The sequence below is a fragment of the Amborella trichopoda genome, chromosome 5 (assembly GCF_054954075.1).
Source record: "Amborella trichopoda isolate Santa Cruz 75 chromosome 5, AtrichopodaSantaCruz75HAP2 v2.0, whole genome shotgun sequence".
NCBI lineage: Eukaryota > Viridiplantae > Streptophyta > Magnoliopsida > Amborellales > Amborellaceae > Amborella > Amborella trichopoda.
This window is the reverse complement of record NC_142340.1, coordinates 15,409,063-15,553,241: the sequence shown is the minus strand read 5'-3', so window position 1 is coordinate 15,553,241 and position 144,179 is coordinate 15,409,063. Positions and strand designations below refer to the sequence as shown.

The 144,179-nt window shown below is 36.6% G+C and overlaps 1 long non-coding RNA gene, 2 other non-coding genes and 1 pseudogene across 8 annotated transcripts; 3 read left to right on the top strand and 1 right to left on the bottom strand.

Moving 5' to 3' along the window:
* The first annotated feature begins 30,106 nt into the window (after positions 1-30,106).
* Positions 30,107-73,227, top strand: LOC148781985 (uncharacterized). 6 transcript variants are annotated; one of them, XR_016056705.1, is made up of 5 exons: positions 30,114-30,271; positions 30,348-30,579; positions 30,683-30,762; positions 53,457-53,532; positions 73,020-73,227. It is a non-coding gene; the product is annotated as an uncharacterized LOC148781985 (long non-coding RNA). The 6 variants fall into 6 exon arrangements; XR_016056704.1 differs by lacking the exon at positions 53,457-53,532 and having other exon boundaries at positions 30,107-30,271; positions 72,932-73,227; XR_016056703.1 differs by lacking the exon at positions 53,457-53,532 and having other exon boundaries at positions 30,111-30,271.
* A 1,600-nt stretch (positions 73,228-74,827) lies between these two features.
* LOC18431109 (dirigent protein 22) lies at positions 74,828-75,615 on the top strand. The gene has a single exon (XR_016056702.1). It is a non-coding gene; the product is annotated as a dirigent protein 22 (transcript).
* Positions 75,616-85,864: 10,249 nt separating this feature from the next.
* Positions 85,865-86,474, top strand: LOC148781984 (dirigent protein 22 pseudogene; annotated as a pseudogene).
* A 21,247-nt stretch (positions 86,475-107,721) lies between these two features.
* Positions 107,722-108,221, bottom strand: LOC18424707 (dirigent protein 21). Its single transcript, XR_016056151.1, has one exon. It is a non-coding gene; the product is annotated as a dirigent protein 21 (transcript).
* Positions 108,222-144,179: the final 35,958 nt, after the last annotated feature.

The window sequence follows — 144,179 nt, the reverse complement described above, 5'->3', positions numbered from 1 at the left end:
ATTACCTGTTGACCTTGGTAGGGTGAACTTACACAAGAAAAGGTTCCGTTATGCAGCCAGATACACATGATCCCTTTCAAACCTTCTAGGGGGATCATGGGGTCCTTGATCTCTTCTTCTTCTACTACCCTTTATTCATCACCATCCCAAATGACACTGGAATTGGGTTCCCCTCTGTCCTGACAGTTCGCATGAAAGAAGTCTCTCCATGCATTTAAATGCACTATCCTAGATTTGATCTTGGTCTCTGAGAGTAGGAGTTGATAGATTTCAAATAACTCATGAAGACCTAGAGGAGGTGACTCGCCATTGATGGGCTGGTTCCAAAAATTACTTCGTTGCTGAGTATGAATTCTTCATACATAAACCCTAGCATGGGCAGTCCAACAATAAAGTACATATAAAGGAGGGTGATTCCCCCTTAGCTATGATCAAGATGTCAGCTATTAATTTCGTAGTACCAGGTTTTTACTAGAGTCATGAGGGCGTTTGCGCACCTATCATAATAACCTGTCGAACACTAGCATGCTGAAGCTAAGCCGCATGCTTCTAAGTCCTTGGCATGTGATTGGAGGACGTCAAAGGTCCAGGTGTTATACCCCTGCATATACTGGTGTTCCCCCTTAAAGCAAAGTCTACCAGATGCCCAATGAAGACCCTTCTCCTCCAGCATTCTCTTTGCTAGAGTGGATAGGATCCTGACTTTTCAACAGAGGCCATGGGGCACTATTAGGTAGTAGGCTCTTTCTCATTAGAATCAAAATTCCTATGAAGGGCATGGTAGATGTGTTCACCATCTCCCAGAATTACAGGCTCACCGTTTGCATCTTCATAACGATAGAACTGAGCATCTTCACCTACATAGGTACATAGGTGATGCTTAAGGGCCATTCCAACTTCTGACTGATTTCAAGAATTTCAAGGATTGTAGACCTTGTGAAAGCAATGCCTATGTATGTATCAGTGCCTAATTCTCCAAGGCATGGTAATTGGTTCACATTAAAAGTTTTGACTACAAAAGAGGCACGCAAGAAAGAAGTGAGTAACTAAGAAAAATGGTAGTTCAGAATGATGAACGGAAAAAGAAGAAGAAAACATAAGAAATTTTGCCAAATTTTGGCAACATTTCCCTTATATGAAGAGGTTTGAAAAAGATGGTGCTTGGCTAATCCAAAGCACTCAGGAGATTCTAAGAAGTCACGAGTCTGTGGGTCAAGTCCTCATCATGAAAAGTGACCTTGAAGAGCTCCCCTTTCTATCAAAGAGGTACCCAAGGATGCTTCAAAAATGCATAGCTGCACATGAAAATGTTTAGAAATGCATGATTATGATAAAACATGTACAACTATGCATGAAAGTGTTCAAGAGATGTATTATAATGCTCAACTATGCTTGCAAATGCGTAACAACGCTAAAAAAAGTGCTCAAAGGAATTTTTAAATGCATAACTATGCATTGGAGGTGCTGGAAAATGTCGAGTTTTTATGAAAAGTGTGTATTGGAGATGCTGAAAATATCAAGATCATGATGCAAAAATTACACTTAAATGCAAGTGGCGCGTAAAGATGCTACAAGTATACTTTTTTATGCTAACGTGTGCATGAAGTACTCAAAGAAGACATCCATGCAGCTCAAAAGGACGTTCATATCAGTCTAGAAGATGGTTGTAAAGATCGTGACATTCCAAAAGGTATGCTCGTGACTGTTTGAAGACATTTTTCAGCACCATGGCTCCCCGATGCGGAATAAAATAGAGAAGTCGGTCAATAAGCGCCTGACAAACAGTGGAAATTTAGAGAGTCTCAGAATGACCCTAGAATGGGTAAATATCTTCATAAAGACTCTAAAAAGTCTTCTGTCAATTTTCACTGTATTCTAACATGTCTAAGGTAGTGCACACTGAGGAACAATTTCGGCAGACTCGGCCTCTACCACCCTGAAACGGACCCCAATAACTGGAACCTTACTTTCGGAGCATCAAACGTTTATGGGACTACCTCCATTGGATCCGGCACGATTGAAAATCCCCAGGGGTCAAATTTCAGTTTAAACGGACACTCCAAGAATACGTTATGGGTAAAAGATCAAAACAGGAGGAGTCACACACTATTCACATGTTGTCACCCTGCAAGTAATCACCATTAAAGGGGCAGTCACGAACAGTGACTTGCGATGCTCATATCTCACTCGTCCAAAGTTGGATCATGTTAAAATTTTGTGAGCGTGTTCGTCTCGTCAAGACGAGCGTTTTGATATGTGGCACGCCCCGCGACAATACACGAGCGCGAAGAAAAGCTAGAGAGAAGTTGCTGATCTGTGAAAAAAGTTGAGGGAAAATCAGCACCGTCACGTCACGCTTGAGTGACCAAATCACAGCGCTCACCAAACTGATTGATGTGAAACCACCTGTATCGCGTGCGTAAGGTCCATGGCTATAACTGGTCTGAGACCCACGTATGATGAACGGTCGAATTTCACAAAAGAAGCCGACGAAGTGACTGCAAATTCAGGCGCAAGAGTTCCAGATTCCAGCCAAAACTCTAAAGTTGCAAAATCATCGTCTGGACACGAGCACACTATCGATCCAAAGTTCGCAAGATTCATCCAAATTTCATGTCACATGATTGTGGCTGAAAAACTCAATCCATGGCTCGAAGTTGGTATCAAATCGATCGTCATGCTAAGCCCTACAAGAAAACAATCATCTTTTGGACAAACGAGCACCAAAGCAACCCCAGATCACCCCTGAAAGATCACGCATATTTTAGAGAAGCAACAGAGACTATTTTTAAATTTCTCCAATCGTTAGGAAGGGGCAAATCAGTCATTTTGCACCTTATTTTTTTATTTTATTTAATTCAATTAAATCTTAATTTTCAGCAATTAGGTTTAATTTTGATCAATCCACCCATGTTTGGATAAAACTCTATGTATATCACATACCATCATTGTACATGGACCGGAATTTGGCTTAATAAAATTTCATCTCTTCTTATCATTTGGTCAAGTTTCGAGAGAGACAGGAAGGAGAGAGAAACTTTTAGGTCGGTATCCCTGGGCTAAGGTAAATCTTTTTCTCTCTCTTCTCTTCTTTCCTCTCTTCTTCTCTCTCCTCTTCTCTTTCTTCTTCTTCATCTGAGTTTTTTTCTCAGAAGCTATACGCAGCAATGGCAGTGTCGTGTATGCCTCTTTCTTTCTTTCCCCCCTCCTGTGGTTTCATAGGTCGTGCATGGCGATGGCAGCACCATGCGCGAGCTTCTTTCTGCCTCTTTTCATTCGTCTCTATCTCTCAGCGAGGTTCGCAGATGGCGCTGCAATGGTGGATCTCATCAGCAGCTCTCTAGCTCAGGAAATGGCAATTCTCGCTGCAACAATCGGGGTAACCAGCAAAAAGAGGTGATTAGTGCGGCCATCACCGTGACTGACACTAAGAAAGCCACCCCTCAAACTTTGGACCTCTCCAAGGCACAGACACCTAAGGTTGGAGGCAAGCAGCAGCAGTCCTATAACAGGGTCCTGCCCCTTAAAAATATAAATCGAAGTGATTACTGGATCCAGCACTAGAACAAGGTGTACCCCTTCGAGAAGGAGTCGGTTCCTGTGCTGCTTCGATTACTACTAGAGAAAAACATGATCAAGCTACCAGAGTTCAACACTCTAGAGACAGTTGGACAGGAGATAGAGAGGTAGTACGCCTATCACAGGAGAGTAGGCCACCCCACTTAAGAGTGATATACGCTCAAAGAGATTATCAAAGTTATTATTAATAAGGGTCAGATAAAGCTCGAAAAGTTAAAGAAAGCATTCGAGGCAATTAAAGCTTCCCACATAATGACAATTGAGGAGGATGACAAGGCACCCGCTGTCCTCCGTGCACTATTCTCAATAATGCTCCAAGAAGGTCTTATCACGTTGAAGCCGACAAGGCAGCCCAAGTTCATGCCTCCAAGAACTGAAAAGCTCTGGTGTCCGTATCATCTGATACGGCGCCATGACCTGAGTGAATGTACCGGCTTCCACAAGCTCTTAGCAAAGAAATGCAGCAACACCAAGAAATTCATGGTAAGCCAAAAGGACACCCTCAGGTCCCTGCTCCACCAGTGCAAGAAGACCTTTCGACACAAGCCTAGGGAAGATTTGCGCTAGACCCTCTTCGAGGAGATCCTCCAACAGGGTCTCGTCATTCCCAAACCAGCCAGGCAACCAAAGCACCTTGCTCATGGTGCAAAAATTCTCTGGTGCCCATACCACCAGGTATGGATCCATGAGCTGAAAGAATGCTTCGATTTCGAAGCTATAGTCACGGAGAAGGTACAGGAAGTCCACATAGTCAGCGTCATTCTCCCAGAACGCTTCCAATCCATCACTCCCGTCCAAGAGGAAATCCCACTACAGGTCCCCTATGAGCAGACACTGGACCGTTCAAAACCCTCGACTTCTCAGCCTTGAGAAGTCTACCATGGGCGAAGTAGGCTCAAGTCTCTGAAACACGAGGCAGTCCACCAAGCCAAGGCTACTCATCAGCTCGATAGGACGAACCAAACACCACCCAAGGGATCCAGAAAAAGACAAGCACCTAGGCCAGCTTGTCGAAGAAACCATATTCCTCAGCCACCAGTCGAGGAGAATTTCTTAGGCCTCTTCCTCCATTGCGGTCCCCACAGGACTTCATCCCAGGCACAACTCGCCTTATCCCTTCGTCCAACCAGTTGGACGTTCTTGAGTCATCAGCTGCTCAGGACTCGTCCAATATAGGTGACGACACTAAAAGTACCCTCCAACAGTCAAAGCCAGGGCAAGACCTAAAACACCCCTAAGAAATTCTAACTCCACTTTTTCTTCTTCTCTTCCCTCCTCCTCTATTTCTTTCACAAGTGAAGTTCGACACTGCCTAGACTTCGACACTCTAAACAGAGATCCCGAAGGCACCAACATTAACAGATCTCAACGAAAGCGTCTAAGAAATATGCTGCCCAGGCGGCTGGATTTTATCAGTAGTTGATTGTCGATGCCCTAGCAGCCCAAGCCAAGTTCGAGCCATCTTCAAGTTCCTTTTCCAAGGAGGCCTCCCATATGGTGCAGATCTTGGAAGTAGCATCCAGCACGGGGAAAATGAGCCTAAGATCGGGGAAGAAGCTACAGCCCACACTTCAGAAGCTCAAAGTCCTCAAGTTTCCTAATCCTTCACTTTTCCCTAAGCCTCAAACCTCAAACTTCCACAACCTTAATACAAATCCCTATTACTTCCCCATCTGCCCAAACCGCACCGATTGAACAACAAAGTCAATCAGTATCACAAACCAAAACTCAACCAAAACATGCTCCTAAACCTACCCTGTCACCCAAACCTGTGACTGGATAAGGAATACAGTAGGCTACTGAGGATAAGGTGAAATATGATGTAATTGGACATTTGAAAAATCTTCCAGCCCTTCTAAGTATCTATGATGCCCTTATGTTGTCCAGAGACTACCGTATGGCCGTGGTTCAAGCCCTTTCTAACCCAAAAGTGTACGAGATTGAAGTGGAGCCTATTGAGGTGGACCCAGCCATACTGGGTGGGTGCATGACAATCACTTTTTCCGAAGATGATTTGTAGTTGAGAGACAAATTTCACAATCGCCCCCTCTTCGTGAAAGGTGAATTACACGCCTTCCCTATCAACCGGATTATGCTGGATGGAGGGTCAACAGCCAACCTGATGTCAAGAAGGATCCTCACTCGATAGGGATTAGGATCTGGCAGCCTCACTCTTACCCACATCACCGTGCAAGGGTTCAACCAATCAAGAGAAAATCCAGCTGGTACAGTTCGTCTTCGCCTCAAGATCGGTGACTTGAACGATTACGCTCAGTTTCATGTAATCGACACCGATACATCTTACAATGTCTTTCTTGGTCGCCCTTGGCTTCATGATCAAGGGGTGGTCCCTTCCATGCTCCACCAATGCTTCAAGTACAGTCGAGATGGGAGATAGCACACGGTCTATGCTGATAAGAGATTGTTCCCTGTAGTCGAGACTCACTATGCTGACGCTAAGTATTATTTCATAGACCTTCCAGCACCAGAAAGGCCAAAGGATGATGATTGAAAGCCTGTGAGAGAGACAGGACCCTCGTCTCATGAGGATGTTGAAGACCTCAGGCAAATGATTACTGACTTGTTCAAAGAGGAGGAAAGACAGGGCAAAACCCTCCCCTTAACTCTTATCTATCGAAGTATACCTTGGGACCTCTCCGAGGTATGAAATCTTCTCCAAAAGCTGAAGCTTCCCCCTCTACCTCTACTTTTAATTCACCATAACAAAATGAAGAGCTAGAAGCAACTCTTGAGACTAAGGAAGCTCTAGAGGTAGACCTTCCAGCAACCAACAAAAGATCCTGCATGTCCCCATTGCTCTTTCAGAAGAAGAACTGACATACCAACCACCAAGGAAGGTACTCCAAATCCCATCCTCCTTGAACAAGGAGATCACTAGCTGCCAAAAGAAGGTCTTACACTCCTCAGAGGGTCTTGAAGAAGTACAGGTGAACAAGATTCAGTCCCCCGACTCTCATGAACAAGACCCCATGGCAGAGATGAGAAGTGAGGTTCGCAGCCTCTAGAACAAGTTGGAGGTTATGCGCATCGTTTCAAAGCACTTGAAGGAGTTTGTCCCCAAGACTAAGACCTATGAAAAACTCAAAAGCAGTTCACCCCGAAGCGAAACGAAAGCTCCCTCGGATTCGAGTATTTACGGTGAACAGGCTCACCAAATCATGAGAACCATGAATTATGAGCCGCTGTCCAATCAAATGGTAAGGGGTGAGGAAGCAACTGCTCCCCCATTCGAGGTCATTGGAGGCACGACGAGCTGTTAAAGACGAAGCAAGGAGTGGGCTATCCTTTTTTGATTCACACGGTAAAAGGGTAGAAGCAATGAAAAAAGAGAAGAAAGAGTAAAGACGTGCCTCACATCGAAAAAGAAAAGAACTATTTCATTCATAAATCAAGAGGGATTTACAAGCATTTTTTTCTCTACAATGGAAGAAATGAAAAGAAAAATGGAAAGAAGGCACTGTCAAAAGAGGTCAATGGTCTCATTGACCTTTCTCCTACACTCTTCGACCAATGCGGTTGCCCACTGAAGGTCTCCCCTCAATTCGGCCACCATCCTGGCCTCATGCTCCACCAAGGACAACTTTCCTCTTAAGGAGTATTTGAGGTAAAGCAGTTTCTGGTCCAGCTCCATATCCTCAGCTTCCCAGGCTGCCATCTTCTTCTCCAGCTTTTCAAGTTCCCATGCCCACTTGGTTATTTTTTCCTTCAGGGTCATTACCCTGATATTGCGTGCTATGGCCTTCTCAGCAAGGGCGGAGCTATGAGAGACAGAGGTCTCTCTCTTGTTGCTGAGCCTCAACTAGTTCGCGATTGTGCACCAGCGACGCTTCCATTGACTCTATGAGGGAGCCCCCTGACCATGCTGCGGTCGCTTCCTCCTGCAAAGCTTTTACCCTCCATCCCTCCAACTCATTCACAATGTTGTCAAAGTAAGGGATGGCTGGCCTCGGGTGCGCCTTCCAGGGCAAGCTTCTCCAGTTGCATGAGCAAGTCCCCAAGCTTGGTCAGGGATAGCTCCTTCAACTTTTGAAACCCTACCCGAAGCATCTCCATGTCTGGCATTTCGCTAAGGATGAGTGTAGGCAACGCAACAGGTATAACCACAGCAAGAGAATCCCCAGCTGTAGCCAAGGCCTCAGGCTCCCCAGCTTCAGGGTCAACCTCAGGCTGCCCTGGTACCTCAGAAACAACCCTCTTGCTCAAATCTTCCCCCATGGCCTCTTCCGGCTCGACCCTCTCATGATCAACTGTTGTAGCTTCGCCCCCTGTAGTCTCCACAGCCTTAGCCAGGGCAAGGGTGACATCCCCGCCTAGAGCTACCATCTCATGGTGTACCACTGTAGTCTCCTCTCCTGCGGTGGTGTCTTATCCCCGCTCCCTCTCTTCTTGAACCGCAATCTCTGCCTCAGTAGGCTCGACACCTTCCCCCTCTTCTTCTTCGCCCTTGTCCTCAACGTCAGCTATTTCAGTTACAAGCTCTCCCATAGGTTTCATATCCTTTACAACCAGGGGCACTACCTCTGGGCCCTCAAAGTCTGATCCTGAGGATGTCCTACCACTACATCCCCTACAGCTACATCACCTGGGGCAGCAACTTCCTACTGCCTGGGTGGCCCCTCTTCAATCCTTGGGGCACCAACCTCTTCTATGATCACAAGCTCTGTCGGGTCTTCCCTTTCCTCGGTAGGCATAACAACTCTTAAGATTTAGAGGCCCTCTTCACCTCAACCACCTCATCAAGTTTGGCTTCATCAGCCCCGTTCATCTCCATCGGGAATGGGCCCTCCCCTTCAGCTCGGACGTTACTTCCTGGTCCGAAGAAATTTCAATAGGTGCAATAGGATCTGAGGCACCATCTTGAGTCTCTGAAGAGCTAGAGGAGGAATACGAATCCTCAAGAGTAGAAGCCAATGCAAAAATTGCAAGAGACACGTATGACTCCGAAGAAGCCGTAGGCGAAGAGCCATCTTTCGGCTTCCGAACCACTCGGTGCTTGAGCCCCTTACGCTTCGGAGCCCGATGAGCAGGTGCACGAGGAACGGTTGGGGCATCCCACTTCCTCTTCTTCCCCTTTGTTTGAGAGGGTGCAGCGGCCTCAGGAGTACCCCTTTGAGAAGAACCGGCAGCAAGCTTACTGTGAGGGCCTCTCCTTATGAATTTGTTCAGATCCTGGACTAGGTGCCCTTCATACCCTGGAACCTTGCGGCCCTCCTTCCATTTGAAGATAGCAAAGAGGTTGTCAAAAATGCTCTCTGTATTCTTCTCCATATTGAGAAACCGTGGCAGAGACTTGTCCACGGCAATCTTACGAGGCCACTAAACGACCCGCAAATTCTAGGGGAAGCACAGGGTGAATATTTCCCCCAATGGAGGAGTCATCATCACTTTCCTCTGCCACGTATCCTGGCTCCAGCAAGTGTTATCCCCTTTCCAGGGGTGGTCGGCTTCCCAATACCCCTTACTGGTTATTTGCCACTCGAGTTTTTGGGCTCTGTTGCTCGCACTCTTCTACCAAAATATGGCAACACTACTTTTCGACCTTTATAAACTCCTAGCACATGGCCCAAGCTGTGCGAATGTACCTCGGGAGCCACGTTTCACAATGGGTCCCCAGCTAGTATTTCTTCTTGCAATTGGCTTTGCTATGTCGCTTCTCAAAGAACACCAAAAATGGACACCCTTGGTTTAGCCCATGTTGTCGTGCAAATCAATGAGGGAAATACCCCTCAAGCTTAGCATTATGAATGGTACGATAAGGTAGCACCCCACCTCTCACACTCAACATAAACATCAACTCCTTATGAGTGGTAGGAGCACCATCCAGGCTCTTGCCCAGCTCATTGCCAAAAGCAGGATCTGTGAGGTTCCCAACAGGGAAGGCTGGTCTACTCATATGAAGATGGACATTGTAGAACAAGCTACGGGCATGACCTGGAGTATGGAAGATCCATTTCTGCCCAGTAATCCTCAAGAGAAATGGGCACATTGTTTCATCCAACACTCTATTGCTGAGGTAGGTGCTGGAGAAATTAGCCCCAAGCCAGCCATACACATAGTGGATGGGGAAAGGAGTCTTGAAATCCCCTGAGAAGGGTTTACCATCCACTATGCCTTTTTTTCCTTTATCGCCCTAATAGATCTTTCCCTTGGATACGGCCCCCAACCCGTAGTAGATGCTGCACAAGACCGGTTGTGCGAGTGCATAGTCTCGCTCCCGCGCCATGTCACATGTTTCATAGAAAGTGCCTGGACGAATAATGTCTGCTCCACTGGGGAGAGCGAACTTGCACAAGAAGAGCGGCTGCTAGAAAGAGGTGGTCGTTCCCTCTATGCAACTCAAATACTAGAGGAGCTCCCTCCGTGGGTGCCTTCCCCTTCCTTCTCAGACCTGGACCAGCCTCATCATCACAGTCTCCATAAAAGAATGCCACCCATTGGGTGAAGGAAATGCATCCCTTCTTAGTCTCGAAGTAGAGCAGCTGGTAAATCCCTAATAACTCTCACAGTCGAGCCGGCAGGTCTTCTTTCTCGACCTGTTCCCCCAAAAAACTGATCGGGTTCGGGGGCACAAGCTCGTCATACATACCACCAATGAGCGGGAGAGCCCATGAATGAAGTACAGGTCTAGCAGAGACCTCCCTACTTCCCTATGACCAAGCAGCCATGTATTGTTGCCATGGCTCTAGGTTTCCAACAACACCTTGACCATGTTCGAACGATGGTCATAGTATCCCGTCGAGCACTAAATGGCAGCCAGTAGGGAAGCACTCTTCAGAGTGTCCCTGTATAGACTTAGCACCGTTACAGTCCAAGAAGAGTACCCTTTCAAGTACTGGTGCTCCTCTTGCACTCGCAGGCCAGTAGAGAACCACTTCAGGCCCAGGGTCTTACATTCCCTTCTTCTGTTCTTACATTCCCTTCGCCGTCTTCTCTAACCTCAACGCGGACGGAGCCATCAGCAAAGGTGACGCTCAAAGGCCACTGTGGTTCACATGAAGCCTCGGTGAGCTAGAATAGCTCACCCCTCACTAAGATTTCGCCGGTGAATTCGTTAGTGCTAGGCTCCCCTACTTGTGGGAGGTTCTTCACATCAAGAATGGCTCTTGAAGGTTGGGCCATGAAGCTAGAACAAAGGCTTCACTGTCGCGCGCAAGTCACTAAGGGGCAGCCTTGTCACCGTGCGCAGAAGTCAGGGTTATCGCCAGCTGCGTAAGGCTTCCACAAAGACGCTAAGGCGTAGCGCTGGCTATGTTCACAAAGCCGTATCGTCGGCTAGTCACTTAAGGCATAACGTTGACCGCTCTTATGAAGACGATCAAGGTCTGCCCGTTGAGATAGTATCACCGTGTCTCACGACTAAGGGGCTACGTCGTCTCACGACCAGGGGGCTATCGTCGTCTACCGAAGTAAATCACAAGCACTGCACAAACGATCAAGATGAAGCGTGGGGTAACGCCGTCTACATCTAACTCCTGCGTTTCAGCTATTGGCATGCATCACACGTGTGGCACACCACGTCCCTTGAAATCTGAGCATGCCACCTTACACTCCTGGTGTGGCCTGTCACCGCACGTGCACAGGGTGACCATTTACCGTTCCACAGCCCTTCACCTCCCTGACCGTTACAACCTCACGACACCTTGGGTTCTCACCGGTGTTTCCTCTCCTCCCTTGGAACTCACTCCTACTCACCGGGAAACCCTTCCCTGTCTATTCCCTCTCTTCCACTGGTGACCGAAGCTAATGGAAATCCACCAAAATTCTTGTAGAAACCCCCTTGTGACCCTGCGGATTTCCCTTATCCCTTCTTCGCACTTCTCAAATTACTGAAATTTCACTATGTTTCCGTTGAGTTCATTGTTGCTCCTCCTTCTTCCCTGTCGCTGAACGCAAGACTGCCAGACTCCCCTGACCCTTCTGCAACTTGTCGACAATCACAGAGCTACTAAAAAATCACTAGAATTCTGGCAGAGTACCACTGCGACTCTCAGAGTTTCACCAGAGTCTCGGTGAAACCCTGTGAAGCTCCTTGTTCCCTGCTCAGAAAGCTCTAACACTCTCAGAAAATGTCCGCAAGCACATTGCAAAGATTTGCAACCCGATCAAGTTCACCAAAAATCTCTTGAAGGCCTGTAAACTGCAAGTTTTGGCCAGGAAACTCTTGTTGGAGGTTTATTGACGGAAGCTCTAGTTCTCTCTCTCTAAAAACTTTCTTCACTATTCTACCTTTCGGTAAAACAGTAAAATGGGGCTTTTCCCCCTTTTATACTCGGTAGTTCCACAAAGAGGCCCCCCACAAGTTCACAATGATGCTCCAATTCTCTCCTCCAAATGGCAATAGGTCTAGCCCAGGGAGGGTTAGGCTCGAAGCCCGAATGCAAGTCGTTGCTGCCTGTGCTTCATGAACCTGCTGCCATCTGTTACCATCGATACGCTTCAATGTCGTGTGTCCCTGAGAGACTATTGCTGCGCGGCTCACACATGGGCTATCGTCGCGCGCTTCACAAGAGGCTATCGATGTGCGCTTCACCAGAAGCTATCTCCGCGGGCTTCACCAAGAGCCATCGTCGTGCCCTTCACCAAGGCCTAACACCGTGCGTGTGTCATATAAGTCTAACACTACATGCGTCATCCAAAACTTAGGTTCATGTGCATGCTACAATGCTGCCGACTGTGGATTTTTCCCACTTTACCCAAAACGTGACCTGTCGTCCCCACAAGAGGGCCACCACTTTACATCTCTAAGGAGTCAAGTCTTCCGTTACAGTCCTGTTCCCCGTGGAGTCACATTACCTACCCACTTAAACGGTCTAGGTGCACTACCTTAAACTGCATGGTTCAAACTATAAGACCTTAATCTGTAGTGCACGTCCTGGCCGCATGACGTTAAAAGGCTTAGCATCATAGTCCAAACTATATGACCTTAAACTGTAGCGGAGGTCATATTGCATGACCTTAAACTGCATGGTCCTAGCTATAAGACTTTAAACTGCATAGCCATAGTCCAAGCAACAAGACCTTAAAAAGGTAGCGCACATCCTTGTAGAAAGATGTTAAAATGACGCGACAAATAGTCCATGCGTATGACTTTAATCTATGAAATGGATGCACCTCCCTCATCCCTGGTACAAGTCACATCCGTATAGCGGCCCATTATGCCCGATGGAGTTAGGGTCATTCTTATCTCTTCAATCCCCAGTGGGCTTGCACCTATGCTCCGGCCTGTCTTTCTCAGTGGAGTTACATGTATATTATTGCTCATTACCCCTGTGAAGTCATGCTTACTCCTTCAATCCCCTTAGGTCAGTCGCACACCAAGCCATCCTTTCCCCAGGAGTTGGGTTACTATCCCACGAGCCATGGAGTTCCATCTTTCCCCTTAGAGAGGCATACTCATCCCCTGATCCCTAATGAAGTCTGTTTCTCCATGTAGACCTCATGTTGGTTTTAACCATCATTATCTCCAAGGGAGTCGAATTTCTATCCACTGACCTATTCCCCATGGAGCTTCACCTACATGGAAAACCACCTAAATGGTCTAGATGCACGACTCTAAACTGCATGGTCCAAACTATACGATCTTAAATTATAGTGGAGGTCTAGTTACACGACCTTAAACTACATGGTCTTAGTTTCATGACTTTAAACAATATAACCACGATCCAAGCTATATGACCTTAAACCATAGTGCGTGTCCTAACCGCATGGTGTTACACTATTTTACCCATGTCCAAGAGGCATGACCTTAAAGATGCCCCCACACATGCGCACATGCCGTTTACGTGCATCTTCACACACGCCTTCCGTAATCGACCCGTTCGTGTGCATGCAAAACCTTCATCATTTCCCCAGTGAATCCATTCACTTCATCATTACTATTCATCATTCCCCAGTGAGTCGCACCCATGCTCACAAAATAGCGAACCATCCCGCCATCCATACTCCTCACCACTTTTCATCTTCCACTCATACATCTTTCATCTTTCACAGGTAGCCTCGTGCCATCTCTCCAAAGTTAGTCAAATCACCACCATACTCACCCCATGGCTTCTACAGACTGTCATCCATCTCCACTATGATCCAGCTATATGACCTTAAACTATAGTGCACGCTCTAGCCGCATGACGTTAAAAGGCTTCTCACAGATCTAGAAGGCATGACCCTAAACATGCCTTCATAAAAAAAAAAGAAAAAATAACGGGCATGGTGTATACCTGGATAAGGGAATGCCATGAGTAAAAATAACGAACGGGCATGATCACGAAACCATGAGTAAAAGAGTTCCGTGAAAACAAAAACCCGGGCATGGTGAAAACCCCAAAAGGGCACCGTGATAAAAAACATATGAAAAGGGTGGACATGGCTGCAAGGCCATGGGTAAGAGAGCCCAAAAATAAAGAAGGTTGGTGAAAACTGTCTTTACGGCACCACTTCCTCAGTTCAGATGAAAACCAGCAAAGGGAGCTTGGACTAATAAAGCAGGTTGACGCAGCATCACAGCCTCAGCTGACACCCAATTGCCAAAAAGGAGTAATTTTGGTTAGCAAGGTCCATACAAAATCGTCAGCAGCCAGCATCCAATCACAACACAAAATGGCTCATCCGGAAGTGAGAGCCTCACAAGATCTCCCAAACTTCAACACCAAAATAAAAAAGAGCCCCTGAGGGTGCGAGCGATGAACAATAAATCCCTCAAAATGTTAAAGACCCCCATAAAGGTAAGAAACTAATAAAGTCAGGGCGAACCTGCCAAAGACTTTAGGGTGATGCCTCGTCATGAGGCCACCTTGCCAAAATCCCCCTTAGCCGATAGGTCTAGACATCGGGACATGCCAACAAAAAATCCCCGACTGGACCCGGCAAGATGGGGCCTACAAAGATAACCTGATTATCAAATGAAAACCTGGTGTAGTAGCAAACAACACTGACCAAAGGCTCATAGCACTTGGCCGCCAGATGGGCCTGATTCTGACCAACGAGGTCCACACAATATCCTCAGCGGCTAGAATCACAAATAGTACCTTGAGGGTGAGGACTTCTACAAGTTCCCTCAAAGTCTCTTCTCCCCCTAACGTCTCCACAAATGGACCTGTACATTGCAATTAAACATCTGAGCATCCTATTTATAGCATTGCGTGGATTTCTCCTCGGCATTCACGTAGCCCTATGGCTAGGAAGAAAAAAGAAGTAAAGCCAGAGAAAATTTAAAGAATGTTGTCCTTCTCACTTCTCTCAAAGTACAAAATTCGGTGGGGCATGCTGTTTTAAGACATTTTTTAGCATCATGGGTCCCCGATGCGGAATAAAATAGAGAAGTCGGTAAATAAACACCTAACAAACAATGAAAATTTCAATAGTCTAAGAATTGATCTAAAACGAGTCAATATCTTCATAAGGACTCCAAAAAGTCTCCTGCCTTGTTTTTTCTCATTCAGACATGTCTAAGGCAGTGCAGATTGAGAAACAATTTCCACAGAATCAGCCTCTAGCACTCTGAACAGATCCCTATAACTGGAACTCAACTTTTGAAGCATCAAACGCTCGTGGGACCACCGTCATTAGATCAGGCATGGTTGAAAACCTCTAGGGGTCAAATTTCAGCTTAAACAGACACTCCAGAAAGAAGTTATGGGTAAAAGATCAAAAAAAGAGCCGCACACTATTCCCGTGCGACCACCCTACGAGTAATCACCATTAAAGGGGCAGTCACTAATAGTGACTTGCGATGCTCATATCTCAATCATTTGAGGTCAGATCACGTTCAAATTTTGTGAGTGTGTTCATCTTATCAAGACGAGCGTTTCGATATGTGCCACGCTCAGCGACGACCCTCGAGCGCAAAGAAAAGCTAGAGAGAAGTTGCTGATCCGTGAAGAAGGTTGCAAGAAAATCAACAGCGTCACGTAACACTCAAGTGGCCAAATCACAATGCTCGAGAACCCGATCAAAGTGAAACCACCTGCATCGCGTGAATAAGGTCCATGGTTATCACTGGTCCGAACGCTGCGCATGATCAACACAGATTTCGCACATGAAACCGACAAAGTGACTGCAAATTCTGGTGCAGGAATTACCGATTCCAGCCAAAACTCCAAAGTTGCAAAATCCTCGTTCAGACACGAAATCGAGATGCGTTTATTGCCATGCGATTGTGATGGCATGCTCAGTGTGATCCAGTGAAGAAATCACTGAAAAACATCAAGGAATGAGCACACTATCGATCCGAAGTTTCCAAGATTCATAAGCCACATGCTCGTGGCTTAAAAACGTGATCCATGGCTTGAAGTTGGTATCAAATCGATCGCCATGCCGAGCCCTACAAGAAAACAATAATCTTTCGGACAAACGAGCAATAGAGCAACCCCGGATCACCCTTGAAAGATCACGCACGTTCTAAAGCAACAGCAAGGACTGTTCTGGAATTTCCCCAACCAGTAGGAAGTGGCAAATTAGTCATTTTTTACCTTATTTTTTTATTTTATTTAATTTAATTTAATCTTAATTTTAGCAATTAGGTTTAATTTTCATCAATCCACCCATGTTTGGGAAAAATTCTATAAATATCACATACTATCATTGTACATGGACTGGAATTTGGTTTCGTAAAATTTCCATCTCTTATTATCGTTGGGTCAAGTTTCAAGAAATGCAGGAAGGAGAGAGAAACGTTTAAGTCGGTACCCTTGGGCTAAGGTAAATCTTTTTCTCTCACTTCTTTTCTTCCCTCTCTTCTTCTCTCTCCTCTTCTCTTTCTTCTTCTTCGTCTGAGTTTTTTTCTCAGAGGCTATACGCGATAGTGGCAGTGCCATGCATGCCTCTTTCTTTCTTTTCCCCCTCTAGTTTCACAGGTCGTGCATGGTGATGGCAGCATCATGCCCGAGATTCTTTTTCCCTCTATTCATTCGTCTCTATCTCTCGGCAAGGTTCGCAGATGGCACTACTCATCACCATCCGTAGGCGTATCCCTGGCATCCCCCGTAAGCGTAAGACGGTGATGCCTATTGCCTCCTGCAGGGGTCTCACCCTGTTGCGCACCTCTCACAGGCAACGATGCCTATCGCCTCCCACAAAGGGTCGCGACAATGCCTATCATCTTTCGCAGGCTCCTTCTTCAAGCTTGGTGTCTATCGCCGTCTGCAGGCTTCTTTGAGTCGCACGACTATCGCCATGTGCTTCACGAGAAGCTATTGCAGTGCACTTCACGAGAAACTTTTGTTGTGCGCCTCACCAGAAGCTATCACCACCTGCAAGGGATGTGCTGCCTTCTCATGTTGCTAACGGTGATGCCTATCGCGGTCCGCAGGCTTCCCTTGCGGCCCACACCAATCGTTGTTCGCTTCACGAGATGTTGTCATAGTGTGCCTCACCAGAAGCTATCGTCGCCCGTAAGGGTTATGCTGCCTTCTCATGTTACCAACGATGATGCCTATCGTTGCCCTCGAAGGGATATGCTGCCTTCTCGTGTTACCAACAGCAAGGCCTAACACCGTCTGATGTTCGCTGCTTGCCCCTAACGCCATGAGCAGTAGTGTCCAGCATTGTCCAAAGGCCGCGACACTGTTACTCCATGGTTGTTGCTTAACGTCGTCAGGACCCTCCCTCTTCGTTGTCTCACCCCTTCTCTTCTTCTCTCTTCTCGTCATTCTCGCTTGACTGAAGGGTAGACTCAGTCTAGCACTATCATAGTGGTCTGGATGTCGAGCAATATTATCGTCGTGCTGGTCCTGAGTACCATGCCCGTCTTGCTGCCACACCAGATTAGGATAGTCACGTCGACCTTAGTTTCGAGTAGTATTGTCGTTGTGCCAGTCTGAGTTATTGTGCCCTTCTTGGTACCACTCCGAGGCGGTCATTATACCGGTCCAGCTATCATGCTAGCCTCGTCCCCTTATCAAGTCCTCTTCACTTTTCTCTCTTTGTTCAAACTCTTTTTTTCATCACCCTAACTTCTCATGAATGTGCATTGCCCTAAGACAAGGGTGAGTCCTTTGGCCCACTTGTCTTACAAGTTAACCATGATAGTGTTGTGCAGAAATCAAGGAGATTGCCGGTCAAGAAAGGTAATTCCAAACCAACTAAAGCAGTTGGGGGGCTTTCCGTCGTGACCTTAGTGGGCGCCCGTGTGAATCAGCCTAAGTAAGTCATGGACCCAGGTGAGGTTGGTTTCCACCCCAAATTCAAAATTCCTCTCTCACCAGTTGGCCACCTGCTTTTGTTCCGTGAACAAAGTTCCCAAGAGAGCGGTCTCAGGTCTCGGATCTTCTAAACCCGAGACACCTATCACTCGATCACCTAGATCCGAGGAGGCAAGATCGAGGCACCTAACCAGTGATGTCTAACAGTTTATTACAAAATACAAAACAATTCTTTTTGTGATGCCTAAGTAAGTTCATAATGCTTGAGCACAGTGGTGATGTCTAAAGACATTCAAGAAACACAAATATTCTCATGAAACTTCTAAAGAATGATTCATGACGAATGTTCATGACAATCATGGTCCGTGATGAGACAACTTGTCACTATTCATATAGTGCAAGATGGTGTTCATAATGAACACAACGCAAGATTGTGTTCGCAATGAGCAAGTATGTTCATGATGCTTGGACGTGGTGATAATGCTCAATAACACTCACAAAGCTCGAATATGCTCATAAGATTCAAAGAACGCTCGTGAGGGCCGAGGTATGCTCATGAAAATTTAATCATAAAGCTTCCAAATGCTCATGATTTATGAACTTGTTTGTGATTGTCAAATGGTATTGAGTTACAATGAGCATAACCGATGGGTTCATGGTGGTCAACCAAACTCTTGAAATTCTCAAGGTGTTCAGCACAGTGTTGAAGAATGATGAACATGGCCGAGAGGTTCATGAGGCTTAATATGTGTCCATGATACTCAAGATTGATGCAAGATGCATTAAGAAAGCATGAAATGATGCATGAGGATGCAAGATACTAAGAATGCACGAAGAATGCTTAAAAGATTAGAAAAAAAAAGAGGCATTCAAGCATAACATCAAACACATGGTGTGCAATGGAGAAATAAGAAGAAATAGAAGAAGAAAAGACCATCAAAAGACATGGAAAGTATAAGAGAAAAGCCAAAAAGTGGGTACCTTGATAGCTAGAAGATCTAGCCATGGCTCCAAAAAATGAACTTTGTTGAAGGTCTTTCTCTTACTTTCTCTCTCAAGATTAAAAGAGATGGGAGCAAAAAGTGAAAACTCCCCAAAAAATTACCTAAGGACGTCTAGAAGCCACCCTTTCTCTCTCTCTCTCTTCGCGTCAATACGTGGGCACATTTAAAGTACTCTTCTTTCTCTCTTCTTCGTCAAGGCGTGGGTTCGTTTAAAGGTCCCCTCTTTCTCCTCTTGGCCAAAGAATTATGGACCTACGCCAAGGCTCGAGCCTGTCTAAAGCCTCTCTCTCTTCCTCTTCATCAAAGAATTGTGGATCTACGCCCTGGCTCGGGCATGTCCAAAGTCCCTTTCTTTTCCTCTTTGCCAAAGAATTCTGGACCCGCGCCTAGGGGTGGGCATGTCCAAAGTCCTTTTCTCTTCCTCTTCGTCAAAGCATTCTGGACCCGCGCCTAAACACAAGCACATCCAAAGTCTTTCTCTTTCTCTCTGACAAACACTCCAGTCACACCTAGCTCTATTTTCTCTCTCACACCTAGCTCTATTTTCTCCGTCAAGCACTCTAGGCTGGCGTCTAGGCACGGAGCCATCTATTTTCTCTCTCACAATATCCCTCGTTCTCATCAACACCCGGACCCTTATCTTGGCGCGTGCCCATCTTTTCTCCTCTGCTAATATCTCTTGAGTGCCCTAAAAAAGCACGTACTCACACCTAGGATGAGTCCGTCACTCATCTTCCTCTCATCTGTCTCACTCACTATCCACTACACGGACACGGGCCTAGGGCAGGTTCTTCATTTCCTCACTATATTTCTCTCTTATTCATCTCTTTCATGTACTTGAGCGCATAGACATGTGCCTTAGGAGCAGGTCATTACCCTTTTCTCCATTTCATCTTCTATCACTCTCAACCAACTTACAAGAGCCCATAGTTCAACCGTGAGCTCAGCACACACTTGTGCACATTAACACAAGGTGAGCAAAAGAGCTATGCTCTTTGTTCTACCTACACATACTAACCCTCCAGTGGGTAACCTTGAGCTATGAGAAGCCTAGAACCCCGAGTTTTCAAACCCTCTCACTGCAAACCACGAACTTGTTGACACAGTGGTTCAATTTAATAAGTTTTGATGGACTTTAAGAATGTTCTTATCCTTAATGAGCCTAATCCCCAATGGAAACACATCCTTAAAAGTGCCTCATTCCCAATGGAGACATACTGAGCATTTTTGCAAGGACATTATCAAACACCATTAGAAATACACCTTTGCATAAATTAAACCTTGATTGCCCACAAAAACCATGGGAGTCCCAATCATCCCATTAATCAGAAATTATCCTTCTCATTGAAATTCCATTCACCAACTCTGACCTCATCATAAACCATCCTCAGAACCCATGCTTACTCGGGTTTCACCTCAAAACTCCATTATCCACATGGAGCCATAACAAACATACCCAATTCATTAAACCTTCATGAGATCCCATGAGTGATGCCATGCTCAAAGAGTCATAAGAACCCATGATGATTCATCATCCCTAGTGGGTCACTACTACCAATGGATCATCAACCCCAGTAGTCCATCAACCCCCGTGGTCCATGAACTTTCAATGGATCATCAATCCCATTGGTCCAATATCCCCAGTGGGTCGCTACTGCCAATGGATCATGAACCCCTGTGGTCCATCAACTCCCTAGTGGACCACTACTTCCCTCTAACCCCTGATGGTCCAATATCCCCAGTGGGTCACTACTTCCAGTGGTTTATCAACTCCAGTGGTCCATTACTCCAGCAGACCATCAACACCAGTAGCCCATCAACCAAGTGGTTTGTCACTCCACTGGTTGCAATACTCCAGTGGTTACAATCATCGGTGATGAATAATCATCCCCAGTGGATCACTACTTCCAATTGTCCATCAACGCCAGTGATAGGTCATTATCCCCAACAAGTCACTACCCCCTGTGATACAGATACACTATGACCAGTCTCTAGAATACATTATACCTTCATTGCCCAAAGGACCCTTTTCAATCCCCAGGGAGGTAACCATTCCCTTACCTTAAAAACATGCATTATCCCCAGGGAATTTCCATGCACCAATTATCCACTGGTCCACATAAAAACCCCTATGCCCAGCAAGTGTGAGTCATTCATCACCTTGTAGAAACCCAAAGCATCTCCAGTGGTGTTCACCTCCTTAATAAAAGACCCAACCATGGTATTTGTTACCCCAGTGATCTTTATGCAGTTATAGCCCTTCTATCCTATGCATCATCAAGGAGGAGGTTCATCTCTTAAAAAGAAAAAGAAGTCAGGCATGATGAGCATTCAATGAGAATCGTCATGAGTAAAAGTGAGAGTTTCAGGAGAACATAGCCACGAATCTATGGGTAAGATTGCCAAAAATAAAAATCAAGCATGGTGAAAACCCTAAAGGAAACCATAAGTAAATATGAAAGACAGGCATGGTCATGAAGCCACGAGTAAAAAGTGTTCAAGAAATAGAAAATCATGATAGTAAAAACCCGAAAGGGCACCATGAGTAAAAATAAAAATAAAACGTGGACGTGTCCTTGAAGTCATGGGAAAAAAGAGCATCAATTAAAGAAGAAGTTGGTGAAAACCATTTTTACGACTCCACTTTTGTCCAATTCAGGTGAAAACTTGAAAGGGCATCTAGACTAGTAAATAGGTTGATGCAGCGTTCGACCAAGGCAGCTTCAAACAATTACAACAAAATTTGGTAGTTTTAGAATCAATACCCGTCATGGGTACCTTACCATCGAAACCAAAAGAGCTTAAGAAAATCCAGCAACTCGGGTTTAACTTTAGAGAAACCCCCCTGGAGATCAGAAGAATCATCAAGATGGCAAGATGGGATAGCCATTTGTTGAAGAGATTCTCCAATCCAAGACGTAAATCAAAAATAGGAAAAGCACAACGACAGTTTGAGACAGAAGTTCATATAAGGCAATTGATTGCTTAACCCAGATCAATGCCCTATTTTCAAGGGTAACTCTTAACTAAGGCTCCCATTGCCGATAGGTTTAGACTTTCAAGACAAGCCACCAAAATGCCCTTGGCTAAGCCCGACACATTGGATGTAAGCCCCCAAAAGAGATAGTCTTACTAAGGATCCCATTGCTGATAGGTTTAGACTTTCAAGAAGGCCACCAAAGAGCCCCTGAATAAGCCCAGTATATTGGGTGTAAGCCCCCAGAGGGACACCACCCGTGCCATCAGTCCAAGTCCTGTTGAAGCAGTTCTTATGCCCCATTAAGGGCTCTCCTCGAGTGTTTATCTAAAGCAAAATAGACAGACCCAAGGTCAGCTTAAAAAGGGAAGGAAGCCCTTAAGCAAAAATCTAACGGATTGGGAAGGAAGTCGTCAAGCAAGGTCCCTGACTGCCAGACACATCTGTATACTGATAACCTTAGGAAGAAAGCCTTTTAGAAAGGCCCCCAGTTGTTGGAATAAAAACAACCACTGAATTGGGATCAAGCCCCAAAGGTACCCACTAGTTGGCCTATTAGGAAGTATTGTTGAGTTGGGAAAGTAAGCGCTTCTACAAGTCACTCGATCAACATGTTCCCCTAGAAAATGGATTCTAGCAGTGTTGGATTATTAAGCCCTTAAAGGGCCCCCAATCACTAAGAATCCACTTTGATCATCCCTCAGGGAAGGAGCTTGGCATGGTCTCCCCCTCAAGGATCATGTTGATGCCGATGATCAAGAAGAAAAATATTGTTGAGAGAAAATAAAAGCATCTTAATAAGGATTCGAAAGATAAATTTTGGTGAAGTTTTGTTTCAAATGTTACACTTCTCGCTTCTCTCGAAAGGTAGCATTCAGTGGGGCAAGTTGTTATACGTCATTTTTGACGTACTTGTATCCCCAGGGCGAATAAGGAGATAAATAATTGTAACTTCGTCTCTTCGGTGCCCAAGATGCCGCCTAACAAGTGAATACAGAGAGAGCCAATCGTAACTTGGTCCCGCCGATGCCCAAGACTCTGCCAATCCATGGGAACACTGTAGCAATAAGCCTAAAACTGAGCAACCTCTAAAGAAGTGTCAAAATGGCCTCAAATTACATGTGAGGGTAGTTTTTAATATCCTAAGGACACCCGTAAATTTTCATCGCGTTATTATAAGTTTTGATATGATCAAGACGAAACTCGGTTTTCAAATCTAGTTCCTCACATGCTGAAAATAGACCCTATAACTACAACCCTATTTTCTGGGTTTCAAAATAGTATTAGACCACCGCCACTAGATCCGTAACTTCAAAGAACTCCTAAGTACCAAATTTGGCTCAATTGGACCCTCTGGGACCACTTTGTGCCTAACTTACCATAAAAGGGTGGGTTTTACACTATTGCATTGTAGCCTTGGTGACCCAGTTTCCATTTATGAAAATTGTATTTTCTCATTTCTAGATGATTTTTAAAATATTATAACTCGCTCATTTTGAGTCCAATTACGCTCAAAACATGAAAATTCAAATTTTATACTAGAGAACATCCAATTCTTTTAGAAGCCATAGCTCAAGATCCTGGTGTCAGGTCCTCACAAGTATCCGTTGTGATCGTGCTTTGAAGAGCTGCAGTTTGGTATAAGTTTTATGAATGATCAGAGGCCGGATGGCACAAATATTAAGGTAAAAAATGACATACTTTTTCGGTCACCGGAATCCCATTTTTTGACAACTTTCAAAAATTGGAATATTCTCAAATAGAGACAAAAATAGACGAAATTTATTACAAAATGATTGTGCTAGTGTCCCCATCAATTTGGGATTAAAATGAAGGCTTAGAATGTTATACATCGTGCCAGATTGGTGGTCGAAGAATCACAAAGTTTATGAACTTGGCCGGATTTTGGGTTCTTCTTAAAAAATCAGTTTCAAGACGATGAAAGGGTATCAAAACGTGCACAAAAGTTCCAGCATCGATTTTATAATGATTGATTGCCTAAATTACCACTGTAGAAGTTCAAAAAGGCTCCTGAGGCCTAGCAATAGCAAGAGGCCTCAAATGGAGGGATGGTTTTGTCATTTGTTGAAACTGTTTATGGGTATTTTGGTCATTTGGTCCAAAAACGGGATTAATATTTTAATTCATAAAATATATATTTTTTGACAATTTTGGGTACATTTGAGCATTCTACCCTTTTTTAATGGTTGCTCTATAAAAGGAAACCCACCTCAATAATAATTTCTCTTTTGCTCTCCTGGTTACTTGTATTAAAACTCTTAAACACTTGAGCATTTTAGAGTGAGATTCTTGAGTTATTAGTTGTTGCTTTTACTTTGTTTTCAAGTTCAAGACCAAGCTGAGAGGAGAGAGAAACATTTTCTAGAGATAGAAAATACCCTTAAGGCACCATACACCTCAGCCTATCCCCTACACATTACCCTACACCATACACCATAGAGCACCATACACCTTAGCCTATTCCCTACACCTTACCCTACACCATACACCATAGTCTCCTATGGACTTTAGCCTACCCTATATTACTTAAGTTCTCATACACCATACCTTAACCCAACCTACCTAACCATACACCTAAGCCTTGGACCCTAGTATTGACCCACCAAGCCTAAGCCTCTCTCTCTGATGTGCACACAAGGAGACCAATGGATGCTCACCTAGGCTCAAGCTCATCCTAGGTCTACTCTCTATCTTCTCTCTCTCCCTTTCCCTCTCTCTCTCTCCTTTCTTTTCTCACTTTCCTTTCTCTCTTTCTTTTTTCTTTCTTTCATCTCTCTCTTCTCTCTTTTGTCTTTCTTTTTCTCTCCTCTCTTTCCTTCTCTCTCTTATCTCTCTCTATCTTTCTCTCTCTCTTTTTCAGACTTAGGGTCCGAACACTCCTTGCTTTTCCCCTCTCTCTTTCTCCTTTTCCCTCTCTCTCATGTCCAACTCTCTGGACCTGCACCTAAGGAGGGCCTAACATTCTCCATTCTTTTCTCCTCTCTCACTCATCTCCTCACCTCCTCCAACAACCCCTGTCCACCTACACATCCATCTGCACTATCACGTCCAACCTTCTCTACTCGCCCTATATTCTCACCTCTCTCATGCTTTACATGCCTCCCATCCATGCCTTACTCGACCTGAACACCTACACGTCCATCTACCCTCATCTCTCATCCACTCCATCTGCTCTTACACCTACATCTCCATCCGCGCCCTTACACCCACTCACGCCATCCGCCTCAATCATGGACACCCTTCACCAAGCCGCCCTCACCTTACACTCTCATTCGCCCTAACTCTCTTATCCTCTATCCACCCCTATACTCTGACACACTCTAATCTCCTATCCTCCATCATACTCAATAATATCTATCCGCCCCTACATCCCATCTTACCCTCTATCCGCCCCTATAACTTCATGCACCCTAGTCTCCCATCTGCCCTCATCATCATTAACGTCTATCCTCCCCTACATCCCCATTACCTCTATCTGCCCCTAGATCTTCACCTAACCTTCCATCCGCCCCTACAACCTCATTAACCTTCATCCACCCTTATCTCCCTATTATCTCTAACCACTTCTATGTCATCACCTTCCTTAACCGCCCTTATTTATATAACATCTCTAACTACCCCTATCTCTTGCATCTACCTCTTTCATTCTCTTCTCTCTAAATCACACTCTTTAATTCCTTTCTTGCTTTACTTTATTTTTCATTTTAAAATTCTTTTATCTCGCTCTCTTTGTTGGCTGCTTCTTTTATTTCCTTAGCACTCGATTTGGGGTCGTCCTGAGATAGTGTCTTAGGGTCCTAACTCTAGGTTTGCTACTCTAACTACCTTCTCGTACAACGAAGTCGGGTTATAAGAGAAACAGATTGTCTCACACTCAGTCACTAAGGTCGGGGTCATCTTGAGTTAGCTTTTTTTATAATTTTGACCCTTTCTCTACTCTAACCACCAGGTCACATAGTGCTTGGGTTGTGAGAGGCTTTCTTTCTTTCCATTTTCTTCTATCATTTGACCACTTTCAGGAGGCTCTTTGATTTAGTGTCATAGTTATTGGCTCAGTCCTATAACTATACCTTTCAAATCCTCTGGGAACCAAGGTTTTGAACTTGGTGCTTTATTTGTCGTCGGTAATACCTCTAAGGAGAGCTTATGCCGAGAGGCTGCCCAAATTTCTTTGGGTTGCCTCTTCTCTTCCTTCATTTTCTTCTCCTCCTTCCCACCTCTAAACTCTCATTCTCATTCTTTTCTTCTAACCTTCTCTTACTTCTCACCTCTATAAACCCTCTACCACCAAAACTAGAACCACTCACCCATAAAAAGGTATAACAGTGAGGAGTACATTTTGTTTGGATTCCATCAGCAGTTTGCAAGTCAGATTTTGAGGTAGAGTGTTGAGTTTCAAGAGGGGGGCCGTATCCAAATCGTGTTACTTGACAGTCGAGGGGCATTCGTTCATTGATCTAAGAGGGCAATAGCCCGAGCTCATCCCACAAACTCACAATCATGGTGAGGTAGGTGCTCGAGTCCATCTCCTTCTTTGGATTAAAATCCTCTCATAGTTGGACATACCTATCCGTACGTGACACATGAGCCGCACGTGTGCTCATGTAGGTCTAGCGGTTGATCAATCTGGGTCCCCGAGGGAGCCCGAGAGAGGAGGATCCAGACCCGACCAACCCTTACGACCTTAATAGCAGCAGTAAGGTAGGGTTCTCACTCATGGTGCAATATGAGTAGGGTTCTCACTGATGTTGAGTCATCATGATCCACCAAAATTTATAGACTCCCGCATGGAAGCCAAGGAGATACTCTATCAGGAATGAAGGATAATGATGATAATGTGTTGAGAAATGGAGACTTGGTGGTTATCTGTCTCATGATTTTTAGAATAAAAGGGTTCTTTTAAGAGCAATCCCATTTACCTGGTTGATAGGGATTGTCACACTTGATGAAAAGTTGAAGAGATTGTCACATACAATATACTAAAAGGGGCAATCTCAGTCATTGATGAAAATATAATTGAGGCAGTCCCATCTAATGTACCTATAGGGATGGTCTCATCCAATGAAGAAAACTTTTAGCAGCAGTCCCACCAAACTACTTGATAAGGGCACCTTCGTTTGATGATGATGATGATATAATAAGGGCAGTTTTTAAGGCCCACGTCTTATCTGAAGACTCCCAACATGCATCAAGGTCATCAACTCCCCAAGAGCAATACGAAGTTGCAAATGAAAACGATTACTAAAAAAGAGGTAAGGAAAACCCAAATATAACAAAGACTAGAACCTCTCTGCCACCTAGAGAAAGGATGATCGAGTTCTCATATGGACAAAGTGCCAAAACGGAAAAACACCACTGACTCTTCTTATTCTCCTTGTCCTTCTTCATCCTCTTCTTCTTCTTGTTGTCCTTCTTCATCCTCTTATTCTTCTCCTCCTCTTTCTTCTTCTTTCCAAAAGTTAAAAAAAAAAAAAAGGATATCTACCGAGCAAAATTTTTGAAAGGAACCCCAAGCGTTGAAAACAAGGCCACCAAGCTGAACACCTGAAAGAGATCCTGGGGGCAAAAAAAAGAAAAGAAATTAAAATAGAAAAAAGAAGTCTGTCAGGCTAAAAATCCAAAATGAACCCAAATCATTGAAAAAATGTCACCGAGCTGAACACCTGAAATGGCCCCCAAGGCGACAGAAAAAGGAAGTTCTGTCTCATTTCATTTCTTCTTCAATATCTCTAAAACTTATTATTCTCATATTCTCTTCCTAAGTCATAATAGTGTCAGAGAGCAAGGTAATATGAAGGCATCAATCCAAGTAAACCTGAAGAGCCTCGACTATTTGATCTTTAGAATGAGTGGTAATGGATGAATAAAACTGGAAGTCCAAGGAGATTCTAAACACTCAAGGCCAGTATCTCATATTATCCAAGACACCAGCTTGTTCGGAAACTTCAAAAAATATTCCCTTAGAGTTGTAGCACAAGAACCAATAATGGAAGAGGAGGAAGTAATCGATGACTCCTCGTCTTGAATGTCTCAAGCAATGGCTTGGCAAGATCATATTTGGAAAAAAAAAATAGAAGAGCTCCATGGTTGCATGTGCCTAAACTAACTACCAACCTGTTTTCACAATTCTCTCTTATATAAATTTTCTAGACACCTAGTTCTGTTTTAAAAAATCCTCTCTTTTTTCTCACAATTGCTAAAAATGTTTTCTAAAAAAAAGGAGTTGGACAACCCCTACATGTTGGTATCACTTTTCTGCCTTCTTTAAAAGTCTTGAAGGATGTACTAAAAGCTATAGAAAAACCTTAAGAAAGAACAACCCATAGGTTACCAAAAACCTCAATCCTGAACATGTGAACCCAAATAATTTATAATCAAAGGCCAATAGAAGTTCAATTAGCTAAAAGTTCATCATTACCATCATTTATCTCTTAAATTCAAAATTCCTATTCAATTGAAAAGCAGACCTAAAGGCTAAAGGTCTACAACCGAAGATGACTACACTGTTATCCTAGGTAGCAATGGAGTGACCTCAACAAGGAAAGTCACCGGCTCAAAGATAACAAGATTCTTATTGATTGTCACTTCGAATTCTTATTGTCGGAGACCTATCAACACCACTGCCTCAAAGATAGCCTAGTGTCAATTTGATATCTTATGGATCAAAAATATCCATCAGCATGCCACCTCCCCAAAGGGTATTGGTCATTCAAAAGGATAACCTCTCAATTTTTGTCTATCGTGTCTTAGATATGTACTTCTTTGCCAATCATTTGGTATCCCAAGTGATTGCTAAAGAGGGGTAACTACAAATACCCCCTCAAAGTTCTATCTAAAGAAATTCTTAAGAAACCCTGATGATGAACCTTATGTACCATAAAAAACTTGCTGAGCCATGGTCAACTTAGACCCAGTTTTATTGTCCTAAGACCTTTCAAAGTTATCCCCAGTTATAACAGACCTTGATAACTTTCCAATAGTCCAAGAATCACTCAAATCAGACTCACAGATCAAATGTTAGGACCTGGGGAAGTTCACCTTGTAAATTACCACGTGCCCTTGGGCCTGGATTGCATGCCACTTGGCGAATCGGGCCACGCACCCGGACACCCTTATCCCTTTGAAAAATAGGCTTTTTAAGTCAGTAAATATCATGAATATTCTGAAAAAAATCAAAATTTAAACTAAACTTAATCCAATAGAACTAGGGGATTAGAACAACAAATTTCAACCCTAACCATATGAAAACTATAAAGACCCCCCCTAAAATCCCATAAAATCACATAGAAAATATTGAAAAAACCTCCACAAATTCCATAGGCAATTCCTAGATATTTAGGAAGGTCATAGAAATTTTTAGATAAATAGGAACCTCTAGAAAATTAGGATAAATCGTAGAAAGCCTAAGAAAATAGGAAGTTCGTCAAAAAACCTCAATAAAAAAATTAAAAAATAAAATAAAATCTAGAACTCTATAAAATTAGAGAGTACTTCTAAAAAAATAGGAGAAAACCTTATAAAGCTTTAGGCTAGAGATCTCTAGCCCAGACCCTCTCAAAATTCCTCGTCCTAAGAACAAGTTCTCATAAGATCCAAATCAAAACCTTAGCGCCATGCCTCAAGATGGAAAAATAAGGCATCAAAAGGTGTTATATCAACTTTATGCTCTGCTACGGGCCCCATTTTCGTGTTCCTCATTTATTTGCTTTTTGTCTCTATTTTATTTTTATTTATTTATTTATTCCTTTTTTTTTCAATTTGATTTTATTTTTCTAGTTAGTTTTTTATTTATTAAATTTAGTTAAAACTTTGGAAGCTTTTTAACGTTTATTATACAAATTTTGATATGGCGCTACCAGTGGACTCAGAAAATGACCAGATCTATAATGTTTCCGAGCCCATAATTTGAGTGATTTCACTCTATTGATCTTTAAAATTAACTCATTCCACATAGTATTTAGATTAATCTCGTTCTGAGACCGGCGCAAATCTGAGAGTAAACAAATCTCCATTGAGTTTCGAGATGAGGCGTTACTTATTTCCATAAGACCTAGGCCTCATTTTAATCTTTTCCTTTAAAGTAGGGAAAAGTTTTATGCGAGTCAACATGGCCAAGAGCCCATTGACCTATAGACCTGATCGTGTTGTATAAAGGCGACCGACTAAAATTATGTTTAAAAATCTTTTAAAAAGTTTATTTTAAATTTTTAAAAATCTTTTCTGTTTTTTTTAATATTATGATTACCTTAGATCATCAATCCCTATAAATTAAAAAAAAAAAAAGCTCTAGCTTAAATTTAAACTTGAAAGGCCGGGGGCGCATATGTAGATATGAGTCGGCTGACTCTAAGATACCCCATCCTTTTAACTTGTGAACAAGTGGATGTGGGGGTGCTATGTTCCTCCATTTCCCAACAAAGTCTGCAAAACCAATCCCAAAGGAATTTCCTCCATTCCATTGCCATCACTTCTACTCCCCACTTTGCCGTAACAGATACCAACACCAGTTTGTATCAGCCTGGCTCAAAAGAAACGTCTCTCTCTCTCTCTCTCTCTCTCTCTCTCTCTCTCTCTTAGATTGATTCTAATGGCTTCCTTGGTTTGTCTCAGGCTCAACAAGTGGGATTGGAAAAGAAACAGCCCGCGTTCTAGCCCTAAGAGGGGCAAGGGTTATAATCCCTGCAAGGACTGTTGAGAGTGGCATCAAAGTGAGAGAGAGTCTTTTACAAGACAATCCAAATGCCAAGCTTGATGTAATGGAGATGGACTTGAGCCCCACGGACTCTGTCAAAGCCTTTGCACGTTCTTTCCTCAACACCAATTATCCCCTAAACGTCCTCATGTAATCGTCCTTTTTTTTTGATATAAACTTGATTGTCTTTCATTCTTTATCACAAACTTAAAATGGGTATTAATTTCTCACTCTTATGGCTTGGATTGTGCAGAAACAATGCTGGGATCATGGCATGCCCTTACCAGCTCTCCAAGGATGGAATAGAGTTGCAGTTTGCCACTAACCATTTAGGTGAAGTGTCTTCTCTTCAATTAATAAATCTATTTAATAAAAAAAATTTGGATTTTCTGTTAAAGAATGAAGTGGCAAGAAAATTATACAGGTAAGGATACACTCTAATACATGGATCATCACAGTCAAGTTAATGGTGAGCTAGACAGTGGGACTCAGCCGGGGAAGGCTGCCAATGGAGAGGACTGCGGGCTTCCGGGCCAGTCCTGTATTTTTGGCGGCTAGGGCCCAGTTTCGGGCTACTTTCAGTCTCTGGGCCGGACCAGAGCGAATGTCAGCCATCATTTTGGGTGGGCCAGCCCCAGAAAAGGCCCGTTTTAACTTTAGTGATGGCCCGGCCAATAAGGCCTGACCCTGCCCATTTAGCTTTATTATTATTATTTTTTTTTTAAATCTTCACTCTTCAAGCTATTCGTAGGGAAAGGTTTATATAGAGATGAGGCTCTAAACCATCTAATTAGAGCCTACCAAAAAAATTTCATTAAAAGAGTTTGTTTTTATTCCCAAGTATCTTCAAATTGATCATCTCCACATAAAGATGGATGGACATGAGAAAACAATGGATTTAAAGTTTTGGAAATAGTAAATTTTGTAATGTACTTTTGGACAGTCAATTTTTTAGATTTTTATAGATTTTTCGATGTACATTATTTTTTAAGCTTTAAACTTTATAAATAAAGATAAAAATATATTTTAAGAGTATCACAAAGATTTTCAATATTGAAACCATATTTCTCGATACTATTTGAGTGTGTGCTCTAATTTGATTGTTTAGAGCCTAGGCTCTATACAAACTGCACCTTATTTGTAGTAAGCAAAAATAAAATAAAAATTAATACATGCTAGTTTTTTTAAAAAAAATTAAATCCACTATCTCTCTAAAAATCCAATCTCTCTCTAAAACTCATTCTCTCTATGTAAAAACCCAATACCTCATTTTCTCTCTAAAAATTTAATCTTTCAAAAAACCTAATATCTCTCTACAAAAACTTCAATATCTTTTTTTATCTCTAAAATCTTATTTTCTCTCTTTGAAAATCCAATCTCTCTATCTCTCTGACAACCCATTCTCTCTCTAAATTCAATCTCTTTTTCACCCTCTAAAAACCCATTCTCTCTAAATTCAATCTCTTTTTATCTCTCTAAAAACTTATTCTCTATCTAGAAATCCAATCTCCATTTTTCTCTTCAGAAACAATCTCTCTAAAACCCCAATCTCTCCCAACCTCTTTCTCTCTCTAAAAAACACTTTAACCCGAACAACGCAGGCTAATTCCAATTCTCTCTCTTAGTTTCCTTTGTACAAAAAAAAAAACAAGCTTTCTTCCTCTCCCTCTCTAACTCTACCTTCACCCAAATAAAAAAAGCTCTCTCAAAGTTTACCTTCCCCCAAAATACCTTGAGTGCGCAACCTAACCCTCTCTCTCTAAACCCAAACTTTCATTCTCGCCTAGCCTCTGCTCTCTCTCGCCTCTTTGCTCTCTCTTTCTAAACCCTATCTCTCTCCTCTCTCACCTGGCTCTCTCTCTTTCCTCTTTGCTCTCAGTGACAGCCCCTTCTCTCTCTCAGTGACAAAACCCATTGATTCAAAGGCTACAAAAGAAGAAGTATCCTCTGGTATAACAAATAGAACGGCAAGGCCCCTGCTCATTGTGCTTCTTCTCAGGCTTCCTCATCAGATTGCAAGCACCATCTTGAGATTCAAAAAGCTCTTATAGATTGAGATATTAGAGATTTGATATTGAACTATTAGACATGAGGCTTTGGAGTTCGTTCTCTCCCACTCCGACAACTTGTTCTCTCCCTCTCTCTTCTCTCTCTCATCAGGTAATTCCAGTTTTAATGGCTAAGAAGGATTTACAGCAAGGACCCAAGTTTTGTTTCTAGGGAGAGGCTATTACCCACGTTGGTTTTTCAAGAGGTTATGACCCACATTGGATTTTATAGAGAGAGGTTCAAGGGGATGTAATGCTTCGTGTATGGAGAGATAACCAATAGACTAAGAGGATGGGTCAATGAGGAAGAGAGTAGAGCAAAGATGGGTAGAGAGAGACACGGGTTTTCAAGCGGGCCAGGCCCAATATGCCTAACGAGCGCCTTTGAACTGTTTTGCCCTTTAAGAAGAGTCATTGTAGGCGAGAGAAACGTTAAAAAAACAAAAGGAAAAAAAAAGGTCCGCCCAGGCCCAGTGGGCCTTCCCATTCCGGGCTGGGGTCTATGCATACTTTTTCGGGTCGTACTGGGCGGCCTGGTTTTGTATAAGAATTTTCACAAGGTCTAAGCTTTCCAGGCTCTGGTTCAGACCGAGCTGTTGGTAGCCCTACACTCAGGCAGGTAGGGGGTGGAGATTGGGTTGACCAAATAGGTTCCAGTTCTCGGTCCAAATGATTTGGGCCCAAGCTAGGTTGTCCGTTTCTGAGTCCGTCATGGACCCTACGGGGTTGGTTCATATCAAAGTAAGTATAAAGAACATAAACCATAGGGAAAATTATGTAAATATCCATTTTAGTTTTTGTTATTACCAAAATAATGAATACTTTCCACTAATATTTTAAAAATCGGAGAGTCGAATCGGACTCGCCCGGTTCGACTCGGGAACCGGCACAGCCCGTGCCGGTTCCAATACAAAACCGGAAACTGCCCGTTCTAAAGAAGAACCGCCGTGGTTCCAATCCGGTTCAGCCCGGTTCCCTCCCTGCAAGCGTGCGACGCGCACGTGCACGCTTGCGAGGTTACCCCAATATTTCTACACAAACATTGTAATTTATATTACATAGGTATTTATATACCAAAGTGGAATACCCATCTTTCGATGTAGGATAATTCCCAAACATCATTAAATGAAAAGGGAATTTAAATATATTCTATTAATCATCAAGTTATAACTACATATGGTGAGGTGGTGTGGTGGTTAAGACCATTGCTTCTTCATGTGACCTCTCAAGGTCGAGTCCCCCTGTGGGCATTATTGTTTTGTGTCCCTGTGGGCATTATTGTTTTGTGTTGTATAGTTTTTGTTGTATATATTGTATAAATATTTTTGTAAATAATATAAAAAGAATAAAAAAATGAAAAATAAAAAAGTTAATTTTTTGTATAGCAGTTAATTTTTGTTGTATATAGTGGTATAATTATTTTTTAAAATAATATGAAAGGCATAAAAAAATAAACCTAAAAAGTTTATTCTATTTGAAATCTCCATCTTTCTACTAACAATCTCTTTCACTAAATTTATTATAGAAACCTAAAAAAATAATTTTTCGAAAAATTGAAGTGTTATTTCCAAAATTTGTACGCATTTTATTAATTTTTACTTTGATAACCAAATCTGTTATTTTATTTATTAATTTTTACATTATAAATCATGTAATGTATTATATTTCTTACATTTGTCAATAATACATTGTAAATTAGATAATATTATAAAATATTTTTAATTTTTTATTATTTGCCTAATAAAATAATTATAAAATATAAACTAATAATTATAATTTCAGTATATAATATTACAATTAGTTAGGTTTTAATAATTTTGGATTATAGTTAGTTAGGCTGTAATAATTTGGATTTTTTTAGCGGATTAGGGTTTTTCGCCAAAACGAGATTTTAATGGCTATTCTTTCATTGATTAGTCTACTCTTTATAATAGTCCATGTAGAATTATATATTTTATATATGATAATTCTATTATTTTTCTTTTATGTGATGCAAATTTAATAGTTAACATAAGTTTATACAGGGAAAGAGCATCTGAATATTCACAAATTGATAAAAAAAATGAAAGTTAATAATGTAGTACCTTCATTTCTTATTGGATTCCTAAAAAACAATATTTATAATGAATTTGAATAATTTTTTCGGATTTTTTTGAAACTTTAATCTGACCGATTCAGCCGATTCTCGATCCGGATAGCCGATTCGCCGATCCAGATCGGTTTTGGAGATGCCCGATCCGGGTCACCGATCCGCTTTTTAAACCATTACATTCCACTATTACTGATATGTCCGTTTTTTAGTCTTCATAACAATTTTTTTTAAAAAAGACGAAACTACCAATTTTCGGTTTTTCAAAAATCTAAATCACTCCAATTTCGGTTTTGAAAAGCCAAAAATTTAAAATTTTCAGTTTATGAAGAACCAAAATTTTTTCTCTCGATACTCTGCATATTCTCTCTCTACCTCTCTTTCTCTACATTACATAGGGATTTTTTCTCTCTCTTGTGGGTGATCGAGATTCTTATATTCGTCAATTACCCTCTCAAGTAATATTTTATACCATGATCAAATAACAGAGATTTTTACAGTTTTGAAAGTTTGACTCTCCTCTGCTCATCACACCTAAATTTTATGCTTTCTTTTCCACTCTCTCATCATTCCCAAATTTTATGCTTTCCTTTTCTCTCTCTCATCACGCCCAAATTTTATGCTCTTCTCTCTCCTTTGCCCTTTTTGACTCTCCGCTGCTCCCTTTCTCTGCTCAAACCATCTGCTTCCTCTCTCTCTCTCTCTCTACTTAAACCCTCCTACTCCTCCCTCTCACTAGGAAACTCATTCACTAGAAAACTCATCGAAAACCCAACTTCACATAAAGACAGAAAAAAGTAAAGACGTTAACATACTTATCTTTAGTTTTTTAAGTGTAATAATTCATAGTCTTTGTCTGCAAAACCCATTACCATCCCTCTAAAACTTGATTGGTGGCCAAGAGTCACTCAGCAAGAAAACCCACCACTACAAAGCCAAATCAATCATCTACCGGCCGCGACTTCGCCATCGAAACTGAAGAAGGTGCAATTGGAGGAGAATCTGGAGCCCTACGCGCTTCTAACTGAGCTCGCCTCGCATGAGATGGTATCGATGACATCGCTTTAAAGGGCAAGTCTCCCTTTCTCAAATGCCCCTCTCTCTCGAGAAGAAGAAACTGGTGAAGATTCTCTCCCTCTCTTTTTCGCTCTCTCTCTTTCACTCTCTCTCTCTCTCTCTCTCGTCCTTATCTTCCCTCTCCTTGGGAGGAACGCTCTTGGGCTTAACAGAAGCAGGAGGTCTTGGAGAACGACTGACCCATCTAAACGAGCCAGAACGAGTTTTGCCCTCAGAACGAGTTTTGCCCTCAGGCCGAGCACGGGGAGCCGGGCAACCACTTCTTCCTGAGGTGGAGCCACACCCCCTTCACCCTAGCCGAAGATCACCTCAAGCTTATCGAATAAAGACCGTGTCTTCTTCTTCAACGAGAGCAGCTTCGTCACATCCTTATCTCTGCTTAACAAATGGGGCTTGGCCAGTTTCCGCCAGTCAGCAGGATGATGATCCAAGCCAAAGATGATAGAAAAAGGAGGAGGAACGAGGCGTTTCCAGCCCTTCCATTGCGTCTGGAGCCATCATCAACTTGCCATGGATGGGGTGCGTCACCATTGTCAGTAGCTCGCAGTCGTATGACCCACATGGCCATAATGGGGAACACAAACCTGCTATGATCTGGGAGGAGAAGACAAGTCTTCCAGGCCATACACATATCAAGGTCGGTCCAGACCTCTCGGCTAGCACCATGAGCCTCAGGGTCATGCAGCGCCCTTCTCTTTCCATACTTCTTTGAGAAAGAAATGGTGACACAGCATCCCTGATCCAAACCATGCTAACGTGCGAAGCGGTGAGGAAAATAGCTCTCCAGCCTCTTGCACCCTGCTCCCTTGAATGGAAGAATACACCCTCGGACGCTTACAAGGTACATGGCCTCTCTAGCCTTGGTGATCGCCTTATCAAGAGTAAGGCCAAAAGAAACAATGAAGATACCATCCGAGGAACGGCCAATGGGGATGGGCCCTCCATGAGCGAAGGACGCATCAGTTAGGAGCTCACAGACAACATCAGGCTACCACCCTCATCCCAGCGATCTTCAGCATATACGAGCACGCTGTAGCCTCAAGATTCCCATTGAGCTCGTACGAGTCAGGAAAATATGCAAAAAGTCACCCAAAAACATAGTGCATAGGGAAGCTCGTGATGAAACGCCTCGGGAACCCCTCACCCAGAGACACCTTGTTGCTGCTGTCCTTCGAAGGGACCTTCCCACGGGCAATGGACCCTAACCCGTGGAAAATACTACACGAGATTGGCTGAGCCAGCGCAAAGCCAGCACCTTTGGCCATGATACAAGCTACATAGAAACAACCAGGCCAGATGACATAACCCTTCGAGGCCCTGATCGCCTCCACATGCTGAGACCTCTCTACCCATGAAGTGCTCGAGTCCACGTCCTCACCATCTTGGTGGTTACCTTAAAAGTAATCTCGCCACGCTTCAAAATGTACCTCACCAGTCGAGGGCTCCGACTCTAAATACAGGAGCTGATAGATCTCAAATAGCTCACTGAGGCTCGCAGGAGCACGCCTACCCTTGATGGGCATGCCTCCAAAAATGACCCCATTGCTGGGGACAAACTCCTCATATTCCACCCCCAGCAAAGGGAGGCCACCTACAAAATACAAATCCTGAAGGGTAATGCCTGCCTCACCCTCCTGCAAAAGCCAATTGTTGGAACCACCTACAAAATACAAATCCTGAAGGGTAATGCCTGCCTCACCCTCCTGCAAAAGCCAACTGTTGGAACGGGAACACCATGTCTCCAGCAAACCCTTCATGGTGTTTGAACACCGGTCGTAGTAGCTAGTTGAGCATTGACATGCCGCAGCTAGACCACACCCCTTCAAGGTACCGGTGAAAGAATTCAGCATGTCTAACGTCCAAGTGTTGTATCCAGCCAGGTACTGGTGCTCCCCTTCAAAATGAAGAGTTCCTGCAGCCCATTGAAGACCGGGCTTCTCCAACATCCTCTTCCCCAGTGTAGGCATACTCCCATTAAAAGGAGAGAGCCTATGCATAGCATGATAAAGGGGAATGTCGTCCCTTTAGACGAGAGGCTCACCGTCGACATCCCCATGCAGACAAAGCTGTGTGCTCTCACCTGGAAAGGTGATACGAGAAGGCCAGGTGATCTCCTAACTAGGCTCGAGCTCTCCCAGCGAAGTTGCCCTCGCCAAAGACACCCAAGTGTAGAGATCATACCCTAATGCGCCAACATGAGGAAGTTGGCTCACATCGAGAACTTGCACTGCAAAAACGAAAAGAAGGGGGAGGGGTAAGATAAAATGCATCTGTCAGACCACAAGAAGCAAAAGCACAAGAAAGACAGACGCATCAAAAAACCCTACCAGGAGGAGGGGCTAAACTCGTACCAGCCATTATCATCAAAAACCTCCAGAAGCCAAAATGTGTCCTCCCCAGGAGAAAGATGACAAGAAAAGAAAGAAGGATGCACAAAGAGAAAGAGAACGATGAAGGCTGCAATCCTTCTTCTTTCTCTTTAAGGCAAATGAGCCCTTCTTGAAACTAAGAGAGGTCTCCCCTCGCCCCGCTTATAAATAAGAAAACGAGGAAGAAGAATCGTGCGGAGAAACTGGCGGCCGAACACGTATCCCAATCATAGACGAACAGCAAGCGACAAGGAAGGCGAAATTCCTTGCGGAAAGAGGCCCATGAAACGCCACATATGCAAAACGTCACACAGTTCAGAGGTACGGTAGTACTGAGACGCACGCACAATAAAGACGCCGCATGAACAAGGATCATGGCTCTTATCCCAAGTCGTGGTCCTCCATCGTCCACGACACACCCGAAGAGGCCAAGCGTCCCCAAGTACGCAAAACACCTTACCCTGGACTACCCTAAGGGACATATCGCTCCTCTGTGTAGGCCAGCACACACTCATACATCCACAAAGCAAAAAGGACTTCATTCTCTGCGCTACTCACACACTCAAAAGGAGGCATCTGAGCTGTCCAAATGGGGCAAGACATCCCCTGCTAAAGAAGAAAAATGTTGAAAACGTGAAGAAAATGCAAAAACACCCAAGCAGAAGAGAAAAAGAAGATTCTCATTCATGAAACAAAAGGGAAATACAAGTCTCTGTTACAACGAGGTCATCCTCCATAAAACAAGAAGAGAATACAAGTCTCTGTTACAAGGGAGAAAAGATTGCTTCTACGGAACTGCTATGAAAAGCTACTTCGATTTCCTCAAGGAGCAAATGATCGATCGACCCTATCATAAAAGAATCAAACACCAAAAGTCATAAGACATCACTCCACAAGATGCAGGATCCTTCGCACTATAGACAACTTGGAATACCGAGATAGGAGGCTACCACCTGCCTATGCAGGTAGCCATCTCTAAGGAGCAACCTCGTTCTCCCTTAACAAGGCCTTAGTTCTCCCTCAACATGGCCATAGAAAGACTGAAGAAGACTCCTTATTCCTTTTCACGAGAAAGTGAAGGTGAAAAATGAGCGTTATCCAAAGAAGGCTAGAACATGACACCCCACTTGTTATAGCATATGACTCATCCAGGGGCTAGACAATGAACATGACCAAACTCCCCATTTGGTTGATCTTCACCACTAAAGGGATGGCCAAGTCAAGAGCTTCACGACCCATCCTCGAATGAACGAGACCAGATCTAAGTTCGATGACGACTGACGTTGGGCACACGGTGACAAGCATCCTTCTCCAGCTCTCAGGAGCGTGAAAACAACTAGAGGGCTCAAGCCCCCCATCAAGAAGAGGACCCATTTACCGAGCTTCTTGGAGCAAGCTCAACTCTATAACAAGCAAAGGAAAGTTCCGTGCTATGTCTCTGCCCGAACGCCACCTTTTATAGAGAAAACTATAGGCTCGCCATTAAAAGCCCGTCATTTTTCAAAAAGAAAACACCTCGTATGACTACATCGATATGTGTCATCAAAACGATGCTTCGATTCCTCAATAGTCAACATCTTCGTCACCACACCTTCCAGGCACCAATATCACCAGATCATAAGGCAGATTTCACGTCGACGCTTCACTTGCCAGAAACGTGACCTCACCGAAGGAATGCTTACTGTGACTTTCCGTATTCCATCATCTCCTTCGACCACATGTCACAAACGGGCAGCAAGTCCTCCAAGAAAAATAGTCAGACCCAGGATTCCCGTCCTGGCCCTCCCTCGACGACCCTCGCTGCAATAGTGAGTTTAAAAGAAAAAAAAAATAAAAAATGGAAAGGGCGCTATGAGCAAAAATAGAAAGATATCAAAGGTGGATGTGGCCCCGAGGTCACGAGCAAAAATACCTCAAAAGGGAAGCCGGTGAAAACCACGATCATGGCACCACTCTTGATCCAAGTGAAAACCCGAAAAGGGCACTTGGAACAAAAACAAAATTCAAGCCTCAGCGTCATCCCACAAAACAAAATTCTGGCCTCAGTGCCACCCCTCAAAAACAAAAATTCAGGCCTTAGCGTCGCCCTCCAAAATTCAGGCCTCAGTGCCACCCCATAAAACAAAATTTCAGTAGCGCCACCAAAAAACAAAAAAACAAAATTTAGGCCTCAGCGGAGCCCCCCCTCAAAATTCCAGCCTCAACGCCACCCCCCAAAAAAAACAAAATTTAGGCCTCAGTGTTGCCCTTCAGAAAAATTCAAGCCTCAGTGCCGTCCTCCAAATATTCCGACCTCAGCGCGTCCCCAAAAAACAAAATTCAGACCTCAGCGCCACCCCTCAAAAACAAAATTCCGGCCTCAGCGCCACCCCTTAAAAAAAAAAAAAACAAAATTCAAGCCTCAATGCTGCCCTCCAAAAATTTAAGCCTCAGCGCTACCCCACAAAAGAAAATTCCAGCCTCAGCACCACTCCTCAAAAAAACAAAATTCAAGCCTCAGCACCGCCCTCCAAAAAATTCAGGCCTCAGTGCCGCCCTCCAAAAATTCTGGCCTCACTGCCACCCCACAAAAAAAAATTTAGGCCTCAGCGCCACCCCTCAAAAAAAAAATTCAAGCCTCAATGCCGGCCCCCCAAAAATTTCGGCCGCTGCGCCACCCCTCAAAAAAAAAATTCAGGCCTCAATGCCCCCTTCCAAAAAAAAAAAAAAAAAATTCCTGCGACAGCGCCACCCCTTAAAACGAAAATTCAATCCTCAATGCCGCTCACCAAAAATTCAGGCCTCAGCACCGCCCCACAAAACAAAATTCAAGCCTCAACGCCGCCTTTCAAAAATTTCGGCCTCAAGGCCACCCCACAAAACACAATTCAGGCCTCAACACTGCCCTCCAAAAATTTCGGCCTCAAAGCCACCCCACAAATCACAATTTTGGCCTCAACACCGCCCTCCAAAACAACATTTTCGGCCTCAGCGGCACCCCATAAAGCAAAATCCAGGCCTTGATTTCACCCTTCAAAAATTCTCGGGCCTCAGCGCCCCCAGGAGAAGACCCGCGGCCCAGTGCCACTCCAAAAAGGTCAAAAAGAAGAAAGAAGAATCAGAAAGAAAAAGTCACGACGACAAGTCGAAGAGGCCCCCGAAGGCACACGATTGCCAAGCCAGGAGGTAACAACACCCCCCACCAAGAAAAACCTCAGGGAGAAGTCTCACCAAAGAGATTACCTAGACCCGATATGATGGGAACTGGAAGAGGTACCCCTGACTAACCAAAAAAACATCCCCAAAACTCTCGGTGAAGCAGCTCTTGCACCTGCCAAGGGCTCTTCTACTGTCTGTTTAAGACACATGCCTCCAAAACGTCTTGGCAAGGATTCTAAAATGATGAGCTTTGACGTCAAAAACCACTTCTTTCCGAATGTTGCACTTCTCACCTCTCTCGAAGCATAGCATCCATCGAGGCAAGTTGTTATACGTCATTTTTAACGCACCTCAGCCCCATCAATCAAATAAAGGAAGAGAGCTGGCTACAACCCGATCACCGCAGCATAGAAAACATAGCCACACGAAAAACGATAGCCGTGGAGGAAATAAGCCCTGAATAAAGATGCCTACTCGAACAAGAGTAGAAGCCTTATCCCCGTCTCCGTATGTATAGGAGCCGGATAGGCATGCCAAATGACCGTCGTCATCTTTCAAGAAAAAAGAAGTGGGCCTAGGCTCAAACGGACCGACCCAACGGCCCTAAGCCCGGACCATCGTGAAGTAAGGTAGAGGCACGCCTTCTGCCGTACAGCCACACCAAACCAGTCGGTGGCCATTATGATTCCTCAGCCACCCCTTGACGAGCTCACAACATCTTCCCTGCAGCAGAAGAGTAGCTGAAAGCCTCAGACACTCACGAAAAGCTTCGACGATATCCCTCCCTCTGATGAACAAGCACGAACAACAAGCCTCCTCCATGAAAGAGAAGAAAAGGAGACTTGGGACCATGGACACAGGAATATTCAGAACGACATCTTAGCCCTTCGCAGAAGGGAACTTGACCGCGTGACAACTAAATGCAGGAAAGAATACTTCCAGGAAGAAAATTCAAGTCAAACATGATAGGCAGCATTCAAATCAAAACAGAGAAAGGCACAAAACCCAAGGTCATAGTAATAAAAACAAGAAGATCCCCATTGCCGATTTTTTTTTTTTTTTTGACGATCCATCAAAAGTCCAAGAAACAATACAAAAGCAAATCAAACCTCTTGCAAAAACACTGAAAGAAAACCTTCTCCAGGCTCGCAATCATCTCAGAAACACCACAGAGATCATCAAATAGTCCGTAAAAACCAACTGAGTACTTCCACTCACAAAGGAAATTGTTGCAAAACAATAAAAAAAGATCAAAATGATCACAAGGAAACAAACATCAAGAATATAACAATAGATCAACCCATCTCATACTACAAGTAACTAGGAAGAACTCTCAAAGTTTTGACAATGGCAGTGGGCTCCTCAGAGAAGGACGAGTTTATCATATGTGCAAAAGAGTTTTAGAGCATATTTATCATTGTACCTAATTTAGGAACTTTATTTTAATTCTTTTAATTGTATTTATGCTTAGTTTTCGAGTACCCACCCCTGTTTGTAGAAACCTCTATATAAACAGGCTTAACTCACTTGTAAAAAAAGGATTACAATTCCATAAAGAAGATGCATTACGCTTGATTTTGCTTGTCTTTTCTCTTAGCCCTAGCATCCCAAGGAGAGGAGAGAGAAACTTTTGTAAGAGAGGGAAATACCCCCGACCGCACAGGTATGCACTTTTCCCTTCTTGAAGAGGTCTATCGCTTCCGTACTTTCTCTCTTCTTCTCCCACACATGTAATCCCACGCAGTGCAAGACTGCGTGGACTGGAGCAAACCAAAGGATTCGAACCAACATGCGTCCGTGTCTAATCCCTCTTCCTCGCTTTCACAGTCCGATAATAACGACAAAGTTCCCCACTTGCTTGTTCAGTTAATAAAAAGGAGCCAACCTCGGAACGAAGAATCAAAACATCCATCAAAACCTAGACTTGAGAAGAGAGAAGAGAGTTATAGCATTCGAAGAGAGTCCCTGACCAAACCATGCTGGTGAACAGCCGGAGAGCTTTCGTAACTGATCTAAGAGGGCGAACCACCTGGATGTGTCCGACGAACCCGCAACAATGAGGTGAGCGAATCATCCCTTCCCCCATCATAAAATCTCTTTCTTTGTTGGTAGCCTATCCGCACTCTAGAAAGCTAGCGCGCCTGCAACATCTGACGCGCCATGTGTGTGAGCCTTCGGCGGTTGTTTGAGAGGGGATCTTCTCCCCATGCCCCCGTACGAGGGAACCAGAGAAAATCACGCCCTGACCACCCATGCCATCCGAAGGTGGTGACTCGGTGTGGGGTGTAAAAAGTCTGGTTGAGGTAATCTCCGGTACCTGATTTTGTTTCTTGCTTATTTCTTTATTGCTTTCTTTATTCCCAAGCATAGATTGTGTCCTTTCTTTGTTATTGAAAGAAAGATTTTTAATGGCTTCAAGTTTTTGAGATCTTAGTTGTATTATTTTATTTTATTTGAAGTTATTATATTGTAAAAAGACTTATTTTGATTGATTTAGTCCATGAAAAAAAGAAAAAGAATTGAAAAAAAGAAATATTATATACTAGATTACACGAGTCCTTTCACCTTTGGGAAGAACACAATTCCCACTTACATGGAGATCGAAGGACATTAAGGGAAAATTTATTAAGGTATATCATCCACTTCGTTGGCTCGCTTGCATAGGTAAAAAGCCGAGCATTTATTATTCACAGCACAAAATCACCGGCAACCTCAATTTGCACTGGCATGCAGAGTCTTCCTCTGCTTCAATACAAGTGCTGTGGTCACTCTCCCCTACAGTAATTTCAAATTTAATATAGATGGCTCTTATATCTATAACCCCAATGCTGCTGGTTACGGAGGTATCATAGGGAATGATCAAGGAGGTTTTATAGTTGCCTTTGCCTCTTAGGTCTTAACTCCAACAATGTTGCTGAATTCTATGCTTTGCAATTGGGCATCTCGTTGGCAAAGGAACACAATCGCAAACGTCCCATCAATGAAATCTATTCCAAATTACTAATGGAATCTTTGAAACAGATTTGTAAGCCCCATGGAAGCTACATATAGCCTTGGCCAATTGCAAAGCATACCTCTCCTCCAGGTAGATATTTCACATATATGGGGAGCCCAATATGGTTGCTTAGTATCTTGCAAACAAGGCATTGTCCATGATAGAGGCAGCGGTTTAGCATAATCATTCTCCATATAAGTTAGATCCTTTGTTACTATATGATATTGCCAATGTTCCCCTCACAAGGGGTGTACAATGCTTGTAACTGGTCTTATATCTTGTTATTTGTTTTAATAAAGCCTGTCATCCCTAATGATTCACTACAAAAAAAAAAAAAAAAAGACAAATAGAAAAGGTGGAAGTTAGGACCGTTGATTGAAGAGAAGGCAGTGAAGAGAACTAGAGAAAGTGGAAGCTAGTGCCTTAGGAGAGGGAGAGAGACGTTGCAAAATTCGAGCCATATGCTCTCTTTCTCTGCCACCAAATGCTCTGTGTATGTGGTTCTTTTAGGAGTTTATTAGACCGGAACTTGGGCAAGGCGACTTGGACGTACATGAGTTACTCAGTAAGGTAGGGGCCGCATTTTGAGCACGAGCTGAGTAATTTAACATATTTTTTAAGTATTGTGCTAAACATAGTCTGTGGCTGGAAAAACAAGGGTGAAAAGAGTACAGATTTTAGGAAGAGATGATTAGGGTATTCCTTCTCACCGTGTGCCATATTAAGAATGAAGAAAAAAGGGCAAAGGAGAGAAAAAATAAAATACAACCCAAATAACTCTTCTGGAAATGGGAGCAAATAAGTAAAAGGCATCTCAAGTCGTAGTTACCGGGAGCGCTCAACTAGGATGGGACTCCCGCTTCGGAACCCAACTCTGAGGCTCTGTGGCCAAGATCTCGTCCGGAACCCGTTTTCAACTTTTTGAGAGCTCACTTTTATTTTTAGGAATTTCGATTGCATTCACAACGGAGTTTGCTCCCACTATCGCACGGATCTCGCTCTCACTGTCCCACATAAAACGTTCTCAAACAAATTAAATCCCCAGTCCTAGAAATTTAAGATCGCGATCCCTACATTCCCAAAACTCCATCCTTAGGGAGGATCCCACGATGAACAAAAACAGAGCCACCCACCATTAAAACAATAGGGCAATCAACTAAAAAACACGTAGAAATTGGGCCTCCAGGACTCAAAGCAGCTATTCTAACCCTAATTCTAGATGAGTAATTTTTTGGCACTCCATTAAAAATGTTAATTTGCTTTCAATCCTTTACAAAGGTTTGTCATTTGAATTCCTATAGAAAACCAGTCATCTCAATTCTTGAATTCATCAAGGCCAACTTTTATAACATATCTGAAATCTCCTTATATATTTAGGCTTTCATGGTTTTTCTATAAAATTAACAGCTTCCCATTTGATTTCTCTGCGTCTTGCTTGAGTTTTTCTAAGAAATAAAGGAGCTTGAACTTTTCTCCTCCTCTATCAAGGATATCACCAAGCTTCACAACCATGGAGTTGCCTGCAATTCAATGAATAGTTTTTCATCGAAGATTTTATCCATTTTCAGAGCTTGTTTGGCCTTTTAGAGATTGCCATGGAGGTCCCAACTTCTAGCAAGCGAGGTTGAGATGGGTATATAGATTTTTGTTGCTATTGTGCTTGATGAGGAGAGAGAAATAGTCCACCCATTGAAAAGTCAGATGAATGTGGTCATGAAGTTAGAGAGAGAAAGAGACACGTTTTGGCAGATGGGTCCATTGGATTAGGGGTGCGGAGGTTGAAGAGGTGGTGAATGTGAAGATGTGGTAAATGTCTGATCAAGAGAGAGATAGATAGAAAGAGAGGGAGAGAGAGATGACAGGCATTGGCTCCAAGTTAAGCAGAACGCGATCCAACCTTGAAACGATCCATTCCAAATAGGAATGCATTTTTCTTAGACAAGGGCATGACTCAACTTTAAATGGGATCCCGTTCTTGTTGTCTAGGGGAGCATGATTCTAATAAACATGGGAACATGATCCCATTTTATATGGAACGTGTTCCCATTAAATAAGGACCTCAATCCCAATGTATCGGAAACGTGCAACCTATTCATACATGATTTCGATCTGCAATTTTTACCCTCACCGGAACTCGCTCCCCGAACTCCAGAGCTTTAGGCAACCCTGGATCCGATGCTCCTGGTCTCGGAATCGGAGCCATTTCCGCTTCCGCTCCTGTTAACTATATCTTAAATAGCTTTTTCAGTTTCAATTCATTGTATGATCCCTCAATGTAGCTCTATGTTGTTTGATTCCATATGTTTATATGTATAGAAATATATAGTGAATGGATTTCTATGCTATTTCTCACAAAAGCATGTACAATTTAAAAAAAGGATGTAGTTTCTATAAGGCCATTGGCCTGACGAAAACAAGTAAAGACTCACCTTATAACCTCGTTCAGAAAATACTTTGGGTATGTAAAACCCTCATGAGGACTTTAAACTACGTTTTCACCTCTAATTGTGAATTTTCAGCTAAAAAAAGTATAGATCTTGCAGAAATGTTGACACTTAAAAATGAACGACACGGATCATTTGTTATAATATCTACTACTTTAGGTAGTGTTACATGGACTTCAATATCATTGTCGGTGTCCACAAGTCTTTAAGTGTCTAGATTGGCCGCCAAAAACACCAATACGGCCAAGAATTGACTGTATATTTGCTTTTCAATAAAGGCCTGTTTGGGTACATGGATTTTAAGACATGGATTCCTAATATCTTGGATTTTGCCAAAATCTATCATTTGGATTGCTTAATGACTAGGATACTTAAAATCAGGAAAATCAAAATCATGAAAATAAAACCTGCTTTTCCATGATTTCATTTTTACACCAAAACCTGTTTTTTGGCATTTCCAAGGCCCATAGATTTCACTCATTTGCTCCCCGAACTCGAAACATAGGGAGCATTTGGTAAGTATGAAAATTTTAGAGAGAGAAAGTATTTAGATTTTTAAAGAGAGAAACTATCTCAAAATATTTAGAAAAAAACCTATATCAAATTTTAACCTTTAGAGAGAGAAAGTACGTTAAAATTTTAGAAAGAGAAAATCTGTTTTTTTATAAATAAGAAAGAGAAAATATGTTCAAATTTTAGAGGGAGAAAGTACCAAACTTTTTTTGAGAGATGAACTATCTCAAAATATTAGAGCGAGAAACTATCTCAAGTTTTAACTTTTAGAGAGAGAAAGTATGTTAAAATTTTAGAGAGAGAAAGTATTTTAAAATTTTAGAGTGAGAAAGTACCAATTTTTTTAGAGAGATGAACTATCTCAAAATTTTACAGAGAGAAACTATCTCAAATTTTAACTTTTAGAGAGAGAAAGTATATTAAAATTTAAGAGAGAGAAAATATGTTAAAATTTTAAAGAGAGAAAGTACCAAAATTTTAGAGAGAGAAACAATCTCAAATTTTAAGTTTTAAAGAAAAACTATCATATTTTAGAGAGAGAAAGTACATGCAAATTTTAGAGAGAGAAACTATCTCTATTTTTTAGATAGAGAAACTATTTCAAAACTTTTAGGGAGAGAAACAATCTCATATTTTAATTTTTAGAGTGAGAAACTATATCAAATCTTATGTTTTAGAGAGAGAAAGTATTCTTAAAATTATAGAGAGAGATAATATTTTTAAAATTATAGAGAGAGAAAGTATTCTTAAAATTTTAGAGAGAAATTATTATAAATTCTAAAAGGAGAAACTGCTAAAAAAATTTAGAGAGAGAAATATCTCATTTTTTAGATAGAGAAATTATCTTGAATTTTGAGTTTTAGCGAGAAACTATCTCGAATTTGGAATTTTAGAAAGAGAAAATATATTAAAATTTTAAATAAAAAATATATATGAAATTTTAGAGAGAGAAACTACCTAAAATATTTTAGAGATAGAAACTGTCTCAAAATTTTTGGAGAGAGAAACTATCGCAAAATTTATGTTTTAGAGTGAGAAAGTATTTTAAAATTTTGGAGGGATAAACTGTATCAAATTTTAGATCGAGAAAATACATGAAATTTTTAGAGAGAGAAACAATCTCAAAAAAATTTTAGAGAGAAGCTATATCAAAATTTAAGCTTTAAAGAGAGAAAATATATCAAAATTTACATTGTATCAAATTTTAAATAGAGAAATTATCTCAAACTTGAAGTTTTAAAGAGAGAAAGCATCTTAAAATTTAAGAGCGTAACTATATCAAAATTTTAGAGAGAGAAAGTGCATAAACATTTAGAAAAAGAAACTATTGTAAAAAAGTTAGAGAGAAATTATCTCAAATTTTAGTTTTTAGAAAGAAAAAATACCTTAAAATTTGAAACAACTATATCATATTTTAGAGAGTGAAACTACTTAAAAATGTTTAGAGAGAGAAATGTTCTCAAAATTATTGAAGAGGGAAACTATCTCAAGTTTTAAGTTTTGTAGTTTGAGTGTCTTAAATTTTTAGAAAGAGAAACTATATTAAATTTTAGATAGAGTAAAGCACCTAAAAATTTAAAAAGAGAAATTATCTCAAAATTTTTAGATAGACACTTTCAAATTTTAAATTTTGGATAGAAAGCGTATTAAATTTTAGAGAGAGAAACCATATCAAATTTTAGAGATAGAAACTATCTCAAAAATTTTATAGATACACTATCCCAAATTTTGAGTTTTAGAGAGAGAAACCATATCAAATTTTAGAGATAGAAACTATCTCAAAAATTTTATAGATACACTATCCCAAATTTTGAGTTTAGAGAGAGAAAGCATATAAAAATTTTAGAGAGAGAAATTGTATCAAGTATTGTTACTAAACAATAGACATGGAAGTGATTGCAAAGAATCCATAAATTTTGTATAGTTTATCCAAACAAGAGATTTGAGGAAGCCATGACAAAAATCCTTGATATTGAAAATCCATAGATTTCCTTAGGATTTCAAATATCTAAGATTCTTAATTTCCTCCTATCTAAACCGGCCCTAATAGGATATTGTATTTAGTATATGTTATAATATTATTTTTCATCTTAGGTCCCTTGCCCAATCGTTGGGACAATGGTAAATCCACATAAGGAATGCACGATAGGCAGGGTGTGTTATGAGGCCTTTTGGTTTGGTCTTATAATAAATCATTTAAGTGTTGCCATATGTCAACACGTGTTATGAGGCGATATGACATGTGTGGAGGTAACATTGCTTATGAGGCCATGTGGCATGTGTTATAGTAACAATGCTTTTAGGCAATGCCAAATTTGTTTCAGATTTTTTTTTTGGTTTGGTAAAAAAAAATGAAGCAATTCGGTACTTTGGCTGGGAGAAGATTTTGGATATATATATTTTTTTAATTTAGTATAAAAAATTAGATATTTATATAAAAAATATATAGGGAAAAAAAAAAATACATTTAATTGCTATTTCTTTGCTGGCCGAAACTGACTCGAAGCAAACCTGAGGCAAACCCAAAGCGGTCTGAATTTGACTGAAACAATCCAAAGCCGTTCGAATCTGACCGACGCGACAACATCAAGCTTCGCTACTCTTCGGTTTATGCCTAAAATCCGAAAGCATCAACTTCTTTAGCCGAAGCAAAGCAAATTTGATAACATTGCTTTTAGGACTTGAAATCCTTATTTTTTTTCACATTCATAATAATAGTCAAATCGAGATGTTCAACGGGAAGGTTTCCGGATATTAAAATTTTTTGGTGAGATTTGAAATGCGCCTTTACTTTCTTCCATGAGGCCTAGGCCTTATTTTAATTTTTTCCATGAAAAATGTGTTTTATCCCTATGCCTAATTAGGTGACTCTTAATCCTAGGTAGAGAATAGTGTTCAGCTCGGGTTCAAAACAGGAGCCTTGTTGGTCAAGTTAATCAGGTGAGTTGACACATTTGGATCCTAGTTGAGCCAAAAAAGAGTTTTAACAAATATGAATAAATACTAAAAAAGTGAAAATATTGAAAAAGAAAAGTAAATAGAAAATCCAGAAATATGGAAAACAATGAATGCCATTGGCTTGAAAAAACTTCCAAAAATCTATTATAAAAAGTTTACAAAACACAGAAATATGGAAAACAATGAATGTTATTGGCTTGAAAAAAACTTCCAAAAGTCTAAAAGACATGGAAAAATAAAACACAAAGAGTATATAAAAATGAATGGTAAATAAATTATAATTAATTTGGTAAAATAAATCAATTTTATGAATTCAAATTGAAAAAAATGAAATATCCAAAATTTCAAGGCCAATTCCCCGATTTATGCTTGGATGAATCTTTATCTCAAATACTTGTCAAAGCTTCCACACACATTCTTACAGGGAATTCCTAAACTAGACTTGGATTTGGAGCTTAGGAGATTTGAGCTCTTGAAATTCAGATCAATAGTAAATCCAATTTTGAAATCTCTCAATTTTTTCTGTTTTTTGCTTTTTGTTTTTTTTTTTTTTTTTTTAATTTTTGAAAAACAAGCATATGGTAAAAAGCCTTAGACATGAAATTTCTTAGAGAATTGACCATTGACCATCCATTGCTAAGAAATCACAATTTTTTGAAATTGGGTAATCCTTTGGTGGAATTCTTCAATCTCTCAAACCTGTCGAATATGAATATTTTGAGTAGATCAAGCTAAAATCATCCTTACGAGTGAACCAGATGGCCGTAGCGCGGGAATCTGTGACGACGAACTCATAATATCTCTCTAGATCTGGCAAGAGCGAAACACCACCAAACGTAATTCGAATGAAATGAAGAGGGGGACTGACTGCTGAGCCCACTTTGGCCTTACAGGGCGGGTCCCAGTGGGAGCGAGCTGGAGTATGGCTAGAGCAATGGGAGGGGGCCTATCTCGGCTTGAGATCGAGCTAAAAGCATGCTAAAGAATCTATTTGGGCTTATGACGCGCAACCTAGGGCCTTTAGATTTCTTAAGAGAAGACAAGAAGAAGGGCAAGGTTTCATGCCCCCTTTTAAACTGGGAAAAGGTTTATATAAGACCGAAGCTCTAAACAATTAATTTAGAGCGCATTTCAAATATTCACTAAAAGAGGTTGTTTTGAAGCTAAAAAATCCTCAAATTGATCATCTTGGCCTCAAGATACATGGACATGAGAAAAAATAGATTTCAAGTCTTAAAAATAGTGCATCTTGTAATATATTTTTGGATTGTTAATTTTCAAGTCTTCATAGATCTGCTCGATCTACATTACTTTTGAAGTTTAAAAATTTATAGTTAGAGATGAAAATAAATTTTCAAGCCATGACAAAGATTTACGGTATTGAAATGACACCTTTCAACATTATTTGTAGGTGCGCACTACTTTGATTGTTTAGAGCCTCGGCTTTATACAAACCATATCCTTTAAACTGGTATTACTATGGGACTCAAGCAAGTCTTGTGCAAACTCATTTGTGTTAGGTAAAATGCCGGAGATTTTGCCTGAATTTTACAAAAATCGGATGAGTTTGTTGGACTAGTTTGAGTCGTGTAAATTTCATATGCTTTTTGTATACCCAAGTTTCGGGGTTTTCGAACTAGGCAAGGTGCCGAGCCCAAGTAACTTCGATGAGTATGAGCTAACTCGCCTGAATTTTTGAATGTTTGTGGACACTAGGGAAATTTTTTTTTTTAATATGTTGGGTTTATGTGGCCTTTAAAGTCCTTATGAGTGTTTGTAAAATGAAATAATATAGTGGAACATGAATTCAGTGGGAGTGTGGTCCCTCGTGGATCATGCTAAGCATTCGATATTTGCGGATATTGAACTGTACTTGACGATATAGGCCAGTCAGTTGAAAAACCCAATGTATCTAGGCATAGAGAACAAATCAAGAAGGGTTCTGGGTTATCCCTTGATGACGTCGGAGCTTATGCCTAGATGAATGAGTCGAGGGACTATGTGACTCTTGTGTGTGATGGTGAGCCTATAGAGATGGGGGCAAAAACCTCATCCATGATCCATCACACGACATGCATATCGATAGATAATTCGTGAAAGTCAGATATCTACCTTTTAGGGTGAAACGTATGTATGTCTAAGAGATACCCCTATACGTCATAGAGTTGTGGTCGCATAAAGTCTTGGTGACCTTAACTCGTCTCTAAGAGAGGACCTGAAATCCACAGACTGAGATTGCGAGCCTTAGGCTCATCGACCAGACTTTGGTGACTCGCTAAAGAGCCCCTGCTTGGATTGTGGGTTATGGGAAACATTGAGTCGGTTTGATAAAGCAAGTGTGGTCTGTAGTCCACAGTTGAAGGTTGAGTGCCCCATGATTGTTACTTCAATTCTTAAACCATATGGATCCGTTTCCCATCATATTAATTTAATTATATTTGTTTTATGATAGAAATTATTTTAGAATTATTACTTGAATTTTTATGAGTCTTTTGATATTTTATTTATAATTTTTTGACTTATAAAAATAACGTTATTGATTTTACAAAAGTATAAAATTCAAATAATTTTAAAAATTAATTTGTTAAATATCTTGGGGGCCTATAGTGCACATGGGCCCACCATGTACACGTGCCATACATGGGTGGCACACCCACCTCTTGGTTGTTTGCTTTGTTGTCAAGTTATTCAAATTTAGGAATGGTATCTTGTGGCATGTGATCTAATATTAGATATAAAAAATATTGACCACATCTTATCTTAAATATTGAAAGCATATCTTGACTTAGCATATCTTTGATTAGTATGGAAAAGAATATGCTATTTTATGGAATGAATAATATTTAAATAAGATTCAATTTACTTGAATATATTGATGGGAAAATGGTTTAAAGACAGAGGGATAATGGTCCAAGCACCTTTTATAATGTTGATGGTCAATCTATGGAATGGATGGCTCAGATCTCTCACCCGACAAGTCACGTTGATCAATAGTCCATATTCAATATTAAAAAAGAGGCAAACTATGAGAAACCCTAAACCTATTTTTTCTCTATAAATAGGGGTGCACCCTCTCCCTATTCTCAACACTTTTCTTTCTCCTACAACTTTCTCTCTCCTCTCCCTCCCATAGGGGCACGTCCCACTCTCTCTCTCCTCTAGATCTCTCTCCAACTTTCTCTCCTTAACCCTCTCTCACCTAAGCCTCTAGAGGGGCACACTCCAACCCTTGGTCTCCTACTTTATCTCTCATGCTTTAAAAATACCAATCTCTCATGCTTTAAAAATACCAAGGGTTGGGAAATTAGGGGTAAGTAAAAAAAATTTTGGGGGTTAGAGTTTGTAGAGATTTAAAGGTGAATACTCTGTTTGATTGAAATTTGTTTTCCCAATTAGAAATTGAAGCTAAACTATTGATCTCGCGCCATCGGATGTTGGCGACTCGGTATAGGGTGTAATAAGCCAGGTTGAGGTAATATCCAGCACTCCCTTTTTTTGTTTCTTGTTATATTTGATTATATTGGTTTTATATTCCCAAACATAAGAATTGTGAATATTTTCTTGGTTTCAAGAAAATTGGTTTAATGGTATGAATGTTTTTAAGATAATGGATTTGTTAATTTTATTTTCTTTGAAGCAAGAATTATTGTAATAAGACTACTTCGAAGTGATCTTTGCCAAAAGATAAGAAAAAGAAAAGAAAATGGGTGAAAAGGAGAAAAATAAAAAAAAATATATTCCCTAGCAATGTCGCATTAGTCTTTATTTCATTAGTATCATATCTATTAATACTTAATGTCATTAGTTATCTTTTTCTCTTTACTGAGTCTGGATCAAGCTTGGGAATGAGATATATGAAAGCTAATGACCTTTGTTGTCAAGTAATTCACCCATAGTTAAGAATTATTGGACTATTAAAACACCGAAAAGGCACTCTGCAAAATGGGCAATCTGGGCTATTTTGGAGTAGTGATATAAAAAAGATAATGATGTATTTTTCTATTGCATACTTTAGTAATATTGTGTGTCTTAGAGAGTAGGATCTACCTACAAAATTTCAGTGGGAGATCCTAAGGGAATTAACTCATCAATGAAGGGTATCAGTTCTGATCCTGTAAAATCCAAGAACTATCTACTAAGTTCCGAGATTTTTCCCACCAATGATATGATTTTATTTCTTGCTGAAATTTTACTATGACTTATAAAATTGAGTTAATTTCAAACAAAAACTAAATTTTCAATAAGAAATTTCTTGTGGTTTGAAAGATATGATCGATTTATTGAAGGGTAAGCAATTGTTATTTTCTACAACGAAAATTATTTTCATGACTTGGAAGTCAAAATTTTATTTTTATTCTTAACATAATATTTTATGGCTCACACTAAGTTTTTAGATTTCCATTATGAGTCTAGTTTCTAATAAAATTTATTTGCGAGAGAAATATCTTGGGAAAAGAGGAATAAAAATTTTGGATTGAAGATAGGTCATTCTGAATTTTCTGTAACTTTGTATATCCTTCATTGAAGACATGAATGTCTATATTTATCAATCCTATTTAACAGAGTGATATAAGACTTGTGGAAATATATGTGTTACTATTATGTGTTTACTTTCAAACAAAATTGGTTTAAAAGGGAAACTCCATGATGGTAGAGAGAAAATATAAGTTTACTAGATAGTGTTCATCTTGGAATTCTGCAGTATAATTTATTTTGTGAAGTGAATGTCACTTATTTATTTCTTTGAAAAAAAACATTATTTGGGATTCACACTATGATGTTATGATTTGGTTTTGAGTCTAGCTTTCAATACAAAAGATTTCAGGAAGAAATTCTATGAGGATTGAGAGAAATAAATTTTTTATTGAGAGGTGCTCAACCTGATTTTCAACTGAAAAAATTGCATTGTGACGTAAATGTCACTAAAATGAATATTCACTCAATGGTATGATTTAGGGATGAAAATGAGCACTATTTTATATTTTTTGAGTCTATTTCAATGCTTAAAAGGATTCGAAGATTAACTCTTTATGAGTTGAGAGATATCATATTAATCATGGGATGCTCAAGTTCTATTTTGCAGTAAATTAAAAGATGAGACATGTTAAATCACATATTTGGATTCCTAATTATGGAGACCTTTTTTAGGGCTCATTTAAAAGGTTTTATAGTGTGCTATGAGTATAATTTATTATAATAAAACTTCAAAGAGAAGTAATACAGAGCTGGCAAGATATGACACTATATGTGAAGAGTATTTGATTTGGGAATAGCAGAAAGAAGAAACACACTACCTATAAAAGCATCTTGGTTTCTTTGAAATGAAGGGATATATAAATAAGCTTGGTGGTAGCATAGAAACGCTAAAGATCAGTGGGAGAACCAAAATTTTGATATTTGAAATAATGGGATGAATAAGAGATTTTCTTCACGGTGTAAGACATGAGAATCCAAGTGTCGAAGAGATGGATACTTCGTGACATGTGAAACCGATGACCAATATATTCTCCATCAGTTGCGTGCACTTTCAAGATCACAAAAACTTGTCAAACAAGTAAAAGCGATGAATTAAGAAAGCCTAGGTACCACACTACATGATTTTGAGGCATGAAATCTATCCCACAATACATGGTAAGGTCATATAGGGAAAGATGATTCAATAACTTTGTTTAATATGCTTTGGTTATATTTTGGCTAATTGTTTTATGAATATGTATGGAGTGTATGAACATTAAGTGATAATTGCTAACAAATTTAAAAGAGCCGGTTTTAAATACCTTGTGTTTTTATGCCTCCTTATGCTTGAGTATGAACTACTTAAGGTAGTGACACATATGGAGATGTGATTTGATCAAGGGCTTTGAGCCCTAAAGATGAAATACGAGAGATTGGTGTGGCTCATTCAAATATGTAAGTACAAAGGGAGTGTTATGATGAAACTTGATCTTGGTGACCTCTCAATAATGTCTATAATATGATGTGTTGCATGTGATGATGATCTCTTGATAAATTCTCCATAATTGCCAAAATGAAATATTTTGTCAACGTTTTAATAGATATTATTTAGTCATGCTTTATTTTGGATAAAATTATAAGATGGTATATATGATATGAACTTCACTTGGTAGGAAATTACAGATGAATGCGGTAAAATGATTTGTGAAGGCTAAACATGTATTTTAAAATTAAATTGGATGATTTGAGAAAAGCCTGAGTCTATGAATATAGTTTTGAGAAAACCACATAGTCTTGCAAGGTCCATTAAGTCTTTATGAAAATCATTTGAACTGTCATACTATTATATAACTATTGCTTGTGAATGCATATATATATATATATATATATATATATATATATACCAAGTCAATTTTTTTATTAAAAAGAAAAACATTGTATCTTGAAGGTATTTATAAAAGTGGTAGAAAAAGAATCATGCACAGTTTTTCTTTAAATACCTATATTCCTTGACCCATGTTTCTAGTTATTTAGAATCTTCGATTACCTAAGACTTTGTACCATAGGGAATGTTGTAGGAATTCCATCGTTCTAGGTTTCCTTGACATGTGTTATGCTGATTAGATAACTTGGCTTGTATAAATTTACTACCAAGATGTCTAATGTGGCTGAATCTTTGTGGTTCACGAAGGTTTTTGCATATTGTGAAACCAGCGGGTATTGAATTGCATATTGCATGAGACTTGATATGCTACCTCATGATATATGCATAAGAATATTGAGAATGTATATGTTGTATGTGTAATAAGTGAGTGAGAGCTGCTACAATCCCAAGTTTTTTTAGCTGCTTGGATATTCAGATATACATATACAAGCTATCTCACGGATCCAGATAATATGAAGTCTACATCTAGATATGTGTTCATGCTTGGAGAAGGTGCAGTTTCTTAGAAATCAAAGAAACAGGATGTGACGAATTATCCACCATGGAGGCAGCGTATGTGGCGTGCTGTTTGGTGATCGAGGAAGCCGTATGGGTTAAGAAATTTCTTAATCAACTTGAGTTTCACCTCATGTGTTGTGAGACAGTAAGAATTTTCTGCGACAGCATGGTAGCGATATGCACATCAAAGGAGCCACGATTCCATAAGAACTCCAAGTATATAAAACCATGTTCTTTATCACCTGAGGAATGAGGTGAGATTGAGAAAGATCGAGATCCAGATAAACTAAATATTCCAGTGGGAGCACCTGCTAGTATTTGACACGCCAGATGAAATAACATATTATAATGTTGTTCACCCATGGGACCCAAATGTGTAGTGCTGGTTATATGGCTACAAAATAGAGTAGCTTACTTGAAGAACTCTTTTGAGCTTATGAACATACGACCCCATGTGATGGTCTTCTATGACAACAAGTCCATGATTCGCGATGCGATGTGAAAGATGAGCTACGATCACTTTTGGAATGAGATCCGAGCAGCAAAGAGAAAAATCTGTTGTCTCTATAAATCCTTTTGTGAAAAGATTGATGGTGAAAGTCATGATTAATGTATTGAGAGAATAAATAAAAATACTTGAGAGATATTGTAATTGAGAGAGAGAGATGGGAATGAGATAAAGTGAAAAAGAGAGAATGTAAGGCCTTCAAAGGCCAAGTGGGAAATGTTGGGTTTATGTGGCCTTTAAAGACCTTATGAGTGCTTGTAAAATGAAATAATATAGTAAAACATGAACTCAGTAGGAGTGTGGTCCCTCGTAGACCATACTAAGCAAATGATGTTTGCTGATATTTGACTGTGCTTGACGATCTAAGCAAGTCAGTTGAAAAACCCAAGGTATCTGAACATGGAGAACAAACCGAGAAGGGTTCTGGGTTATCCCTAGATGAGGTCGGAGCTTATGCCTAGATGAATGAGCCAAGGGATTGTGTGTCTTGTGTGTGATGGTAGGCCTACAGAGACCGAGACCAAAATCTCATCCATGATCTATTATACGGCATGCATATCGATGGATCGTTCGGGAAAGCCAGATATCCACCTTTTAAGGTGAAGCGTATGCTGTGGTCGCATAAGGTCTTGGTGATCTTGACTCGTCTCTAGGGGAGGACTTGAAATCCACATACTGGGATTGCGACCCTTTGGCTCTCGACCATACTTTGATGACCTGCTAATGAGTCACTGCTTGCACTGTGGGTCATGAGAAACACTGGGTCGGTCTGATAAAGTACGTGTGGTCCGTAGTCCATAGTTGAAGGTTGAGTGCCTCATGATTGTTAATTCAATTCCTAAACTTTATGGATCCATCTCCCATCATATTAATTTAATTATGTTTTTTTTATGATAGAAATTGTTTTAGAATTATTATTTGAATTTTTATGAGTTTTTTGTTATTTTATTTACAATTTTTGGACTTATAAAAATAAAGTTATTGATTTTACAAAAGTATAAAATTCAAATAATATTTTAAAAATTAATTTGTTAAATATCATAGGGGCCCATAGTGCACATGGGCCTACAATGTACCATGTGGGTGGGGCCCACACATGCCATACATGGGTGGCACGCCTCACCTCTTGGTTGTTTTCTTTGTTGTCAAGTTATTCAAATTTAGGAAATGTATCTTGTAGCATGTGATCTAATATTATATATGAAAAAGAGTGACCACATCTTATCCTAAATATTGAAAGCATATCTTGACTTGACATATCTTTGAATAGTATGGGAAAGAATATGCTATTTTATGGAATTAATAATATTTAAATAAAATTTAATTTATTTAAATATACTGATGGGAAAATAGTTTAAAGAAAGGCGGATAATGGTCCAAGCACCTTCCATAATGTTGATGACCAATCTATGGAATTGATGGCTCAGATCTCTCACCCTACAAGTCACTTTGATCAACGGTTCATATTCAATCTCAAGAAAGAAGTAACTTATGAAAAGCGCTAAGAAACCCTAAATCTAATTTTTCTCTATAAATAAAGGTGCACCCTCTTCCTATTCTTAACACTTTTCTCTCTCACACAACTCTATCTTTCTTCTCCCTTCCCTCGCATAGGGGCACGTCCCACTCTCTCTCCAACTTTCTCTCTTTAACCCTCTCTCTCCTAAGCCTCTAGAGGGGCACGCCCCACCCCTAGGTGTCCCACTTTCTGTCTCATGCTTTAAAAATACTAAGGGTTGGGAAATTAGGGGTAAGCTAAGAAAATTTTGGCGGTTCGAGTTTGTAGAGATTTAAAGGTGAATACTCAGTTTGGCCGAAATTTGCTTTCCCGGTTCGAGATTGAAGCTAAACCGTTGATCCTGCGCCATCTGATGTTGGTGACTCAGTGTAGGGTGTAATAAGCCCAATTGAGGTAATCTCTGTCACTCCCTTTTTTCTTGTTTCTTGCTATATTTAATTATAGTGGTTTTATATTCCCAAGCATAAGAATTGTGGATATTTTCTTTGTTTAAAGATAATTGGTTTAATGACATCCAGGTTTTTAATATCTTGAATTTGTTAGTTTTATTTTTTTTGAAGCAAAAATTATTGTAATAAGAGTACTTGTAAGTGATCTTTGCCAAAAGAAAAGAAAAATAAAATAAAAAGGGTGAAAAAATAAAAAATATATATATATTCTCCGACAAGATCGCATTAGTCTTTCTTTCATAATAGCCAAATGCTCTCTCTCTCAACAAATCTTGTTAGGAGAATCCACATGCTTAGTAGAAAACCTCATAAAATCACATGAAAAAGCATCAACTCACCAAAACATACAGCAACCATCGCCACCTTCTTCCTTCTTTTGTTGGGTGATGCCATTTCAAACTTGTACGACCAAATCCTATTTATCATACTCGAGATGGAGCATATTGGTCTATGGTATGCCTCATCCCCTTTAGCAGATTATCAATTTTACGTATGTGAATTGAGCTGCAGAGATTTAAGTATGTTTGGTAACAGGAAGCTCGGGATTCCATGAAGCATGGAAGTTTTAGTTCCTTAGAAGCAAGAACTATTGAAATCATGAGGTTTTGGAATAGTTGTTCCCCTGTCAGGAAATTCTCGAACACACAGGTGAGTAACAAAGCTTTACAGAGATTGGACTTCACGGCTTCAAAGCATGAGAGATAGGAGAGAGATATCACAATTACAGAAAGCACGTGGGGGGAGAGAGGGCACATTTAATGAGAAAGGACTAGGAAACAAAGGCAACCATAAGAGAGAAAGGACTTGGAGAGAAATAACAAGAGCCGATCTCAAAAATTTCAGGAGAAGTTGTTTTGATGCTCAAATATCTTCAAATTGATCATCTCGACATCAGGATGCATAAATATGAGAACTAAATGGATTTCGGGTTTCGAAAATAATGCATCTTGCTATGCATTTTTGGACCCTCAATTTTTACGTATTTCAAGTTTTCATAGATCTGCTCGATCTACACTATTTTTGAAGTCTTACATTTTATAATTAAGGATGATAATATATTTTAAGGCTATCACAAAGATTTCTAGTATTGAAACCACATTTCTCGGAACTATTTGAAGGTGCGTTTTACTATGATTGTTTAGAGCCTCGGCTCTATGGAAACTACACCCAAAAATAACAGGGGATACAAAATATCTATTTGGGAAATTATCGCTAATATACCTTAATTTTAAGAAAATCGCAAAAAAAAAAACCTAACTTCCAAAAAACCTTACGCACACCTTTTTTCCCAAATTTTGAGATTTTTTGGACAAAAATACTCTTTAAGGTAGTCTTTCTATGGTAATACATTTTGAATGTATTACTGTAGAAAGACTACCATAATGGTGTGAAGATACATTACAGTACTTCGATTACCATAATGAATATTACGGTAATTTAAATACCGTCACGAACATTACGATATTTTAATTATCGTAATACATAAATATATTCTTCACGATATTCTTAGTACCATAATACTTTGAAAACCTTCAAACCGAAGCTAATATCAGGGCTACCCCTCTCCTCCCGCGCTCTTCGAAATCAAAACCACGAGACACATTTTTTTTGCAAAGTCCCTAAAATTTCTCTCAAATATTTCATTTTCGAATAAATACAAAGCAAAATTGAAACAAATTCAAGCTTTTTTTTTTTTTTTTTCTTAATGTATATACCATATACGGATTATCTACCACCATGTGGGTATTTTGTAGAGAAAAAAAATGGTTTTACAAAATCATAGAGAGAGAAAGAGACTCTGGTCTCCTACGTGATTTTTTGTTGGGTTTCCATGATTTTAAAGACCAAGTCTTGGTGTGCATGTTTTTATCAATGTTCCATGGTGGTATCACGCGTTTAACAGAATGATCAGCCCCTTCCTGACCCAGAGGACCAAGAGCAAATTTGTCTTTACTGGCCCACCTAGAGTCTCTTTCTCTTGCTAGGAATTTGTAGAACCATGTTTGTTCTTTGCAAAATACCCACATGGTGCTGGGTAATCTGTATATGGTATATACATTAAGAAAAAAAAAAAAAAAAAAGCTCTAATTTGTTTCAATTTTCCTCTATATTTATTCAAAAATGAAATATTATAGAGAATTTTTTGGGATTTTGCGAACAAAATGTCTCCATTGGTTTTGAGTTCGCAAAGCGTGGAAGGAGAGGGGTAGCCCTGATATTAACTTCGGTTTGAAGCTTTTCAAAACATTATGATACTAAGAGTGCCGTGAAGAATATATTTTTGTATTACGGTAATTAAAACACCGTAATGTTCTTTACGATATTTAAATTACTGTTACGATAGTCTTTCTACCATAATACATTCAAAGGGTATTACGGTAGAAAGATTACCGTAAAGGGTATTTTCGTCGAAAAAATCTCAAAAATTGGGAAAAATGGTGTGGGCGAGGTTTTGGGAAATTAGGGTTTTTTTACGATTTTTTTAAAATTAAGGTATATTAGTGATAATTTCTCTATATATTTCACATGTACAATACAAATTAGGCACCTATATTTGCATGGAGCTGAATTGGAGCCGTTCAATTGTTCAATGAACGCCGGATGTCGTAACATTCTCTCTGTGCAGATATACTTGGCTTATAGACCATTGGTTCCCATCGACAAATATAGCATCAAATTGGAGCCTACGACAAAAATTTCACTAGAAGAGGCTGTTTTGATGCCCAAATATCCTCAAATTGATCATCTCAACGTCAATATGTATGGACATGAGAGAAAAACATATTTCAAGTTTTGAAAATAGTATCGTTTGTAACGCATTTTTAGACCGTCAATTTTCAAGATTTTCAAGTTTTTATAAATCTGTCGATCTACATTATTTTTAAAGCTTAAAACTTTATAAATGAAGATGAAAATATATTTTAAAGCTATCACATAGATTTCTAGTATTGAAACCACATATCTCGACACTCTTTGAAGGTAGGCTCTAATTTGATTATTTTGAGCCTAGGCTCTACACAAACCTCTCCCATATGGTAAATATCAATTTCTTCTTAGAGGTATTCGCTGTGCGTCGATAGGCAGTTGTCTTTTCCATTTTCTTTTCAGGTGTAATAGATTGGTTTGTTGCTTAAATGGGAAATCAATCTCTAAGATTAATGGAATATGTACTACGTGATATCAATCATAATCATATTACATCTATATTTATACGTTTCTCAAATGTTAGATCCATATTTATACAAACTTTTAAATTGTTTATTGTTTCTCCTGCATGTGTATTCTCAAAAGCAATCGTGGTCATCCTACTACGCACATTCTTCCGAATTTTTTAGGTGCCATTTTTATGTATGTATAGCTAAGATGTATCAAATTGAACAAAATATTTTGTAATATATAGAAAATAATTACATAAAAAGTCCTTATAATGATTATTTCATATTGAGAGAGAAATGTTTTTTTCTCATTGTCATAAAAATTGTTCCATTTTTTTAATTGCATAAAAAGTCCTTATAATGATTATTTCATATTGAGAAAAAAAAACATTTTGCTCATTGTCATAAAAATATTTATATTTTTTTGTGGCCTGAATTTCTTTTAATTTTACCTATGGATTTCTTTTTCTACCAAGTTGATTTCTTAAAATTAGGGGCCTACTAAGTTCTCAATAAAAATTTCATTTCTTACTTTTTGGTTCACTTTTAAAATATGTGCCTTCAATCACTCTCTTAAATATGTATTTTCTAGTTTTTAGTTGAAATCTAAAAAAGTCTTGACGATTTTACGTATCCATTAGTTTTATAAACATTAGATATAATCTCATTAGTTATGATTATGATAATTTTATATATAGTTCTTAAAAGATAACTATTTTCAATATTAATGGTTATGAACATTATTAGCAATATTAATAGTAAAAAAATTTATATTATAATGAGTATTATAATAATTACAAAAATTATTAAACTCGTAACTAATTATTCTGATATATTATAAACTGCTATAAGTGTGATTATTAATCACACTTTAATAACAATAAAATTATAAATATCTTTGTCATGTTTATTTCCTTATTGGAAAACGTATATATAAGGTTGCAATTTTATACTATAAAAGTAATGTGCACCTAAAAACTCCAGTAGAAAAAGTTGTTTTGAAGTTGGAAAATCTTCCAATTGGTCATCCTGACCTCGGGATGTATGAATATAAAGAAAAATAGGAATTTTAAGTCGCAATAATAGTGTATCTTGTAATTAGTCATCTGGACTGTCTATTTTCAAGATTTTAAGTGTTTATAGATATGCTCTATCTGTACATTTTTTAAATTGTAAGTTTCATAAATTAAGGTTGAACATGAATTTTCAAGTCGTGTAGGATTTTCAATGCTGGAACTACATCTTCTATAAAAATTTAGGTGCGCATGTTACTTTTATAACATAAGGTTGGCAATTTTTGTTAATATTACAAATATGGTGAAATTCATGCCATATATGATCACATGTGAATAGTATAATTGTAACATACCCATTTCAATGAATAACTGTTGACCTTTCATTCATATTGGATAAAAAGAGAGAGTTGTTTTTCTCTTTACTATGTTATTTGTTATAATACTTTTACCAATTATATTATATAATGTTTCAACAACACGTGTACGTGTACATGTTACTAGTCTATATTATATAATTAAGCCAGACGTAAGGGGTGAATATAAGCCACAAAAATAAAAGGGACCCTATTTGCTAAGGAGTGAATATAAGCCACAAAAATAAAAGGGACCCTATTTGCAAGAATGAATGTAAGGTAGGAAATTTAAATGGAGGTTTAGATAAATTTAAAGGGGGGGGGCGGGGGGGGGGGGGGGGGGGGAAGAAATCCAAAAATCAAAGAGACAAAAAAAATATGGGTGAGTGAATTTGCTAGTATATAGGATAGAGAGAGATTTTACTAATGAGGGGAAACAAAGAGAGTACCTTAACATTTGTACGGGCAGAGAAAGAGGGAGAGAGAGAGAGATTGAGAGAGTGTGAGAGAGAGAGAGATTGAGAGAGAGAGTGAGTGAGATTGAGACAGAGATTGAGAGAGTATGTGAGAGAGAGAGTGAGATTGAGAGAGAGAGAGAGAGAGATTTGGAAAATAATTTAAGATTGAGAGAGTGAGAGAGAGAGAGAGAGAGGTTTTAGGTTTTTAGTAAGAGATTTTAGAATAGAGAGAGATTTTAAGAAATCTTTTAGTTGAGAAATTTAAGAATTATTTTAGGCAAATATTTAGAAATCCGTTTGGGTAGATTGCAAGAGACTTTCCAGTTTAGTTCTCTCTAAATTTTCATCTTATTAGGATGGTTATTTTACCAAACATATCAATGTAAGGGTGTGCTTCCTATAGAAAAAGATATTTAGGAAATTCAACTTGGTGAGGGAAAAAAGAGAAGGTGTGCTTTTCTGATTCTCTCAAGATCTTATATAATAGCTTTGGTTTTTTATTTTCAATTATTTATGAACATTTAATCATGAATTATTTATGAATGTTTTATTTCTAATCATAAATTCATATGTCTTAGAATTAATCTTAAAATGCTTAAGAGTTTTATTTTTTAATTCTATATTTTTATACTTTGAAAATTTATTTTATTACTACTTTATAACTTTAGAGAATTTTTGTATTAGTTAAATTACCATAAGTATTACTGTTTTTCACAATCTTGTATTGCATTTTATCTAGAAATGTATATTTATTTTCATTCGATAGAAACACTTTTCAATCACATACAAAGTATATGTTTCTTATTAGATATATATTAAGTGAGAAGGTGACCCAGTTATTCATATGACAAGTGTTCTTTTATATAACAATTTTCTTGTATTGATTTTTAATTTACTCTAAATTTTATTTTTCTCATCTACAGTTGTATTTGTCTTTAATCATTATCTCTCCCATGCAACACATGTATACCTATATCTCTCTCATATATCTACTTATCATTACCTATATTATCATAGATATAATATAAATCTTATTCATAATCGGTATAAATATAATTATGACAAGTTAGGAAATGGGCTGGAGTCGTGGTGGTAGCATCCCCACACTTAGTTACCACATCGTGGTATCCATTCCTATCGCTGACACCCCATTTAACACTTTCAAAATGTAACTCTCTAATCTATTAAAAAACCAGGTAGGGACCTGTTTTCCCTACTGAATTACTAAAAAATAAATAAAAAAATAATAATTTAGACATGTTAATTATAAAATATTATACTCTACTAATAATTACAGAAATATAGTGATTGCAATTACAAATCATAAAATAGATATATAGTATACTGAACTACTAAAAAAAAAAAAAATGATAATTAACACATGTTAATTATAAAATATTATACTCTACTAATAATACAGAAATATAGTGATTGCAATTACAAATCACAAAATAGATATATAGTACTCTTAATTGAATATTAGAGTGATAAATACATATTCATATTTTCAGTATATACCAAAAATTAAATTATTATAATAACAAACTTTTTAGTTAGTAAATTTTTTAGCAATTATATAATATTAATCATCAATAATAACATAATATTATCATAGTTGATTATTTTATTCTAATAAATATTATAATTCATAATTATTAAACAACTAAAAATAATTTGATATTTATTTTAATAAATATGTACCTCATAATTATTTAAAGGGAAAAGTTTATATAAGGTTGCAACCTTAAAATGTAGAATCACAGATGCACCTCAAAAATATATCAGAAATGTGTTTTAATGTTGAAAAAACGCTCTAATCGATTATTTCGACATTGAGATGTATGAATATGAACTTGTTTTTTTTTTTTGAGTCCCGGAAATAGTGCATCTTGCAACATATTATGTAGACTGTCAATTTTCAAGATTTTCATATATTTATAGATCTACTTGATTTTAACCATTTTTGGAATTTAAAATTTTCTAATTAGGTATGAAAATATATTTTAAGATAATACTAAGAAGTTTTTATAACAAAATTACATGTTATGATAAAATTTTAAGGTTCGTCTTAATTGGATTGTTTAAAGTTGCAACCTTATAGAAACGTCACCCGTATTTAAATATATGATAATATAGGTACTACATAGTGATAATTATAAGGATAAAATTTATATAAGAACTAATAGTGCAAAAATCTACACCATACATTTCATTTGGATGATTTAGATTTATTATCTTAAGGGAATGTATACAGTGAGACCATTTACCTTTGGTATAGGGAGTCACAATTACTTACAACCATTCGATATGAAATTTGATAGTTGGGTGTATCACAAAATTCAGGAAAATTTCTTTTCAACTTTGAGCTTGGTCAATGAAATAAATGCAGCCACCAAATTTCACATCCAATGGTCAAGATTAATTGTAACCAACTTTTGTTAAAGGTAAATGATCTCATTAGATTCTTTCCCTAATCTTAAAAGGCATGTTAATTTTTGAAATTATATTAAAAGTTGTGTCACATCTATACTATCCAATTAAAATGGCTAGCTTAGAATATTACAATTTTACTTCTACAAGAAAGGTTGCCACCTTATATAAACTACATAAATATTATGAGCTTATTATGCTTTCATAATTATAATTATGCATTTATATGTTGTTAATAAACAACAAAACGATTATTATTGTAGTTATATAATTCAATTATAACAAGGGGAAAGTTTATATAGAGCCGAGGCTCTAAACAATCAAGTAAGAGCCTAACTCAAAAATTTCATTAGAAGAGGTTGTTTTGATACCTCAAATACCCTCAAATAGTTCATATCGATATCAAGATGCATGGGCATGAGAAAAAAGTGGATTTTCATGTTTTGGAAATAGTGTATTTTATAACCCATTTTTGGACCGTCAATTTTCAAGATTTTATAGATATGTCCATCTACACTATTTTTGAAGCTTTAAACTTTATAAATAAATATGAAAATATATTTTAAGACTATCACAAATATTTCTAGTATTGAAACCACTTTTCTCGACACTATTTGAAGGTAGGCTCTAATTTGATTATTTAGGGTCTAGGCTCTATACAAACCGCACCCTTATAATAATTATATTCATCCAAAGTTAATTTAATGTAATAATCAATGTGATTCATAACTATTTACACTGTAATTAACCATATTAATAATACAATGATAATATTAATGATAATATTGTAATGTATATTACAGTAATTGCAAATGCACTTCAAATTATAAGTAAATATAATGATTTATCCTACTCATATAATCTCTTTTTATATAATGTGTGAGATGGTTTTCAATTTATTCCTCATTTTTACTTTATTGAAATTTTGTATGTCTATCTTTGTTGTCATCTTTACAATTTTAACTTTAATAATTTATTCGATAAATTGGATCAACTCACCTAAATTATTCATTTTCATAGGAATACTAAATACCTATAAGAAACTCACCGAAATATTTCATTTTAAAATATTTTTTTGTGGGTGTTTAATAGTAAGAACTATATACATATCAAATTTGAATTTAACATGATGTATAAAAAAAGAGATGAAAAAAAGGTGCAATAGGCTTTCAAAACGTAGAAATGGGCTCAAGTCATTGGTAGTGGGTGTCCAAAGGTGAGGTCTTGAATTCTACTCCTACTATAGGTAGGAGCTCCTTCCCCACTAACCTACCCAAAAAAATAAAGTAAAGGATTTGATTGTAAAACATGAAATAAATGGGACTCTATTTAAGTTTATAAAATAAAACTCAATTTTGCTATAAATTTCTTATCTAATTTTGTATATGCAGTTATAGTAATAATATTAATATTAATATTAATCGATTTAATTTACTATTATTACGTACATTTTTATGATTGAATTAAGTATAATAAGAATAATATCCTCTTCACATTATTGATTTTAATATATCAAATGTTACTACATTATCACAAAACACACGTAAATAATCTAGTCATTTCCCTAAATAAATATCGCATCGCAAGAAGTTATCAATGGTAAAAGAATCATTACCAACACGTATAGGTGAAGTTCTACAATACTTCACCTATAGCCCATCACCGTCCAAATTCAATCACATAGTCACGACTATCCAATAGTTTTTAATTTTAATAATGAAATTGTAGGTAGGTGCGCCATAGTGCGTCGAACTAGAAAATAATATAATAAAAGTAATTTGTATGACATAAATGACCAAAATAACCTAAACCCCTTTAAGGTATTTTAGCCATTTTATTTTTTTGACAATTATTTTCAGTATTTTATTTTGGTGTGAGCTGGTCAGATGAAAACAATTCCCAAATTTCAGATAAATCTCTTTTGTAGAAAAAATCTTAAAATTTGAACACTATTTTGCAACCGTAATTACATAATAAACTTTGGACAATGATGAGCAATAGATGAAAGACTCTAGAACCTTACGAAGGGCATTTGTAAGTGTTTTCTTCAATACTTATATTTTTTTATTTGTCAAAATATTTCCAACAATTCAGCGTATAGCACTTTATTGGGACCAACAAAACAAATGCATCTTTTCAATTAAAAAACAAATATTTTTTTATTTGTCAAAGTATTTCCAACAATTCAGCGTATAGCACTTTATTGGGACCAACAAAACAAATGCATCTTTTCAATTAAAAAACAAAGCGACAGGATGTTTGTGGGTTGTTGGTCCCAAAGTCGGCACTCCAAATCTTAGAACTCAGACTAATGAACTACCTTTGCATATTCAACTCTATTCACTGTTCGTTAACTTTTCTCTCTTTACTTTCCCTTCCTTTCGCTTTTCTAGTCATGAGGCTCTTGAAAAGTTATGGAAACTCTCTGGTTTTAAATATTACTTCTTCTCACCTTTTCTTTTTTCTGATAATTAACAAAACCTTTCTTTTATTGTCAAAATGTTAAAACCCTGGTAATATTGTTTATTTCTTTTTTAATGAGCCCTTGTAATCGAATCTTCAAACCCAAATCATACTCTTTCCTTTTTACAAGTAGGTCAATCTTCTCTTTTCTTCCTCACTCTCTTAACCCAAATCACACGATTTGACTCTCTCCTCTGTCTTCTTCTTTTCTCTCTTTCTTAATTTTTTCCATCGTGATAGGCACACTTGAAAGTTTCTAATCTCATGCCTTCTGTATAAGACTACTTACACTTAAATTCCCCAAGACTCAATAATTTTGTAGGAGGAGGACCACTCTTGGGACCATGAACACTTTTCTTTCCCCAAGACTCAATAATTTTGTCGGAGGAGGACCACTCTTGGGACCATGAAAGAAGTGCATGTAATTTCCACACAACACCCTTCCTAGTTTATCGCATCTCCCCACCCCTCTTAAGCGTTTGGTCATCTTCCACGCACGCGAAAATTAAGTATACTATGCTCCTGAAGGAGCATAGTTTATCTCTACTCCCTCGATCAGAAGACTTACTTGGAAGTATTTTTTTAATCTAAAATTTTGCGAACCCGTTAAGAATTGTTAGATAATTATTTTCAAAAATAAAATTTGAAATTTTAGTTTTTGACCGTTAGATCTTACCATATCAAAATTAGATGGTCTCTATTCAATCTGGAAAGATTTTTTTTTTTTTTTTTTTTCTGTTGAGATTAATTTATGGGTTGAAGATGTTACACCCCAAAAATTTGGGATCCTAAAATTAATTCTAGGTGGGTTTCACCTGGGGGAGTAAATGGACATCATACTCCCACGAAAGTATATTATCTTTTGGCTTCCCTTGCCAAATATAAAAATTTTAAGCCTTCAAATTAATTTTTCTTTAGGAAATTTATGTATGGATCGGAAAAAAAGGTCAGTTATAACCAGTGGTTTAAAAATCAGTGAGTCACCACAAACTCGGGTGAAGCAGTCACCCTACGTCGATTCTAGCTAAAAACAGGAAACTACCTGTGTTTAGAAAGGAACCAGGTCAGTCGGGCGAGGAACCAGGCGAGTTGGACGATTTTAGGGTCATGAAACGGTTTATGACATCACAACACGGGTGAGTTAGGCATGTACAAGTGTCGTCATGTGTGACGGGCGTGTACAAGCGTTGCCACGTGAGACGGACTGACATCCTTTTCACGCGCGCTACAGATCGCGCTACCAAGTGGTATTTTATGGATGTCAAACTTTTTTAGGTTTTTCGATGTAAGATTTTAGTTAGGTACGTAGGCTTGAGAACGTAATAGAATATATTTTTTTATTATACAAAATAAGACAACTATTGTCATGTGGTGTAGTTGGTTATCAGTTTTCTTTTCCTCTCAAGAGGTTCCTAGTTTGAACCTTGAGTAGCCACCATTTTACTTATTTTTTTGTCAAAAAAAAAAAGTTACTTTGGTAAAAAAAAATAAAAGTTATGACAAAAATAAAAATTACCTTAACAAAAAAATAATTTTTTGTCAAAAAAAAATTAAAGTTACCTTGACAAAAAAATAAAAGTTACTTTGATAAAAAAATAAAAGTTACTTGGGTAGTACCGTCTTCTTATTTTTCTTGTAAAAAAAAAAAGAAAGTAATACAACAAGTATTTATTGCCAAAAAATAAATAAAAAGTAATACAACAAGTATTATGCTTTTCAAGTATGCATTTGAGCTACGATTATTCTAGAAACCTTAAAAAATTTGATTTTTGAAACCTAAAAAATTTGATTTTTGAAAAATTAAAGTGTTATTTCAAAAATTCGTACGTATTCTAATAATTTCTACATTGATAACCAATTCTTACATTTTATATATTAATTTATTTGTATTATAAATTATATAATTTACTATTTTTTGCTACAGTTGTCAATAATATATTTTAAATTACATGATATTATAAGATATTTTTTATTTGTTATTATTTGTATAGTAAAATAATTCTAAAATGTAAACCAACAATTTTAATTTCAGTATATAAGATTATAATTAGTTAGGTTGTAATAATTTTGGATTAATGTTAGATATGTTGTAAAAAATTTTGATTAATGTTAGATATGTTGTAAAAATTTTGGATTACTGTTAGTTAAGTTGTAATAATTTGGGCTTTTTTTTTAGTGGATTAGGGTTTTCCGTCAATTCGAGATTTTGGTGGCCATTTTTTCATCGATTTAATCCATTCTTTATTGTAGTTCATGTATGATTATATATTTCATACATGATAATTCTATGATTTTTCTCTTGTGTGATGTAAATTTAATGGTTAATATAAGTCAATATTGGGAAAAAACATCTCAATATTCACATATTGATGAAAAAAATGAAAGTTAATAATGTAGTACCCCCATTTCTTATTGGATTCCTGAAAAACAACATTTATAATGAATTTTAATAAATGTTTTTGGATTTTTTTAAAGGTTTAATCCCACCGATTCTGCCGATTCCCGATCCGGATCGCCGATTCACTAATTCGGATGGGTTTTTGGGTGCCCGATCCGGGGCACCGATCCATTTTTTAAACAGTTGGTTATAATAGTTTGACCCTAAAATAGGTCGATATTACCAAAAAGGATGAAATCCCCAATTTGTTTTTTTTTTTTTGGCAACTTTGCCCCCTGTCCAATGTTTCTAACATCGGACTGCTCTTAACCCCCCTTCTCGATAAAACACTAGCGATCTCGTTAAGTCGTCTTCGTTTTTTTTTTTTTCATCCTTGGTCCGATGTTTCAAACATCATACCAATATTAGGGTTAAAAACTCCCAAATTTCCCATCTTTCTCGCTTTTCGAAAATTTCACTTTCTCTCTAATAACTTCCTCTTGGAAAACTTCCCTCTCTCTCTCTCTCTCTCTCTCAATTGGATTGGATTGTATCTCTTGTCGCCACAAGATCGTTATTTTTCATATAAATTAGGTACATTTACAGTTTTTTTTTATTTTTTCTATTGTTTTTTTGCATGAAATGTTCCATATATTTTAGGGTTATTCCATTTCAGTCAATTCTTTCTCAAGTTTGTTTCAATTTTGTATGAATGTACCACAAATATTGATTATGGTTTTTGTTGTTATTTTTTTTCTCTTAAATTTTATGTTGTTATTGATTATTAGAAATATTAAATTTGTTGTGAGTTGCCATTGCTATCCTATAGAATAGGTTGAATTTCACAAAAAAGGAAATTCGAAGATGAAAAAAAATTTGTTCATCTGATTTTTTTTTTATTGCATTTGGTTTTGTAGATTATAGTGTTGATTAAAGTGTTAATTCTTTATATAATGAACATGCATGTTCAAATAGAAAACTAGAGCTCTATGTTGTTTCTATATGTGTTTGCTTAATGTTTTTATTTAATACAAATCGAAAAAATCAATATCTCTATGTTTCATCTCATTATGAGAATTGAGAATTGCTAAAAGTTTCTATATTTAGTTTTGTTCCTCATTGAATCAATGATGTGATATTTCATAGGTTTATTGACATTTGAGTGCTCTATGTATGGAATCGTTGAAAATTGTATTATTGATCAGTGGCTCACTGAATTTAAATGCTCTATCATTTTGGCTTTAGGGTGCCTTTGAGTATTTTAACTCTATAAAGTCATCATTTGAGTCATCACAATAGCTACAAGTGAAGTGAGGTTGTTATGTCGTTACAGTGGTTCCTGCGACAGAAGGTTAAATGATGGATGGATGTTCTACAAGCATGGGAATGTGAAAACTACTTTGTATATTGGGAGTGACTCATTGGAGCAGTTAAAGATGCATATGGCATCTATTGCGAGTTGTGACCCTAGCAATTTGACAATATGCATCTTGAAAATAATATTTTAGTAGAAGTAAATGAAGATGCAGGTGTGACGTGCATGTTGTTGGTCGCTTCCAATGTTCTTGTATGTGTTGCGAACCTATTATCCAAAACAACACATAGGAAACATCAACCAGATGTAGCAGGCATAGCTCTGGTCCATCAACGGAGATTAGGTAATGCTCATAACATATCAGATTGATAAAAAAAAATGGTTTAACTTAATGGGGAAAGGGGACAAGCAGACGGAAAGGGGTTAAGAGTGGTCCGATGTTAGAAACATCGAACTGAGAGCAAAATTGTAAAAAGAAAAAAAAAAAAAAAAGGATTGTCTTTCTTGGTAATATCGTCCTAATTTTGGGTCAAACCGTTATAATAGACATTTTTTCCGGTTCTTATGTAAATTTTCGCTTGACCATCATTGCCATCCTTAACACATTATGTTGTTATTACTATGTTCTATGTTTTTTAACTCTCTCCAATAACACTTATATCATGCACCCGTGGGAGAAAAATGTATATTTACTATGTTATGCAAAAGGCTTGGGAGGACTTTTTTAATGTGAAAGTTTGTGATCCATATGTGAATCACTTAAATATTCTTTAAAAAAGAAAAATGGAATTTTGATCTCCTAAAACCTAACTACATAGATCTGACCATCCATAAATTATACGATCTCTATTTGATAGGAGAGCGTTCTTCTTCTCTTGAGGTACGCTCGTAAATTTCTTCTTTGAGGTTGGTTGCTTGGTTGAGGAGCTTATTATTATAATAATAATAGTTATAATAATAATAATAATAATAATAATTATAATAATGATGATGATGATGATGTCATTATCATTATTATTCATGAAATATCTTCAATATCATTAATATTGGTATTATATATTTTAATATAATAATATTGTATTGTCAAGGACAGTTTCTATGAGTCCATGTAGAAGTGAGTCGACTCTTAAAAATAAAAATATTGATTTTAAGAAGAAAAGATTTGGACTCTTAATTTCAATTAAAGATGGACGTTTTATACCTTGAGACCACATTTTATAAAAATGCAGTCTAACCTGCATGAAATAATTTTCCTATTGTGAAAACCTGATTTTACATTTAGATGAACTAAAGAGAGCATTTGTTATTTGCGAAGTTAATTTACAAGGTACCCAAATGACATTGATCATTAAACCACATTTTACAAATACCGGAATTTGTATACCCAGGATTTGATATATAATCAGGCTTTACAAGTACGAGTCCCAAAATGGCCCTGGGGAGTGGGCGTAGTGAATCTCTGAAATGCTCCTGCGGGTACATAGAATACTTTGATATTTCCTTTCTTAAAGTAAATGAAAGGTAAAACCAAGTAATTAACTGGAACACCATTATAAACGTTGGTCAAGTATGAGGGAAAAACAACATCTAAGGGAGTATTCGCCTCGTTTGAGAATCAGGAAAAGAAGAGAGGAAATCAAAGGCAGAAGTCTTATTTGCCCAAAAATAAAAAAAGTTGGTCTACCCAAATGTGGTGGAAAGTAAGGAACTGGTCAAATAAGGGAAAATTAAAATCAATTTTGGCTCCCACCCTTCTTATTTTGGTTGCCCCTAACTGCTTAATCACTTTTATTACTCTCATTATATATAACACAGGAAAGCATATCCCCTCTCTCATTCTCAGACGCTTCAAATCTTATCTCTCTCTCTCCAATGAACAGAATGGCCTCCTCACTTCTCTCTAAAACATCTTGCTTCTCCCCATTTTTTCTCGTCATCGTCCTCTTCTTCTGCAACTCAGCTTTAGCACGAAAACCGGGCCATTTACCAAGAAATCAGCCTCCCAAGTTCGGTTTCGAAGCTCCCATGCTTGGTTTTCGCAAAGAGAAGGTGACCCACCTCCACTTCTACTTCCACGACATTGTCAGTGGCCCAAAACCGACAGCCATACAGGTAGCAAGAGCGGACTCCACCAATAAGTCGGCCACTGGGTTCGGAGCGATCGTGATGATTGATGATCCCCTTACAGAGGGACCCGAGGTGACCTCTAAACTGATAGGTAGGGCTCAAGGGATATATGCCTCGGCTGCTCAAGAGGAAGTTGGCCTCCTGATGACCCTCAATTATGTGTTTGTCAAGGGCAAGTACAAGGGTAGCACCCTTAGCATTCTTGGCCGCAACGCGGTGTTTAACGGTGTGAGGGAGATGGCCATTGTTGGGGGAAGCGGAGCTTTTAGACTGGCGCGCGGTTATGCCTTGGCCAAGACCTATACCTTTGATCTCAAAACTGGGGATGCTGTCGTCGAGTACAATGTGGTGGTTCTGCATTATTGAAGAACTTGATTTTTTTTCTTTTTTCTTTTTTATGATATATTGAAGGGTGTAGACCCCGTGAAAGGCTTTGATAAAAGCCCTTGCGTTATGTGAAACATAATAAGAGACGTGTTTTTGTTCAGAAGCCTGTGTTTTAAGGCATATGCTATACGTTAAAAGCAAAGCTGCATTGAAACAGCGCTCGAAAATGTAATTTCGGTGTCAAAATACTTTCAAATTGATCTCAAACTAGGTAATTATTTTTGTAAAAATATAATTTTGATGTCAAAATCCCTTCAAATTCCCTTCAAATTGGTAAATCTCGACCTAGATAATTATTAATACAAAAAAATAAATTTCAAATCCTAAAAATAGGTTTCATATAACACATGTTTTTTAAACCTTCCATTTTTTAGTTTACAAATCCTACTCAAGGGAGCAAATAGTTTTCCATAACATAACAGGATTCTACTGGTAGAATTTCTTTTCTCTTGCTTTTTCCTCTATTGCTTTTCCACTTTTTGCTTTTCCTGTGCCACATGGTTCTCTCTTTTTCTTTCTCTTTCTACTTTTCCAACTTTTGTTAATCTATAATTATTTTCATTTGTCATTATTTTACCTATAAACATGTATAACTCTTTTCATTTGTCATTGTTTTACCTATGAACATGTAGCTTATGTACAATCGTTCGGAAAGTCCAAATTGGTGGGCATATATATATATATATATATATATATATATATATATATATATATATATATATATATATATATATATATATCCCTAAAAAACTGGAAAAGAAATAGAAAGTAAAAATAGCACTACAAATCAAAATCTTAAGAAATGTTTATAAGATATGACTCCGATTCCCAAACGATTTTTTATCCAAAAAATTAGTGGTGCAGATTTTGGCAAAATCCGTTTCCCCATGCATCACGGAATGCATACATTTATGGGATGGGATCCCTATTGGAATGGAATTTATTTCTAGAAGAAATTATCTTAGGAAAATGGAATCCTGAGTAAAGTTCTTTAAAAAAGGAAAGGCGTAGGGTTTTGGAAAATTTCCCTAGAATAAGGGGAGAGAGAGAGAGAGATTGATTTATAAAGCTAAGTACTTTGAAAACCCTAACCGAGGTGGATGAATGTCTTTGTTCTCTCTGTTGCAAGTCATTTTGGCTCTCTCCCCAGGTACTATCAACACAACAATGTTGGATGAAAATGGGACCAATTGAGCAACAACATTATTAAGGATATCAGAAATGGAAGAGAGAGAGCCCTGCCTTTGATGAATTTCATGAACCAGTAGCTTGTGGTACTGTTTGTCATTGGGTTAACAATTGTGACTTCATTGTTTTATGGGTAAGGTTTGTGTATTGCTGCCTGCTTATACTGTAGAAATAAGGAAAACCTCTAAACTTTAATTAGAATGTTGTTTTAGTGTTAGAAACTTTATGATGCCTTGCAAATCTATTTTTCATCCATAGTTATAAAATTCTAATTATAAAAAATAGTACAGATCGATCAAATTAATAAACAATTGAAAATAGACAGTCTAAATAACTTGTTACAAGTGTACAATTTTTTAAATTTGAAATTCTTTTTTTTCTTCATGTCCATATATCTTGAGGTCGAGATGATTGATTAGAGGGTGCTCTATTTCAAGCATACGTTCGTTTGTAGGATTTTTTTAACGTGCACTATTCCAATAGTATAAAGTTGTAACCTTATAAAAAAGAAAAAGAAATTGCAACCTTATAAAAACCTTTCGGTACTGATACTTTAGTCCCGTGGGGGAAGTTCATTTTTGTTTCCTCCGTCATAAGACCTACGTAGGAGGATTTTTTTTCAATTTGAAATTTTAGGAACTACCTAAAATTCATAGATGATTATTTTCGAAAAGAAAAAATTTAAAATAGTTTTTTGACGTATCTCACTTTTAAAATTGGATGGTTTCTATTCAATGTTGAAACATTATTTTTTTCAAGTGTGAAGAGGGTGCATAGTGCAATTAGAGAAATTTTTCTTGTAGGTTAATCTAAAGGTTGAAGAGGTTATGATGATGTTTTACCCGAGCGAGTAAATAAAGAGTATAGTTTCAGGGAGTATAATATGTTTGGCAAAAGTTCTTCCTGGTTTTATGCTTCCAATAACCAACAAACGGTCATTTCGTTTCTTATGCCATCATATTTTGTGGGTAATGTCGCCACTGTACTATCCTCCTGAACTAATATGTACGCGTATAGGTCAAGAGGATGAAGTTTTGTCTAGGGCCTAGGCTTTGTGAAAATAAAATAGAACCTTGTCTCAAATCTTCATAAGAAAAGCACTTTGGGCATCCAAAATCGCCATGCCTGTAAAATCAATTTCTTATGCGCACAATAAAATCTGAAATTTAAAAAATAATGCACATATTGTGTATTTGTTTTTTGGGGTGAAGTGGATGGTGTAGATGATTCATTGCTATATATACTTATTTTAAAACTTGAAATCTTAATTTTTTTCACAACCATAATATTCAAGTTAAGATGATCAATTTAAAGGTTTTTCAATACTTAAAAGTGTAATTTTTATGAGTTACAAGGTGAAACTTTATTTATTTTGATAGGGCTATAGCCCTATTAAACACATGTGAGTTATATCACATCCCATATGGATAATATCATAATCTTCCTAATGATAAAAATACCTTTACTGGAAATATTGCATTACAAACCAAGAGTATATAAGTATCCAAAATTTATTGAGTACAATTATAAAATACTATATAGTGTGAGCACCCTAATTTAACCCTTTTTTAAAAATCTACAGTTATAGTTAAAATTTCTTAATTATCTTTATTTGAAGGAAAAGATAATAAAACGTTTAATTATTTGAAATAAATTATTTCACCAATTTATATTTTCTTAAATGAAAATTCTCTAAAACAAAATTTGTTTTGGGAAAAGTTTATATAAGGTTGCAACCTTAAAATGTAGAATTACATATGCACATAAAAAATCCATCGGAAACTGTTGTTTTAATGTTGAAAAGCCCTGTAATTAATCATCTTGACAACAATATGTATGAATATGAAAAAAAATTATTTTGAGATCTAGAAATAGTGCATCTTGTAAAACATTATCTAGACTATTAATTTTTAGGATTTTTATATATTTATAGATGTACTTGATTTTAACTACTTTTGGAGGTGCGCCTTAAATAGATTGTTTAAGGTTGTAACCTTATAGAAACCACAACCATTTATTTTTATATAAAGCAAATATTTTGTAAGTAATTTTAATTTGCATATTACTCTCATATTATAAGTTAAATTATGAATATTTAAAATATAAAATAATTCCAGAGCAAATATGTTATAATTAATTTTAATTTTCATATGACTCTCATATTATAAGTTAAATTATGAATATTTAAAGTATAAAATAATTCCATTATATAAGAAAATTCGGAAGATCAAAACTTAAATGGTGTGATTTCTATAAGGTTGCAACCTTAAACAATCCAATTAAGGCGCACCTCCAAATTTTATCATAGCATATAATTTTGATAAACAAATTATTTGGATTATTTCAAAATCTATTTTCATATCTAATCATAAAATTTTAAATTCCAAAACTACTTAAAATCAAGCAAATCTATAGACATATGCTTGAAAATGGACGGTCTACATAATGTATTGCAAGATGCGATATTTTTGGGACTCAAATTTTTTTCTTTTTATATTCATACATCTCGATGTTGAGATGATCAATTATAGGTTTTTTTAACATTAAAACAACTTTTTCCGAGGAAATTTTGAGGTGCATGTGTAATTCTACATTTTAAGGTTGCAACCTTATATAAACTTTTTCCAAACTTTAAATTTTAATTAATTAACAAAGTGAATTTTAATGTATAATTATACAATATGATAAATTGGGGGTGCTCGCGCATTGTTGGTTGCTTCTTTTTTAATTACCGTTGTTTATTTAAAAATAGAAGAAGTCTTTATCATTTTGAAAAAAAAAATTCTTTTACCTACTTATAATTTTCTGAAGGGAACTTCTCTAAAATAAATATGGGTCTTATAGTAAATTTCAATTTATACTAAGTAAATTATATTTTTTACCAATTTTAAATATTTATTTGAAAAACTGTAAATTTTTATAACAATGATTTCAAATTTAATTAATAAATTAATTTAAAGCTATAAATATTTAAATTTCATAATTGGCTAATGTCATAATTAATATACAAAAATAAATTTAAATAAATTTTTTCGTGAACAAATTTATTTATTTATTATAAAAAAGCATACAAAGGATCGGGCATTTTTTTTATTTACTTGGCACTTTGGCAATCAAATAAATTGCTGTATATATTCACGTAACTTTACAATATAGATGTATAAGACTTTACAAGCTCATATATAACTTAAATAATAATACTATCATTATAAAATGTCAGTGGGTTATGTATTTCCTCATGTACACGATCCCGCAAAGAAAAATCCTATGTATAATTTTTTTAAAAAATAAAAATTTCAAGTCTTTTCTTTAAAATATCCATCGGATGATAGATCCTTAAATTTTAGAACTATGAAATTCTATTATGTAAAAAAAATTATTTATTGAATTAGAAATCTAATATCAAGAATTTTTATCTAGTTTTAAATAAATTCTACATTCATAACTTTTTTAAAATAAATTTGGTACAAGTTAAGTAGGTCATAACATAGTGCTTCCATAGAAGTGACACATTGTACTAATGTAAAATTAACTAAAGTCAAACTTATAACGTAGTCTAGCAACCTAGGAAGTAATTTATTGTGGTTGTTTAGACTACAATGAAAAAATATGAAATTTAAATAAATTTTACATTTATTTTAACTTCTTTGAAGTAGATTTTATATAAGCTGAGTGGGTAACACATTATAGTGTTACTACAAAAATGGGGCATTACACTCTTCTAAGCAGAAGATAACTTAAGCGGCCAGTGATTTCATGCAATGGTTGTATAGTAATATGATGCAACAACCTTCAAAAACTATGTTAGGGCTATTTGTTTGATTCAAATTTTAAAATATATACTCTTTTCATCCTAATGAACAATCACAAAAAAATAAAAAATAAAAAATAAAAAAAAGTAAAAAAAAAATAAAAATAAAAATAAAAATAAAAATAAAAATAAAATGAAAACACAACCTAGAAAGTAATTTTTTAGCCCAATTATTATAGGCCGTTCATTTTGATAAGATGCTTAGATCTATACCTTGGAAGGATTTTTTAATTTTTTAATTTTTTTAGATAGCTTTATTATCATTAGATGAACAATGTTAAAAACGAAAAAAAATGTTTTTAAGTTTGCAAAGACAAAGATAATGAAATTCAGCAAATGAATGGTCTAGATTCGTTGTTGAAAGGAACTCATTTTGACCGTATCTAAGGTTCAAATTGAATCTTTTTTTTTGAATATTGATTATTGAGATGAAGAGAGTGTGTGTATAAAATTTTGGATCATGTAAATACCACAAACATGATTTTCTGTTGACGGTGGTCCTAGCGAAAAAGATGGTGAGGAGGAGGAGAGGGAGAGGAGACACGGAGGAGGGTTTGGAGAGATTCGTGGCCATGGGGTTGGCAAATAGAGGTAGAACGAGGGGTAAGTTTACAGTGTTAATGCTCAAAGAAAAACAAAGAAAAAATTGAGGGTGTGAGGTAGAGCGAGACTGAAGAATGTCGTTGTATGTTTAGGTACATATAGAGACAGAGAGTGAAAAAGGACAGTACAGTAGAATGGACCTCTCTCTCTTAATATTTTGTGGAGGATAGAGGATTCTCTTGCAATGATGAAGTGACAGCATCGGGCCACGGATTCCGTGTGATATAAAGAACATAGAGCATAAGGGTACATGTTCACACCTAGGAATCCGTGTGATATAAGGAACATAGAGCGTAAGGGTACATGTTCACACCTAGGAGCTTCTAGATTCACTCCCAAAAGATGGTTTTTGAGGTACACCTTTTTCATTGGGTTTTTGAGGTACACCTTTTTTTTTTTTATTATTATTATTTATTTTTAATTGATAATATAAGACTTTTCATATAAAATACAAAATTTTCAATTGAAAAATAAAAGAATATTGAAAAGAAGTGACCACCAAAATAAAAGCATGAACTATTCCTTTGACAAGCACGTCGGCTTCTTTATTTGCCTCTGTATAGCAATGTTGAACGGTTGCAGTAGAGGTTGACAAAATATCGCAAACTCAAAGAAAAATATTCTTTAATCTCCAAGGAATATGGGCATTTATCTTACTCCAAATAATGATATTTGTAGAGTCTTATTCAATAATCCTGCCATCTTCCAAAGTAGATAGTAATTTCAACCATTTCAGTAGGCGTCGTACTTCTACTTCGTTTGCTGTTGTGATACTGCAAGGGCCCGAATATAAAAGAATAATGTGACCCAAATTATTCTTAATGAGTCCTCCATACCCTGCTGCCCCTGAATTGCAAAATGAACTTTCATCAAAGTTAAGTTTGAAGGAATTCACCGATGGTGGTTTCCAAACGACCGCACTACAAGTGTTAGAGGCCCCCTATTAACATCTTCAAAATGTAGCTGTCCAATCTATTGAAAAAATGGATAGGAGCTGTCTTCTCCACTGAATTACCCAAAAATAAAAATAAAAAATGTCAATGGTAGAAAGACACATGCTTTATTTTTGTTATTTTATTCTATTTCACCAAGCGATCAATATATTCTATTGATGCCAATGTAGTGTAAGGAAGTGGAGTCACCTATTTTAGCAATTTTCTCCTTTTGGGGTGGTGGTTGACGAGTGTCGAAGATTTCATCCATCTAAGTGCTTTAAACAGCTGGCATAGGGTTTTTGATTGCCCACCGACTATATTGATCCAGATCAGTTTATCCTTTTAGTTTGACCGTCTGCAGTCTCTGCATCATTCCTTTTCACAGGTCAAAAATTTGATGTTGTTTTAGGGTATATTTGGTAAATCAGGATATAAATATTACAATATTTAAAAGTTTAAATAAAAATATTACCTTATTTTTCATATATTCAAATTTTATATTATCGTAATATGTGTTATTCCGTGCACGATTTGACTGTCCACTTGTATATTAAATAAATAAAAATCATATATTAGGGTCATCTCAAAGAGCTTCTTAGAACTGATCACTATTAGCCAAGCCTTTGATTATCACGGTCCATGAGTATGCGTCTCCGATGGGCAATGCATCAAAGAGAGAGAATGCCTCTCTGATATAGCCATGATGTATGTATGCTCCCTTTGATGTAGCCATGATACATTTATGCTGATAACATGGCATTCCATGATATGATATTGCGTGATGGAATACGATTGAGAAGGTGTGATTGTGTGGTCATTCATTAATAATACGACTGCATCCTTAGCTTGCCGGCTGTGGCATATTTGGTGATCTTGAGATTTTGAGAGAAAAAAAACCTCCCCTCACTTGCTTCAACTTTGAGCATGGGAGGTTATTTTTCTACTTAAGCCACACTTTAGAACTTTCTCTCTCTTAATTGGGATGTTCCCGAGGCACACAGGCAGCAACTTTGGCTCATTAGTTTCTCTCCCTTTGCACTTTACTATATCACTAAAACACTAAATATTAGGACATCTTATTGGTACACTAATCCAGAGGAACCAAATGACAACCCAAACTCCTAAATAACAAAGAGAGAGATAGAGAGAAGAGAGGCCAAAATTTAGAGAGAGAGAGGGAGAATGAATGTTGTGATTGTTGGAGATTGGTTACCTGAAATGGGGACAGAAAATGGTACAATTTACAAAATTAGATCTCGAACTCTTATTTTTTTCGGGCACGCAGGAGCGCTATCCCAAGACGATATTTGCCCTCCATCGATATATTATTTGATGTGGATAAAAAAGACAATTCGTTCTCAGGATACAGGAAAAATAGAGAGGTATTTTTCAATGTTCCTAAGCTCTATGCACCTAAGCATGGAACCAACACAATAGACACAAGCGGCTTGATAGTTTAGAGAGAGAGAGAGAGAGAGAGAAAGAGATAAAATTGAGTAGAGAGAGAGAGAGTTAGCCCACTGGTTTGCTTGTTGGAATTGTAGAGAATAATCTATTGAGAGAGGTTTCAAAATTGTTCCATGTGTCCAAAATCGTATGGGTCGGAGGGCCCTTATTATAGAGCACCAATTGGTTGCTCATTTCGTGTTGTGGTGGTTACATGTATCACCCAACAGCTACAAGTTACATGAGTTACATACACTCCAATAGCTACAAGTTACAAGAGTTACATGTACCCCAACAACTACAAGTTACATGAGTTACATATGCTTAATGGCTGCTGTTACAAGCCTCCATCTCATCAACGGCTAGATGACTGTTAGATGTACTACACGCATCAACGGCTAGATGACTGTTGGATCTCCCTATGAACCAGGCTCACAGATCCACGTGCCCGACCCGTACACGTTCTCGGGCGAGGGGTGCCTCATGCGCCGATGCGAGCATGCAAACTGTAAAGTACGCCATCAAGTGCCATTGTGCCCACGCTCTTGCCCATGCCCTCACCCTTGCACATGCACACACACATGCATACACATATGCGCTTGTGCGTCGCACGCTTCGCGTGCTCTATACATACACGTTCTCTCTCCTTTGTACTTAGAGTATATTGCATGGGAATACGTGTTCTAAAATATGGCTTAACAAACTCTCTCCTCTTCAATGTGGGACCTCAAATCCACTTCTTTCCCTCTCTACAAAGGAATTTTAGGATAGTACAATAAAACCAAAGATGTTTTGAAAACATTTAAGCATTTTTCAAACAATAAATACTAACAATTTCCTCAACTATTTCAAAATAACAAAACATAGCATGGGAAACATATTATTTTCATACAATGAAAGTATATTTCGATTTGAACTTTCACTTAGAGTGTACATTATAAAGTCCATCAAGTATCGTGGTAGTATATAACTTTGAACCAAGTTGCTTATCTGACAGACCGGTAGTATAGCACACAAACAATCAACTATGGTGTCTTTTTAGCTGTCAGCATGTGTTGGGCCCTGTGCTTATATCCCGATTTCATAAGTGCTACAGAGACTAGTATATCTCATAGGAAGCGGCCTCACTTCCACACTTATATAGGTTTGTCTATTAAGAGTGTCCGTGTATATAAAACACTCTGATTTATATATAGTCTATATATGATATTAAGAGCATAGCTCATCCTACCAACATACAGGTCATCACTAGACTTATCCACCGTATGGATTTTCTTAGAATGGGTGCTTATTATTATTATTATTATTATTATTATTATTATTATTATTATTATTATTATTATTATTATTATTATTATTCTTCTTCTTCTTCTTCTTCTTCTTCTTCTTCTTCTTCTTCATCATCATCATCATCATCTTCATCATCATCATCATTATTATTATTCATGAAATATCATCAATATTATTGGTATTATATATTTTAGTATAATAATATTATATTTTCAAGGACATGGTTTCTATGAGTCCATGTAGAAATGAGTTGACTCTTAAAAATCTATTTTTGTGACAGATTTTTGGACCCAATTTTTAACGATATGTAATTTCTAACATGGTGATCATGAATATAGATTTTAAGAAATAAAAATGATGATTTTATGAAAAAAACATTTGGACTTTTGGTTTCAATTAAAGATGGGTGCTTTATAACTTGGAGCTACATTTTATAGAAATGGGGTCAAACCCGCATGAAATAATTTTCCTATTGTCAAAACATGCTTTTACATTTAGATGAACCAAACAGGGCATTTGTTATATGCCAAGTTAATCTAAAAGGTACCCAAACGACATTGATCATTAGACCAAGTTTTAAAATACCGGAATTTGTATACCTAGGATTTGATGCATAACGAGGCTTTGCAAATATCATGCCCCAAATGGCCGAGGGGAGTGGGCGTAGTGAATCTCTAAAATGCTCCTGCGGGTACATAGAATATTTTGATATTTCCTTTCCGAAGTAAATGAAAAGGTAAAACCCAATAATTAGCTGGAAGACCTTTGTGTAAGTTGGTCAAGTACGTGGAAAAACTGCATCTAGGGAGTATTTGCCACGTTTGAGAAGCAGGAAAAGAAGGGAGGAAATCAAAGGAGGAGGTCTTATTTGTCAAAAAATAAAGGTCGTCTCCCCAAATGTGGTGGAAAGTAGGGAATTGGTCAATTAAGGGAAAATTAAAACAAAATTTGGCTCCCACTTTCTTATTTTGGTTGCACTTTATTACTCTCATTATATATAACACAGGAAAGAATATCCCCTCTCTCATTCTCAGACACTTTAAATCTCATACGTCTCTCTCTCTCCTATAAACAGAATGGCCTCCTCACTTTTCTCTAAAAAATCTTGCCTCTCCCAACTCTGTCTCCTCATCCTCCTCTTCCTTTGCAGCTCAGCTTTTGGCACGAAACCGGGTCACTTACCAAGAAACCAACTTTCCAAGTTCGGTTTCGAACCTCCCATGCTTGTTTTCGGTAAAGAGAATGTGACCCACCTCCATTTCTACTTCCACGATATCGTTAGCGGCCCAAAACCGACAGCCATAGAGGTAGCAAGGGCGGACTCCACCAATAAGTCGGCCACTGGGTTCGGAGCGGTCGTGATGATCGATGATCCCCTTACAGAGGGATCCGAGGTGACCTCTAAACTGATAGGGAGGGCTCAAGGGATATATGCCTCGGCTGCTGGAGAGGAAGTTGGCCTCCTGATGACCCTCAATTATGTGTTTGTGGAGGGCAAATACAAGGGTAGCACCCTTAGCATTCTTGGCCGCAAGACTGTGTTTAGCGGTGTGAGGGAGATGGCCATTGTTGGAGGAAGTGGAGCTTTTAGACTGGCGCGGTTATGCCTTGGCCAAGGCCCATACCCTTGATCTCAAAACTGGGGATGCTGTGGTCGAGTACAATATATTGGTTCTGCATTACTGAAGAACTTGATTTTTTATTTTATTTTTTGTTTTTTTTCTTTGTTATGATATATTGAAGGGTGTAGACCCCGTGAGAGGCATTGATAAAGCCCTTGCGTTATGTGAAACATAATAAGAGATGTATTTTTGTTCAGAAGAAGTCTCCGTGAGGCATATGCTATGCATTAAAATCAAAGCCGCATTGAAACCGCGCTCGAAAATGTAATTTCGTATCAAAATACATTCAAATTGATCATCTCGACCTAGGCAATTACTTCTATGAAAATATAATTTTGATGTCAAAATCCTCTCAAATTGATCATCTCGACCTAGAAAATTATTAATACGAAAAAATAAATTTCAAATCCTAAAAATAATTTTTCGTATAACACATTTTTTAGGCCCTCTACAAATCACTATTGTTAGAACTGAAGGGATAAAATAGTTTTTCAGAACATAACAGGATTCTACTGGTGGAACTGCTTTCCTCTTGCTTTTCCTCTTTTTCTTTCGAACGTCTTTTTCTTTTCCACATTTTGCTTCTGTGCCATATGGTTCTCTCTCTCTTTTCTCGTTTTCCAACTTTTATCAGTGCCATATGGTTCTCTCTCTGTTCTCCTTTTCCAACTTTTATCAACCTAATTGGTGGGCCTATATACAAAAAAAAAAAAAAAAAAAAACAAAAATATCCCTAAAAACTGAAAAAGAAAAAGAAAGTAGCAATAGCACTATAAATAAAAGATCTTAAGAAACGGTTCTAAGATATGACTCCGATTCACAACGATTTTTTTGCCAAAAAATTAGTGGCGCAGGTTTTGGCAAAATCTGTTTCCCCATGCATCACGGAATGCATACATTTATGGGATGGGATCCCTATTGGAATGGAATTTCTTTCTAAAAGAAATTATCGTAGGAAAATGGAATCACGAGTAAAATTCTTTAAAAACGAAAAGGTGTAGTGTTTTGAAAAATTTCCCAGGAATATGGGGACAGAGAGAGAGAGATTGATTTATAAAGTGAAGAAAGAGAGAGATCGATTTATAAAGCCAAGTACTTTGAAAACCCTAACCGAGGTGGATGAATGTCTTTGTTCTCTCTGTTGCAGGTCGATTTTGCTCTCACCCCACTTAATATCAACATTGGAATGTTGGATGAAATGGGACCAATTGAGCAATAACATTATTAAGGATATCAGAAATGGAGGAGAGAGAGCCCTGCCTTTGATGAATTTCATGAACCAGTAGTTTGTGGTACTTGTTTATTATTGAGTTAACAATTGTAACTTCATTGTTTTATGGGGTGAGGTTTGTGTCATGCTGCGTGCTTATACTGTAGAAATAAGGTGCACCTCTAAAATTTGATTAGAATGTCGTTTGGGTGTTAGAAACCTGATGATGTCTTGAAAACCTATTTTTCATCCCTAGGTATAAAATTCTAGTTATAAAAAATAGTACAGATCGATGAAATTCATAAATATTTTAACTAACTTGTTACAAGATGCATAATTTTTTAAACATGAAATTCTTTTTTTTTTCTCTATGTCCATACATCTCGAGGTCGAGATGATTAATTAGAGGACGCTCCATTTCGAGCATACTTTCTTTTGTAAGATTTTTACATGCACTATTTCAATAGAAAAGAAAAAATAATTCCAACCTTATAGAAAAGAAAACATAATTCCAACCTTATAAAACCTTTTGGGGTATATATACTTTAGTCCTGCGGGGGTAGTCCATTTTTGCTTCCTTAGGGATAAGACCTACTTAGGATGATTTTTTTTCAATTTGAAATTTTAAGAACGGCCTAAAATTCATATATAATTATTTTCAAAAGAAAAAATTATAAATATTTTTCTGACACATCTGACCTCTAAAATTGGACAGTCTTTATTCAATCTTGAAACATTACTTTTTTCAAGTATGAAGAGGGTGGATAGTGCAATTAGAGAAATTTTCTTTTAGGTTAATTCATGGGTTGAAGAGGTTATGGTGATGTTTTACCCAAGGGAGTAAATAAAGACTATAGTTTCTGGGAGTATAATATCTTTTGGCAAAATTTCTTTTGGTTTTATGCTTCCAATAACGCAACAAACAGTCATTTTGTTTTCCATGCCATCATATTTTGTGGGCATTGTTGCCACTGTACTATTTATGTAATATTTATTTTAGTTTATGTTATTACCAAAATATCGAATACTTTATGTTATTATTGATATATTCGTTTTTAGACTTCATAACAATTTTTTTTAAAAAAGACGAAACTACCTATTTTCAGTTTTTCAAAAACCGAAATCATGCCAATTTCGGTTTTTGAAAAACCAAAAAATTTAATAAATTTTTTTTCTCTTGTGGGTACTCTGTGTATCCTCTATCCACCCCTCTCTCTACATTGCACCATGATTTTTTTCTCTTTGTGCTTTTTAAACTTCCCTTGCTTTTTGCTACATTATGATCTCTACTCATTTTCATTCATTCCTGCAATTGAAGAGTTTGTAGCTGGTGATCGAGATTCTTATCTGTATTTGGTTGAAAGCACTAGCCAATTCCCCTTGGAAGCAATATTTTAATGGTGAGGTCTGTCCCTCTCCACCATGATCACATAACCAGATATTTCAGCAACTTTGAAAGTTTGACTCTCCTCTGCTCACCATGCCCAAACTTTATGCTCTCCTCTCTCTCTCATCACGTCTAAATTTTATGTTGTTTTCTCTCTCCTATGCAATTTTCGGCTATCTTCTGCCCCCTCTCCTTGGTCAAACCCTCCTCTGCTCCCTCTCTCTCAGCTCAAAACATATATTGAGTTTCTTAAGTTCAGCTGCAAAACCCGTTACCATCCCTTTAGAACTTGATTGGTGGCCAAAAAATCACTTAGCAAGAAAACTCACCACTACAAAGGATGAATAGAAAAATAAAGTAAAAGAAATCCTAGCAAAATGTTTCAGTTTCTCGAGAAGTTTCTAGAGGGAAAAAAAGAATTTTTCAATTAAATACAAAACTGATGAATGTTTGAGGGGTTTGGATGTGATTGTGAATTCAATTCAAAATAAGGGCTATATTTGGCAAGGGGAAGAATTGGAAATGGATTTTTTGTTATGTTAGCTGAATAAGAATTTACGGTTTGAGGAGATGTATTAGAAGCAAAGATCTTACGTGAAATGGCTAAATGAGGGTGACACAAATACAAAGTTCCTTCATGCAATAGCAAGTTTGAGAAGGAGACATAACGATATTATGGCTATTGCCTTTGAAGGGGTAGAGGGGAATGATGCGGAGGAATGGGAGTTTGAATTTGTGAAGCATTTTCAAAAAATTTTTACTAGTAAAATACCTTTTATAGTGAAGTATCGTGGTGTACAATTTCGAAGATTATCTACTAAAATGGCGGAAAGCCTTGAGGCGATGGTTAGCGAGAAGGAATTAAAAGCTGCAGTTTTTGCTCTGCCAGGCAAAGGCTCCGAGGCCAGATGTATTTCCTTTAAGTTTTCTCAGATTTTTTGGATAATGTTAAAATAAAGTTGTTGCTTATGGTGCAAGAATTTTTTCATAGGGGCTTTGTTCATAAGGAGATAAATGCAACTTATATTGCTTTGATTCCGAAGCAATCAACTATTTCTGGAATCTCTGATGTTCGACCAATAAGTTTATTAACCAGTCCGCGTAGGATTATTGCAAAAAATTTGGCATAAAGGTTAAAAACAGTTTCGGATTGTGTTATTTCTAGGCCACAAACAACTTTTATTAGAGATTGAGTGATTATTGATGGTATTTTGATTGCCCAAGAATGTATCCATTCCAAGAAATTTAGTAGTGAACTAGGAGTTGTGTTGAAATTGGATATGGAGAAGGCGTAGGACAGGGCTAAATTAGATGTGCGTTTCCAGATTATGAGAGGGATGGGTTGTGGGGATAGGTGGATATCTTGGATAAATAGTTGTATTTCTGATGGTGTCGAATGCGGCATTGAGAAAGTGGTCTGACGGCTTTACGGTTGTCGCAAACTCTGATTTGGATGTTTCACATTTACAATATGTAGATGATACTTTGCTATTTTATGGGGCGAATGTGGAAGAAGTGCGCAATATAAAGATATTACAATGTTGTGAAATGGCTTTGGGATTAAAGGTGAATTTTCATAAAACTTCAATGGTTGGAGTTGGATGTTCACAGGACTTAAAGGAGACCTTGGCTGAGGTGATGGGGTCTAGAGTTGAAAGTTTTCCTATCAAGTATTTAGGAATACCTATTTCGGATTCTAAGCTGCTAAAGTCGGTTTGGGACCCAGTGGTGCAACGGGCTCTTACTAAGTTAGACTTATGGAAGATAAGACATTTATCTTTGGGAGGTAGGCTTACTCTTATGCAAGCATGTTTTTCCAATCTGCCAATTTATATGACGTCGTTGTTGGTGATGCCATCTTCATTGTGCAAGCATTTGGAACAACTTATGAGAAATTTTCTTTGGGGTTATGATGGTGATTGTCATAAATACTACTTGGTTAATGGGGAGAGGGTATGCACACCAAAAAAAGATGGGGGTATGAGTATTAGAAGGGTGAAGTTAGTTAACCAAGCATTATTGGCAAAATGGTGGTGGCGTTTTAGAATGTGTGGAGATCAGTTATGGTGCTAAGTTTTGGTTACTAAATATAGTTTGGATACTGTTTTTCAGATGATTGGCAAAGGTAGGAGGATGGAATACTGTTCTTATGTTTTTAGAGGAACATTAGGAATGAAAGTTTTGGTTCTCAACAGTTTGAGGTGGATTCTTGATAGTAGAAACTCTTAATACTTTTTTAGCATCATAGGGGGGTGGAAGGTGAAGCTTTAAAATACCAGTTTAAAGAGTCAATCAATAAGGAGTCGACAGTGGCTGAGATGTTGGATATGCGAGGTGGGGCCTACATGAACAAAGATTCGAAGCCTTATCCCTGCCACCAAGTGTATTGGAGCTGGGTAGGTTTGCCAAACGACCATCGTCATCCTCCAAGAAAAGTGAAGTGGGCCCGAGCTTAAACGAACCGACCCAACGGCCCTATGCCCAGACTATCGCGAAGTACGGTAGAGGCATGCCTCCCACCGTATGGCCTCATCGAACCAATCGATAGCCATGGCGATTTCTTGGCCATTCCTTGACAAGCTCACAACTTCTTCCTTGCAGCAAAAGAGTCGCCAAAAGCCTCAGACGCCCTCAAAAATGTTTCGACGATATTCCTCCCTCTAACGATCAAACGCGAAGGCGAGCCTCCCCCACGAAAAAGAAGAAAAAAGACGGCTTGAATCCATGGATGTCAGAATCTTCAAAAGGACATCTTAGCTCCTCGCAGAGAGAACTCGGCCACACGAAAGCTGATACTGAGAAAGAAACATTTCCAGGAAGAGAACCCAAGTGAATCACGACAAGCAGCATTTTAAGCAAAACAAAAAAAGGCACGAAACTCAAGGTCAAGAAACAATGCAAAAGCAAATCAAACCTCTTGAAAAAACACTCGAAGACTCAGACTTTTCCCTTATGTGTGGCACTTTCATGCCTTTTTGTTGTTTGATTCGCAGGCTCCAATAAATCCGCTCCCAGATTTGGAATTGGATATGACACCCTGAGTGATTGGCCAGTCTCAAGGAGTCTAGAGCGAAGTCAATCAAATCTCCTCCCATCTTCTAGAAATAAAAAAAAGATTGCTTTTTCCCATGATGTAATTATTCATACAATTATTTGACTATGTGAACTTAGTTCCATTAATTGCCATATCAATCAACTCATTTTGGAAATGAAATTATTGCAGCATCTCATAGAAGCATTGATAGGATTATTTGAAGAAATATCATCATGTCATCTTACCATATAAAAATCACCTCCTAAACACCATGGTAAATTTAAATCATTAGGCAAAATAGAAATTTTATTCAACATGGACTCTCTCAAAAACATTAACCAATACCCACTTGAACATCTCACCATGTCCCTTCAAAAACAACAGCAAACATACAAACACAACATAACCAACGAATCCCATACAGCCCAAAGTCCACCAAATGTACCTAGTGCTTCTACACCAGGAAAACCCACAAAACCTCCACCACATACCTCCCTAACATTATTAATAGATAGTTTAAAGAGCTCAGTCTCCTACAAGATCATGATTTCTGATTTATGTTGCCTAACTAGAAGCAAAAATTCCTTTTTGCACCTCAACTCTTTCAAACCACACACATTCCAATTAAGAAATTTCATCAGAAAGATTGGACAATGGACCTCCCTCTTCAACCAACCAACTTTCTACACTACTTTCCAAGTTTAACACCTCCTCCATACTTCTAAGAATTTCAATCCCTAGGTTCAACTGACTTGCTCTTTTAACAACAATCCTTGAAGAAGAAAGAAGAGGTAAATGACACATTGTACTAATGTAAAACGAATTAAAGTCAAACTTATAACTTAGTCTAGCAAAACCACAACAAATAGTTTCCATTATTTAACTTATAGGCAATCCCACACACATGCCTATTTAGACTCTATAATGAAAAAATATGAAGTTTAAATAAATTCTACATTTATTTTAAGTTTTTGAAGTAGATTTTACAAAAGCTGAGTGGGTAATACAACATACTGCTACTAAAAAAATGGGGCATTACACTTATTCTAAGCAGAAGATAACTTAAGAGGCCAATGATTTCTTGCAGTGGTTGTATAGTAATATGATGCAACAATTGTCAAAAACTACGTTGGGCTATTTGTTTGATTCAAATTTTAAAATATACACTCTTTTCATCCCAATGAATAATCACAAAAAAATTGAAAATAAAACAATAAATAACATAAAACTAATGTAACTGCTCTATGCAATGGTTTACTTGAGATTAATACTTCTTTAAAATAATTTAATACAGGTTGAACTGGTAGCACAATATAGTGCCAACACGAAAAAGGCACATTCCACTTTTTTAAAATAATAGTTCACTTCAGATTAATATTAGTTAAATGTTAACTTTGAATTCTAATAAATTATTTATACCTTTATAAATATAATATCAGGTTATCAGTCAAATTCTTACATTTTTCGTTTTTTAATTTCATTTGTTCCAATTCAATATAAGTAACATGGGTTATTCTCACACGTTACAATGAAAAATTTTCATTATTACTTTTCACTAGGTATCTCTAGAGCCACTTAGCGTAGACATCTAAACTCATCATAGAAGTTAAGCTAGCAATGCAACATATCACCATGACAAACATATCTCATGTTTTAAATAGTGGGGTATCTTGAATGGATGGATGATGCCGGAAATAGAGGGTGATAAGGGTAGGGGTAATAAGCCTATTATCCCTACGTTATTATTACCTAGATTGTGTGGGGATAAAGAAAAGGAAAACAAACTTTCAAAAAGAAGCATATCGCTTAGAAAGGGACGGTTCGAGGGTTGGAAAGGGAAAATTAGGATTGAGGTGACAATTGGAGATAAATGCAGGGATTTGGTTCCCTTTGCTAATCATACCTATCCAGAGGAAGTGAGGAATTCTGAAGCTTATATAGTAGGCCATGGAGAGGGGTCTTTTGAAAACTTGAACCAAGCTCTAGTTGAGGTATAGCAGGCGGGATGATGGATATGAAAGTTAGCTACCACAGCTTCAAGGGCTGCCAATAGTGGTCCTCAATGGTGTAAGGAAGGTGGACCATGAGATTGGTGGGAGGTAGTAGCCATTGATCAGGAGCAGCCCCTATACATGAGCTTGTCTTATGATGGAGAGACTGCTACAGATTTCGATGGTGAAATAGAGGGTTTCCAACCTCTACAAGGTTTACCGGCTATTGATGTAATGGATGTGATGGAGGGGGCAAACGCTGTGGAGGCAACCTAGGTTGAAATACCAGTAGATGGTGTTTAGTTGAAAGGGGGTGAGGGTGGAATGGAGTGGATGTAGATGAATGGATTGAGCGATAGGGGTATATAGATCATGGGGTAAAAATGGAGAGGTGAGCTAGAATAAGGGGCTGCGTGAAAGAAACAAGAGGAGGATAACAAGAGAGTGGAGATGTTCAATGATTTGGGTGCAACTGTTGATGTTACCAAACGTTAGGTGCTCCAAGTTATGAAAGAGCATTTTTAAGGCGAAGAAGAAGAACAAAGATGCTGGAGCTGTGAAGCCTGAGGAGGAGATCGGTCAAGAGAATGACAAAGGAAAGAAGGGGATGGGGGGAGCTTGTTTACCTCTTCTTTCTTCTTCAAGGATTGCTGTTAAACGAGCAAGTTAGTTGAACCAAGGAATTCAAATTCATAGAAATATTGAGGAGATGGTAAACTTGGAAAGTAGTGTAGATAGTTGGTTGGTGGAAGAGGGAGGTCCGTCATCCAATCTTTCTGATGAAATTTCTTAATTGGAATGTGTATGGTTTGGAAGAGTTAAGGTGCAAAAAGGAATTTCTTCTTATGGTTAGGCAGCATAAATCAAAAATCATGATCTTGTAGGAGACTGAGCTCTCTAAACTATCTGTTAATAATGTTAGGGAGGTATGTGGTGGAGGTTCTGTGGGTTTTGCTGGTGTAGAAGCACTAGGTACATTTGGTGGACTTTGGGTTGTATGGGATTCGTTGGTTATGTTGTGTTTGGATGTTGGTTGTTGTTTTTGAAGGACATGGTGAGATGTTCAAGTGGGTATTGGTTAATGTTTCTGGTTCTCGTACTAATGTTTTTAGAGAGTCCATGTTAAATGAAATTTCTACTTTGGCTAATGATTTAAATTTACCATGGTGTTTAGGAGGTGATTTTAATATGGTAAGATGACATGATGAGATTTCTTCAAATAATCCTATCAATGTTTCTATGAGATGCTTCAATAATTTCATTTCCAAAATGAGTTGATTGATATGGCAATTAATGGAACTAAGTTCACATAGTCAAATAATTGTATGAATAATTACATCATGAGAAAAAGCAATCATTTTTTGATTTCTAGAAGATGGGAGGAGATTTGATTGACTTCGCTCTAGACTCCTTGAGACTGGCCAATCAATAGGGATGTCATATCCAATTACAAAAAGGCATGAAAGTGCCACACATAAGGAAAAAGTCAGAGTCTTCAACATCAGAAGACTTGCTAAAGAAGAACATGTTTTACCCACTGCAAACTGCAATGTAACTTGAAATAAGTGGTGTTGTTCATTATTCGATTGTAGAGGTTCAAGAAGATGAACCTGACTTGTCTGAATTGCGGCCCCACGCCCGTCTCGAACCCAACAAAAGGAGATAAGGTCCAAAGGCCGTCATGAGCCCATCCTAATTGAGCCATGTCCCTAAGGCAGCCTCATGCCATGTTTACTAGAACTACGACCCCAAGGCAATCAAGATCCAAGGATTACTCTAGCATTAAGGCAATCCTAGATCTAGTCAGGGCAGTCTGAGCACTGATTACCTAGATTGTCGGATCGGGGCACAAAGAGGATCAAGAATACCACCATCCCAGATTCACATAACTCTGAGGAACAGGCTGGTGTAATGGTGATAAGCCAGGATGGCGATGGTGGTCGGGGCTTGATTTTCTCTAGTTCCCTCGCGGGGGGGCGGGGGGAGAAGATCTTCTCTCAAACAATCGTCGAAGGCTCACGTGCATGGCGTGTCGTGTGACGCGGGCGTGCTAGCTTTCTAGAGTGCGGATAGGCTACCAAAAAAGAGAGATTTTATGACGGGGAAGGGTTGATTTGCTTACCTTGTCATTGCGGGTTCGTGGGACACGTCTGGGCGGATCACCCACTTAGATCAATTATGAAAGCCCTATGACTGTTCACCAGCACGGTTTGGTTAGGGACTCTCTTCAGACGCAACGACCCTCTTCTCTCCTCTCAAGTCTAGGTTCCAATGGATGTCTTGATTCTTCATTCCGAGGTTGGCTTTCTTTTCGTTGATCGAACAAACGAGTGGGGAGCTTTTTCATTCTTATCAGGCTGTCAAAGCCAGGAAGAGGGATTAGACCTAGACACGCATCGGTTTGAACCCTTTTTGGTTCGCTCGGGTTCGCACAGTCTTGCACATGCGTTGGGATTACGTGTGTGGGAGAAGAAGAGAGAAAGTTTCAGAAGCGAAACATCTTCAAAATGAGGGAAGTATGTATCCGTGCGGTGGGGGTATTTCCCTCTCTTGGAAAAGTTTTCTCTCTTCTCTCCATGGGATGCTAGGGCCAAGAGAAAAGACAAGCAGAATCATGCGTAATGCCTCTTCTTTATTGAATTGTAATCCCCATTTTACAATTGACTTAAGCCTGTTTATATAGAGTTTTCCACCAACAGGGGTGGATACTAAAAAATTAAGCCTAAATATAATTAAAAGTAATTAAAATAAAGTCTCGAAATTGAGTATAACTAAAAATTCCCTAAAACTCTTTGCACATATGACAAACTCATCCTTCTTTGAGGAGCTTGCCGCCATTGTCAAAACATCGAGAGTTAGTCCCAAGTACTTGCAGTATGAGATGGGTTGATCTATTGTTATAATCTTGATGTTCGTTTCGTTGTGATTGTTTTTATCCTTTTTTATCGTTTTATGGCAATCTCCTTCGTGAGAGGAGGTACTCGGTTGGTTTTTATGAACTCTTTGATGGTCTCTGTGGTGTTTCTGAGACGATTGCGAGCCTGGAAAAGGTTTTCTTCGAGTGTTTTTTAAAGCGGTTTGATTTTCTTTTGCATTGTTTCTTAACCATGTGTTTTGTGCCTTTTTCTATTTTGCTTCAAATGCTACTTGTTGTATTTGACTTGGGTTCTCTTCTTGGAAATGTTCCTTTCTCGGTATCAGCTTTCGTGTGGCCGAGTTCTCTCTGCGTGGGGCTAAGATGTCCTTCTGAAGATTCCAGCGTCCATGGATTCAAGCCGTCAGGCTTGCCTTCGCGTTTAATCGTTAGAGGAAGGAGTATCGTCGAAGCATTCGTGGGCGTCTGAGGCTTTTGGCTACTCTTTTGCTGTAGGGAAGAAGTTGTGAGCTTGTCAAGGAGTGGCCAAGAAATCGCCATGGCTGTCGTTTGCTTCGATGAGGCCGTATGGAGGGAGGCGTCCCTCTGCCGTACTTCGCGATAGTCCGGGCTTAGGGTCGTTGGGTCGGTCCATTTGAGCCCAGGCCCACTTCCTTTTTCTTGGAAGATGACAATGGTCATTTGGCAAACCTACCCAGCTCCTATACACGTGGTGGAGGGGATAAGGCTTCTACTCTTTTTTCGTGTAGGCCCCACCACGCATAACCAACATCTCAGCCACTATCGACTCCTTATTGATTGACAATTCAACGAGAGTAGGAAACTGGTATTTTAAAGCTTCACCTTCCACCCCCCTTTGATGCTAAAAAAATATTAGAGTTTCCACTATGAAGAATCCACCTCAAGCTATTGAGAACCAAAACTTTCATTCCCAATATTCCTCTCTAAACATAAGAACAGTATGTCATCCTCATACCTCTGCCAATCATCTGAAAAACAGTATCCAAACCATATTTAGTAACCAAAACTTAGCACCATAACTGATCTCCACCCATTTTAAAAGGCCACCACCATTTTGCCAATAATGCTTGGTTAACTAACTTCACCCTTCTAATACTCATACGCCCATTCTCTCCCAATTGACCAAGTAGTATTTATCACAATCACCATCATAACCCCAAAGAAAATTTCTCATAAGTTGTTCGAAATGCTTGCACAACGAAGATGGCATCACCAACAACGACGTCATATAAATTGGCAGATTGGAAAAGCATGCTTGCATAAGAGTAAGTCTACCTCCCAAAGATAAATGTTTCGTCTTCCATAAGTCTAGCTTAATGAGGCCCGTTGCACCTCAGGGTCCCAAACCAACTTTGGCAGCTTAGAATCCGAAATAGGTATTCCTAAATACTTGATAGGAAAACGATCAACTCTAGACCCCATCACCTCAGCTGAGGTCTCCATTAAGTCTAGCGAACATCCAATTCCAACCATTGAAGTTTTATAAAAATTCACCTTTAATCCCAAAGTCATTTCACAACATTGTAATATCTTTATATTGCACACTTCTTCCACATTCGCCCTATAAAATAGCAAAGTATCATCTACATATTGTAAATGTAAAACATCCAAATCAGAGTTTGCGACAACCTTAAAGCTTTCAAACCACTTTCTCAACGCCAAGGTAAGCTCTCTGCTGCAAACCCCTTGTCGCTTCCAAAAATCCTTTTGGACTCCCATTTACTAGAACTAAGAAATGCGCATCAGAAATACAACCATTTATCCAAGATATCCACCTATCCCCGAAACCCACCCCTCTCATAATCTCGAAATTAGCCCTATCATACGCCTTCTCCATATCCAATTTCAATACAACTCCTAGTTCACTACTAAATTTCTTAGAATGGATACATTCTTGGGCAATCAAAATACCATCAGTAATCACTCAATCTTTAATAAAAGTTATTTGTAGCCCAGAAATAACACAATCCAAAACTGTTTTTAACCTTTATGCCAATTTTTTTGCAATAATCCTACGCAAACTGGTTAATAAACTTATCGGTCGAACATCAAAGATTCCCGAAATAGTTGATTGCTTCGGAATCGAAACAATATAAGTTGCATTTATCTCCTTATGAACAAAGCCCCTATGAAAAATTCTTGCACCATAAGCAACAACTTTATTTAACATTATCCAAAAAAATCAGAGAAAACTTAACAGAAATCCATCTGGCCTCGGAGCCTTATCGCCTGGCAGAGCAAAAACTGCAGCTTTTAATTCATTCTCACTGACCATCACCTCAAGGCTTTACGCCATTTTAGTAGATAATCTTCGAAATTGTACACCATGATACTTCACTTTAAAAGGTATTTCACTAACAAAAACTTTTTGAAAATGCTTCACAAATTCGAACTCCCATTCCTCCCCATCATTCCCCTCTACCCCTTCAAAGGCAATAGCCATAATATCGTTATGTCTCCTTCTCAAACTTGCTATTGCATGAAAGAACTTTGTATTTACGTCACCGTCCTTTAAATATTTCACGTAAGATCTTTTCTTCTAATACATCTCCTCAAACCATAAATTCTTATTCAGCTAACATAACAAAAAATCATTTCCAATTCTTCCTCTTGCCAAATATAGCCCTTATTTTGAATTGAATTCTCAATCACATCCAAACCCCTCAAACATTCATTAGTTTTGTTTTTAATTGAATTTTTTTTTTTTCCTCCACTACTGTAACTTTTGTTTAATATTAATCAATTTCTTATGAACCTAAAATCCAAACGAACCTGGAACAATGATATTACACCATGATCTTTTACTCATCTCCACAACCTCATTGTCCTCAAGACATAACAGAAAGGCTCAGTGCCTCTGAAAGAATTATCTATGAGAATTATCTATGATTGAGAGTAATGAGATATGATCTGATGATAGCTTTGTGAGAGCTACAACACTTGCAAGAGGATAAATCTCCTCCCATCTTCTAAAAATAAAAAAACGATTGATTTTTGTCATGATGTAATTATTTGCATAATTATTTGACCATGTGAACTTAGTTCCATTAATTGGCATATCAATCAAGTCCTTTTGGAGAATGAAAGTATTGCAGCATCTCACATAAGCATCAATAGGATTATTTGAAGAAATCTCATCATGCCATCTTATCATATTAAAATCACCTACTAAACACCATGGTAAATTTAAATCATTAGCAAAAATAGAAATTTTGTATAACATGGACTCTCTCAAAACAAGTATGAGGACCATAAACATTAACCAGCACCCACTTGAGCATCCCACCATGTCTTTCAAAAACAAAAGCCAAAAAGCATTCCCTTTCAATAACATCCAAACACAACATAACCGATGAATCCCATACCACCGAAAGACCACCAAACGCAGCTAGTGCTTCTACACCAGCAAACCCCACAAAACCTCCACCCCATACCTCCCTAACATTATTAACAGATAGTTTAAGAAGCTTAGTCTCCAACATGATCATGATTTCTGGTTTATGCTGCCTAACCAAAAGAAAAAATTCATTTTTGCGCCTCAATTTTTCAAAACCACGCATATTCCAGTTTAAGAGATTGTATTAGAAAGATTGGACAACGGACTTCCCTCCTGCACCAACCCACTATCTACTGTACTTTCCAGGTTTTACACCTCCTATATATTTCCAAGAATCTGAATCCCCATGTTCAACTGACTTGGTCTTTTAGTATCAATCTTTGAAGAAGAACAAAGAGGTAAACCTGGTCCCCCCATCGTCTTCTTTCTTTTGTCATTATTTTTACCGATCTCTTCCCCATCGCCTTCTTTCCTTTGTCACAGCTCCAGCCTCTTTGTTCTTCTTCTTCACCTTAAAACACTCTGTCATAACTTGGAGCACCTAACCTATGGTAACATCAAAAGACGCACCCAAATCATTGAACATCTCCTCTCCCTTGTTATTTTCCTCTTTTTCCTATCACCTAGCCCCTTATTCTAGCTCACCTTTCCATTCTCCCCTACGATCTGTATACCCCTATCACTTGATCGATCCATCTGCGTCCACTCCATTCCATCCTCACCCCCTTTCAACTAAACACCATCTACTGGTACTTCAACTTGGGTTACCTCTACAATGTCTGCCCCCTCCATCACATCCATAACATCAGTAGCGGGTAAAACATGTAGAGGTTGGAAACCCTCTAATTCACCATCAGAATCGCTAGCAGTCTCTCCATCATAAGACAAGGTCATGGATAGGGGCTACTCCTAATCAATGGCTACCACCTCTCCACCAATCTCAACATGGTCCACCTCCCCTATGTCATTTAGGACCACTATTGGCAGCCCTTGAAGTTGTGGTAGCAAACTTTCATCTCCATCATCCCTCCTCCTATGTGTTGCTTTTCGAAATGGTAGTAGCCTCCTCATCATAAAGTGGCAAAGATCCAACAACGGTTTGAGCTCCACCCAACTAGAATGAAGACCCTGCTAAAACTTGGTTCAAGTTTTCAAAAGACCCCCCTCCATGGCCTTTTATATAAGCTTTAGAATTCCTCCCTTCCTCTCGATAGGTATGATTAGCAAAGGGAACCAAATCCATGCATTTATCTCCAATTGTCACCTCAATCCTATTTTCCCCTTTCCAACCCTCCAACCGTCCATTTTCAAGAGATATACTTTTTTTTCTAAGTACGTTTTCTTTTACCTTATCCCCACACAATCTAGGTAATAATAATGTAGAGATAGTAGGTTTATTACCCCTACCCTTATCACCCTCTATTTCCAGGATTGTCCCTCCACTCAAGATACCCCTCTTCATCGTCCCTCTCTATTTCTAACATATCCTGAGATATGTTTGTCATGGTGATGTGTTGTGTTGCCAGCTTAACTTCTGTGATGAGTTTAGATGTCAACGCTAAGTGGCTCTAGAGATACCCAGTGAAGAGCAATAATGAAAAATTTTTATTGTACGAATGTGTGAGAATAACCCATGTAACTTATATTGAATTGGAACAAATGAAATTTAAATGTAGAAGTCTATCTGGCTTTCATATGATCCATATTTTAAACTAATTTTATAGCAGTATAATGTGTCATTTTTGTGTTGGCACTATGTTGTGCAACCCGCTTGACTTGTATGAAATTTACTTTAAAGAAGTTATTATGAATATAGAATTTATTTAAAATGGACATAATGTTTCATTATAACCTTTAAAGGGATATATACATTACTTCGTGACGTACAGGCTTTATGCTTTAATTGCGTAGAGGATTAGAAGTTTTCTATTGTAGTCTTTGAATACTATATTGTAGGTCTGTCAATAATTAATGCTGTATTATTTAAGCCTTTTAGATTTATTAATTATTTGCTTAAGAGTTTGTTCTAATATTTATTATAATTTATAAAAAATAATTTAAATATTAATAATTTATAAGTAACAATTTACAAATAGGCATTTATAACTAATATAGTTTTTGGTTATATAGTTCTAAGTTATAATTTATAATATATATATGACAATTTAAATATTTTATGCTATATATATTCAACTACAATACATGAAAAATGATAAATTAATAACCTTGTATGAATATAATTTATAATACAATAATTTTATACTGAAACATACATTCTATTATTTTAAGAGAATTTTATTTTACAGAAATTTGGATGCTCATCAAAGATTGGTGGTGGGTTTTTTGTAATCTTAAGTTAGGCAGTGATCTAATGCAACAATTGTATCATAGTATAATGCAATCATACTTCTAGAAAACCATATTTATAGTATTTGTATGACCCAAAATTTTACACACACACTCTCTTCATCTCAATAATCAATCCCAAAAAACAAAGGTTCAATTTGAACTCTAGATATGGTCAAAATGAGTCCCCTCCAACAACGAATCTAGACCATTCATTTGGCGAATTTCAAGATCTTAGTATTTACAAACTCAAAAACATTTTTTTCTTTCTTAACATTGTTCATCTATGATAATAAAGCCATATAAAAAAATTAGAAAATAAAAAATCATTCTTAGGCCTAGATCTAAGCATCTTATCAAAATGAACGGCCGATATTAATTGGGCAAAAAATTTACTTTCTAGATTGCATTTTCTTTTTCGTTTTTTTGTTTTTTTTTTTTTGTGATTGTTCATTAGGATGAAAAGAGTGTATAGTTTAAAATTTGAATCAAACAAATAGCCCTAACATAGTTTTTGAAGGGTGTTGCACCATATTACTATACAACCGCTACCCTCTTAAGTTATCTTTTGCTTATAACAGTCCCATTTATGAAGTAGCACTATATTGTGTTACCCACTTAGCTTTTGTACAATCCACTTCAAAGAAGTTAAAATACATGTGGAAATGATTTAAACTTCATATTTTTTTCATTATAGAGTTTAAATAGGCATGTGTGTGGGATTGCCTATAAGTTAAATAATGGAAGTTATTTGTTGTGGTTTTGCTAGACTAAGTTATAAGTTTGACTTTAATTCATTTTAAATAAAAGTATTGAAATAGCAAGTAATTTTAAATAAAAGAATTGGAATTTAAATTTTTTTAAAAAATTTATGCATAGGATTTTTCATTGAGGGATCTTGTAAATGAGGAAATACATAACCTACTAACATTTTATAATGACATTATTATTATTTAAGTTATATATGAGCTTGTAAAATATTATACATCTATATTTTAAAGTTAGGTAGAGATATATACTCCTATTTATTTGAGTGCCAAAGTGCCAAGTAAATAAAAAAGGTCAAATATTTTGTATACTTTTTTATGAAAATAAATAAATAAATTTTGTTTATGAAAACTTTTATTTAAAATTTTTTGTATATTAATTTTGATATTATCCAATTATGACATTTAAATATTTATAGCTTTAAATTCATTTATTAATTAAATTTGAAATCATTGTTATAAAAATATTATACTTTTTAAAATAAATATTTAAAATTAGTAAAAAATATAATTTACTTAGTATAGATTGAAATTTATTATAAGACACATATTTATTTTAGAGAAGTTCCCTTAAGAAAATTATAAGTACGTAAAAGGTTTTTCTTTTCAAAATGATAAAGACTTCTTCTATTTTTAAATAAACAATGGTAATTAAAAAGGAAAGCAACCAACCATGCCCGAGCACCCCCAGTTCATCATATTGTATAATTATACATTAAAATTCACTTTCTTTATTAATTAGAATTTTACGTTTGGAAAAACTTTTTATAAGGTTGCAACCTTAAAATGTAGAATTACAGATGCACCTCAAAAATCCATCAGAAAAAGTTGTTTTACTGTTGAAAAAACCTATAATTGATCATCTCTACATCAACATATATGAATATGAAAAGAAAAAAAGAGTTGAGTCCCATACAATATGTAGGCCGTCCATTTTCAAGGTTTTCATTTGTTTATAGATCTACTTGATTTTAACCAGTTTTGGAGTTTAAAATTTTATAATTAGATATGAAAATAGATTTTGAAATAATCCTAATTATTTTTTTTATCAAAATTATATGCTAAGATAAAATTTGGAGGTGGGCTTTAATTGGATTGTTTAAGGGTGCAACCTTATAGAAATCACAACATTTAAGTTTTGATCTTCCAAATTTTCTTATATAATGAAGGATTTTATATTTTAAATATTCATAATTTAACTTATAATATGAAAGTAATCGCTCAACCCCCTATCTCTTCATTAGCAATCCCTCTTCCTCTTTTCATTACCCACAGCGAAGAAGGTAAAAAAATTTAGAATCTAGAGAGAGAAAATACACAAAAATGGATCATTTTACCTATCTCTTTTAAAACTCGACATAACGTGAATATAAATATGAGGCTTTTGGTTGTACTCTTAAAAAAAGGTTAGGTTTCTCTCTCCTCTTCTTACCCTTTTTTTTTTCCCTCTTCGAAGAGGTTTTTCTGTGCTCTGATGATTTCTACACTGTTTCTTTTGAAAACAAAAGCTATTGATTTCAAATTCGTGACTTCTCGAGAAACTGAAACATTTTGTTGGGATTCCTTTTACTTTATTTTTCTATTCATCCTTTGTAGTGGTGGGTTTTCTTGTTAAGTGATTTTTTGGCCACCAATCAAGTTCTAAAGGGATGGTAACGGGTTTTGCAGCTGAACTTAAGAAACTCAATATATGTTTTGAGCTGAGAGAGAGGGAGCAGAGGAGGGTTTGAGCAAAGAGAGGGGGCAGAAGATAGTCGAAAATTGCATAGGAGATAGAGAAAACAACATAAAATTTAGGCATGATGATAGAGAGAGGAGAGCATAAAATTTGGGCATGGTGAGCAGAGGAGAGTCAAACTTTCAAAGTTGCTGAAATATCTGGTTATGTGATCATGGTGGAGAGGGACAGACCTCACCATTAAAATATTACTTGCAAGGGGAATTGGCTTGTGCTTTCAACCAAATACAGATAAGAATCTTGATCACCAGCTACAAACTCTTCAATTGCAGGAATGAATGAAAATGAGTAGACATCATAATGTAGCAAAAAGCAAGGGAAGTTTAAAATGCACAAAGAGAAAAATATCCTGGTGCAATGTAGAGAGAGGGGTGGATAGAGAATACACAGAGTACCCACAAGAGAAAAAAAAATTATTAAATTTTTTGGTTTTTCAAAAACCGAAATTGGCATGATTTCGATTTTTGAAAAACCAAAAATAGGTAGTTATGTCTTTTTTTAAACATATTGTTATGAAGTCTAAAAACGAATATATCAATAATAACAGAATGGTTGTTTGTTGCGTTATTAGAAGCATAAAACCAAAAGAAATTTTGCCAAAAGATATTATACTCAGAAACTATAATCTTTATTTACTCCCTCGGGTAAAACATCACCATAACCTCTTCAACCCATGAATTAACTAAAAGAAAATTTCTCTAATTGTACTATGCACCCTCTTCACACTGGAAAAAAGTAATGTTTCAAGATTGAATAAAGACTGTCCAATTTTAGAGGTCAGATGTGTCAGAAAAATATTTGAAATTTTTTCTTTTGAAAATAATTATACATCAATTTTAGGTCATTCTTAAAATTTCAAATTGAAAAAAAATCATCCTAAGTAGGTCTTATCACTATGGAAGCAAAAATGAACTCCCCCCGCTGGACTAAAATATATATACCCCAAAAGGTTTTATAAGGTTGGAATTACTTTTTCTTTTCTATAACGTTGCAACATTATACTATTGAAATAGTGCACGTAAAAAATCTTACAAAAGAAACTATGCTCGAAATGGCACGTCCTCTAATCAATCATCTCGACCTCAAGATGTATGGAAATGGAGAAAAAAAAAAAGAATTTCAAGTTTAAAAAATTATGCATCTTGTAACAAGTTATTTAAACTGTCTATTTTCAAGTATTTATTAATTTCATCGATCTGTACTATTTTTTATAATTAGATTTTATACCTAGGGATGAAAAATAAATTTTCAAGACATCATAAGGTTTCTAACACTCAAACGACATTCTAATCAAATTTTAGAGGTGCACCTTATTTCTACAGTATAAGCACGCAATACGACACAAACCTCACCCATAAAACAATGAAGTTATAATTGTTAACTCAATAATAAACAAGTACCACAAACTATTGGTTCATGAAATTCATCAAAGGCAGGGCTCTCTCTCCTCCATTTCTGATATCCTTAATAATGTTATTGCTCAATTGGTCCCATTTCATCCAACATTCTTGTGTCGATATTAAGTGGGGTGAGAGCAAAATCGGCCTGCAACAGAGAGAACAAAGACATTCATCCACCTCGGTTAGGGTTTTCAAAGTACTTGGCTTTATAAATCGATCTCTCTCTTTCTTCGCTTTATAAATCAATCTCTCTCTTTCTGTCCCCATATTCCTGGGAAATTTTTCAAAACACTAAACCCTTTTCTTTTTTAAAGAATTTTACTCGTGATTCCATTTTCCTACGATAATTTCTTTTAGAAAGAAATTCCATTCCAATAGGGATCCCATCCCATAAATGTATGCAGTCCGTGATGCATGGGGAAACAGATTTTGCGAAAATCTGCGCCACTAGTTTTTTGGCTAAAAAATCGTTTTGAATCGGAGTCATATCTTAGAACCGTTTCTTAAGATCTTTGATTTATAGTGTTATTGCTACTTTCTTTTTCTTTTTCAGTTTTTAGGGATATTTTTTTTTTTGTTTTTGTTTTTGTTTTCTTTCTCTCCTTTTTTTCTTTTTTTTTTTTTGGTATATAGGCCCACCAATTAGGTTGATAAAAGTCACCAATTAGGTTGATAAAAGTTGGAAAACGAGAAAAGAGAGAGAGAACCATATGGCACAGAAGCAAAATGTGGAAAAGAAAAAGACGTTTGAAAGAAAAAGCGGACAAGCAAGAGAAAAGCAGTTCCACCGGTAGAATCCTGTTACGTTCAAAAAAACTATTTTATCCCTTCAGTTCTAACAATAGTGATTTGTAAAAATGGAGGGCCTAAAAAATGTGTTATACGAAAAATTATTTTTAGGATTTGAAATTTATTTTTTCGTATTAATAATTTTCTAGGTCAAGATGATCAATTTTGACATCAAAATTATATTTTCATATAAGTAATTACCTAGGTCGATATGATCAATTTGAATGTATTTTGATACGAAATTACATTTTTGAGCGTGGTTTTAATGCGGCTTTGATTTTAACGCATAGCATATGCCTCACGGAGACTTCTTCTGAACAAAAATGCGTCTCTTATTATGTTTCACATAACGCAAGGGCTTTATCAATGCCTCTCACGGGGTCTACAACATTCAATATATCATAACAAAGAAAAAAAACAAAAAAAAAAAAGAAAAAAATCAGGTTTTTCAGTAATGCAGAACCAATACAGTGTACTCGACCACAACATCCCCAGTTTTGAGATCTAGGGTATGGGTCTTGGCCAAGGCATAACCGTGCGCAAGTCTAAAAGTTCCACTTCCTCCAACAATGGCCATCTCCGTCACACCGCTAAACACAGCGTTGCGCCCAAGAATGCTAAGGGTGCTACCCTCGTACTTGCCCTCCACAAACACATAATTGAGGGTCATCAGGAGGCCAACTTCCTCTTGAGCAGCCGAGGCATATATTCCTTGAGCCCGCCCTATCGGTTTAGAGGTCACCTCGGGTCCCTCTGTAAGGGGATCATCGATCATCACGACCGCTCCGAACCCAGTGGCCGACTTATTAGTCGAGTCCGCTCTTGCTACCTCGATGGCTGTCGGTTTTGGGCCGCTAACAATATCGTGGAAGTAGAAATGGAGGTGGGTCACATGCTCTTTACCGAAACCAAGCATGGGAGGTTCGAAACCGAACTTGGGAGGTTGGTTTCTTGGTAAGTGGCCCGGTTTTCGTGCCAAAAGCTAAGCTGCAGAGGAAGAGGAGGATGAGGAGACAGAGTTGGGAGAGGCAAGATTTTTTAGAGAAAAGTGAGGAGGCCATTCTATTTATAGGAGAGAGAGAGACATATGAGATTTAAAGTGTCTGAGAATGAGAGAGGGGATATTCTTTCCTGTGTTATATATAATGAGAGTAATAAAGTGCAACCAAAATAAGAAAGTGGGAGCCAAATTTTGTCTTAATTTTCCCTTAATTGACCAATTCCCTACTTTCCACCACATTTGGGGAGACGACCTTTATTTTTTGACAAATAAGACCTCCTCCTTTGATTTCCTCCCTTCTTTTCCTGCTTCTCAAACGTGGCAAATACTCCCTAGATGCTGTTTTTCCATGTACTTGACCAACGTATACAAAGGTCTTCCAGCTAATTATTGGGTTTTACCTTTTCATTTACTTTGGAAAGGAAATATCAAAATATTCTATGTACCCGCAGGAGCATTTTAGAGATTCACTCCGCCCACTCCCCTCGGCCATTTGGGGCATGATATTTGCAAAGCCTCGTTATGCATCAAATCCTAGGTATACAAATTCCGGTATTTTAAAACTTGGTCTAATGATCAATGTCGTTTGGATACCTTTTAGATTAACTTGGCATATAACAAATGCCCTGTTTGGTTCATCTAAATGTAAAAGCATGTTTTGACAATAGGAAAATTATTTCATGCGTGTTTGACCCCATTTCTATAAAATGTAGCTCCAAGGTATAAAGCACCCATCTTTAATTGAAACCAATAGTTCAAATGTTTTCTTCATAAAATCATTATATTTATTTCTTAAAATCTATATTCATGATCTCCATGTTAGAAATTACATATACTTAAAAATTGGGTCCAAAAAACTGTCACAAAAATAGATTTTTAAGAGTCCACTCATTTCTACATGGACTCATAGAATCCATGTCCTTGATAATACAATATTATTATACTAAAATACATAATACCATTAATATTGATGATATTTCATGAATAATAATAATAATGATGATGATGATGATGATGACGATGATGAATAATAATAATAATAATAATAATAATAATAATAATAATAATAATAATAATAATAATAATAATAATAATAATAATAATAATAATAATAATAATAATAATAATTATAATAATAATCATAATAATAATAAGCACCCATTCTAAGAAAATCCATGCGGTGGATAAGTCTAGTGATGACCTGTATGTTGGTAGGATGAGCTATGCTCTTAATATCATATATAGACTATATATAAATCGGAGTGTTTTATATACACGGACATTCTTAATAGACAAACCTATATAAGTGTGTAAGTGAGGCCGCATCCTATGAGATAGACTAGTCTTTATAGCACTTATGAAATCGGGATATAAGCATAGGGCCCAAAACATGCTGACAGCTAAAAAGACACCATAGTTGATTGTTTGTGTGCTATACTACCGGTCTGTCAGACAAGCAACTTGGTTCAAAGTTATATACTACCACGATACTTGATGGACTTTATAATGTACACTCTAAGTGAAAGTTCAAATCGAAATATACTTTCATTGTATGAAAATAATATGTTTCCCATGCTATGTTTTGTTATTTTGAAATAGTTGAGGAAATTGTTAGTATTTATTGTTTGAAAAATGCTTAAATGTTTTCAAAACATCTTTGGTTTTATTGTACTATCCTAAAATTCCTTTGTAGAGAGAGAAAGAAGTGGATTTGAGGTCCCACTTTGAAGAGGAGAGAGTTTGTTAAGCCATATTTTAGAGTATGCATTCCCATGTAATATACTCTAAGTACAAAAGAGAGAGAATGTGTATGTACAGAGCACGTGAAGCGTGCGACGCACAAGCGCATATACGTGTGCAAGTGTGTTGCCTGTGCAAGGGTGAGGGCATGGGCGAGAGCGTTGGCGCAGTGGCACTTGATGGCGCACTTTACAGTTGCATGCTCGCATCGGCGCATGAGGCACCCCTCGCCCTAGAACGTGTGCGGTTCGGGCATGTGGATCTATGAGCCTAGTTCATAAGGAGATCCAACAATCATCTAGCCGTTGATGCGTGTGGTACATCTAACAGTCATCTAGCCGTTGATGAGATGGAGGCTTGTAACAGCAGCCATTAAGCATATGTAACTCATGTAACTTGTAGTTGTTGGGGTACATGTAACTCATGTAACTTGTAGCTATTGGAGTGTATGTAACTCATGTAACTTGTAGCTGTTGGGTGATGCATGTAACCACCACAACAGGAAATGAGCAACCTATTGGTGCTCTATAATAAGGGCCCTCCTACCCATACAATTTTGGACACTTGGAATAATTTTGGAACCTCTCTCAATAGATTATTCTCTACAATTCCAACAAGCAAACCAGTGGGCTAACTCTCTCTCTCTACTCAATTTTATCTCTTTCTCTCTCTCTCTCTCTAAACTATCAAGCCGCTTGTGTCTATTGTGTTGGTTCCATGCTCAGGTGCATAGAGCTTAGGAACATTGAAAAATACCTCTCTGTTTTTCCTGTATCCCGAGAACGAATTGTCTTTTTTATCCACATCAAATAATGTATCAATGGGGGGCAAATATCGTCTTGAGATAGCGCTCATGCGTGCCCGAAAACAATAAAAGTTTGAGATCTAATTTTGTAAATTGTACCATTTTCTGCTTTCATTTCACGCAACCAATCTCCAACAATCACGGCATTCATTCTCTCTCTCTCTCTCTAAATTTTTGCCTCTCTTCTCTCTATCTCTCTCTTTGTTATTTAGGAGTTTGGGTCGTCATTTGGTTCCTCTGGATTAGAGTAACAATAAGATGTCCTAATACTTAGTGTTTTAGTGATATAGTAAAGAGCAAAAAGACAGAAACCAATGAGCCAACGTTGCTGCCTGTGTGCTTGGGGAACACCCCAATTAAGAGAGAAAAAGTTCTAAAGTGTCGCCTAAATAGAGAATAACCTCATATGCTCAAAGTTGCAGTAGGTGCGGGGAGTTTCTTTTTCTTTCAAAATCTCAAGATCACCAAATATGCCACAGCCAGTAAGCTAAGGACGCTGTCGTACTATTAAAGAATGACCACACAATCACACCTTCTCAATCGCATTCCATCATGCAATATCATATCATGGAATGCCATGTTATCAGCATACATATAACATGGGTATATCAAAGGGAGCATACATACATCATGGCTATATCAGAGAGACATTCTGTCTCTTCGATGCCATGCCCATCGGAGACGCATACTCATGGACTTTGATAATAAAAGACTTGGCTAATAGTGATCAGTTGGTTAGTTCTAAGAAGAAGCCCTTTGAGATGACCCTAATATATGATTTTTATTAATTTAATATACAAGTGGGCAGTCAAATCGTGTATGGAAAGACACATAGTATGATAATATATAATTTGAATATATGAAAAACAAGGTAATATTTTTATTTAAACTTTTAAATATTGTAATATTTATATCCTGATTTACCAAATATACCCTAAAACAGCATCAAATTTTTAACCCGTGAAAAGGAATGATGCAGAGATTGCAGACGGTCAAACTAAAAGGATGAACCGCTCTGGATCAATATAGTCGGTGGGCAATCAAAACACCCTATGCCAGCTTTTTAAAGCACTTAGATGGATGATATCTTCGACACTCGTCAACCACCACCCCAAAAGGAGAATATTGCTAAAATAGGTGACTCCACTTCCTTACGCTACATTGGCATCAATAGAATATATTGATCGCTTTGTGAAATAGAATAAAATAACAAAAATAAAGCATGTGTCTTTCTACCATTGACATTTTTTTATTATTGTTTTTTGGGTAATTCAGTGGGGAAGACAGCCCCTATCCATTTTTTCAATAGATTGGAGAGTTACATTTTGAAGATGTTAATAGGGGGTATCAGCAATCGGAATGGATACCACGATGTGGTAACTGAGTGTGGGGATGCTACCACCACGACCTCAGCAATATTGATTTAGAAATGTGTTCTATGCCTATGGAAGCACATATTTTACCATTGGGAAAGAGGCTGCGTTGTGGTGGTAGTATTCCCACACCGTAGTCACCACATTATGGTTTTCATTCCCACCACTAACACCACCCCCACTAATACCTTCAAAAGCGTTAACTCCTAATCTACTTGAAAAAAATGGGTAGGGGCATGTCTTCCCCACTGAATTACCCCCAAAACGAAACACAGTTTTCACCAATATAACAATCCTAAGGGAGCACTATGCATCAATGTTGTCATATTCACTTTTGAAGTCTCCTTTGGTTTTTGTGAGAAAATGAAGCAATTCAATATTTCAGTTGATTTGGGGAAAGACTTCTGAATTATTATTATTATTATTATTATTATTCAAGATATTTCATGAATAATAATGATAATGATAATGACATAATAATAATAATTGTTGTTGTTGAATTACTATTACTATTATTATAATTATTATTATTATTGTTGTTGTTGTTGTTGTTCTTATTATTGTTGTTCTTATTATTATTACTATTACTATTACTATTTTTACTATGACTATTACTATAAGCTCCTCAACCAAGCAACCAACCTCAAAAGAAGAATAACGTTCTCCTATCAAATAGAGATCGTATAATTTATGGATCGTCAGATCTATGTAGTTAGGATTTAGGAAATCGAAATTCCATTTTTTTTTTTTTAAAGAATGTTTAGTCGATTCACATATGGATCACAAAATTTCACATTGAAAAAATCCTCCCATGCCTTTTACAAAAGGAAAAATTTTATATAAGGATGAAACCTTATAATGTAGAACTACGGATGCACCTCAAAAATCCATTGAAAAAGGTAGTTTTAATGTTGAAAAACGCTTAGATTGATCATCTCGACTTCCAAATGTATGACCATGAAAAATAAAAAGATTTTAAGTCTAAAAAATAGTGTACTTTACAACATATTATCTACACCGTCCATTTTCAAGATTTTCATATGTTTATGGATATACTTGATTTTAACTATGTTTGAGATTTAAAATTTTATAATTAGATATAAAAATAGATTTTGAGATAATCCTAAGAACATTTTACATCAAAAATTATATACCACGATAAAATTTAGAGGTGCACTTTACCTATATAGGTACGGATGCATCCATATGCCAAATGTACATTTTTCTCCCACGGGTCCATGATAAAAGTGCTATTAGAGAAAGGAAAAAAAAAAGAAAGAAAAAAAGAAAAGAAAAGGAACATAACATCGTAATAACAACATAACATGTTAAGAATGGCAGTGATGGTCACACGTCAAAAGAAAAAGGGAAATTTACTTACGGACCGGAAAAAAGTCCGTTATAACGGTTGGACCCAAAAATAGGCTGATATTACTAAGAATGACGGAATTTATTTTTTTTTAAAAAAAAAATAGCTTTTCCTTTGGTTCGATGTTTCTAACATCGGACCACCCTTTCCGTCCGTTTGTCCCCTTTCCCTGTTAAGTTAAACCATTTTTTTTACCAGTCTAGCATGTCATGAGCATTACCTGATCCTTGTTGATGGACCACATGATGAAGCTATGCCCGCTACATCTAGTTGATGTTCCCAATGTGTTGCTTCGGATAGTAGGTTCATAATACATACATGAACATTGGAAGCCACCAACAACATGCATGTCACATCTACATCTTCATTTACTTCTACTAAAATATCATTTTCAAGATACATAATTGTCAAATTTCTAGGGTCGTAACTCGCAATAGATGCCATATGCATCTTTAACTGCTCCAATGCGTCACTTCCGGTATACAAAGTAGCTTTCACATTCTCACATTTGTAGTACATTCGTCCATTGTTTAACCTTCTCTCAAAGGAACCAACGTAACGACATAACCACCTCACTCCACTTGTAGCCACTGTGATGACTCAAATGATGACCATATAGAGTTAAAATACTCAAAGGCACCCTAAAGCCAAAATGATAGAGAAGATAAATCCAGTGAGCCACTGATCAATGTTACAATTTTCAACGGTTCCATACATGGAGCACTCAAATGTCAATAAACCTATGAAATATCGCATCATTGATTCAATGAGGAACAAAACTAAATATAGAAACTTTTAGCAACTCCCAATTCTTATAATACACATGAAACATAGAGATATTGATTTCTTCGATTTGTATTAAATAAAAAGATTAAGCAAACACATATAGAAACTTCATAGAGCTCTAGTTTTCCACTTCACCATGCACGTTCATTACATAAAGAATTAACACTGTAATCAACACTATAATCTACAAAACCAAATGCAATGAAAAAAAAAAAAGAACATAATCAGTTGAACAATTTTTTTTCATCTTCAAATTTCCTATTTTGTGAAATTCAACCTAATCTATAGGATAACAATGGCAACTCACAACAAATTTAATAGAACATAATAAACAGGAAAAATAATCGTTGTGATCAATAACAACCGGAAATTCTAGTAATCAATAACAACCGGAAATTTAAGAGAATGAAAAAGAAGCCATAATCATTATTTGTAGTATATTCATACAAACATGTGTACCTTTGATACAAATTTGAGGAAGAATTGACTGAAATGGTAGAACCCTAAAATATATGAAACATTTCTAATAAAAAACAATAGGAAAAATAAAAAATAGCATTGTAAATGTACCTGATATCTATGAAAAATTACGATCATGTGGCAATAAGAGATACAATCCAATCCAATGGAAAGAGAGGCGATGGAGAGAGAGATGGATGTTTTCAAAGAGGAAGTTTTTATAGAGAGAATGAAATTTACTACAAGCGAGAAAGATGGGGAAATTTGAGGGTTTTTAACTCTAATATTGGTCTGATGTTTGAAACATCGGACCAAGGACAAAAGAATAAAAATAAAAATAAAATAAAATAAAATAAAATTACTCCCTCAGGTGAAACCCAAATGATAATATACTTTCGTGGGAGTATGATTACTTTGAAGGCTTAAAAATTACTTTGAAGGCCTAAAATTTTTATATTTGGCAAGGGAAGCCAAATGATAATATACTTTCGTGGGAGTATGATATCCATTTACTCCCTCAGGTGAAACCCACAAAAAATTAATTTTAGGATCCCAAATTTTCGATGAAATTACATGCACTTCTTTCATGGTCCCCAGAGTGGTCCTCCTACAACATTATTGAGTCTTGGGGAAAGAAAAGTATAAGTAGTCATATACGGAAGCCATGAGATTAGAAACTTGTGCCGAAAAAATCAAGAAAGAGAGAGAAAAGAAGAAGAGAGAGGAGAGAGAGTCAAATTGTGTGATTTGGGTTAAAATCGTGTGATTTGGGTTCAGAGAGTGAGGAAAAAAAGAGAAGATTGACCTACTTGTAAAAAGGAAAGAGTAAGATTTGGGTTTGAAGAATCGAATCACTAAGAAAGAAATAAACAATATTACCAGGGATGAACATTTTGACAATAAAGAAAAGGTTTTGTTAATTATCAGAAAATAGAAAAAGGTGAGAAAAGTTGTAATATTTAAAACCAGAGGGTTTCCATAGCTTTTCAAGAGCCTCATGACTAGAAAAGAGAAAAGAAAAAAAAGTTAAGAGAGAAAAATTAGTGGATTGTGAATAGCGTTGAATATGCAAAGGCAGTTCATTAGTCTGAGTTCTAAGATTTGGGGTGTCGTCTTTGGGACCAACAACCCACAAACATCCTATCTCTTTCTTTTTTAATAGAAAACATGCATTTGTTTGATTCTTTTTTAATAGAAAACATGCATTTGTTTTGTTGGTCCCATTAAAGTGCTATACACTGAATTGTTGGAAATACTTTGACAAATAACATAGTCAATGAGAAAATATATATTGGAAAACACTTACAAATGCCCACGGGTAGCTTCTAGAGTTCTTCATCTATAGCTCATCATCATACAAAGTTTATTATGAAGTTACCGTTGTAAAATAGTGTTTAAATTTTAAGATTTTTTCTACAAATGACATTTATCTGAAATTTGGAAAATATGTTCATCTGACCAACTCAAACCAAAATAAAATACTAAAAATTATTGTCAAAAAATAAGATGGCTACAATACCCTTAAGGGGTTTAGGTTATTTTGGTCATTTCTGTCATCCAAGTTACTTTTATTATATTATTTTCAAGTTCAATGCACTATGGCGTACATACCTACAATGTCATTATTAAAATTAAAAACTATTGGATAGTTGTGACTATGTGATATGATTTGGACGGTGAAGGGCCATAGGTGAAGTATTGTAGAACTTCAGTTATATGTGTTTGTAACTGTTTTTTGATTATCGATAACTTATTGCTATTCGATATTTATTTAGCGAAATGACTAGATTATTTACATGTGTTTGACGATAATGTAGCAACATTTGATATATCAAAATCAATAATGTAAAGAGGATATTATTATGATAATACTTAATTCAATCATAAAAATGTATTTAATAATAGTTAGTAAATAGATTAATATTAATATTAATATTTTTACTATAACTGCATATACAAAATTGGATAGGAAATTTATAGCAAAGTCGTATTTTATTTTAACGAAAATATCTCCATACCCTCTATTTTTAAGTTTCATTTTACAATAGACCCAAGGTTTTAAAAGATATCTTAGGGCATAAAAATTGGAGATTTTATTTCTTCTAACCCCCTGAGCTAATTTAAATCAGTTTTTTTAGAACAAACAAATCTAAAAAGACATGCCTTTTTAAAAGCCATCCTCCCAAACTTTTAGAGTGAGAGAGAAGGATTTCATGGAGATGAGAGGTTACCAGGAAGAGAGAGAGAAGTGTTTGAAGAAACACGGGAGGAGAGAGAGAGACACTAGAAGAGAGAGAAAGAGAGAAGTTAGGGATATATAAGTGAAGAGAGATAAAAAATTCAGTTTAGAAAGAGCATACCTTTCTCATATTTGTTTATGTTAAAAAATAGGTTTAAAGTAGCCGAGGGGTTAGAAGATATCTTTTGAAACATTAGATTTATCAAGAAATAAAACCTAAAAATAGAAGATATAGAGATAGTTTCCCTTTATTTTATGAACTTAAAAAGAGTCCCATTTATTTTATATTTTACAATCAAATTATTTTCTTTAATTTTTTTGGTAGATCAATGGGGAAGAAGTCCCTAACCATAGTAGAAGTAGAACTCAAGACCTCACCATTAGACACCCACCACCCTGACCACCAATGACATGAGCCCATTCATACGTTTTCAAAGCCTACAATATGTTTTCTTTTTATCTCTTTTTCTATACATCATGTTAAGTTCAAATTTGATATGTATATAGTTCTTACTATTAAGCACCCATAAAAATATTTTAAAATAAATAATTTAGGTGAGTTGATCCAATTTATCGAATAAAATAATAAAATATTAAAGTTAAAATTGTAAAGATGACAACAAAGATAGACATACAAAATTTCAATAAATTAGCAATGAGGAATAAATTGAAAACCATCTCACACAATCTATAAAAAGAGATTATATGAGTACGATATATCATTATATTTACTTATAATTTGAAGTGCATTTGTAATTACTGTAATACACATTATAATATTATCATTGTATTATTAATATGGTTAATTACTATGTAAATAGTTATGAATGACATTGATTATTACATTAAATCACTTTGAATGAATATAATTATTATAAAGTTGCAGTTTGTCGAGAAATGTGAGCCTAGGCTTTAAACAATCAACTAAGAGCCTACCTTCAAATAATGTCGAGAAATGTGGTTTCAATACTAGAAATCTTTGTGATAGCCTTAAAATATATTTTCATCTTTATTTATAAAGTTTAAAGCTTAAAAAATAGTGTAGATCAACATATCTCTAAAAACTTGAAAATCTTGAAAATTGACAGTCCAGAAATATGTTACAAAAAACACTATTTCCAAAACTTGAAAATCCAATTTTTTCTCATGTCCATGCATCTTGATGTCGAGATGATCAATTTGAAGATATTTGGGCATCAAGACAACCTCTTCTAGTGAAATATTTGAGGTAGCCTCGTATTTGATTGTTTAGAGCCTCAGCTATTTATAAACCTTTCCCTTATTATAATTGAATTATATAACTCCAATAACAATTTTTTTATTTATTAACAACATAAAATGCATAATTATAATTATGCAAGCGTAATAAGTTCATAATATTTATGTAGTTTATATAAGATGGCAACCTCACTTGTAGAAGTAAAATTGCAATATTCTAAACTAGCCGTTTTAATTGGACAGTATAGATTTGATGCGACTTTTAAGATATTTCAAAAATTGACATGTCTTTTAAGATTAGGAAAAAATATATAATGAGACCATTTACCTTTGGTACAAAGAGGTTACAATTAATATTGACCATTGGATGTGAAATTTGGTGGCTACATTTATTTCATTGACCAAGCTCAAAGTTCAAAAGAAATTTTTCTTGAATTTTGTGATGCACCCAACTATCAGATTTCACATCAGATGGTTGTAAGTAATTGTGACTCCCTATATTAAAGGTAAATGGTATCGCTGTACACAATCCCTTAAGATAATATCAAATCTACATTATCCAAATGAAATGGATGGTGTAGATTTTTGCAACATTAGTTCTATAAGTTAGGTTGTTGCCATATAAAATTTTTATCCTTGTAATTATCACAATATTCATCACGATGTGGTACCTATATTATCATATATTTAAATAATTATGAGTTACATAGGTACTAAAATAAATATCAAATTATTTTTAGTTGTTTAATAATTATGAATTAAAATAATCAACTATGATAATATGATGTTATTATTGATGAATAATATCATATAATTGTTAAAAAATTTACTAAGTAAATTTTTTTGTTATTATAATAATTTAATTTTTGGTATATAGTGAAAATATGAATATGTATTTATCGCTCTAATATTCAATTAAGATTACTATATATCTATATTGCGATTTGTAATTGCAATCATAATATTTCTATAATTATTAGTAGAGTATAATATTTTATAATTAAATCGTCATAATTATTATTTTCATTTTTATTTTTTGGTAATTCAATGGGAAAGACAGAGACCTACCAGTTTTTTCAATAGATTAGGGAGTTAAATTTTGAAGGAATTGCTTGGGGGTATCATCGATTGGTATAGATGCCACGATATTATAACTAGGTGTGGGGATGCTACCACCACAACTCCAACCCTTTTTCATAATTATATTAATAATATTATATTGATTATGAATAAGATTTATATTATATCTATGATAATATAGGTAATGATTAGTAGATATATGAGAGAGGGATAGGTATACATGTGTTGTATGGGAGTGATAATGATTAAAGACAACTATAACAGTAGATAAATAAAATAAAATTTAGAATAAATTAAAAATCAATAGAAAAAAATTGTTATATAAAAGGACACTTGTCATATGAATAAATGGGTCACCTTCTCACTTATCATATATCTAATAAGAAGCATGAACTTTGTATATGATTGAAAAGTGTTGACTATCGAATGAAAATACATAAACATTTCTAGATAAAATGCAATACAAGATTGTTAAACACAATAATACTTATGGTAATTTAACTAATACAAAAATTCTTTAAAGTTGTAAAGTAGTAATAAAATAAATTTTCAAAGTATAAAAATATATAATTGAAAAATAAAACTCTTAAGCATTTTTAAGATTAACTCTAAGGCATATGAATTTATGATTAGAAATAAAAAATGCATAAATAATTCATGATAAATGTTCATAACTAATTGAGAAATAAGAAACCAAAGCTATTATATAAGATCTTGAGAGAATAAAAAAAGCACACCTTCTCTTTTTTCCCTCACCAAGTTGAATTTCCTAAATATCTTTTTCTATAGGAAGGACACCCTTATATCGATATGTTCGGTAAAATAACCATCCTAATAAGATGAAAATTTAGAGAGAACTAAACGGGAAAGTTTCTCGCAATTTAGCCAAACGGATTTCTAAAATATCTAACCTAAAATAATTCCTAAATTTCTCAGCTGAAAGATTTCTTAAAATCCAAAATGTCTTAATAAAACCTAAAAACTCTCTCTCTCTCTCAATCTTATATTATTCTCCAAATCATATTAGAGAATCTCCCTGCATAGAAAGTAAGTAGCTCTCTCTCTCTCTCTTACTCTTCCCCGTATCTCAAATTATTCTCTAAATTATATTAGAGATTCTCTCTCCATAGACGGCAAATCTCTCTCTCTCTCTGCCCCGTACAAATATTAAGGTACTCTCTTTGTTTTCCCACATTAGTAAAACCTCTCTCTATCCCATATACTAGCAAATTCACTCGCCCACATATTTTTGTCTCTTTGATTTTTGGATTTCTTCTCTCCTCCTAAATTTATCTAAATCTCCATTTCTATCACTCTCCTAAAAAGATAGAAAATTACCTACCTTACATTCATTCTTGTAAATAGGGTCCCTTCTTATTTTTGTGGCTTGTATCCAGCCATTACCTCTAGCTTAATTATATAGTATAGACTAGTAACATGTACATGCTTCTCACGCGTTATTGAAACAAAAAACAATTATAACAAATGACATTGTAAAGAGAAAAACAATTCTCTCCTTTTATCCAATATGAATGAAACGTCAACATTTATTCATTGAAATGAGTATAACACAATTATATTATAGGTGTGGTTTTTATAAGGTTGCAACCTTAAACAATCCAATTAAGGTGCACCTCCAATTTTCATCATAACATGTTTTGTGTAAGAAATTATTAGGATTATTGAAAATCTATTTTCATTTCTAATTATTAAAACTATAAACTCCAAAAACAGTTAAAATCAAGTAGATCTACAAACATATGAAAATATTGAAAATAGACGGTCTAGATAATGTGTTATAAGATGTACTATTTTCGAGACTCAAAATCTTTTTTTTGTCATATTCATACATATCTATGTCGAGATGATCAACTAGAGGGTTTTTCAACGTTAAATTAATCTTCTCCGATGAATTTTAGAGGTGCGTCCACATTTCTCCATTCTAAGGATGCAACCTTATATAAACTTTTTCCTTATACCATTGATCTTATTGTGGCATGAATTTCACCATATTTGCAATATTAACAAAAAAATCTCTCTAAATAATAAGAAAGGGTGAGGTTTGATAAGGTGCCAACCTTATGACATACAAGTAACATGCGCACCTAAATTTTGATAGAAGATGTAGTTCTAGCGTTGAAAATACTACACGACTTGAAAATCCTACACGACTTGAAAATCCATGTTCAACTTTCATTTATAAAATTTATAATTTCAAAAGGATATAGTTAGAGCGTATCTATAAACACTTGAAATATTGAAAATAGACAGTCCCGATAACTAATTACAAGATACACTATTATTACGTCTTAAAATTCTTTTTTTTTTCTTTATATTCATACATCCTGAGGTTGGGATAACCACTTGGAACATTTTCCAACTTCAAAACACCTTTTTCTATTGGATTTTTTAGGTGCACCTTACTTTTATAATATAAAATTGCAACCTTACGTAGACGTTTTCCAATAAGGAAATAAACATGACAAAGATATTTATAATTTATTGTTATTAATATGTGTTTAATAATCACATCTATAACATTTTATAATATATCAGAATAATTAGTTACGAGTTTAATAATGTTTGTAATTGTTATAATACTCATTGCAATATAATTTTTTTTACTATTAATATTGCTAATAATGTTCATAACCATTAATATTAAAAATATTTATAAATTTTAAGAAATATATATAAAATTATCATAATCATAACTAATGAGATTATATATAATGTTGTTAAAACTAATGGATACGTAAAATCGTCAAGACTTTTTGAGATTTCAACTAAAAAGTAGAAAATATATATTTAAGAGAGTGATTGAATGCACATATTTTAAGAGTGAACCAAAAAGTAAGAAATGAAATTTTTATTGAGAACTTAATAGGACCCTAATTTAAGAAATCAAATTGGTAAACAATAAAAAATAAAAATTCCATAGGTAAAATTAAAAGAAATTCAGGCCACAAACCAAATGCAAAGATTTCATGACAATGAAAAAAATGTTTTTCTCTCTCAATATGAAATAATAAGGACTTTTTATGCAATTAAAAAATGGAAATATTTTTATGACAATGAGAAAAATGTTTTTCTCTCTCAATATGAAATAATCATTATAAGGACTTTTTATGCAATTATTTGCTATATATTACTAAATAATCATTGCAAAAAAAATTTGTTCAAGTTGATACCTCTTAGCTATACGTATATGAAAATGGCACCTAAAAAATTAGGAAGCACCATGATTCCCACCTTAGCTTACGTAACAATATGCACAAATTTGAAGAGGCGTTAGGAGTTGCTATTTGTTATATAAAATTTTATGTAGAATGTGCATAGTGGGATGGCCATGATTGCATTTGAGAATACACATGCAGGAGAAACAATAAACAATTTAAAAGTTTGTATAAATATGGGTCTGACATTTGAGAAAACTATAAATATAGATGTAATATGATCATGATTAATATCACTTAGTATATATTTCATATCATTGATCTGAGAGATTGATTTCCCATTTAAGCAACAAACCAATCAATTACAACTGAAAAGAAAATGGAAAAGACAACTGCCTATCCACCCACAACGAATACCTCTAAGAAGAAATTGATATTTACTATATGGGTGAGGTTTGTATGGAGCCTAGGCTCTAAACAATCAAATTAGAGCCTACCTTCAAATAGTGTCGAGAAATGTGGTTTCAATACTAAAAATCTTTGTGATAGCTTTAAAATATATTTTCATCTTCATTTATAAAGCTTTAAGCTTTAAAAATAATGTAGATCTACAGATCTATAAAATCTTGAAAATTGATGGTTCAAAATACATTATTTTCAAAACTTGAAATTTGTTTTTCTCTCATGTCCATACATATTGATGTTGAGATGATCAATTTGAGGATATTTGAGCATCAAAACAACCCCTTCTAGTGAAATTTTTGTGGTAGGCTCCAATTTGATTATTTAGAGCCTCAGCTCTATATAAACTTTTTCCTTACTATGTTTGTCGTTGGGAACCAATGGTTTATAGGCAAGTATATATGCACAGAGAGAATGTTACGACATCTGGCGGCCCTTGAACAATTGAACGGCTCCCATTCAGCTCCATGGACATATAGAAGCCTACCTTTGTATTGTACGTGAAATATATATTTTGTATCCCTTATTATTTTTGGGTGTGGTTTGCATAGTGCCGAGGCTCTAAACAATCAAAGTAAAATGCGCCTTCAAATAGTTCCGAGAAATGTGGTTTCAATACTGGAAATCTTTGTAATAACCTTAAAATATATTATCATCCTTCCTTATAAAATTTAAAAGCTTCAAAAATAGTGTAGATCGAGCAGATCTATGAAAATTTGAAAAACTTGAAAATTAACGGTCCAAAAATGCATTGCAAGATGCACTATTTCCGAAATTCAAAATCCATTTAGTTCTCATGTCTATGCATCTTGATATCGAGAGAATCAATTTGAGGATATTTGAGCATCAAAACGACCTCTTTTGAGATAGACTGTTGTTATTTTCTCTCAGTCCTTTCTCTCTTATCGTTCCCTTTGTTTCTTATCCTTTCTCCTTAAATGTGTCCTTTCTCTCTCCCACCTGCTTTCTCTAATTGTGATTTTTGTCTCTCCTATCTCTCATGCTTAGAAGCCGTGAAGTCCAATCTCCATAAAGCTTTGTTACTCATCTTTGTGTTCAAAAACTTTAAGACTGGGGGCCAAGTATTCCAAAGCCTCATGATTTCAATAGTTCTTGCTTCTAAGGAACTAAAACTTCCATGCTCCATGGAATCCCGAGCTTCCTATGACCAAACATACTTAAATCTCTGCAGATCAATTCATATAAGTAAACTTGATAATCTGTTAAAGGGGATAAGGCATACCATAAGACCAATATGCTCCATTGTTGGGTTTATGTGGCCTTTAAAGACATTATGAGTGCTTGAAAAATGAAATAATATAGTGGAACATGAACTTAGTGGAAGTGTGGTCCCTCGTGGACCATACTAAGTAAACGATGTTTGTTGATACCGAACTATGTTTGACGATCTAGGTCAGTCGGTTGGGAAAAACCCATGTTACCTGGGTATAGAGAACAAATCGAGAAGGGTTCTAATGGGTCATCCCTTAATGAAGTCGGAGCAGATGGTCAGATGAGTGAGCCGAGGGATTGTGTGACCCTTGTGTGTGATGGTGGCCTATAGAGACGGGGGCCAAAGCCTCATCCATCTGCCATCACACGGCATGTATATTGATAGATCGTTTGGAAAAGCAAGTAAGACACCTTTCAGGGTGAAGCATATGCATGTGCGAGAGATACCTCTATGCATCATAGGAGCTGTGGTCGCACCAGGTCTAGGTGACATTGACTTGTCTCTAGGGAAAGACTTGAAATCTACAGACCGGGATTGAGACCCCTTAGCTCGTCGACCAGACTTTGATGATCGCTAATGAGCCTTTGCTTGAACTGTGGGTCGTGAGAAGCACTAGGTCGGTCTGATAAAGCAAGTATGGCTTGTAGTTCATAGTTGAATGTGGACTGTCCCATGATTGTTGATATAATTATTAAACCATATGGATCATTTTCTTATCAAATTAATTTAATTTATTTATTTTATGATGAAAATTATTTTAGAATCATTATTTGAATTTTTATGAACACTTGGATATTTTATTTATAATTTTTGGATTTATAAAATTAAATATATTGATTTTGCAATGGTTTAAATATTCAAATAATATTCTAAAATCCATTTATTAATTTTAAATATATAAAAATATCATGGGGGCCCATTGTGCGCATGGGCCCACCATATTTCTAGAAGGTGGGGCCCATGAGTGCCTCCCTTGGTGGCATGCCCCACCCTTATTCTCTTTCCTAATTTTATAGTGATATGGCATGTGGCCACATGGTTAGAAGATATTGACTTGATATATCTTTAAAAGATTTTGTAGAAAGATTGAGTAGACTTGTGCTATTTTATGGTATGCACAATATTTTGATTAGATTTAATTTATTTAAGTTCTATTGATGGGAAAATGGTTTAGGAAACGGAGATAATAGTTCATGCACCTTCCATAATGTTGATGGCTCATCTATGGAATGGATGACTCAAATCTCTCACCCCACAAATCACCCAAGGTCAATGGTTTATATTCAATCTCATAAAAAGAGGCAAGCCAAGGAAAACATTAAGAAGCCCTAATATTGTTCAAAGTTTATAAAAAGGGATTGTCTCTACCCAAAAATCTCTACACCTCACTTAGAATTTCTCTCTCTCTCTCTCTCTTAACAAAAACTTCTCTCTCATGAAAGCCAAAAAAGTGGGCACGTCCCACTCTCTCAGCTTTGATCTCTCTCTCTCGCATTGTGAAAGAACCTAAGGGTTTAGGTTATGGAGTTATTCTTTGTCCTATCTCTCAGCTATGGATTTATAGCTAAGGGTTTTAGCATTTAGCAAAAAGAGAATCCATCTCTCTCAAACTAGGTTGTTAAGGGAATTCACTAAGAGTTTGAGTTTGTGATTAAAGGGATTCTTGTTCTATTGGTATGGCTTGGCCTAAACTTGTTTTCTCGATTGAGATTGATCCCACACCATCGGATAGTGGTGACTTGGTGTGGGGTATAATAAGCCAGGTTGAGGTAATCTTCGGCACTCTCTTTTTGTTTTTTATCATATTTAATTATATTGTCTTTATATTCCCAAGCACAAGAATTGTGGATATTTTCTTTGTTTACAGAAAATTGGTTAAATGACATCAAGGTTTTTAAGATCTTGGATTTGTTAGTTTTATTTTTTTTGAAGCAAGAATTATTGTAATAAGACTACTTGTAAGTGATATTTGTCAAAAGAAAAGAAAAAGAAAAAAAAAGAGGTGAAAAGAAGAAACATAAAAAAATATATAGTCCTCGACAAGATCACATTAGTCTTTTATTCATCCATCTCGAGTTTGATAAGTAGGATTTGGTCATACAAGTTTGAAATGGCATCACCCTACAAGAGAAGGAAGAAGTGGCAATGGTTGCTATATTTTTTGGTGAGTTGATGTCTTTCCATAAGATTTTATGAGGTTTTCTAGTAAGCATGTGGATTCTCTTAACAAGATTTGTTATGTGTGTGTGTGTGTGTGAGAGAGAGAGAGAGAGAGAGAGAGAGAGAGAGCGCATTGAAGAGATATATACCCATACATCCATAATGACATATATCAATATGAACTTGAGATATCCATATCCTAACAAGCATTTGTCTATTAAAAAAAGAAAAAAAAAAAAACTTTTCCCTAGTGTCCACAAGCATCCAAAAACTCGAGCGAGTTCGGTCATACTCACTCAAGTTACTTGGGCTCGGCACCCTGCCTAGGTCGAAATCCCCGAAACTTGGGTATACAAAAAGCATATGAAATTTACTACAGCCAAACTAGTCTATCAGACTCATCCGATTTTTGTAAAATTTAGGCAAACACAAATGAGTTTGCACAATACTCTCTTGAATCCCACAATAATAACAATTTAAAGGGTGTTGTTTGTATAAAGCTGAGGCTCTAAATAATCAAAGTGGCGCACTTTCAAATAATGTTGAAAGGTGTTGTTTCAATACCGTAAATCTTTGTGATGGCTTGAAATAAGCCCAATATTGGGCGACCTCTGAAGAGGAATGGCCTCAAATTGCATGAGAGGATAATTTTAGATGCCTTAAGGATGCCCATAAAGTTTTATCGCATTCTGACAAGTTTTAAGCCGATAAGGATGAAACTCGGTTTTCAAATCCAGTTCATATCATGCTAAAAATATACCCTATTTTCTGGGTCTCAAAAGAATTTCAGACAACCGCAATTAGATCTCAAACATCGAAAAACCCCCAGGTACCAAATTTCGGCTCAATCGGACCTTTCGGGACCATTTTGTGCCTAACTTACCAAAAAATGGTTGGTTTTACATTATTTCATTGTAACCTTGATGAACCAGTTTTTATTTATGAAAACCGTGTTTTCTCATTTTGAGATGAATTTCAAATGCTCATAACTTGCTTATTTTGGGCCCAATTAAGTTCAAATTCATACACGAGCTAGATCCCAACGATACACTGGTTTTGACATATGACACGCATCATGGTGTGGCCCAAAACGAGAGAATTATTAAAGACAAGATGAATTCAAAACATGAAAATTCATATTTTAAAACGAGGAACATCTCATTCATTGAGAGGTAGTAGCTCAACATCCCGCTGTTGGATCGTCGCAATATAGGTCCATTGCTACCATGCTTCGAAGAGCTTCAATTTGATATAATTTTTGTGAATGATTGGAGGCCGGATGACACCAAATTTTGAGGTTGAAGAAGACACATTTTTTGGTCACCGGAATCCCATTTTCCAACGACCTCCCAAATTTGGAACGTGCTCAAACGGAGACAAAAATGAATAAAATTTATCACAAAATGATTGTGAAAGTATCATATTTAATTTGTGATCAAAATGAAGTCTCGAAACATCACGGATCATGTCGAATCGGTGGTCGAAGAATTACAAGTTTATGGACTTGGCCGGATTTTGGGTTCTTCCTTAAAACTCTGTTCCAAGATGATCAAATGGGTATCAAAATGTGTGTAATAATCAAAGAATCGATTCTACAACATTTGATTGCTCGAATTGCTACCGTAAACGTCTGAAAATCTCATGAGGCCTAGCAATAGTAAAAAGCCCCTCATGGAGGGATGGCTTTGTCATTTGATGAAAAGTTGTTATGGGTATTTTGGTCATTAATTTAAATGACGAGATTAATATTTTTATTCATTAAATGTGTAACTTTCAACAATTTTGGAGGTTTTTGAGTATCCACTCATGTTTTGGAGTTACTCTATATATAAGCAAAGTGTAATAATTTGTAATGAGACTCTTAAGAGATTTGGAAATTAATGAGAAGGGCTTGGGAATTCTAAGAGCTTAGGTTTATTCTGTTTCTTTGATTCCAAACCCAAGACTCAAAGAGAGAGGAGAGAGAAAGAATTCCTAGAGAGAGACACTACCCCTATGAATCCTTTCACTCTCTAGAACTCCAAAATTTCAACTTTTATAGGATTCCCAACTCCCAATCCTATCCCATACACTCTAGCTTCCATACACCCTAGAACTCCCAACTCCCAATCCTATCCCATACACTCTAGCTTCCATACACCCTAGAACTCCCAACTCCCAATCCTACTCTGTACACTCTCTACTATACCTTCGTTTTTCTACACCCTACTCTACTCTATACACCGTAGTACCCCATACACCTTAACATTCCTACACCCTACCTTATCTCATACGCCTTAGTTACACCAATAGACCTTTAGCATCTACACACCATAAACATTCCATGCATACCAACCTAATACATACACCATAGCTTCCATACACCTTACCTTACCCCAACCCACCTAAGCCATATACATAGACATTAGACCCTAGCCTTAACCCACAAGGACCAAGACTTCTCTCTCAATTGCATGCAAAGGGACTCTTGAAGACGCACCTAGGTTAAAGCCCATTATAGGTCCATTCTCTCTCCTCTCTTCTCTCTCTTTCTTTTTCTTATCTCTTTCTTCTTTCTCTCTTTCTCTTTCTTCTCTCTTTCTTCTCTCTTTCTCTCTCTTTATCTCTCTCTCTACTTGAACCCAAGGCAAGTTCGAGCCTCTCTCTCTATTCAAACCCAGGGTGGGTCCGAGCCTCTCTCTCTTCTCTCTCTCTCTCTCTTTCTCTACTCAAACCCAAGGCAGGTTCGAGCCTCCTCCTCTCTCTCTCTCTCTTTCTCTCTCTCTCTTTCTCTGCTCGGACCGAGGGTGGGTCCGAGCTATCCCCCTTTTCTCCTCTTTCTTTACTATCACTTTCTCTCTCTCTCTTTTCTTCTACTCGCTCTCTCTCACCTAAAGCCACAGACCCGCACCTAGGTCGGACCCAGCTTCTCCCCCTCTCTATGTCTCTCTCTCTTCTCCTTCCTCAGATGCACGGATCCGCACCTTAGGCGGGTCCGGCTCCCTCTTTCTCTCTCTCATTCTCTCTTACCCTCTCCCTCTCGCCCAAAGGCACGGACCTGCGCCCTAGGCAGGTCGGCTCCCTCTCTCTTTACTCCCTCTTCCCCTCTCACTCTCCCATCTTACTCAAGGCCCAGACTCACACATAAGGCAGGTCCGACTCTCTCTCCCTATTCTCTCCTCTACTCTCACCCACTCTCGTCCTACCAAGCTCGGACTCATACCTAATGCGAGTCCATCTCTCTCCCACCATATCCTACCCACTCTTACCCTCTCTAACCCCCCAAGACACTCGTACCAGCACCATAGGCAGGTCTATCTTTGTTTAGCCCCTTTAACTCGTTTCTCTCTCACTCTAATACTTCTCTCTCTTTAACTCATTTCTTCATCTCTAATTTACTTATTTATTTTATTTTATTTTGTTTCATTATTTCTTTATTTTCTCTCTTTACTCATCTCTTCTCTCGCCCTTGAGCACTAAAGTCGGGGTCTTCCTGAGATAGTGCCCTAGGTTTTTAACTTTCGAACTGCTACTTGAACGATCAGTTCACATAGTATTGTTGAGTCATAAGAGATACTGATTCTCTTGCACTCGATCACTGGGGCTGGGATCATCCTAATATAGCTTTTCTTAGATTTTTAGCTCTGACACTACTTTAACCACCGGGTCACACAGTATTCGACCTATGAGAGATTTTCTATCTCTTTCACTCTATTTTACTCTTTTCTATTCTCTCCCTTGATCATTTACTAGGGGGCTCTTTGGGTTAGTGACATAGTTACGGACCAAGTCCCATAACTCTACTTTACAAATCCTCCGGGTACCAAGGATTTGAGCTTGATGCTTTTCCTTGTCTTCGGTAATACCTCTTAGGAGAGGTTACGCTGGGAAGCTGCCCCATTTTTGGGTCATCGTTTCACTTCTTTCATCTCACCTCCTTCTTCCTCTTCTCATCTCTAAACCAAGCTCTCATCAAGCTACTCTTACTCCTTTCTTTCTTACCTATTTTTCCCATCACTCTACCTCCCAAAACTAGAACCATTAACCTGCAAGAGCATTAATGAGGAGTTTATTATAAGTGGATTTTTTTATTAGCAATAATTTTGTGAGAATCCCAGTGAGGTGTTAATTGCATAGGGGGGCGAATTCAAACCGCACCGTTGGATAGTTGGAGGGCTTTCGTTATTGATCTAAGAGGGTTATAGCCAGGGGGTATCCCATGAATTCAACTGCTGTGAGGTAGGTGCTCGAGTCCACCTCTTTATCATTTTAAAATCCTTTAGCCATTGGAAATACTTATCCGCAGTTGTCCGAGAGGGGTTCATCGGGCGTGGATCCCCAAGGGAGCCCTAGCAAGATAAATCCAAGTTCGACAACACACTCCATCGAAAGTTATTTTATTTCTTTCTTTCCACCCCTCCCAAAGAATCACTCCTCTAGTAATTTTTCGAACCATATTACGGGAGATAATATAAGGCTAATTGGGTGGCAACTCCCAAAATACTTTGAGTCATAACAATCGAAACCCCAAGGTTCATGAAAAACAAGGACCAAATGCTTGTGACAAAAGAACAATGCAAGGATAGACATGCCCAAGATTCATAATATGCCTTAGACATGGGGAAAACATTTGGTAAGATTTTTTCCCTTTTAATAAGATTGTCAACAATGAGAATCTTGTTTTGGGCAAACAACCACAAAAAAATTTGAACTTTATGTGGAATAGGCCACTTCCAAAAGACAACCACTTGAGGTAAAGACATTGTGTAAGCTCTTGTCTGTGTTGAATTTCCCACACTGAGAAAAGAAAATGCAACGTCGTGGCCATGTGCTAGCTTTCTTTCCTAGAATTAGAATACTAAATCATTTCCTAAAATTATCAATATCTTTGTCTAGAACTAGAAATTACTCGATTTAGAATACGAGATTAAGGACAAATCAATAAATCTTTTTTTTTTTTGTTGTTTTTTTAATTCTTTTTGGGTAGTTCAATGGTAGAAATTGAATATGAGATGTAGCATGCTGACAGTCATCTGCTTACCATTCAAGCCCAGGAAAAAGTCCAATTCCTGAAAATCAGTGAATCGTTATGAATTGAGATTCAACTTCATAGGGGTGAATAGGGTTTTACCACCTTGGATATATCCTGGAAACATATTCACCAACTACGTTGCACCTCAAAGTAGAATAAGTGGGCAAATACTATGTCTGTGCCACTAAGATCAATTAATCACCGCTTCAAGTTTGTAATTTTCAGTTCTATTTTTACTTGAAAATGTTAATTTTAATGATATATTTCAGAAAAATTTCCAATCTCAACAAGTCCTTGCGAACTCCCTAAAGGTCACTTTGCACAATCTAATATAATAGTCAAATGTAAAAGTCTTCAAAAGAAAGGCAAATACACTATTGAAATAGTGATTTTCGAAAACCCTACTCCCGAGATATTGACTATAGAATATCCTTTTTTATGGTGCTCTTATTTTAAAGACGTGTTGTTTCAGAACCCACCCAAACTAGTACTTTAGATTTTAAAATTCACGCCGTCATTTTCATACCCATTAGAATGTGTAATCTAGAACAAACCTTGAAAAAGTTTCAGAAAAATTACCTAAATATATATTATACTTTTTGTTATTACGAAAATACCTAAAACTTTTTATTATTATACATATACCCATTTTTTCAACTTCCTAAAACTTTTTTAAAAAAAAGGAGGCAAAACTTCCCATTTTCGATTTTTTAAATACTGATTTTTTTTTTAATTTATTGTTTTTCAATAACCAAAATTTTTTGAATTTACAGTTTTTCAATATCCAAAAGTTTTAAAATTTTGGTTTTTGAAATACCGAATTTGGAAAATCAAATTTTTTTATTATCAATATTATGTATGCCCAAATCTTTATACTTGGGGTTGAATTGGATTTTTGGTTATTATGCAATATTTTTTATTTTATTAAAAAAAAAAACAAAAAGCCCCATTATAGAATGGGTGTGGCTTTTCAGTTATCATGCATACCTCTACACTTTCAAATCAAGGGCTCAAGTCTCGCCATACGCAATCTAATTTTTTCAATAAAAGATAGATATTTTTTATTTTATTAAAAAGAAAAATTAAACCCATCATGGAATAGGCATGATTTGATACCAAAACTCTTGAAAAAAAAAAAAAAACGCTTGAAGAAAAACCATATGCTTTTACTAATATACTATTTGAGTAATAGTGATAAAAGTTGGTATTATATTGTACATATATTTAATTTTTTTAATATTTCATCATTGTTTTAACATGCCGAGTAACAAGCAATAAAATTCGGCTTTTGAAAAACCAAAGATTAAAACAATTCTGGTTTTCAGAAGCAGAATATGGGAAGTTTTATTTTTATTTTTTAAAAAAATAAATGTTATGAAGTTGAAAAAACAAACAAAAAATGTAACCAATATTTACGTAATTTTTCCAAAAGTTTATATAAGGTATCAACCTTATGCTACACTTGTAAGAAGCACACTTTTGGGCACATATATTGTAGTCCCTTGGGAATATAGTTCTCTACTTAGGAGGATTTTTTAAAAAAATTGAAATTTTGTAAACGACCTAAAATTACTTTCAAAACAAAAAATTTGAAATTTTAGTTTTCTAACATTTACATCTCACCTCTAAACTTGGACCGTCTTTATTCAATCTAAGAAATTATTTCAACAAATGAGTAAGATCATTAATTGCGCTCCCAAATCAATGGTAAGCAGAGCGTATATCTTTTGCCTTACTGCCGTGCATATTAATCGAGGATGGTAAAATGTGGACAACGCCCACAAAATATGACGGCATGGGAAGCGAAATGACCGTTTTCTGCATTATTGAAAGCGTAAAATGGGGAAGAAATTTTGCCAAAAGATATTATACTCCCTGGGAGCTTGCTGCCCATTTATTCCCTCGCGTAAAACTGCACCTAGGCATGCTATCCATTAACTCCTCCACCTAAGTTTAAGGACACTGTTTCTATGCAGCCAGGCCGCGTATTGTGGAAATGCAAGCTTGGCAATAAATTTATTTTTTTAATATAATTTGATCCTACTTTTTAAACAATATATAATCTTTAATATAGAGATCATGAATATGAAAAAAAGAAAAGAAAAAAAGAAACTAGAAATAATAATTATGTTAAGAAAACATTTGGACGGTTTGTTACACGTGTTTTCAGATGGACCACCTATTTGCATCTATTTTTAAGATGAATGTTTTATACCTTTGGACAACATATTGTAGAAATGCGGACCAGGCCACATGAAACAATTTTCCTTATTGGAATAAGGCAACAACCATATCAAGTCTAATAAACACAAATTCTTATTAATTGATTATAAAATAAACCTTTTTGATATTTTTGAGGATGGGAACATTTTTTTACTGTGTATGGGGGAGGTTGTCAATTCTAGGGCCATCAAAAAATGGTGTATTTGTTGAATATGATCTTCCGCTCGATGTGGACTAGCTATTTGTTTGGCAACAAGCCGGGCCAGCCCTGTTAGGCATTGGTTCGGCTGTTAAACTTCTGAATCCTCCAGGAAAATCATTGTGTATTCATTAATCATCAAGAATATACAGAGTCCCCTATACATATAGGGCTAATAAGTTATTGATAATAATGAGCTAATCTAGTGTTATCAAGAGAGTGCTAATTAGTTATTGATAATAATGAACTAATCTAGTCTTATTAAGAGAGATATCTACATCAAATACAAGATAACTTAAAATTAAAAACTATCATCAACTATCTATATCTTCTCAATTATCTCTATCTCTACACTCCCTCTCCAACTGAGGTTGGGTGAACATCATCAGTTTGTCAACGAGATAGTCATGACGAGCACGAGTCATTGCTTTGGTTAAGATATATGCAAGTTGTTGTTGGGAGGTAATATATGAGAGTGTAACTTCTTCGTCTAGAAATTTGTCACGAATGAAATGACAATCAACTTCTATATGCTTTGTACGGTCATGAAACATTGGATTTGACGTAATAAGTATGACGCTCATATTATCAGCATACAATGGTGTAGGAGTTCGATAAAGAATATTGAGGTCCTATAAAAGGCCTCTCAACCAAGTAATTTCACTGCAAGCTGAGGACATTGCTTGGTATTCGGCTTCTGCAAAAGATTTAGACACAGTTTGTTGTTTCTCACATTTCCATGAGATGAGAGAGTCTCCAAGAAAAATATAACACCCAGTGGTTGAGCATCTAGTATCGGGGCATTTTGCCCAATCCGCATTAGTATAGGCTAGTAAATAGAGAGAAGAGTTAGAATAGAATGATAGACATCTATGATATATTCCCCGTATATAACGAATAATACAATGGACAATAGAGAGGTGGATACGACAAGGATCGGTAACAAATTGGCTAACTACCTAAACTGCATGAGAAATATCTGGACGAGTCATAGTGAGATAAAGTAGACTCCCAACTAGTTGTCTATAAAGAGTAGGATCCAGAAGTTTGTCACCATCATCCTTTCTATATTTTATATTCACCTCCATTGGTGTATCCACTTGTTTCTCATCAGATAAGTTGGCCAGTTTGATCAAGTCTTTGGTGTACTTCTTCTGGTTAACTATGTATCCATTAGGGGAATAATAAATCTCCAGCCCAAGAAAATAAGTTAACAGACACAAATCTTTCATTTTGAATGATTGACTGAGAAGCTCTTTCAATTGTCTGATATTATCCAGGTTGTCTCCTTTGACAAGAATATCATCAACATATAGGAGAAGAATTGTTATTCCTGAAGAACAATGATGAATAAATAGAAAATAGACATGAGCACTTTGTTTCAACCCAGCATGCAGAACGACCTGTCGAAATTATTCAAATTAAGCTCTTGGAGCTTGTTTTAAACCATACAAAGACTTTTTCAAATGATATACCATAGATTTATCTTTGCAATTATCAGGAGCAGGTCGGATATACACTATCTCTTTCAACTGTCCATGGAGAAATGCATTTTTCATATCCATCTGAGATATAGTCCATTGACGAATAGCGAAGAAGGCAATTACGGTTCGTACAGTAGTCATATTAGCAACAAGAGCAAACGTTTCATCATAGTCTATGCGATACGCCTGTTTGTAACCTTGAGCAATTAATCGTGCTTTATATCGCTCGATCCTTCCATCAGATTTAAGCTTCACAGAAAAGACCCATTTACTGCCAATAATAGATGTGTGAGGAAGACACAGAACAAGATACCAAGTATCATTTTCTAACAAGGCATTGATTTCTGTATCCATTGCCTCTTTTCAACAAGGCATAGTCAAGACTTGTTGGTAGGAGGGACGAATATCCACCGAATCTAAAGGAGCAAATAATGATCTAGGGAGTAAACAAAGATCTAGGTCTTTAAAAGGAACCTCAATCGTATCAAGAGAAGTAAACAAAGTTCTAGGCTATAGTGAAAAGTCAAAATCATCAAGGGAGAAGACATATCAATCAGGTGCATAAGGTACACTTATAGAACGTTGTAACTGAGTAGAGCTATCAATAAGAGTAAGAAAAGAATCATTTACAAGTAGGGTGGAGTTTTGACCTTGCTTTGGTTGGTGAGATAGAGTGTGCATGGATTGATATTGTTGGCCTTGCTGTTGAGGCACTAAAAGGTGTGATGGTTTATCAATGGAGAAATCTGGAAAGAAAGAAGCAGACGACCTTGATGATTTTACAATTGAAGAGTAATAAAAAATATTTTTCAAAAGACAATATTATGGGAAAATACGTATACGATGAGTTGCTGGATCATAACATAGAAACCCCTTTTGGTAGGGACAATAACTCATAAAAACACAAGTGACTGCTTGAATCGAAAATTTTATTCGTTCATGCGGAGGAAGATGAATGAAATATACACACTAAAACACATGCAAGTGAGAATAATCAGGATGAACATGAAATAATGAATAATATGGAGATTGTTTATGCAAAACCAAGGATGGGAGGCGATTTATGAGATAAACAGTTGTTGATACAGCTTCAACCAAAAAACTATGAGGAATACGAGAGTCATGCATAAGAGTCCTCACAACTTCTAAGATATGACGGTTTTTCCGTTTAGCTATGTCATTATGTTGTGGAGTATTTGGACAAGTTTTCTGTGATAGAATACCTTGTGTTTTCAAAAGGTCTTGAAAATCATTTGATAAATATTGCCCCCTAGAGTTTGACTGTAAGATTTTTACTTTGATATTAAACTGAGTTGCAATCATGGATAAAAACGCTTTAAAATGTGAGAACACTTCTGATTTATAATGTATAAAGTATATCCAGGTATGGCGTGTACAATCATCAATGAACAAAACAAAATACTTATATCCCATTCTGGATAAAGTTGGAGCAAGACCCCACACATCACTATGAATGAGATGAAAAGGTGTAGTTGATTTATCTACTCGAGTCAGAAAAGACAAACTGATGTTTTTATTCAAAGAACAACTAATACAAGATTTATTGATAGAATTCAAATCAAGTGCTTTATTTGGCAATGAACAAGAACAAAACAAAGTTTCTAATTTATTTGCATTCGGATGACCAAGTCTCCGATGCCACATATGCCATTGTTTATTGGAAACAGAAAAATTAGAATTCGATGGAGAAAAGAAAGAAGTATCATGGTTTGGTTTTACAAACTCCAAGGCAAACAAACGACCAATTCTACTCCCCTTCCCTATCACTCGCCTAGTGTGTTGGTCTTGTATAAGACAACTATCACAAAAAAATTGAATATTGTAACCATCATTAACTAGTTGGCCCGCAGATATTAGATTAGCAGTTAATTGAGGAATGAAGAGGACATTACGTAAATGAAAAAGTGTACCATGGGAGATACAAAGTGAAAGATTATCAGTACCAATAATATTCAGTTTCTCCCCATTAGTGGTTAGAATTTGACTATTACTTTGGTATGATTTAGTAGATACTGAACTTGTGTGTACTCCAGTCATATGATTAGAGGCACCTGAGTCAATAAACCAAAGGGGATTTACACAAAGGGATAGGTGAAAGTTCATACTAGACAAGCTCATAGCGGAGAAAGCAGAAGAGATAGTCGTCGATATATAGTTTTGTACCAACTGTCGAATATCATCTGATGTCTGGGACATTGTCATATTTGGGTCATGAATAGTGCTGGATAGAGGGGTCTCTACTTTTAGTCCCTTGAAAGCATCATTAGCAGCTTGATATACCATGTACAAAGGTCTTTGTGTATCGAATGCCCGGTTGCCTCGCCGAGAAGGATTCGACATTATGTGATAATATGCCCAGCATGTTTACAATAAGTACAAAAATTTTTCTTCTTATACTGAGATGCTAGATGACTATATTCTTTACACTCATAACATTGCAGCTAATATGGATCCTTTGGTGATGGTGTTCCTCTATCCTGTTGAGCTACAAGTATAGACTCTATATCCTTCTTTCTCTCAATGGTGGCTTGGGTCGTGATTCTTGTTTCCTCACGAAGTAATTCACCGAGAATAGCATCCATATTTGTGATTTTTTCGTAATTAAAAATATTGGCTCGAACAATCTCACAATTTGAGCACAACTTCATCAAAAACTGCATCACCTTCCTGCCACAATTTATCTCCATTAAGCTCTGAATGCAACAAGCATTAGTGATAGCCTTCAAGTTTACATATTCATATTTTGTCCACAAGTTCATGAAACCAGCATAATATTCCTGAATGGTTTTTTCCCCTTGACTATTGGAAAACATATCATACTCGATTTGGAAGCGTCTTGCAAGATTTGATTGTTGATGAACTTTTTCCAAATATTCCTACATTTCTTTCGCAGTATGGAAGCCTCTCATTGGCCTTCCAATAACCAAATCTACAGATCCATGAGAGAATTTTTGCATTGTTGATCTTCCATTATTGGGTATCTTTAGTATTGGGTGTAGTCGGTTCAGATTTAGTGCCATCAACATACCTCCACAATCCTTTCCCTTCAACAAAAAATTGAAAATAAAACCGCCAATCGGGATAATTTTTCCCATCAAGTTTTATAGCCAATACATCTCCTTTTTCATAAGTCATGTGTAAGTTGTATCAGAACTCACCGACGTGATAAAAAATTTGGATTTAGTAAATAATTCATGAACATAAAAAAAGCGTTTTAATATAATATGGTCCCTATGGACCACCTCTTTTAGAAAAAAAAATGTAAAGAGATGAACAAGGAAGAGAGAGATTCACGGGTCAAGAGATCCACCGAACAAGTAGACTTAAGTGCAGGTAGCCACTGTTCGATTTTATGGATTGATGTTAATGAGAATTGTTTCTTTCCAAAGTTATTCTTGGGTGATGATATTTTTTATGATGTTGAACATCCTTCTGGATTTGAATTTGAAATTGAGATTTAGATTGATGAGTCGAAGGGTGGCTTGTAGAGGTGGCTTGCAGAGGACTTGGGCGGAAGTTTGTACCGGATAGTGGCTGGTTTTAGGTTTGAAGCTTCTTCTTATTGCGGTATTGCTCTGATACCATGTTAAACTTCTGAATCCTCTAGGAAAATCATTGTGTATTCATTAATCATCAAGAAAATACAAAGTCCCCTATACATATAGGGCTAATCGGTTATTGATAATAATGAACTAATCTAGTCTTATCAAGAGAGTGCTAATCAATTATGTATAATAATGAACTAATCTAGTCTTATCAAGAGAGATATCTACATCAAATACAAGATAACTTAAAATTAAAAACTATCATCAACTATCTATATCTCCTCGACTATCTCTATCTCTACATCAGCAACAATCCTGAACAATCCTAGCGCAGTTTAGACGCGTCAAGCAAAGATGAGATGGACTGATGATGGATTATACCCGAGTCCAACTCAAAATCCAAAGAGGTGGGGCTATTGTTTGACGTGATAGTTATATAGGTGATTTTGTGTGGGACTTGATTTTGATGCGGCCAAGACCACATATGTAGAAATGCAGGTTTCTTAATAAATCGATTTTTGAGATGGATTTTTAGACTTAATTTTTAAGAACATGTAATCCCTAAAATAGAGATCATGAATATGAAAAAATAAATAAATTTTAAAAACAAAAAATAATAATTCTAATAAGAAAACATTTGGACCATTAGTTTCCATTAATTTTAGATGGAATGCATCCATCTTTAAGATCGATGCTTTACACTTTTTGGACCATAAATCTAGTCATGCAATCCAACCCTTATGAAACCATTTTCTTTTTCTGTGATATAGGTAAAGGATAAAGTTTCTATAAGGCTTGAGCTTGATGAAAGTAGAATAAAGTCTCACCTCAAATCCTTGTCTGGAAAGCACTTTTCACTACACAAATCTCCATAATGGTTCCAAAATCAATTTTCAACATTGACAATAAATTTTGAAAAATAAAAAATGTATAGATATTGTGGATCTATGAACACTTATGTTTCGGGCTAAATGGACAGGCTAGATAATTTTTGAGAATATATATTATTGTTTAGCTTGTACTCCTATTTTTTTCACAACCATAATGTTCAAGCCGAGATGATCGATGTAGAGCTTTTCCAATCCTTGAAATATATTTTTTGATCAGCTATGAGGTGTTGCTTTACTTATTTTGATAGGGTTATAACCCTATCAAACCATTTTCCATACTTTAAAATGAAGGATGAGGTTTCTAGAAGGTATTAACCTTAAACAATCAAAGTAAGACTGTAACAACCTAAAATTTCAAAAAAAAAAACAAAAAAAAAAAAAAAAAGGGGGAAATGATGCTTTTAATAGGTGATGGTCTGATTGAGTATGATGGTCCTTGGGGACCATCACTATTTTCAAAACTTTTACTTTGGTTTAACTTTTGCTTTGCTTGCTTTTGCCTCCTGCTGCTTGCAACTGGCAACGTCCTTTAGCGGATGTGGTTTTCGTACGATAAAAGCAGACTTTTAACGCGACACCTCAGGTATGAGGTAGAACGTAATAAAATAATATAATAATACGTTATAAGAATTTAAATAGGGGATGTGAGCACTCCCACCCTAAAACAAAATTTTGAGATCTCTCTCTCTGGTCGAAACACAGTGAACTACTCTCTCGAACCGAATTTTTTTATCGGAAGCTCCCTCTCAAATAATTGTGGGTAAGTGACATCGTCTTTCTGAAAAATAGTCTATTTTTAATAAATAGTGATATTTCCGTCTAGGATCTTTATTTTATAAGTTTTGTTTGTAAGTGACCTCATTGTCTCGAAAAATAATCCATTCTTTTTAAAAATAAAATGAAATAATTATTTCTGCTTATTATCATGAATTTTAGGCGCGATAAATTTTATGCGCACGTGACCTCATTATCTTGAAAAATAATCTTTTTGATAAAAATTGTGATATTTTATCTATGTTAGAAATTTTGAATGCTGTAAATTAGAAAAATAAATTTATTTATTTTTCTTGTTTATTGTTAGAAATGTGATATTTCTGCTTTTAGTAAAATTATGATATTTCTTTCTACTGTTTTGAATATTTAGACATTGTAAAATTCATGTGCAAATGACTGCCTTATTATTTAAAAAAATTGACATTTTTACAATTGATTATAGTATTGTTGTGAAATGTTTATTTGTGGATTGATATCCCATAAATTGTGATAATTCTGTATTCTTGAATTTTTATAAGAGTTTTTCTATACATATTAAATTGGCAATTATGCTAGAATGCCTTTACAAACTGATACCTTTCTAAATTTGAGCCCAAAATATTTGATTGGTTATTTTTGAAATGTTATATAGAGTGATTGTTATTAATGGTTTAAGTGAAATTCATATTAATGATTTTAGTGATATGTTGAGTACATGATATTGCTGATTTCGAATGTTTAACGAGATTTAGAAATAATTTAAGTATGCAAGTGGACTCATCCGGTTCGCCGGTGAGGTATAAGTGGACCTATCTGGGACGCCGGTAGGGATTAAGTGGACTCATCCGGTACGCCGGTGAGGTATAAGTGGACCTGCAGGGATTAAGTGGACCTATCTGGGACGCCGATAGGGATTAAGTGGACCCATCAGGACACTGATGGGGTATATAGGTGACCTACTTGGGACGCCAGTAGGGTATTTTGTGAAATCCTTTGAATTATGTATTGCTGTTAAAAGTGTTATAAGTATTTCAATTACACGGATTATACTTAATTATGCATTTATTGAAAGTGAAATTGTTGATGCATTTCTGTTAATAGATCTCATTTTGGAAAATATTGATATCTTTCAATGATGATTATTTTTAGGATTATGATGATCACTTACTGAGTAGCCAAACTCATCAAACTATGGTAAACATTTTTTTCAGGATAACTACGGATACATTTTGAGTGCTAGTCAAGATCAACCTTGGAAGATACTGTTGTTGTGCTAGCTTTCTTTATTTACTATGTAAGACCTCGCCACTGTAAATTTGTCCTATCAATAGATGTATATATGTTTTGTCTGTCACATCTCAGGAATAATAGTATTGTAAATTCTTGGGGTGTGACAATTATGGTATCAGAGCAATAGGTTTAAGATCCTTAGGAAATTTAAAAAGAATGTACTTAAAATCACATTTATTGTGTGTACAGACCGGGATAAAGTTAGGATCCAGAATAGCTGAAGCCAATATGGAAGGAATTCACAAAGCCTTGGAAAATATGGTTGCTCTAATGCAACCTCAGATGGAAAACAACAATCCACCCAGGCAGTCAGTTACAGGAAATGGTGGGAGCAATATCGAACAATTTAAGAAATTAAACCCACCTTCTTTTAAGGGTGTTGTAAACCCACTGGAAGCCGAGGGATGGATTATGCAACTGGAAAAAATATTCGAGGTTATGGAATGTCCTAATGATAGGAAGGTGGCCTTGGCAGTTTTTATGTTAGAAGGTGAGGCACAACACTGGTGGCGAATGGCAAAAGGAGTATTGGTCAAAGAAAATAAAACCTTGACTTGGGAAGTATTTCTAGAGGCATTTAATGAAAAATATTTCCCAAATTTTATTCGAGACCAAAAAGAAATGGAATTTCTAGAATTAATCCAAGGAAATAAGACAGTAGCACAGTACGAGGCCAAGTTTACTGAATTGGCCAGGTTTGCACCACATATGATTAATAATGAGGCAAGAAAGGTGAAGAAATTTGAAAGGGGTCTCAAGCCAGCTATTAGAAGCAGAATATCAGTCTTGAAATTAAGAACTTAAGCTGAAATAGTGGATCGTGCCCAAATTGTCGAAAAAGATTTTGAAGATTACCAAAAGACGAAAAATCAGAATAGTCATGTTAGACCTACATCATCTAATCGACAATAGTTTGAAAGGCCAAACAAGAAGCCAAGGCCCTCGCCATTTCAAAGCCCAATAGAACCATGTAGAAAATGTGGGAAAAATCATGGATCAAGCCCTTATTATTGGAATACCGGAGCCTGTTTTAAATGTGGAAAATTGGGACACCAGATTAAACAATGTCCTAGCTTACAGACACAACAGCTTCCAAAGCAAGGAGAGATAGCTCCGAAGCCTCAGATGAAGGGAAGAGTATTTGCGATTACCGAGCAAGACGCTCAGGCCTCAAAATCAGTGATCCAAGGTACTCTTACTATCTTCCAAAAAGTAGCTTATGTTTTGATTGATCCTGGATCTACTCATTCATTTGTGTCACAACACTTTGCATGCCACTTAAAGGTAGAACCAGAACAATTATAATACATTCTAGAGGTAGCCACACCGATGGGAGATTCAATTAACACCAATATAATGTACAAATCATGTGTAATAAAGATAGAAGAAAAGGAACTGTTGGTTGATTTAATACTCCTGGAAATTCAAGATTTTGATGTAATCTTAGGCATGGATTGGCTCTCTGCATACCATGCAAGTATTGATTGTTATAAGAAAATTGTTACCTTTAGTATTCCGAATCAACCAGTATTTTACTTCAATGGTGTCAAAGAAGACTCCCCATCATATTTAATCTCTTGTATTCGAGCTAATCACCTCCTTCGAAAAGGGTGTCAAGGCTTTCTTGCCTATATCAAAGGAGATAGGAAGGAAGAAATAAATTTGGATACCACTCCGGTTATCCGAGAATTTCCCGACGTTTTTCCTGAAGAATTGCCAGGATTACCACCTGACAGGAAAATTGAATTCTCCATTGAATTATTGCCAGGAGTAGCACCAATTTCTAAGGCACCTTACAGAATGGCTCCTGCAGAACTTAAAGAACTGAAACAACAATTGGAAGAATTATTAAATAAAGGTTTTATCAGGCCCAGTGTGTCACCTTGGGGTGCTCCAGTACTGTTTGTCAAAAAGAGAGATGGGACTATGAGATTGTGTATTGATTATAGACAGTTGAACCAAGTGACAGTGAAAAATAAGTATCTATTACCTAGAATTGATGATTTATTTGATCAATTACAAGGATCACAAGTGTTTTCAAAAATTGATCTTAGATCTGGATACCATCAGCTTAAGATTAAAAGTGAAGATGTACTCACGACAGCTTTCAGAACAAGGTATGGCCATTATGAATTTTTAGTCATGCCTTTTGGATTAACCAATGCACCAGCTGCATTTATGGATTTCATGAATCGGATCTTTAAGCCCTTTTTGGATAAATTTATTGTGGTATTCATCGATGATATTTTAATTTATTCCAGGAATCAGAAGGAACATGAGCAGCATGTAAGAATGGTATTGCAAATATTAAGAGAGAAGGAATTGTATGTCAAACTTAGTAAATGTAAATTTTGGCT